The following is a 144,179-nucleotide window of genomic DNA, read 5'->3' on the forward strand; positions in this document are numbered from 1 at the left end:
CAGGCAGGTAGTACTGAGGAGGTGGGGAGGCTGCAGAAGGATCTGGACAGTTTGGGAGAGTGGTCCAGGAAATGGCTGATGAAGTTCAATGTGAGCAAATGTGAGGTCTTGCACTTTGGAAAAATGAATACAAGCATGGATACTTTCTAAACGGTGAGAAAATTCATAAAGCCAAAGTACTAAGGGATCTGGGAGTGCTAGTTGAGGATTCTCTAAAGGTCAACATGCAGGTGGAATCTGTGATTAAGAAAGCGAATGCAATGTTGTCATTTATCTCAAGAGGGTTGGAATATAAAAGCAGCGATGTGCTACTGAGACTTTATAAAGCTCTGGTTAGGCCCCATTTGGAGTACCGTGTCCAGTTTTGGTCCCCACACCTCAGGAGGGATTCACACAGAGATTCGCACAGACGATCCCTGGAATGGTAGATCTAATATACGAGAAACGGCTGAGGACCCTGGGATTGTACTCATTGGAGTTTAGAAGGTTAAGGGGAGATCTAATAGAAACTTACAAGATAATAATGGCTTGGAAAGGGTGGACGCTAAGAAATTGTTTCCGTTAGGCAGGGAGACTAGGACCCGTGGGCACAGCCTTAAAATTAGAGGGGGTCAGTTCAGAACAGAAATGCGGAGACATTTCTTCAGCCAGAGAGTGGTGGGACTGTGGAATTCATTGCCGCGGAGTGCAGTGGAGGCCGGGACGCTAAATGTCTTCAAGGCAGAGATTGATAAATTCTTGATGTCACAAGGAATTAAGGGCTATGGGGAGAATGCGGGTAAGTGGAGTTGAAATGCCCATCAGCCATGATTAAATGGCGGAGTGGACTCGATGGGCCGAATGGCCTTACTTCCACTCCTATGTCTTATGGACTTTTGTTCTTTTGGATACTGCCAGACCTGTTCAGGTTTGCCAGCATTCTGTGTTTCAGATTTCCAACATCCATAGTATTTTGCTTTTATTAAAGTATCTCTGAACTAATTCTAATAAAGAAAAAAAACAGCAGTGAAGAATATTCAAAATGGTAATTGTTAGAAAAATGGAACATATTCTGCCAAAAAACATGAACAAACCAAATAATAATTTAAAAAATAGAGAGGAATAAATAAGTAATCGGTAAAGGTAAAGTTGCTATGCCAAGAACCATAGGTCTGCTCTCTCACTAGAGAGAGACCACTGGTGATGGTATAGACTGAGGGTCACTAGACCTCAGGTGAGGGTTGAAGTTAGGAAGGCAGGTCTTTCCTGACAACCCCAGCTGGTGCAGCATTTGATGCATTGGCAAATAAAGATGTAGGGGAAAATCAAAACTGATGACAAAGACATATACTAAATACTTGCGTGTCAAAGGAGAAAATGACAAAAAAGAACATAAAACAATTGGGAATTAAGTTAAAGAAGCCATTAAGTGGAGAAGAACAACAGAATTTAATTATGAAGAGTCATAAAATCACTATTAAAATATTCCAGGCAGACATTTATAACAAAAAAAAATTGCCGGCACGGTGGCACAGTGGTTAGCACTGCTGCCTCATAGCACCAGAGACCCAGGTTCAATTCCCACCTCGGGCAACTGTCTGTGTGGAGTTTGCACATTCTCCCCGTGTCTGCGTGGGTTTCCTCTGGGTGTTCTGGTTTCCTCCCACAGTCCAAAGATGTGCAGCTTAGGTGAATTGGCCATGCTAAATTGCCTGTAGTGTTAGGTGAAGGGGTAAATGTAGGGGGTGAGTTGCTCTTTGGAGGGTCAGTATGGACTTGTTGGGCCGAAGGACCTGGATCCACAGTGTAAGTAATCCTTAAAAAAAAGAATTAGGACTGGACCACTAAGGAATGTACATATAAACTCACAAGCAATGACAATAAATTAGCAAAAATATTGAATAGCTTATCTAGTTACTGGGTGTTCAAGATACTGAAAGAGAAGAAAAATGATATAAAAATATTCCATGGAGAAAATGCAACATTTGAATAAGGATTATATAATAGTATGGATAGATTGTTTCTGTGTGTATTAAAATGACACTGTGGAGTGAAAGCAAAGGCATATAAATTTAAATATTGATTAGAACTGAATAGTCTCAGAACTTGAACAGATATTTAATGTGTTTTTTTTTCATATAAAGAGAATAGAACAAGTCCAGCGTTTCTGGGCTAGTGACATTAATACTTACGCTTAATATAATCTTAACTCAACTATATAATTGAAAATAATTTAGAAACAGAAATTAGAAAGTATTGTTTCACTAGAATTTACACTGGGATCATCGATGTTCACAGTTTTACATGCATAGTATGCACTCTGAAATTAAAAACACAATTTAAAGATACTGCCAAATTGAGGAGATATAGTTAATACAAGGGGGACATAAATACATTTTCAGACTAGGCATGCAATTATATCATACAAATAAGTGTGAAGTGATGCATTTTGTTAGCTTAACACTTGGATAACAAGGCCTGAATCATTTTTATTACAAGGGAGGATGTTGAGTCTGCCGTAGTTTAGCCATCCATCGGCCCCTTCGCTTAACATCTGTAGTGAAGAAAATGCTTGAATCTGTAATCAAGGAAGAATTAGCAAGATATCTGGATTGAAATTGTCCCATTGGGCAGACGCAGCATGGGTTCATGAAAGGCAGGTCAAGTTCAACTAATTTACTGGAATTCTTTGAGGACATTATGAGTGCGGTGGATGATGGAGAACCAATGATGTGGTGTGTTTGGATTTCCAGAAGGCATGTGACAAGGTACCACACAAAAGGCGCAAGGCATTACTGGTAATGTATCAGTATGGATAGAAGATTGGTTAATGAACAGAAAACAACAAGTGGGGATAAATAAGTGTTTTTCTGGCTGGTGATCAGTGGCTAGTGGTGTGCCTTAAGGTTCAGTGTTGGGACCACAATTGTTTACAATTTATATAGATGATTTAGAGTTGGGGACCAAGTGAAGTGTGTCAAAGTTCACGAATGGCACGAAGATGAGTGGTAGAGTGAAGTGTGCAGAGGATACTGAAAGTCTGCAGAGGGATATAGATAGGTTAAGCAAGTGAGCAAGGGTCTGGCAGACACAGTATAATGTTGGTAAATGTGAACTCATCCATTTTGGTAGGAATAACAGTAAAATGAATTATTATTAAAATGGTGAAAAGTTGCAGCACGCTGCTGTGCAGAGGGACCTGGGTGTCCTTGTGCATGAATCACAAAACGTTGATTTGCAGGTGCAGAGGGTAATTACTAAGAGAAATGGAATATTGTCCTTCATTGCTGGAAGGATGAAGTTTAAAACAGGAAAGTTATGTTGCAGCTCTATAAGGTGCTGATGAGGCCACACCTGGAGTATTGCTCCTTTGATATGATTTAATTTATTGTAGTCACAAGTACCTCAGTACAGTGAAAAGCTTTGTTTGCAAGCAGTACAGGTAGATCATAGCAAACGAGACCATTTAAATCAAAGGGTGCTTTGGCATTTTAAGGTATACAGGTTACAATTGCACAGGAGGTGCACAAAGCAAGATCAACATTAGCAAGATCACGTTATTTGGAGTTAGAGAGTCCATCTTTCAATGTAATAACAGAAGGGAAGAAGCAATTCTCAAACCTGTTGGTGCATGTGTTCAGGTTTTTGCAATTTCTGCCTGAATGGAAGAGGTTGGAAGAGAGCAGTACTGGGGTGGGAGGGGGTCTTTGATGATGTTGACAGCCTTTCCGTGGCAACGAGAAGTGTAAATGGAGTCCATGGTGTGACGATGCTGCTCCCTTAACAAGTTTATGGTGCCCTTAGCTTTTCTTTTGAGAGAGTTTGTAAAAGACACAGACTCCAAAAAGTCTAAGCTGAAGAGTTTTAGGGCCAATTTGATTATAGCTAACAGATACTGCCTGAGAAAAAAGGCTTTCACATTTAAAAAGCACATACAGTGAAAGGAGAGTGGTCAGATCTCCCAGATCAGCTTGATTTGGTTTCAGCAGAGGGGAGTTGAAGAAGCTGCTGGACCCAAAGAAGCAGGCCCAGGCTGGTACTCTCTCTCTGACCTCTCTCCTGGAAGAGCCTTTGTGCCAAGGGGTGTTTATGGGGATTGTTAGAAATACTGGGAACAGCATCATTAATTTGGTCTAATCTGTGGGGTTTGCAGATGGGTCAAGTTATTCAGTATTCTGTTCTCTTTTGTTTGTGTTTCATTCGGTAATCTTGTAAATAAATTCTGTTTTGTTTAAAACTGAGTGGTTTGACCAACTGCATCCCTCCTGGAATATCCACGTTACACCCACTTAAACCAAATAGCAAAGTTAGAATCTGCGCTACTTTCTTGAAATGTTTTGAGGGGGTCTGGCCTGGTCCATAACAATGGATGTACAGGTTGGGTCTCCACTTGAGAAAGGATGTATTAGCACGAGAGGGGGTTCAGAGGACGTTTAACAGGTTGATACTGGAGTTGAGAAGGTTGTCTTATGAGGAGAGACTGAGTAGATTGGGATTATACTCATTGGAATTTAGAAGAATTGGGGGGAGGGGGGATCTTATAGAAACACAAAACATTATGACGGGAATAGATAGGATAGAAGCAGGGAGGCTGTTTCCAATGGCAGGTGAAACTAGAGCTAAGGAGCATTGTGTCAAAATAAGGGGGAGCAGATTTAGGACTGAGTTGAGGAGGAACTTTTTTACCTCAAGGTTGTGAATCTGTGGGATTTCCTGTCCAGTGAGGTTGAGATTTCCTCATTCAATGTTTTAAGGCAAAGATAGATTTTTGAACAGTAAACAAATTGAGGAATATGAAGAATGGGCGGGTTAGTGGAGCTGAGTCCATGAAAACATCAGTTGTGATCTTATTGAATGGTGGAGCACGCCTGAAGGGGCCAGATTGCCTCCTCCTCCTCCTCCAAGTTCTTCTGTTCTTATGTTCATAGTTAACTGAGGTAGCTACATGTATTAAAGACTAGTTACTTTAAAGTGGATCTAATTTTCATTACTGATTGGTTCAAAACATGGTTTGTCGGTCCTGCACATCTGAACAGGGATCTAAATTAACTGGAGTTCTTTGGAGAGGTAGGGTACCCTTTAGATAGCTCCAGACACCTTTGGAAGAGATAAAGGTGCCCCTTGAAGGGGGTCATTGTGACATTAAAAGTGAACAGGAATGTGTGTAAAAATGGATAAGCTTACTGAAACTTACAAGCTGTTCAGACGTTTAAATCCCCTTGGAATTGTCAAAGCATTTATAAGTCCAAGCCTTTAAAGTCACGACAAAACACTCTACAGTTTTAAAGAAGATCAGTGCTATTTTACTCTATGTTACAATAAACCAAAAGGTTCTCATTATAAGAATTGTCTTGCACGTATCTCTGTCACAGCCAATCATTTTCATAGTTGAATGCATGTTACTTTAAAGATTGATTGACAGATCAAAGTGGTGCAAAGTATTTGTTCGAGGATTATGAATATTAATATTTGTTTTGATTAAAGGTTAAATGGTTCAAAAATTCAAATGTGGTGAATGGGTTTTATCAATTAGAGTTTTTTTTAAATAATGAAGTCATCAACAGACACTTAGAACTTTGTGCGAAATTTCCAACCCCACCCCAAGTCAAATTTGCAGAGTCAGGAATGTTCTGCACTCCCAACTTGGAAGTGAACATTCAAGCTTAACAATAAAAATAAGATGCAAAGGCTTCTGTTGCTACAAATAAACAAGATTATAAATATTTTTAAAGTTGTGACCTCGATTAAAAAGACTTTTTAAAAAGTATCAAGGTTCATTTCTAGAATGACAAGATTTCAAAACAGAGAAATCATGTGAAGTTTGTATCAAATTTTGGTTAGACACATTTCAAGTACTGTGCACAGTATCTTATTTCCACATTAATATAAAAGGATAAAGAAGAGCATGGTGATTATACAAAAAATATCACAAGGTTAACACCAGAATTGGAAATTGTATAGTCAATTAGTCAAATACAAATGCAATATTTGAATGGAATCTTAATTTTGCATCTTTGTAAAATTGCTTTCAATCTAAATATAGGTCAACATCATAACATACCTGCGAAAATGGCCTTAAACTTTCTACTAACAAAATGGAATAAATTGGTTGCAAACCAAAAATAAAATCAGCCCAGTTAGTGTCTATTCAGAGCCATATACACAGCAATTCAATTTTTAGCAGAGCCTGAGGTCGGCTGCCACAACATGACACGGCTTAGTAATTTCCTTAACATCTTTTCATGATATTCAGGCCCACAGGCACTCTGCCATGTATACTTAATCTAGCACTGGGTAAACTGTCCCTGTGCGTCCTCAATTTTTGTTTCTGTGTCTCAACAGAAACAAAAGCCATGTTGTCTTACTGTTCCAAATGATAAGAGACTGTGTTAATTGGGCACTTCTTCCACTTAATGAGCTTAGTTTTCATGGTGGGTTCACAAACTGGTTCCTGAACAGTAAACATTTATGGGAAACTGGAGATCTTCGGCTATAATGGATGAGAACCTGTCAATAGTGTTCTCGTGTACACAAAGACTTCTTGAAGTGCTTTATGGAGCAGAGGGAAATTATGTACAAATGAAGCACACAGAAGAAAATGTAAACAATTGGGGAATTGGAAGCATTATTAGAAGGTTTTTCCACTTGCATTTCAACCAAGAAATTAGTCCTTTAATGGCCTGTTCTCAGCCTTTATCCAGTTTCTCCCCATAGATTCCAATTGTGAACACCCACAAGAGAGAAATAGAGAGCGAGAGACAGAGGGATTAACAATCTGATTTTTTTCTTTTAAAGTTACTGAATTTACTTGAAGGTTCAAAGCAAAAGAAGCCCTTGAGGAAAATGTTCAAGAGTGACAAAGAAGCTATAATGGAAACAGAATGAAGACAAGAGGGTTTCTGGCATCTTGCTACCTGCTATGGGGAGACTGAGTGGAAAGTGTAGAGAGTGGATAAATGGATAAGTGATAATAGAAAGAGGGGTAGTAGGAGCTTAAGCAGGTAGTTCAAATCAGAAGAGGTCAAGATGTGAGGACAGTGATGGATCCAAGAGGAAGGAGGGAAGGAGGTGAGGGAGGGTCAAGGTGCAGAGTTATGGGATGAGGTGGAAAAAGGAGGACAAAAATCACAAGTGATTGCAAAAGAGAATCAGCAATGACTACATCTTTTTCCCACAGAAACATGCCAAATAGAACCTCCAGGTTTGTGACTTTTGTTTCCTCGCTATAAAGTCTCAACCATCCACAAGTCCCATCGGAAAGCATAGAAAACAGAATTAGAGAATAAAAGAGAGTAGGGTATAGTTGGTATAGACAAGTAGGATATAGAAGAGAAAGGAACATTAATCAAACAACAAAAGGATAGAGGCAGGTTCATAGAATAGGGAAATGATATTCTCCAATTTATCAAGCGCTTTGGGAGATTTAAGCTAATAAACACTTTTTTGAGTTTTGAAAGAATAATAACAGACAATACAGTCATGCATCTCAACACATGCACCATGCTGATCAAGGTAATGGTTAACCACACATGACGGAGCACTACAATTAGTAACTGTGTTATTGACCAGACCAAATCCCCTCAAAATATATTAGGAAGGTAGCCTAGTCCCAAACCTTCTTCTAATTTTAAAGGCAAGCACCAGGTGTTACATTCCAGATGCAATTCGATCGGTCAAACTACCAGTATTGAAGCAAAACACACTTTATTCAGTGACTGACTACAAGACTCCTACATTCTCTGGGAATAAGGACAGCACACAAGCCAACAGCCACACTTCGGAATTTCCTGGACGCCTGGTATTCATCCACTGGAACATGTTGAAATTGACCCCATCTATAGACCACTACTGCAAAAAACTGGAAACAGAACCACCTGCCATTACAGACAGAACTGTATAAATTCTGGGCAGATTACAACAACAGCACTCCATCTGGAGGTTACGGAGCACTGAAGATGTCATCCAGTAGGAGACGAAACATTTGCAAAAACATCAACCGGCTCTGTGAACCAACAATTTTAACCACAACCCGAGCTACAGATCTTCTCAAAAACCCTTGACCATTTCCTTTTAGAATTTTTACAGAATTTACCTCCTAATGCTTCAAAATATTGCCCACTTTCATATGTTATATACCTATTAGTGACTAAATCTTGATGAACCAAGACATAGTCTGAATTACGTTTTGGTCATTTCCTGTCGCATTGGCAATGGATACTCCAAGGCTTGGGAAATCTTTGGAATATTTTACAGCTAATCTCATCTGTCCTTTCAAGACTAGAGCTAAATTATATAAATTAATTAAATAAATAGATAGTCATGACATTATTTAGCATTGCTATGGCTTTAAGAAGGTTCTTGAGATTGGAAGCTACCACTCACAGACCAATCAAAATGTCTGATGGTCAGAAAACACAACTTTTCTTCTGCTTACAGTTAGACCATGAAATTCCATAGGGATCCCAGTCATTATAATTAGCAATTTCTGCAAATTGCCTGCAGGTTCTGCTGGATTTCCATGACAAATTAGTAGAAAATGTTTTTCTCCATCCCACATTTCACTTTCAAGGTTTTTCTCACATTTACTTGGTATCATGTTGTGCAAAACTCAAACGTAAACAAGAATCGGTATATTTCTCACGCGAAGTTCCAAGTTGCATTTGTATACGGATAAGTAAATGATATTTGCACATTGTTAAGTGTAGGTGTGCATCTGCAAATCTGACCTAATTTATTATTCTACTGCTAATGTATCATTTAGTTCGCTTAAAACCTAAAAAAAACTTAAGCAACAACAATTGTACTCAGATCAATTAGCAGACTCACAAAAATGTGTCTCTGGTGACTTCTGCATGCTCCAAATGAAGCCCTGTAAATGTTAATGTTGCTCTTTGACTGTGATGCAGAGTTTGCATTTCGATAACAGGATAGTGTGTGTGTGTGTGTGTGTGTGTGTAGGTAGATTTGAATGCTTGTTCCTCTGCACACAATTATCTCAAACAACAAGTCTGAGAATGATAATATAATCTACTTAATGATATTGGTCAAGAGAAAAATGGTGGCTAGGACGTAGGAGAATTCCCTGGAACTTCAAATAGTGTTGCAGCAACTTCCACATATCTGAAAGGTCAAATGGACAAAAGTTTATAATTTCATCTGAAAGACAGCACGTCCAACGATGTAGCAATCCTTTAGTATTGTATGAGAGAATCAACCTACATTGTCTGCACATGAGCCTAGAAGGGCACTGTTGTCATGGCCAGATGAGAAAGATAGGATCCAGCCATGAGTTTCAAATGATACCTGTAGAGGACTCCAAGCAATGTTATTCAAATAATTACTGAAATTGCTGGGGAATTTCTGGGTCTGGCAGAATCTGTGGGAAGACAGTGGGGTTGTGATTTGAGTCCAGTAAATTGTCAGGAGAATCACGCTAATTAGCAAGAGTTGGGCTAATGTAGAACTAACTATTCTCTTGACTTGGCAAACAGCCACTATCACTCCATTATTTAAGAAGTGCAGGTCTAATAAACTAGAACTTTATAGGGCTAATTATAGTTTAACGTCATTTGTGGGGAAGTTACTAGGATCTGAATTCAGTGCAGATTTGTAAAAGGTAGGATAAGACTGAATACTTTGAATTTTTTAAAGATATGATCAAAGTAGTGGACAAGGGACTATGTATGGATGCCTAAACCCTTTATTTGTAATATAAACATTTTTTTGGAGACTGCTACTTTGTTGCTAAAGACAGTTTCTCTTAGAATTTAATCTGGTTCTGAGCCTCCTCTATCTGGGATATAAAACTCAGATCAGCAAACGCCTTAGCAATTATCTTCTGAGGTGGTTTGCTACTCAGTAGCTGAAATCATAGAAATGCTGTTCTTAACTCACTGTGCAAAAAGACTTTAAGACTCTTAAAATGAACAAGTCAAACTTTCACAGAACTGAAAACTAAAATTGATTATTCCTCCACATTTGAACCTAAAATTTCCCAATGATTATAATGTATTATGAGCCTGGTATGACATTTCTAGTTGTTGAGGGGGCCAGGGTAGGTGGAATTCTGAGATATTGTAAGAAATTGGATTAATGTATGGGAATATTATGGGACTGGCTGCTCAAAGTGTTAACAGGGTCTAAAAGATTGAAATATTCATAACATCACCACAGTGCAGGTAGAGGCCATTCAGCCTGCCAAGTCTACATCAACCCTCTGAACAGCATCCTACTCAGATCCACCCTTCCATTTCCTGTAGCCCTGCATTTCCCATAGTTAATCCACTTTTCCTGCAAATCCCTGGACACTATGGGGAAATTTAGCACAGCTAATCCACTTAATGGTAATGTTCAAACACATCTTTGGACTGTGGGAGAAGATCAGAGCACCTGGCAGAAACTCACACAGACATGGGGAGAACATGCAAGCTCCACACAGATAGTCACCCAAGGCTGGAATTGAACCTGAGTCCCTGGTGCTGCAGGGATCAATGCTGACCACTGCACCACCCTTTTGGTGAGCATGGGAAACTCTGGGTTCAATTCCCGCCTCAGGCGACTAACTGTGTGGAGTTTGCACGTTCTCCCCGTGTCTGCGTGGGTTTCCTCCGGGTGCTCCGGTTTCCTCCCACAGTCCAAAGATGTGCAGGTCAGGTGAATTGGCCATGCTAAATTGCCCATAGTGTTAGGTAAGGGGTACATGTAGGGGTATGGGTGGGTTGCGCTTCGGCGGGGCGGTGTGGACTTGTTGGGCCGAAGGGCCTGTTTCCACACTGTAAGTAATCTAATCTAATCTAATCTAATCTTTATCTTGGTGGCATAGGCTCAGTTGGATAAATGGTTCCTTACTCAGTTCATCTTCATTCACTTTGGTTAAAACAATTATTGGACAATCATGAATTGGCAGCACATTTTGTACCCAGCCCAATTTATTTTTTATTGCATCAACATGCTAAAATTTATGGGGCTTTGGGTCCAGGACATCTTAATATTTCTCCAAGTTTCTTGTCTGACTGCCAGCCCAATTGATTAAATCACCCTCAATTTGTAGCTATTTCACAATTGTTTGTTTTAAGGGGTTGGTTAGCTTAGTTGGCTGGATGGCTGGTTTGAGATGTAGGGTGGTACCAATAGTGGGGGATCACCTCCTGTACTGACTGACATCACCTAGTAGGTTCTGCCTTCTTGTCCTTGCCCTTGCATGCGGCATGGTGACCCTTATCTATCTCTAATGGAACTATGGTGACTTTACCTTTTTTGCCCCAGTAAGATGAATTTCGCTTTTAATGTTTTTATGTTGGGTAGATAGTTAACCTTGTAATCTTCTGGATCCCCTTGTGTCTAGCAAATAGTGTCCTGTTTGAGCTAAGGAAGAAGATATAGCTACAATCTGTACAGGTCTGCAGTGTTAAAAATTGTGATCCTATCAGTCTGCATTCAAATTTTTGAAGCATATCTTTATGTTTTATTTTAAAATTTCCATTAGAATCATAAGATTATCGCTTCTGTTGTGGTCAGCAAAATTAATATTACTGGTAGTCTTTAAAATACATCAGGAAGTTTTTTTTTCAAAAGAGGCTTCAGGTAATATCACAAATGTCTTGTTGATCACATTGAGCAAGTATTGTTAAATTGCGTGGACATGTTATATTGTTAAAACACATCTTAATTCAGCAATGATTTGACCTGTTATAAATGAGGTGGAGACCTATAAATCCTAAGGGTTATTACAAATCATTTCTTCTAAGAAGCTTTCTTTGGTCCCAGTTCTGATTATTTTCTGATCTCTTAAAAAAATTGAGTCTGAGAGAGTCAGTCTGTTATGATATCTCAGGCTTAATAGGCAGAATTTTAACGGTTAGATCCATTCACAGTAGAAGAGGCCAATATATTTTCATTGGTTTTGCTTCTGACTTCTAATACAATTAGAGTGGAGGAAGGCTCACACAAGCAGTGTAATTCAGCTCCAGTACTTAAAGGAATCCTGTGAGGTTCATGGAAGCATCGACATTCCATACAGAACCTGCAATAAGAGAGATAGAGTTTCAACATAGAAAGGTTGCACAGAGGTTCCCAGGTGTCTGACAAGGGATCATACAAAAAACTGCAACGTCCTGCAAGATGACCTATTCTCCTAAAGGTTGGAAAGAAGACACCTAAAAGAATGAATAAATGCATTACTGGAGGTTGCTAAGGAGGTCAGCAGTACATGTGTAGTACCTCAATCCGAGACACTGAACCACAAGAAGTCGAAAAACCTGTTCAGAGCAGCAAAGATGAATGCAGTCAAGTACAAAGTCTCTCACCCTGCCTTCCTCAACTTATCACTTCTCAGACCAAACCTTGAACTCAGCCTCTGCCTTCAGGTATCTGCTCACATCCCCCTGCTGATCAGTCACTACTGACATTCACTGATCATTTTGTTATAATATAACTATCAGTTACCATGGCCTTCCGCAAACGCTGTGCTTCCATCCTTTCACAATGTTCCACTGTGCTCACTCGTCACACTCTTCATAACATCCTTGCAGGAGGAGACAGCACAACACAGCAGGGAAAGTAGAGAGGGGAGGAACGCATCGGCAAAGGACAAAGCAATAGAAGTAAGCCAGGTCTTGGAATATCTGGTCATTGAAGATGAAGAGCTGGGAATGGCAGCCACTTAGGAAATAACAATCACAGTCAAGTTGATATGATGTCAGAGTCACTGGAATATGATGACCTGGAAACTTCTTATTTTGCTCATGCTGGGGAAGGTGGAGGTCTTGCATTCCTCACGTGTCTGATACACACCTTCCAAAAGCTCAGCTGCATACATCTTGGCAGATCTACCAAAATAGACCTTTAGATTATCACATAGTGAAGTACATATCACAAATGAACAGAAATAGATGATGACAGCTGTCGAGAGACCTTCATTGGATGCAGGAACCATCGAGCTCAGTTAGTAGGATACAGATGCTAGGCCACAGGAGTGATTGACAAGAAAGATTGTACTCCAGCTGAAGTAGAAATTGCCTGAGTATTTCCACAGCCATTGTGTGCAACTGGAGAAGGATTGGAGACGACTATCCTGATGATGTTAAAAATTACACAACACCAGGTTATAGTCCAACAGGTTTAATTGGAAGCACTAGCTTTCGGAGCATCCCTCCTTCATCAGGACAATTATCTCATGAAGGAGCAGTGCTCTGAAAGCTGGTGCTTCTAATTAAACCTGATGGACTATAACCGGATATTGTGTAATTTTTAACTTTGTACACCCCAGACCAACACCAGCATCTCCAAATCATGACTATCCTGATGATGTGTCATGATATCTCATGTCTTTATTTGGATTCCTACCTCTTCATTCTAACAGTACGTAGAATGTACAGCAAAGTATAATAGTTAGAGTCTTACCTGTGTTTTTGAATATCCTGGAAAACCAAACACTTATACATGGTTTGTGCTTCACTGGTTCATACATACAATTCAATACATGTTCTCCTACAATGTCAGTAGCATCCTGTCTGTAAACACCAATATTTTTGAGACTAACATCAGCTGTTCTTTGCAAACAGGTGGTCCCCTCACTGAAGTTTAAATTAGATTTATTGGCTTATTTAGGGACTGGCATTTGGTAGTCTCCCGATAACCGTGATATTAACAATTTTGATTCTCATATCTCTTGTTTACAAGTAGCAGTCCAGGCTGTAAATGAATTTGATTTTTAGTTTAAATGCATCATTATCACTCTGGAATTTTTGAATGACAGATTTTGTTAATGAGATCAGACAGTTTGTTCGATGCAATGGCTATGCCACAGCATAAAGAAACACAATGGTCTTTGCAATGCGTTCCTGTCTTCTACGGACAGATTTGGTGAATGGAGCTGTGTTTCAGCAGTACAGAGGCTGGTTGTGGAGCCAGTATGAATCACTGGCATAGTTACCCTTTTCTTTGAGGCCACTTTGGCAGGCAAATCCCCTAGTTATACTCATAGTGTTGTTGATTTCCACCATTGGCTAATATAGAAATCTCCCCTTGATGTCCAATGATCAACTGGGTCAATGGCAGATGTTCCTAGTGAGTACATCTTGGCAGCTATGCCGAGAAAAGTCCCAGCACCAATAGAAGAGTTGCCTTAGGACTTATTTTCAATGAACATTAACTCAGTTACTCTCAATTTCTTGTTGCTTGTCTTCCCAGTTAAAAGAAACAATTACTCTAAAAATACTTTGACTCTAGCATTCATGCACATTGCCAGTTCCATCTGTTTCCATCTGTTGTCCATGACAACAATAAAAAGGAATGCTGATTTTGTGCCCAGACTAGTAGCCATGCTAAATTCCAATAAAACATTGAGCTGTTTATATCCTTCCTAAAATCCAGCCATGTCGTCCATATCAGTCTCTTCAATAAATAGCCTGCAAAGTATTTGGTGTCTAGCCAGGTAAGGTCACTCGTGGAGAAGATTTATGTAATTTATGATATGTATTGGTGCAAGTTGATAGAAAAGGCCATTAGGGTGGCACAGTGGCTCAGTGGTTATCACTGCTGCTTCACAGTGCCAGGGACCTGGGGTCTATTCCAACCTTGGGTGTCTGTGTGGAGTTTGCACGTTCTCCCCATGTCTGAGTGAGTTTCCTCTCAGTGCTCCAGTTTCCTCCCACAGTCCAAAGATGTGCGGTTTAGGTGAATTAGCCATGCTAAATTGTCCATAATGTCCAGGGATGTGCAGGTTACTGGGTTAGCCATGGGAAATATGGGGTATATAGGATGAGGGCTGTGGGCTGGGTCTGGAAGGAATGCTCTTTGGAGAATGATGCAGACTTAATGGACCAAATGGCCTCTTTACGCACTGTAGGGAAGTATTTCCTCAAATTTCCAACTAAATAGCCAGTGAATGCAAGATTTTCACCTTGTCTTGAATGTGCCAGTATATCCTGCAAGAATAGACAGCAGGTAATTCATGCGCCGAGCTCTTTGCTGACGATAGCTGCAAAAAGTGCCAGACTGACAACAGACTGGAATTTCCACCAGTTCCAACTCCGATGCCCTCTGTGTAATGTGTACCTTCACAAAATTGGTGTGTTCTGTTTCAGGACAAAGAGAAGGATTATCAACTGTGGACAGATTGGTCTTCCTTGTGGTGGCTAATCATGAAGGAGAGTGATCTCTTAAAAAAGGACAGTTCTTACCATGACCCGGATCTGCCTTAATCAAGGTCAACAACTTGTCTCCATTGTTATTGCTTCTTTTCCCTCAAGCACTGATTTGGATGAGTTATGACAGCGATTTATGCCATTGTATGATGAGTGTGATCATAAATAGGTTGGCAAAACAAATCAGCGGCAGGTGTTTGAGTTGAGTTCAGTACTGTGAAAATAACATTGTGGAAAATAATGTAATCAAAAGAAGCAAATATCCTACATGTTATTCTTTATCTGTCTGTTAAATAATGTTGTGGAAAGTGTGTGTGAAACTGCAAAACTCATTATGTGGAAAAATGAGCCGAATTTTTAAATGGCATGGCAATTCAAGTGGAAACAGTGAGTGCACATTGTTCTCAAATATTATTGAGGGAGACATTTTCCAATTGGAATGGAGCCTAGTGTTGTTGCGAGACTATGATAGATTTTTTTTTCCCCAAGTTTTTTCACCTCCTCTCCTGGGATTGTCTCCTCTGAAGTTACTCTTCCACAGCCAACAGCTGATGTCCTGCTGTGGCCTCTCCAATAGTTCATGGTATGAGATGCCAGATAATAAGTGTTGCAGGATATTTACTCAGGTAAGGAAGTGGAAGGAATAATCAAAGCTGCTCCCTTGCTCTTTCTTCATTTGATATTCACCCATGCTCAGGGCATGTCTCCTGATCATTAGAGTTGAATGTAATCCTGCAGCCTTGACACAAGAGACACCCTGAGAAGTGTAGTAAAGGAAATGTATTAATGATATTGTTACAACCAACATGCTGTTATCAATAGCAGAATGAATAGAATGGCAGATTTACCAACTTGAATTTGTCTTGCTGAATCACATTATACAATTCTCACTTTATCATTTAAATCTCAGATTTGCGGAATGCTCTTAATCAATTACAGCAAATACTTTATTATCTGCATTGCTTCGTTGTTCACTGCATTCATTTGTTGAAATCGATCAATTCCAAACTGACCACTGAATAGAAAGTGTCATGAAATGTAATATGTCCTATTTAATCCATTTACGTACAAAATCTTTTAGTTGCCACTTTTCAGTAAATTAACTGTTGGTAACAAGTGAAAATAACACTGCACCCAAAATAGTGCTGTCAAAGAATGTGTTATGTTGAAGGACAGCTGCCTGATTGAAAATAACCACCAAGGAACAAACTGGGTACAGAGTCTGGACTCACACTGGTCTATGCTGTCAAATATCACAGCACACCAATTTAATCACGAGGGGGAGCTGTTCCTGATCACTAAATCCATTTTTACATGAAACTACTGGTACATGGAACTGAAAAAAAGTACTGAGGATGCTGGAAATCTGAAACAAAAACAGAAATTACTGGAGACACTCAGCAGATCTAGTACCATCAGTGCAGAGAAAGTAGAGTTAACTTTTCAAATCCAGAGATCTTTCTTCAGAACTAATGGTAGCTAGGAAAAGGTAGTATTTATGCTGAAGACAGGAGATGGAGCCCAAAGAGAAAGAACAACAGTTAGGCAGGTAAAAGAATGGATGATAGTAGACTCAGGGGAAAGAAAAACTGATAATGGGGACTACAGTTAGGTGAAAATGGCTTGGCTGTCCTGAAAGTTAGGGTCTGAGGTATGGGGGTGGATAATGTACAAACATAGAATCCCTACTTTGTGGAAGCAGGCCACATGGCCCATTAAGTCCACACTGACTCTCCAAAGAACATCCCATCCAGACCTAACCCCTACCCCATCCCTGCAACCTTGCATTTCCCATAGCTAATCCATAAGGAAATCAAGGTTTACAGGGACAAGGCAGAAGAATGGGGTTGAGAAACATATGGTTAAATGGCAAAGCTTGGGCCAAATGGCCTAATTCTGTTCCTATGTCTTATGGTATTATGGAGACAGAAATGTTGACCAGGGAACATGGCGTTATATTGACGTGGCATGCAATCGGAAGCTCGGGGTCATTTTGCTGATAAAATATAAGTGTTCTGCAAAGCAGTTACCCAATCTGTGCTTTGTCCCCCCCATGGTAGAGGAGACCACATTGTGAGCAGTAGACTAGCTTGGATGAAATGCAGATAAATCACTGCTTCACCTGGAAGGTGTGTGTGGGTCCTTGGATAGTGAGGAGGGAGAAAGGAAACAGGCAGGTGTTGCACCTTCAGTGAACATGTGGGAAGGTGCCATGGGGTTATGTGTAAGTGTTGGAGGAGGGGTGGACCAGGGTGTCCCAAAGGGAATGGTCCCTGAGGAATGATTTGGAGATGCCAGTGTTGGACTGGGGTGTACAAAATTAGAAATCACACAACACCAGGTTATAGTCCAACTGGTTTATGTGGAAGCACTAGCTTTCGGAGCGCCGCTCCATCAGGTACTCCACAACTACCTGATGAAGGAGCGGCGCTCCGAAAGCTAGTGCTTCTGACAATGGCATCCTGTTAGAGGTGATGAACATGGTGGCTCATAAGCTCCTGCATGACACCCTGCTCTACTCATCCTCCACTCCCAAAACAGTGCTTCAGCAAGGCCAGTGCCAGCTGGATGAACAGCATCTCATTTTCTACATGGAGACCCTGCAGCCTTCAAGACCCAGTTTCAAATTGAATAATTTTAGAACCTGAAGGTGTTCTTCCATGTCCTTTAACCACCCACACACCCCAGGCGTGATGATGACATGGGCTACTTTCAGCACAGGCACCTACGTAGATTCCCCCATTGCTAGTTTTTCTTTCTCATAAATAGGCAATTATCCATTTGGTTGTCTCCTTAACTGTTGTTCTCTCTTGCTGGGCTCCATCTCTACTTCTTTTCTTCCACTCCTTTCCCCCATTTACCCCCAGTCTTCAGCATAAATACCACCTTTTTCCAGCTATGGTCAACTCGACTCGAAATGTTAACTCTGCGTTCTCTGCACAGATGGTGCCCGCCATCTGAACTTTTCCAGCAATTTCTGTATTGCACATAAAGTTGATATGTCAGCGACCATAGGCTTTAGACTTTCATCGAATGTGCTGGCGTTCAGAAGGAGAATGAGACCACAAACAGTCCAATTTCTGATGGCACTAACCCAATAGAATATTTAAACAATGACAGCTTTTGTTTATATAACCCTGGTGTGCCAACTTTGCTGGAGCATTATAAAACAGTGGAAAGCATCCAGCAACATAAGGAGATATTAATTCGGATCATCAAAAACTTGGTCAAAACATTATGTGCTAAAAAGTGTCTGATAGAAGGAATACGTGAGATAGAGATGTGGCAAGTTTTATGGAGGGAATTCCAGAGCCTGGGGCCTAAGTAACTGAATGCACACCCACCAATGAAGGAGTGATTATAATTTGGAATACACAAGAGGCTAGAATTAGAGAACACAGATATCTTAGAGGGATTTCTGAAGACAGGTCACTGGACCCGAAATGTTAACTTTGATTTCTTTTCCCAGATGCTGCCAGGCTGCTGAGACTTCCTGGTGATTTCTGTTTTTGAGTCTATGAGGTTTGTTGGGTTGAAGGGTCACAGATAGGGTGGGGCAAAGCTATAGACGGATTTGGAAACAAGGACATGCATTTTAAAATCAAGTCATTGCTTGGCTAGGAAACAATGTAGGCAAAGAAGCATAGGGTGATCATTAAGTGGGACATACTGCAATTTCAGACATGGGCAATAAATACTTCAATGCTTCAAGTTTACTTAGGGTAAAGTGTGGGTGACCAGCCCGAAGGAAGATGGTACAATAAAGCTTAGAAGTAACAAAGGCATGGATAAGGGTTTTAGCAGCAGCTGAACTGAAAGGGGGTGAAGTAGAATGATGGAGCAGGGGATGAACCAAGAGAGGGTGAAGTGGAATGATGGAACAGAGGATGTGCTGAGAGAGGGTGAAGTGGAATGATGGAACAGAGAATGAACCAAGAGAGGGTGAAGTCGAATGATGGAACAGAGGATGAACTGAGAGGGGGTGAAGTGGAATGATGGAACAGAGGATGTGCTGAGAGAGGGTGAAGTGGAATGATGGAGCAGAGGATGAACTGAGAGAGGGTGAAGTGGAATGATGGAACAGAGGATGAGCTGAGAGGGGGTGAAGTGGAATGATGGAACAGACGATGTGCTGAGAGAGGGTGAAGTGGAATGATGGAACAGAGGATGAACTGAGAGAGGGTGATGTGGAATGATGGAACAGAGGATGAACCGAGAGGGGGTGAAGTGGAATGATGGAACAGAGGATGAGAAAAGGCAGTTCCAGTGACTGCATGAGCATGGACCCAGAAGCACATCTCAAGATTGAATGTCACACCAAAACTGCAAATGAAGAAAAGCTACAGCTGCTGGAAACTTTTAGAACATCTAAGCTTAAACCTGTTAGTTCTCTCCGTCAGTATTAATTGGCCTACCTAACATTTCCAGTGTTTTCCACATTTTGTTTTAGGCATGAAAGGTTTTGATCTAGTAGAGTGGATGTCTTTCTACAGTCAGTAATCAGTAATCAGAGCACACAAGTTTAAGATAATTGGTAACAATGAGCTGGAAGTAATGGGAGGATTTTATGTACTCTGATAATTACTATGGTTTGGAATGTATTTTCTATATAAAGATTATAAAGAAAGAAAATTACAGCGCAGGAGCAGGCCCTTCGTCCCTCCACAGCTGTGCAAATCCAGATCCTCTATCGAAAGCTGTCACCTATTTTCTAAGGTTCTGTATCCCACTGCTCCTTGTCCATTCATGTATCTGTCTGGATACATTTTAAATGACACTATCGTGCCTGCCTCTACCACCGCTGGCAACTCATTCCAGGTACCCACCACCCTCTGCATGGAGAACTTTCCACGTATATTTCCTTTAAACTTATCCCCACTCACCTTGAACATGTGACACCTAGGAATTGAATCCTCCACTCTGGAAAAAGGTTTCTTGCTATCTACCCTGTCTACACACCCATGATTTTGTAAATCTCAATCAAGTCCCCCTCAACCTCTGTCTTTCTAATGAAAATAATCCTAATCTACTCAACCTCTCTTCATAGCTAGCCCTCCATACCAGATAACATCCTAGTGAACCTCCTCTGCACCCTCTCCAAAACATCCACATCCCTTTGGTAATGTAGTGACCAGAACTGTACACAGTATTCCAAATGTGGCCGAACCAAAGTCCTTTATAACTGTAATATAACCTGCCAACTCTTGTACTCAATAACCCGCCCGATGAAGGAAATCATGCCGAATGCCTTCTTGGCCACTCTATCAACCTGCATTGCCACCTTCAAGGTACAATGGACCTGAACACCCAAATCTCACTGTACATCAATTTTTCCCAGGGCTTTTCCATTTACTGTATATTTCGCTCTAAAATTAGAACTACAAAATGCATCACCTCGCATTTACCCGGATTGAACTCCATCTACCATTTCTCTGCCCAACTCTCCAATCTGTCTATATTCTGCTGCATTCTCTGACAGTCCCCTTCACTATCTGCTACTCCACCAATCTTAATGTTATCCACAAACTTGCTAATCAGACCACCTATACCTTCCTCCAAATCATTTACGGAAATCACAAACAATAGTGGTCCCAACATGGATCCCTATGGAACAACACTGGTCACAGGTCTCCATTTTGAGAAACTCCCTTCCACTACTATTCTCTGTCTCCTGTTGCCCAGCCAGTTCTCTATCCACCTAGCTAGTACACCCTGGAGCCCATGCGACTTCATTTTTCCATCAGTCTACCATGGGGAACCTTATCGAATACCCTCCTGAAGTCTATATATATATTACAGCCCTTCCCTCATCAATCAACTTTGTCACTTCCTCAAAGAATTCGATTAAGTTGGTAAAACATGACCTTCCCTGCACAAAAACATGTTGTCTATCACTGATTAGCCTATTTTCTTCCAAATGTAAGTAGATCCTATCCCTCAGTATCTTCTCCAGCAGCTTCCTACCACTGACGTCAGGCTCACAGGTTTGTAATTACCTGGATTTCCTTGCTATCCTTCTTAAACAAGGTGACATTAGCAATTCTCCAGTCCTCTGGGATCTCAGCCGTGTTCAAGGATGCTGCAAAGATATCTGTTAAGGCCCCAGCTATTTCCTCTCTCACTTCCCTCAGTTACCTGGGATAGATCCCATCCAGTCCTGGGGACGTGTCACCTTAATGCCTTTCACCTAGAGTAATCAAACATCTATTCCTAACCTCAACATCCATCATGTCCCACTCAGTGAATACCGACACAAAGTACTATTTAAGAACCTCACACATTTCCTCTGACTCCATGCATAACATTCCTTCTTCGTCCTTGAGTGGGCCAACTCTTTCTCTAGTTACCCTCTAGCTCCTTATATATGAATAAAAGACTTTGGGATTTTCCTTAACTGTTTGCTAAAAGCTATTTCATGACCACTTTTAGCCCTCTCACTTCCTCATTTCAGATTGGTCCTACTTTCCCCATATTCTTCCAAAGCTTCATCTATTTCCAATCACTTCAACCTTATATATGCATTGTTTTTCCTCTTAGCTAGTCTCACAATTTCACGTGTCATCCATTATGCCATTTCTATCCCTCATTTTCACAGGGATATGTCTGTCCTGCACTCTAATTAACTTCTCTTTAAAGGCCTCCCATATATCAAATGTGGATTTACCTTCAAACAGCTGCTCACAATCCACATTCCCCAGCTCCTGCCAAATTTTGCTATAATTGGCCTTCCCCAATTTAACACTCTTCCTTTAGGACTACTCTCACCCTTGAGTATTCTAAAATGTATGGAATTGTGATCACTATTCCCAAAGTAACCCCTACTGAAACTTTAACCACCTGGCTGGGCTCATTCCCCAACACCAGGTCCAGTATGACCCCTTCCTGAGTTGGACAATTTACATACTGTTCTATAAAACCCCCTGGATGCTCCTTACAAATTCTGTTCCATCTAGACCTCTAACACTAAGTGAATCCCAGTTAATGTTGGGAAAATTAAAATCTCCCATTACCCTTGTTGCTTCTACATCTTTCCATAATCTGTTTATATCTTTGTACTGCTGTTGGGAGGCCCATAGTAAAGCCCCAATATTGTTACTGCACCCTTCCTATTTCTGAGCTCTGCCCATATTGCCTCACTGTTCGAGTCCTCCATTGTGTCCTCCTTCAGTACAGCTGTGATATCCTCTCTGACCAGTAACACAATACAGGTGGTTCAAAGTCTTTCAAATGAGAATTATACTGAAATCACTTACGCACTTATAAAGAGAAGAAAAACATAAAACTACAAGGAAAGAGTAGAAGATGAGAATTAATTGAGAATTTTATCAGAAAGCTGGCCCACATATGACAGGTTAAATGGCCTTCTTCTATGTTGTATGGTTCCATAATTTTGCGTATTACTAGGCAGTTTTCTTTAGCAGATTTAATTGACATTTAAAAATAAAACCAGAACACCATTAAAACTGGAAGCAAAAGTAAGCCATTCAGCCCACACTGACTCTATAAAGAGCATCCCACCTAATCCCTGTAACCTAGCATTACTATGGTGAATTCACCTCATCTGCACATCCCTGGAGACTGTGTAATTTAGCATGGCCAATCTACCTAACCTGCACCTCTTTGGACTGAGGGATGAAACCCATACAAACACGGGGTAAATGTGCAAACTCCATACAGACATTTGCCCAAGACTGGAATTGAACCTAGGTCCCTGGTGTTGTAAGGCAACAGTGCTAACCACTGAGCCACCATGTTGCTCCAGCCTTGTAAGAAATTCAGCTCTTGATAGTTAGCATAGTTCTGGAAACCGTGGGACATGGAAGATACAGACAGGAGGACCATTGAACATCTGTACATGGACCTTTGATATAGTAGACCTTACTGAAATGTGTGGAGCACAAGCTATTCTGCACTGACCAGTGGGCACTCTTCCCAATACTGTCGTGGACAGAAGCATCTGCAGCCAGCAGAATGGAAAGGATGAGGTCAAGGATGTTTTTCCTGGAGACTTTACTTTGAGCCTGTGTTTCCTTGATTGGTCTTCATGAATATATTACTATATTCAAGTCTTCATGAGAATCACAGACCAAGAACCAATGGTTGCCAAAAGTTGCCATTCCATTCCACTAGTGCGTTAGCCCTCCAAGGAAATATGAAGAGAGCACTTCCATCCTGGATGTCCTTGAAGAGAGCAGGTAATGCTTTTCAAAGTGAGCCCCTCAAATAAAACTGATTTGGGGGAAAGTGATGGGATGTGGAGTAAAAGCGTTAAATGTTTAATGTTGATGGCAAGAAAGGATACCATAAAGAACATATTGGGACGATGTTGATTAAAGGGAATTATACCTTTTCTCTAAGTATCACACAAAAGAAGTTGTAGTTATGGACACCTGAAGTTCACCAGTCTCCAGAAATTATGCCTTCTATTACCATCTAAATAGTCATATTCAATACGCCCACTTATAATAATGTAGATTTCACATTGTTGTAATGTATTATCTGTATTTCCTGCTGCATTGCAAAAATTTAAGTAATGTTGCTAACTCTAATTGATCAAACAAAAAAAACTAGTGGAAATTAAGCAACTTTAAATTTTTTAAACACAACATTTATTTTAAAAGTGGGTAGATAACTGGACTTTTTAAATTGAAGTAAATATAGTAAGGGCTCAATCTGGGGAAACGTTTTAGCTCTCCAAAAATTGAATACTGTTTATAAAAACTGTCATTGAACATGACAAATGATCAACAGAATGCTTTTCTTTTTGAAATTATTTTCTGTAGCTTTCTGTAACTAGCTACAAGTGTTTACCATTTCCTGCTCCATTTTCTGTTGAAGCTAGTTTAAAATGCTGTTAGTTAACAAAGCAAAACATTCTTTAAAAATTTGATAATATCATGGTTTCACATCCTCAGGAGGTTTCATGGCAAGGAGGAACTTCAGAGCACAGTCACTTTATTTGTTGATCTATGAATACAAAACAAGTGCTCACGTACAGGGGGTTTTGCAGGATAGATGTAGAGAAGTTGTTTCCACTATGGAACAGTCCAGGACCAACAGGCATTATCTCAGAATAAGCATTTACCCATTTAAGACAGAGAAGAAAAGGTTTCTTTTTTCTCAGAGGATCTCAATCTGTGGATTTTTTTAACACAGAGGGGTATTGCAGTTGGGTCACTAAGTTTTACTTTTGGTAAAAACAATGACTGCAGATGCTGGAAACCAGATTTTGGATTAGTTGTGCTGGAAGAGCACAGCAGTTCAGGCAGCATCCAAGTAGCTTCGAAATCGACGTTTCGGGCAAAAGCCCTTCATCAGGAATAAACTTTTGGGCGGTACGGTGTGCAGTGATTAGGACTGCTGTCTCCCAGATGCCAGGGACCCGGGTTCAATTTCGGCAGGGTTACAGAGATGGAGGAGGGGATGGTGAGTCTGGATGGGATGCTCTTCAGAGGATTGTTGTGGACTCAATGGGCCAAATGGCCTACTTCCACACTGTAGGGATTCGATGTGTCTATGGTGACTGGGGGACGAGGTCTACTTCTGCAATCATGCTGATGCACAATCCATTGATTGAGGCTGAGTGTAGATATGATGTATTCTTCCACCAAGACCATGATGGACCAGATGATCGGCCACCTAAAGATGACCTTCTGATGCTTGGATCAGTCTGTGCAGAAAGCTTGCTCTACACGCCATACAGAAGGTGCCTTATAATTTCTGTGTGCTGTGCTCTGCATAGCTGGATGTGATGGACACTGAGGAGATGGGAAAGGAGCAAGCAGTCTTCAGAAGAGCAAATTGAGGACATTGAGCAGGAGAACATCCCTTTCAATATGATAAAGTTGTGCAGCATCAGATGCAAGAAAGCCAACAGGACTTTGTTGACACCTACTTCCAACTGATGTCTTGGGTGAAGTTATCATTTATTAACTGTAAATTTGTTGCTGGTCCCCATTTAATCCCAGAAGCAAATTCATTGTTTTATTCATTGTTTCTTTCTTTTCCGGTTGTTTAATAAAGTTCAGTGATAATATCTGTCTGAAGGCATGTGTCACCCCACATTCAACAATGACAAGAGGTTAGCTGGGCATTTTGGAAAGAGTAGCACTCCATTAGACAAGGTATGGCACTAAGGTTGGATAATTTCTGTAGCTTCATTCTTGTAGCTGCTGTTACAATCATTGTCAGTCAGTACACTGACAATAAATTTACAAATATGATAATCTATTTCTCCAAAATGTCACCCATGCCTTAAATCTCAAGATTCCTGATGAAGGGCTTATACCCAAAACGTTGATTCTCTTGGTCCTTGGATGCTGCCTGGCCTGCTGTGCTTTTCCAGCACCACACTCTCGACTCTAATATCTCAGGCGATTTTCTTTTTCATTTCCCTCGCACTACATCGACTCTGAAGGAATTTTTCTGGCTAGCAATGTTGAAACTGCTTCACAACTGTGAATTAAATATGACATCAGTGCTGTAGATGCCAGCATGTTGCAGTGCTGGAAAGGACTTCCATCACAGGTAAATATATGATATGGCAGGAGTGGCACATGATAACGAGAAGACTCATTGGAGCTCATGGAGAGAAACCATTCATGAAACGCTCCAAAACTTGTACTTAGCCAATGTTAGGCTGAGAACACAAACTACTGGCAATCACCTTTCTGGGCACCTTATTTTCCTGCTGTTTCAATTTTTTTTTGAAGAGAAATCAAGTTTCTATTCCATCTTATTGCAATACAAAGGTTGGGATGTCCTTAGTGTCTGCAACCAAAATTATTTAAAGCCGTACAAGCAGTTCTACTTAATAAAGAATCATAATGATTGAACTCACAAATCAGGCCTCTTTGATCTTATTTCCTTTTTAAAGAGGCATTTATCTCGAACTCTGATTCTAGAGTGGCTCAAGCCACAAAGTTCAATGGAGGATGGGCTGACGATTCCTGGCCTTTATTACGATTAAGCATCTAATAAGATCAAAACATCTACTCTGATATTCATAACAAGTCTTCTTGCCTTATTCTCTGCCAGAATTCATCATGTGGGTCTGTTCATTCAAGCATCTCAAATTCTTGCTGTGGACCTACCACATCTCCTAGGAAGGGTTTGTCCTACCTCTCTGCACCCTACTGCTGGAACTGTTGCAGATTGCTGTGGTCTGAGTTTAATTCCCTGAACTACCAGCTATTCCTTGGCCTGTCCTTTAGCAGTTATGACTCTCTATAAAACCAATCAGATACAGTTCCTGTCAGTGAAATTCCTTTGTGACTTGGACCATGCTTTATTTCTACACACATACACATCATCAGTATATTTTGTAAGTGCTCATTTCTTCACCATCTCTGTAAATACTTACAATTTCTGCCTCCTCTTCATCTCCACTTTCCTCAGCACTCTAAGTCCAAACACGCCTTGATAAAACAGCAATTTACTTTCTTTCAGCTTAATACTGTCTGCTCATAATGTGGTCTCCTCTACATTGGGGGGAGGGTTAATTGAGTGATCACTTTGTAGAGCACCTCTGATCAGTCTGCAAGTATGACCTGAGCTCTAAGTCACATGTCACTTTAATTCTCCACTTTACCTTCAGATTGACCTCTCTGTCTTCGGCGTCCTGCAATGTTGTAATGAAGCCGGATGTAAGGTTGAGGAACAGCAGCTCAGCTTTTGATTGGATACTTTACAAACTTTATCTTCTGGACTCAGCACTGAGTTACAATTCAAGACGATACCTCTGGTTCCCATATCTTCCTTCTTCTTCACAGTTTGCACATATATTCTCCTTTTTTTTCTTTTTAGTTGCTTCCAGATTCCAGCTGTACATCATTCTTCTATTCACACCTTCTCTGGCATATCCTCTGTTCGTGCATTTGTCCCATTTCCACCAACCTTTTACCCTTTAATTGTTCCTGTCTTACACCCCATGACATAACAGTCTTTTTCTTCTGTTCCCCCCTCCTGCTTTTCATTTGCTCAAGAACTTGTGACATTTCTCTCCTGAGTTCTGATGAAAGGTCAGCAACCTAAAAGCATTAACACTGTATCTCTCTTGACAGATGCTCCTGGATCTGCTGAATATTTCCAGATGGCTTATGTTTTTATTTCTGACTTCCTCCTTTTATGGGAGTTAACTTGGATTTAATTGAGTAAGTTACACAGCCCTCCTTCCCTGCCTCGTCTCCTGTTTGCTTCTGTTGAGAGTTTTGCACTCCAGTTTTTACATGACAGCTAATTAAGTGGAATTTACGCCAATGATGACCCCAAGTGGGCACAAAATAAACCCTCACTGAAAATTCTTGTAAACAACCTGTCAAATCCACCTATGAATAGTTTTATTCATTGATGCGTAACTCACCAGGAGGAATTTGGCATAGTTTTTCTTCAAAGAATTCCATTAAACTCATCGAACTGTCATGAATTCGTGCCAGCATTGATGTATTCTCAATAATCTATTTTGTTTAAGATTATGGCCTCCAGATGTTTGTCGACTAGCTATGTTAGATTTGCGGTTTTGGAGAAGATTTGTAACTCAGGTTGTGGATCAGGTTATAGGTTTGCTCACTAAGCTGGTGGGTTTGTTCTCAGACGTTTCATCACCATGCTGGGTAACATCATCAAGTGAGCCTCCGGTGAAGTGTTGGGGTTCTGCCCCACTTGCTATTTATCTGTCTTGGTTTGTTATAGGGGGGTGATATCATTTCCGGTTCTGTATCTGAGAGGTTAGTAAATGGGGTCCATTGTTAAGGGAGTTCTGTTTTGAGTGCCAGGCCTCAAGGAATTCCCATGCATGTCTTTGTCTAGCCTGTCCCGGGATGGATATATTGTCCCAGTCGAACTGGTGTCTCTCTTCTTCCATGTGTATGATACCAGTGATAGTTGGTCATATCTTTTGGTGGCTAGTTGGTGCTCATGTATTCTGGTGACTGCAGATAGAATTTATATGTGAAGTTCATTCTGATGGTTGTTGGAACAGGTTCCTTTAAATTCATCAGGAGCTGTTTCAGTGTGGTGGTAGGTTTGTGGATTACCATGATGCCTAAGGGTCGAAGTAGTCTGGTTATTATCTCCGAGATATCTTTGATGCATGGCAGGGTGGCTAGAGTCTCTGGGCATGTTGTGTCTTCCTGTTTAGGTCTGTTGTGCAGGAATTGGCGGACTGCGCTTATCGGCTATCCTTTCCTGAATACTTTGTATAATATTGTGATACCACTGGAGAGGATACAGAGGAAACTTACCAAGATGTTGCCTGAGCTGGAAAGTTCCAGTAATATGTTTTTTGATATCAAGGGAGATTGATAAGACTGGAGTTATTTTCCTTTGAACAGAGGAGATTGAGAGGGGACATGATAGAGGTGTACAAGTTTGTAAGGGGCATAGATAGGATTGGCAGAAAGAAACATTTCCCCTTTGTAGATGGGGGTCATTGATTTAAGGGAAGGAACAGGAGGTGTAGAAGAGATGTAAATAAAAGCCTTATCCCCCAGAGGATGGTGGAAATCTAGAACTAGCTAGCTGTAATGATGGGAGAGGCAGAAACCTTCATCATATTTAATAAGTATTTAGATGTGCACTCGTAATGGCAAGGTATACAAGGCTATAGACCAAGTGCTGGAAAATAGAAGTTGAATAGTTGAATGGTTGTTTTCAACCAGTGCACACATGATAGTTCAAAGGGCGTTTTTTTCTGTGACATAACTCCTTTTCTTCCCCATTCTATCTCACAATGGTACCATTCTGTGAAAACCAAGGCAAGATGTTCTATTGCTATCCCCATCTTAACTCCATCGTCCATGGGATTCCCTTTTACACTTTAAATGTGCTTAATTTATTTCTTTAATTGTTCCTTTCATAAATTTCTTTACTATTTCCCTCACATATTAAAGAAACAAAATGTGTTTGCAAGAACTTTAGAATGTCCAAATGCACTTCACAGGCAATTGACTTTTAAAAGAATAATGATTATTGTGACACAGCTGCCAATCTTTGCAGACAGCAAAGTTGCATGAATAACAATGCGATAATTTGTTTCATTTAGTGACGTTGTTTCAGGGATAAATAATCACCAAGATACCAGGAAGAACTCCTTCGATCTTCATTGAAATGATGCCATAGGACCCATACATCCACCCAAAATACAGCACTTCCAACACCATATCTAAAGTATTTCATTAATGTACCAACAAATATCTTGTGTTCAAACATGAGAGGGTTATCATTGAACCAGAGCTGTCATCTCAGAATCCATCATCCTATCATTTCTGTTTATAGGTGCCAGGAGACCTGTTGTGCAATTCCTAATTTTTTTGAATTTTAGTGCAAATTTACGGCATTTGTACTTTCTTTTTATAAAAAGCTAAGAGTTGTATAGCTCTATTTCATCTTTTCCCATGCATACACTGATCATGTTTGCTCCTTTAATTTGTCATCTGTTATTATTTTTTTTCTTCAGGACTATTATTTAAGTTTCTCCCCTGATTCGCCTTCCTGAAGATCAGGATCTATGCTGCTGAACAATTCCATTGGTGCTAGGATCGACATGAACTCCTTACTGAATCAATCCCAGATTTCAATGGGGAAACAAGGCTTGGAAGGAAAACGCTGAACGACCTGGCAGCAATATCATGGCATCTACTGTCTCAACATATGCTCCCTGTGAATGCAAAACTATGTTTCTTTTAAATTCATTTATAGGATGTGGGTGTCATTGATTGGGCTTGCATTTATTGCGCATCTTTAATTACCTTTGATAAAGTGGTAGGTGAGCTGGCTTCTTGAACTTCTGCAGTCCATTTGCTGTGGGTAAATCTACAATGCTATTGGACAGATTATTCTATGGTTTTGGTCCAGCAATACGAAAGGAATGGTGATGTATTTCCCAAGTCTGGATGATGAGAGGCTTGGAGGAAAACAAGTAGTGGTGGTGTTCCTATGTATCTGCTGCCCTTGTCCTTCTACATGGCAATGGTCATGGATTTGGAAGGTGATGACTAAGGACTCTTGATGAATCTCTGCAGTGTATCTTATAGATGGTACACACTGCTGCTACTGAGCTACAGTGATGGAGGAACTGTGTTTTTGGATATGGTACCAATCAACTGGGCTACTTAGTCCTAAATGGTGTCAGTCTTCTCAAATGTTTTTGAAGTTACACTCTTTCAGGCAAGTAGAGAATTCCATCACACTGCTGATGTTCCTTATGGATGGTTTACAGGGTTTGGGATCGAGGAGGTATGTTACTCACTGCAGGTTTCCTAGTCTCTAATTGCTTTTTTTTAAAACCACAGTATTTATATGCTTAATTCAGTTCAGTTTTAGGTCAATGTTAACTTCAAGGATGTTGATAATGAGGGATTCAGTGATGGTAATGTCATTGAATGTGAAGAGGTGATATTTAAATTCTCTCTTGTTAGATTTGGTCAATGCTTAGAACTTGTGTGGCCCAACGGTTGCCAGCCATTTGTCAGGCAGGCAAACGTGAGGACTGCAGATGCTGGAGTTCAGAGTCAAGATTAGTGTAGTTCTGGAAAAGCACAGCAGGTCAGGCAGCATCCCAAAGAGCAGGAAAATCAACATTTCGGGCAAAAGCCCTTCATCAGGAATGAAGGTCTACCTGATGAAGGACTTTTGCAGTGAGGAGGAAGGTGCTAGCTTAAAGGAGGATATAAACAGATTGGTCAGATGGACAGATGGAATTAAATCCTGATCAGTATCAGATGACGATCTTTGGAAAACTAAACAAGACAAGGGAGTACTGAATGAATGGAAAGATACCAGGAAGCTCAAAGGAACAGAGGGATCTTGGGGTACTTGCCACAGATGCCTGAAGGTGGCAGGACAAATTAACACGGTAGTTAAGAAGGCATACAGGATAATTGTCTTTATCAATCAGGCATAGATTATAAGAGCAGTTAGATCATGTTGGGGATATATAGAACTTTTGTTAGACCTTAGCTGGAGTACTGTATGCAGTTCTAGTCACCACACAGGAAGGCTGTGACCATACTGGGTGGGATGCAAAATATATTGCCTGGGATGTTGCCTGGTATACAGCATTTTAGCTATGAAGAGAGCCTGGATAAGCTGGAGTTGTTTTCTTTGGAGTAGAGAAGGTTGAAAGGGGACCTAATTATAGAGTTATAAAGATATACAGCATGGAAACAGACCCTTCAGTCCAACTCGTCTAGGCCGACCACATATCCCAAGTAAATTTAGTCCTATTTGCCAGAACTTGGCCCATATCCCTCTATACCCTTCCTATTCATGTACCCATCCAGATGTCTTTTAAATGTTCCAGTTGTACCAGTGTTACAACATGGGGTAAACCCCTCTGCTAATTCAAAACCTGCTACACAGAAAAGATTTATCCCATGTAGTAATCTGTGAAAATTCGAGCAGCCAAACACTATTTAAAGTATAACTTAGCAACTTTATTTCTTAAAGTATGACAGTGAATAATAGCTAACAACTATTTACAAGTCCTTCCACTAGCCTATCTTTACCTTCCCCTTCTACAATACTAATCTGATAAAACTCCCAATTAAGATTTAGAAAACAAAACTTCTTATGTCAAAACCAGGCAGCTTTCAGAATAGATTAGATTAGATTACTTACAGTGTGGAAACAGGCCCTTCGGCCCAACAAGTCCACACCGCCCCGCCGAAGCGCAACCCACCCATACCCCTACATCTACCCCTTACCTAACACTACGGGCAATTTAGCATGGCCAATCCACCTGACCCGCACATCTTTGGACTGTGGGAGGAAACCGGAGCACCCGGAGGAAGCCCACGCAGACACGGGGAGAACATGCAAACTCCACACAGTCATCGCCTGAGACGGGAATTGAACCCGGGTCTCTGGCGCTGTGAGGCAGCAGTGCTAACCACTGCGCCACCGTGCATTCCTGTCTACTTTTCTTTTTGGGGGTGTGGCTTCATAGTTTACTGATCGATAAAGGTACCTTTAAGAGAGCTATTTTTCAGACAGACTTTACATGCTGGTAACTTGGCAGTTCTCCTCCCAAGTGTTCAATTGTCCACAGACTTATACCCCTCCCCCAAGCATTGGATTATGTCAAATTGAGGTGTATAAGATTATGAGGAGTATGGATAAGATTAATAGAATGTAGCTGTTCTTCATGGTCAAAGGGTCAATGACAAGGCAATAATTTTTAAAGTGGAAGGCAGGAGGTTTAGAGTGGATTTAAGGAAAAACATTTTTTTTCACCCAGAGGGTGATGGAGTAGAAACCTCACAACCTTAAAAAAGTACTTGGATGAGCACTTGAAGTGTCATAACAGGAATGCAGGAAAGTGGGACTAGTGTAGGTAGCAATAGATTTTTGGCAATACAGACTCAATGGGCTGAAGGGCATGAAAGGTAAGCACAAGGGGAAGCCCATCATGATTCAGGAAGTGAGGGGGAGGGGTGAGAGCAAAAACAAATGTAGTGGAATAGACATAGTGGCCTTTAAATGTGGGAATGATAGATTATAAAAGCCCAAGGAAGTCATTTAGTCATTTAAACAGTAATTTAATGATAGTACTAGAGAGCATTAGTCAGAAATAAACACATATCACTCTCCTCTCCTTTCTCCAAGCAATGTCCTGGACACTTGTTTCAGATTCCCACCAGAAATAGCCAGCACCATTTTGTTCAGGTATTTAAAACATATGTTTTCTTGGATAAATATCTGACTAACAACATGACCAAAAGAAATGGTGGCAGGTGTAGGTGTCAATGATCAAATAAATCCCTGAAGTATGATAATGTCAGGCTGTATGTGATGGAAAAGATGAACAATATAACCTGTGATGTAACGTTGACATTAGATTTAAAAAATAAAATGACTATGCATTGCTTCACATATATGTGTACTTCCCCTCCACTTTAGTAGTACAAATAATGTTACTGAGCCATTAAAAATCTCCTGAACAGTCATTGCTGGTCACAGGTGACTTAGCAGGCATGTGGATTTTAAGCCTGACTGAGCACGTACAAGGGGCCTGCAGGTCAGTTTACCCTAAAAATACAGTCAGAACATTTGCAGAGTAACCATGTGGCATTCTGTTTGTTTATTCAAGGCTTTGATTGAAGAATGTGTTGACTACAATCTACGAGCAACTATTTAAAGTATTTGGGGTTTAAAAATTGAGGCACTGTGGTAATTAAGATTGAGATTCATTTAAACTGCGAACACCTGAAACTACTCCTTCTGCAAAGTTCATTTATGAATGAAGGAAAATTAAAAGTCAGCATTGCACCTCATGTGCTAATGTAAAATTGAACCGATGTTTCTGTTCCCCAGAAGTTGAACAGATATTCCTGAAGCGTGCTGTCTGATCTCAGGCTGATCCCAAAATGGGAGTGCTGAAGTAAAGAGCAATGGCAACAGTTTACACACTCCACACCCATCCGAAAGCATTTTTATGGCTTAGCTTCTATTTAAAAACAAAGCCTCTTTGAAAGTTGCCCAGCTAAAATTTAGGTGCATTATTTTTGCTCTTGCAGGCTGCTGAAATATAATCTTGCAAAAGAAATACTATCCTCTCCTATGTCATGTGGAAGGAGTAAGGGAATCCCAAGATACCTTTTCTAAGCCATATTTATTGTTTAAGAGCAGCATTCCCCCACTGTTTGTTTAAGCACTGGACAAGTGGCTCAGAGTGGGCAACCAGGCGTTTAGCTCCTCAAATAATTGCTGGTGTTAACTCTTTCAGTACTGAAATTATTTCACATTTATAAAGTTTACGAACTTGGATTGGAAAACATATCAGCTTTGAGAATATGGGTAAATCTTATATGGGTCTGTGCAATGTAGGCTATGGTGAGATTTATGGCAGCATCAGACTACTGGCCTATTTTGACAGCAGGTGCATCTTGTTACATATTTTAATTTTTTTCACAAGTGGCACAGTAGGAATCTCACTAGACAGTGACAAGTTGTCAATTAATTGCTTGTGATTATTGCTTGTTAATTGTTGACATCCCAACTTACCACATGGATACTCAGCTTCCTATTTTACCAACACGCCAAACAAGCTAGGCATCACAAACTCATTAAATGGAAGTCAGAGCAGGTATCCACCAAATTCATCTCCCTGCTTCCTCAGAGGATCTCAATGTTGAAGATTTGGCAGTTTTCAGAAATCGCTACATGGGCACCAGCCACGCATCCATGAACATTGGCATCTGTCATGTGCCAACCTTTATGAACCTTCGTAGAGCATCTCCAATCCACATGGAGAATACTTCTGCACTTCAAAACTGCACCTCAGGCTATCACAGTAACTATCACTGTAATGCTGGAGCAAGGATACTACTCACTCAAGGACATGCACCCAGCCCAGGGACTCGCCCAGGCTGCATCTCAAGCTTCATTGCTCACTGTGATGTGCACACTCACTCTGAGCCTTCCTGGATGTTCATAGCAGCCTCACCTCACCTTAACTTATGGCCTTGCCTTTTTACCTTGCCACCAGATGACTGAGACTGCTTTTTCTGGGTGGTACCCACCAGTTAGCCTACTACAGCCTGATGTTGTGGTCATCACTCCAAGTCCTGCAGAAAAGAGGTAGTCTCATTTCTGCACTACACTGATCAGCTGGACTACTGTGCGGGATGCCAATTTCTCACTAAGTCAGGGCAGATAGTTGAGTTTTTTGAAGAAGTAGCAAAGAGGATTGATGAGGGCAGAGAGGTGAGCATGGCTAAAGTGGTGTCACTATTTAAGAAATGTGGTAAGGGAAAGCCAAGGAACTATAGACTGGTGAACCTGATATTGGTGAGGGGTAAGTTGTTGGAGGGAATCCTGAGGGACAGGATGTACATGAATTTGGAAAGGCAAGGACTGATTAGGAATAGTCAGCATTGCTTTGTGCATGGGAAATCATGTCTCATGAACTTGATTGAGGTTTTGAAGAAGTAACAAAGAGGTTTGATGAGGGCAGAGCAGTAGACATGATCTATATGGACTTCAGTAAGGTATTCGACAGGGTTCCTCATGGGAGACTGGTTAGCAAAGTTAGATCTCATGGAATACAGGGAGAACTAGCCATTTGGATACAGAACTGGCTCAAATGTAGAAGGCAGAGGGTTGTGGTAGAGTTTTGCTTTTCAGACTGGAGGCCCATGACCAGCGGTGTGTGCACTGATCACAGGCCTCCAGGGTCCACTGCTTTTCGCCATTTATATAAATGATTTGGATGTGAATATAGGAAGTAGAGTTAGTAAGTCTGCAGATGACACCAAAATTGGAGGTGTAGTGGACAGCAAAGAAGGTTACCTCAGAACACTACAGGATCTTGACCAGATCCTTGAAAGTGGAGTTGCCAGTAAATAGGATAGTAAAGAAGGTGTTTGATATGCTTGGTCAGTGCATTGAGTACAGGAGTTGGGAGGTCATATTGCAGCTGTACAGGACCTTGCTGAAAGCACGATTGAAATACTATATTCAGTTCTGTTCTCTCTGCTGTAGGAAGGGTGTTGTGAAACTTGAAAGGGTTCAGAAAATATTTACAAGGATGTTGCCAGGGTTGGAGGATTTGAGCTTTGGGAGAGGTTGAATAGGTTGGGATGTTTTCCCTGGAGTGTTGGAGGCTGAGAGGTGACCTTATAGAGGTTTATAAAATCATGAGGGACATGGACAGGATGAATCGACAAGGTCTTTTCCCTGGAGGGCATAGGTTTATGCTGAGAGGGGAAAGATTTAAAAGCGGCCTAAGGGGCAACTTTTTCATGCAGAGGGTGGTGTATGTATGGAATGAGCTGCCAGAGGAAGTGGTAGAGGCTGGTACAATTACAACATTTAAAAGGCACCTGGATGGGTGTATGAATTGGAAGGGTTTAGAGTGATATAGGCCAAATGTTGGCAAATGGGACTATATTAATTTAGGATAGTTGGTTGGCATGAACAAGTTGGACCGAATAATCTATTCCTGTGCTGTACATCTGTATGATTCTATGCCAGAAACTATGCAGGGCAACTGTGGACTGAACATTTCTATCAGTGTGCACACTGGGCTTTGAAAGATGGTGTGGGCGCAGAGGGTGCTTATGAATTCTTCGATCTGTTGAGTGGCAATTTTGTTCTGGGAATGGTATGAGGTAAGATTTCCTGAAGAAGGGCTCATACCCGAAATGTCGATTCTCCTGCTTCTTGGGTGCTGCCTGACCTGCTGCGCTTTTCCAGCAACACATTTTCAGCTGAGATAAGATGGGACCAGAATCAAGAATGAGGGATGTCATAGGGGGTGAGATAGATAATTAATGAGGTGAGTTTAGGAAGAAATGGTGAGAGAACCTGTTAGGCCTCATAGCAGTAATCCCTTCAAAAAACTGAACGCAACTCAGACTTAGCCAAAACAATTAAAATTCAGCCCCATATTTTAGATTATGCTGGAAATAAAACCATGAGAAAATTGGCCAAAATGTAAAGAACTTGCATTGCAGAGCACTTTTTACAGCCTCATTACCTCCCTCAGGGCTTGACAACTAATGCAGTGTTTCTGAATTTGGAGATGCGGGTGTTGGACTGGGGTGAACAAAGTTAAAAATCACACAACACCAGGTTATAGTCCAACAGGTTTCATTGGAAGCACACTAGCTTTCGGAGTGTCGCTCCTTCATCAGGTGTTTCTGAAGTGTAGATTCTGTTATGTGTGGGAAATCAATGTGTCGTCAATATGACCAGTCCCCACAAACAGCAATGAAACAAGTGACCACATAACCTGTTTTAAGCTGCGGGTTAAAAGATAAATATTAGCCAGGAAACTGGGAGAAATTCCCTTTTCTTCTTTGAAATGGTACTGTGGGATCTTTTACTTCTACCTTGGGAGGCAGAGAAGTCCCCAGTTTAATGTCTCATTCATAAAACCATCATTTCCATTGGACCAAACTTTCAGTAATGCATTGAAATGTTCACCTAGATTAAATGCTTAAACATCTAGATTGACTGACTGATTTATTGTCACGTGTACTGAAGTCCAGTGAAAAGTTTTGTTTCCGAGCAGTACAGGCAGATCATAGTAGGCAGGGGTGTACAGATCAAAGGTTATATAAAAAAACTTAGAGCTGAAAATGTGTTGCTGGAAAAGCGCAGCAGGTCAGGCAGCATCCAAGAAACAGGAGAATCGAGGTTTCGGGCATAAGCCCTTCTTCAGGAAAGTCCTGAAGAAGGGCTTATGCCCGAAACGTCGATTCTCCTGTTCCTTGGATGCTGCCTGACCTGCTGCGCTTTTCCAGCAACACATTTTAAGCTCTGATCTCCAGCATCTGCAGTCCTCACTTTCTCCTCAAAAAAAACTTAGAGGCATACAAGTTACATTGCACAGGGCATGCACTAGGCTAGATCACCATTAGCAAGATTAGTATTATTTGAGGTTAGAGAGTTCGTTCATCAGTCTAATAATGGCCAGGAAGAAGCTGTTCCTGAACCTGCTGGTGCACACGTTCAAGCTTCCGTGTCTCCTGCCTGTAGGAGACCATTAAGAGGGTGTGATGGGTCTTTGATGATGTTGGCAGCCTTTTGCGGCAATGTGCCATGTAATGGAATGGAGTCCATTGATGGAACATTGGCTTCCATGATGGTCTGGGCTGTGCATACAACCTTCTGTAGTTTTTTTACGGTCTGGGCAGAGCCATACCAGGCCATTATGGATACAGACAGCATGCTTTCAATGGTGCATCTGTAGAATTTGGTGAAGGTCCTTGTGGACATTTCAAGTTTCCGGAGCCTCCTGAGGAAGAAGAGGCATTGTTGTGCTGCCTTGACTGTCGCATCTATGTGGGAAGTCCAATCTTGATTGTCAGTTATTATCACTCCGAGGAACTTGACGCTCTCCACCCTCTCAACCTCAGTTTCATTGATTGGGGAGGGGTGGTGGGGGGGGGGAAATTCTTCCCCTTTCTTTCTGAAGTCAATGATCAGCTCTGAGCCTGCCAAATCCCAGAATGCTAGTGTGGTGATGCCTGCCCTGATAGACCTGCACCTGTACCCACTGTCACTACTGCAGATGTCAGATCGGTCTTCTAGTGATTCAACCCGAGGAAGGTCCTCTATCTCCCTTCTATAGTTTGACTCATCGTTGTTAGGTATATGTCCAACTAGGGTGGTGTCATCAGTGAATTTATAGATTGCATTTATTCAGAATTTGAAAAGTGTGGCACATGTGAAGTCTCGACTTCACACAACATTTGAAAAGCACAGCAGGCCAGGCAGCATCTGAGAAGCAGGAGAATCAAGGTTTCGGGCATAAGCCATTCTTCAGGAAAGAGGCTGGTGTGCCAAGTGGGCTGAGATAAAAGATGGGGGGGGGGTGGAGTTTGGGGGAGGGGCACTGGGAATACGATAGGTGGAAGGAGGTGAGGGTGAGGGTGAGGGTGAGGGTGATAGGCCGGAGAGGAGGTGGGGGCGGAGAGGTCGGGAAGAAGATTGCAGGTCAAGAAGGTGGTGCTGAATCCGGGGGTTGGGACTGAGATAAGGTGGGGGGAGGAGAAATGAGGAAGCTGGAGAGATCCACATTGATCCCATGTGGTTGGAGGGTTTCTAGGCAGAAGATGAGGCGCTCTTCCTCCAGTCGTAGTGTGTCCAGGGTCTGGCGATGAAGGAGGCCAAGGACCTGCATGTCCTTGGCAGAGTGGGAGGGGGACTCCGCCAAGGACATGCAGGTCCTTGGGCTCCTCCATCTCCAGACCCTGGCCACATGATGCCTGGAGGAAGAGCGCCTCATCTTCTGCCTAGGAACCCTCCAACCACATGAGATCAATGTGGATCTCTCCAGCTTCCTCATTTCCCCTCCCCCCACCTTATCTCAGTCCCAACCCCCGGATTCAGCACCGCCCTCTTGACCAGCAATCTTCTTCCCGACCTCTCCGCCCCCACCTCCTCTCTGGCCTATCACCCTCACCCTCACCTCCTTCCACCTATCGTATTCCCAGCACTCCTCCCCCAAACTCCCTCCCCCCCCACCTTTTATCTCAGCCCGCTTGGCACACCAGCCTCATTCCTGAAGAAGGGCTTATGCCTGAAACATCGATTCTCCTGCTCCTCGGATGCTGCCTGGCCTGCTGCGCTTTTCCAGCACCACACTTTTCAACTTTGGTCTCCAGCATCTGCAGTCCTCACCTTCTCCTCCTTTATTCAGAATTTGCCAACACTGTTAAGGGGGCACAGAGAATACAGTGAAGGGCTAAGTATGCATCACTGGGGGGGCTCCAGTGTTGAGTGTTATTGTGGAGAAGGTGCAGTTACCTATTTTCAGTTGTGGTCTGTGGATCAGAAAGCTGAGGATCCAGTTGCACAGGGCAAAGGCAAAGCCAAGGTCTCGGAGTTTGGATATCAGTCTGGAGGGGACAATGGTGTTGAAGGTGGAGCTGTAGTCAATGAGCAGGTGCCTGATATAGGTGTCCTTCTTGTCCAGATATTCCACGCATGAGTGCAGGGCTAGGGATATGGCATCTGTTGTGGACCCGTTTCATTGGTAGGCAAATTGTAGGGGATCGAGGCAGACTGGGAGACTGGAGTTGATGTGGGCCATGACCAAACTCTCACAGTACTTCATGATTATTGAGGTGATAAGGCGGTAGTCATTAAAGTACGTTGTATGTGCTTTCTTCGGTACTGAGATGATGGTGGTCTTCTTGAAGCAGATGGAGACTTCAACTTGTAATAGGAATAAGGGTGAATACTTCCACCAGTTGGTCCTCATTGCGTCTGAGGGGACACTGGCTGAGCCAGTCGCTTTCCTTGGGTTAACTGCCAGGAAGACCAATCTGACATCTGCATCAGTGACAGTGGGTACAGATACATCCCGGGTTGCCGGGGCAGGCATCACCACACTGACATTCTGGGATTTGGCAGACTAGGATTTGAATTTACAACCATTTGACATAGCGGTAAAGTGTGAGCTAAGACTGACACTAAAAGTGTACACGTGAACTCATTCTTAACTTAGGTGTAGAATCTACTAAAAGCACAAGATAAATATCCTTTGCATCTTTAAATAAGCAACCTCTGGTAAATAGAAGAATTCAAAGTTTGCCTGTAGAGCAATAGTTTGTCTTTTACGACTTCTCAGTAATTAAAGAACCTCAGCTGAGAGTTTTGTTTTTCTAGTTTTAATCTGGTTAAAATGTACTGGAGCCCCTCCTTCTGTTAATGTTTACCCATCAGCAGACTTAGTGCAGAGCACAAGTGAAAACTTTTCTAATGCTAATGAAATGTTTACTCAGTCTAAATCTTTTTAACAATAATGATGAAATAGCAAATGAAGTAAACATTTACTTGTAATACAAAGCAAAAGATTTATTGTCCTAACTTTTGAAAGTGTGCCCATGCCTTCGGAGAAATGTGTGATTAAGTCATCAGCACAGTGCAACTGTTCACACATACATTACAGCTCAAAAAGATGGTTTACTGATCTATGCCTTAACGAAATACTTTGGATCAGAATTATACTTCTCTTATTAAATAAAATGGCATGCACAATCGGTCATGTTCTTTCATGTCATGTTTTTTTAAAAGTTGATTTACCTTAATTAAGAAATTTCAATCTCTGGTATGGAATGTTTATGCATCAGAAACAATGTTCAGCATGGAAACAGACCCTTCAGGCCAACTCGTCCATGCTAACCAAATATCCTAACCTAATGTAGTCCCATTTGCCAGCACTTGATGATATCCCTTTAAACGCTTCCTATTCATATATCCATCCAAATGCCTTTTAAGTGTTGTAATTGTACCAGCCTCCACCACTTCCTCTGGCAGCTCATTCCATACACATACCACCCACTGTGTGAAAAGGTTGCCCCTTAGGTCCCTTTTATATATTTCCCCTCTCACCCTATGCCCTCTAGTTCTGGGCTCCCCCACCCCAGGCTTTGTCATTTTATCCTATCCATGCCCCTCATGATTTTATAAACCTCTATAAGGTCATCCCTCAGCCTCCGACGCTCCAAGAAAAACAGCCCCAGCCTGTTCAGTCTCTCCCTGTAGCTCAAAGCCTCAACCCTCATAACATCCTTGTAAATCTTTTCTGAACCCTTTCAATTTTCACAACATCTTTCTGATAGCAGGAGACCATGATAGCACAGAGTATTCCAAAAGTAGCCTAATCAATGTCCTGTACAGCTGCAACATGACCTCCAACTCTCATACACAAAGCACTCCTTTTGAAATCTTTCTCCTCTCATCTTCAAAAATATGCTTCTTTGAACTCCCCCACCTTCGGGAAAAAACCTTTGCAAATTAACTTATCGATGCCACTCATAATTTTATAAACCTTTATAAAATCACCTCTCAACCTTCTAAGCTCCAGGGAAAAAAGTTGCAGCCTATCCAGCATATTTTTGTAATTCAAACTCTCAGTTTCTGGCAACATCCTGGTGAATCTTTCCTAAACCCTCTTCAGTGTAATAATATCCATACTATAATGGGGCAACCAGAACTGCACACAGTACTCCAGAAGATGTCTGTACAACCTCAACATGACTTCCCAAGTGCTATATTCAAAGGTCTGAACAATCAAGGCAATCATGCTGAATGCCTTCTTAAACACCCTATCTACCTATGATGCAAACTTTGAAGAATTATGAACTTGAACCTCCAGGTCTCTCTGTTCTACGACATTCCCCCCGGCCCTACCATTAACTTGTATAAATCCTGCCCTTGTTTGTTTAACCAAAATTCAATAACTAGCATTTATCTAAATTAAGCTCCATCTGCTATTCCTCAGCCCATTTACCCAATAGCCAAGATCTCTTTGTAATCTTAGGTAACCTTCCTCATCTGGTGAAGAGTGTAGATAGATCCTGCTCACTAATTAGAGAAACCTTTGACAAGGTCCTATATGGAAGGTTGGTCCAAATGGTAACAGCCCGTGGGATCCAAAGCAAGTTAGCAGACTGGACTAAAATTGGCTTACAAACAGGAAGCAAGTGGTGATGGTGGAGAAGTGTGTCTGATTGGAAACCTGTACCATAGGGATCAATGCTGGGACTCCTGCTATTAGTGATGTACATTAACAACGTGGATGTGAATGTAGAAGGTATAATTCATAACCTTGCAAATAACATTAAGAGTGGTGGCATTGTTGATAGTGAGGAGGATGCTCTCAGGCTATAGATTGATATTGATCAGTTAGTAAATTGGGCACAGCAGTGGCAGATGGAATTTAATCCTGATAAGTGTGATTTGATGCATTTTGGGATGTCCATTAATAGAAGTACATACACAATGAATAGTACTGAGGAACAAAGGGACCTTGGTATACTAGTAAATAGATCACTAAAAGTGTCAACACAGATAGACAGGGTGGTGAAGAAAGCATACTGGATGCTTGCCTTCAATAGCTGGGACATAGAATATAGGAACAAGGAAGTCTTGTTACAACTTTATAAACCATTAGTTAGGCCAGAGATAGAATGTGTGCAGTTCTTGTCGCCACTCTTTCAGAAAGACGTGATTTTACTGGAGAGTGCGTAGGGGAGATTCATCAGGATGTTGGCTGGGATAGAGTCCCAGTTATGAGAAGAGACTGCGTAGGCTGGGTTTGGTTTCCTTGGAGCAGGGGACGCTTAGGTGGGAATCTGATTATGATCTACACAATTATGAGAGACATAGACTGTCATGAGAAGTGGATCATGAGCATCGTTTCCCCATAGCAAACATGTCAAAGACCAGAAGGTATAAGTTTAAGGTGAGAAGTGAATGGTTTAGAGGAGATCTGAGAAAAACGTTTTTTCACCCAGAGGATGGTAGAAATATGAAACATGCTGCTGGGGAGGGCAATGGAGGGAGGTAGTCTCACAACATTTAAGATGCATCTCGATGAACACCTAAAATGCCGAGGAATAGTAGGCAATGGACAAGTGCAGGTAAATGGGATTAGTCTAGTTTGCTGTTTGTTGGTTGGCAAAGACAAAGTGTCAAAGGGCCTATGTGTGTGCTGGATAACTGTATCACTCTATGCTGAATGACAAAGGCTGCACAGCGATTGGTCAGATGCATCTACAGGCCATCATTACAGAGAGATACTTGAGGCTGGGAAGATATATGTTTTGCCTTACAGACTTGCACTCTGACAGAGTGGTAGTGAAATGGATTTCACTAGAGGGGTTAGGAAAACAGTGCTGGCCAACGTAGATCAAGTGAAGTATTTTAAGGGGATGTTTAGAAGTGTGAGACTGGCTATAACTGGTCTGCTAGACTGGCTCTTCACCAGAGTTTCTAGTCTCTTCATGGAGGAGACCATTTAGAAGACAAGAGAGAAATAGCCACATTCATGGCCTGGGTGGAATTCACCATTTTCCAAGCCAGAATACAAATTGTGTCTAGAGGCTCTGCCAGATTTATCTGTACATCATTCTGAACATCCAACATCTCTTGTCATACTGATGACTCTCAAAGTACACCTTCAGTCTGGGTAAAGCATGAGCTGGGACTCCCTCAGTCGTCCAAGAGCATCTGACCAGAAAACATAGGACTTGTCTGAGAACCTAAATCATTAGAGTGGTGAAGCACCTGAATCCAGGGAAACATTCTTTCTTTGCTAGCTCTGGCTTTCTGACCCATATTGTCAATCAAACAATTTCACAAATGCAGGTTCATTTCCTGTACCAGCTGACGTTATCATGAAAGTCCCAACTTCTCAGCCTTTCACCTCAGGTCAACCCATCACCAGTCATCTCTCTCTAATGAGACAATGTCCCTATGATCTTCTGAGACTTTGGAGACATTGCATTTCTAATTAGACAAGGATAAGAGGTTTCAAGTGTTTGTAATTTTGCTATTGATACTTAAATTGGTCTGGATGATTGATACTTCTATTGGCTTATTGTAAATGGAAACTGCTGAAATCACTGTCTTTTTTTAAGCTTTTGTAACACATCCTATTGTCATAATATTGCTTACATACAATATATAGGGTGTGACTTAGTTTAGAATTGCATTGAAGTGCCATAACTTATGGCACTATGGGAAGTATTTAATTAGGAGAGGGGGGAAATTGCAATGCTATTAGGCAAGAACTGTGGAGCATAAATTGGGAACAGATAGTCTCAGGGAAATGTCTGACAGAAATGTGGAGATTTTTTAGGGAACACTTGCTGGATAGGTTTGTCCCACTGAGGCAAGGATGGGATGGTAGGATGAAGGAACATTGGATGACAAGCGATGTGGAACACCTAATCAAGAGGAAGAAGGAAGCTTACTTAAAGTTTATGGAGCAAGGATCAAATAGGGCTCTAGAGGGTTACAAGGTAGCCAGGAAGGAACTGAAGAATGGACTTAGAAGAACGAGAAGGCAGCATGAAAAAGCCTTGATAGGTAGAATTAAGGAAAACCCTAAGGCATTCTACACTTACATGAGGAACAAGAGGCTGGCCAGCGTAAGTATAGGGATGATCAGGGATAGTGGAGGGAAGTTGTGCCTTGAGTCGGAGGAGGGGAGAGGAGGTCCTTAATGAAATCTTTGATTCAGTATTCACTAGTGAGGGGGACTTTGTCATTTGTGAGGACAGCCTGAAACAGGCTGATATGCTCAAACAGGTTGATGTTAAGAAGGAGGATGTGCTGGAAATTTTGAAAACATGAGGATAGATAAGTCCCCTGGGCCAGACGGGATATGCCCAAGGTTTCTACAGGAAGCGAGGGAAGAGATTGCTGCATTTTGGCGATGACCTTTGTGTCCTCACTGTCCACTGGAGTAGTGTCAAATGATTGGAGGGTGGCAAATGTTATTACTTTGTTCAAGAAAGGGAATAGGGATAACCTTGGGAACTACAGACCAGTCAGTCTTACATCAATGGTGGGCAATATATTGGAGAGGATTCTGAGAGACAGAATTTATGATTATTTGGAAAAGCATTGTTTGATTAGAGATAGCTTTGAGAGCATGGCTTTGATAGGGGCAGGTCATGCATCACAAACCTTATTGAATTCTTTGAGGATGTGACAAAACACGTTGATGAAGATAGAGCAGTGGATCTGATGTATATGGATTTTAGCAAGGCATTTGATAATGTTCCCCATGGTAATCTCATTCAGAAAGTAAGGAGGCATGGAATACAGGGAAATCTGGTTGACTGGAGACAGAATTGGCTGGTCCATAGAAAACAGTGAATGGTAGTAATGGAAAAGTATTCAGCCTGAAGCTTGGTGACCAATGGAGTTCTGCAGGGATCTTTGTGATCTGTAGAAATGATTTGGATGAGGAAGTGGAAGGGTGGGTTAGTAAGTTTGCCGATGATGCAAAGCTTGATGGAGTTATAGATAGTAGGAGGGCTGTTGTAGATTGCAACAGGAAATTGACAGGATGCAGAGGTGGGCTGAGAATTGACAGATGGAGTTAAAGCTGGAAAAGTGTGATGTGATTCATTTTGGAAGGTCAAATTTGAATGCAGATTACAGGATCAAAGGCAGGATTCTTAGCAGTGTGGCATCCCCATGCATAGATCCCTCAAAGTTACCACCCTAGTTGATAGGGTTGTGAAGAGGGCACATGGTTTGTTGGCTTTCATTAGCAGGGCAATTGAGTTTAAGAGCCACGAGGTTAATGCTGCAGCTCTATAAAGCCCTGGTTAGACCACACTTGTAATATTGTGTAGTTCTGGTCACCTCATTATGGGAAGGATGTGGAAACTTTAGAGAGAGTGCAGAGGAGATTTACAAGGATGCTGCCTAGATCAGAAGGCATGTCTAATGAAGAAACCTTGAGGGAACTAGGGTTTTTCTCATTAGATGATGAGAGGCATAGATGGAATGGATAGCCAGAGGCTTTTTCCCAGGATGGAAATGGCTATCACAAAGGGCCATAATTTTAAGATAATTGGAGGAAGGTTTAGTGGAGATTCAGAGGTCGGTTCTTTACACAGAGAGTGGTGGGTGCATGGAATGCACTGCCAGCAGTGATAGTAGAATCAGACATATTAGGGATATTTAAGCGACTCTTGGATAGGCCCATGGATGATAAAATTAAGGGTAAGTAGGTTAGTTTGATCTTAGAGTAGGATAAAAGGTTGGCACAATATCGAGGGCCAAAGGTCCTGTACTGTTCTCTACTATTTTATGTTCTAACTTAGTGTAGGAAGCATGATGAGACCTAACAGTTTGGTAGAAGGCATGAGGTGGCAAGAATGGTGTGTTATAGTGAAGGAGTCTGAGGGCTAGATATCCTTACTTTTCTTCATTATTACTACCAAATGGTATGAAGTCCCTTGGCACTAAAGAGACCTATCAAATAACCCCCACCTCGCCATTCAGCTTACTCTGTGACAGCTTCTTATCTCATTTGCAGATCAGCTGGTCTGAAAGCAGTACCAACCCAGCCTGGCAAAGAAAACCCTGCCTTTGTGGGCATTTTCTCCTGAGGCAAGGTAATGAAGCCAAAACGTTTTCCCAACTCCTGCTGTTCAAATCAAGACAGAAAATCATCTAATTGTCCAATTGACTTGTATGCTAGTTGCTACCTCTGTGACCACTTGCCTAGGCCACTCTGGAGTCATCCTATGAGATTTAGCAATGCCAGCCTAATTTCCTCTTTCAGAGCTGCAGTCATTCCTTTCCAGGGAAATTCTGCAACTGGAATCCATTCCCAACTACACATTCCCAAACATCCATATTCTCATACTTATCCACACCTGGGGCAACACGGTGACTCAGTGGTTAGCATTGTTGCCTCACAGCACCAGAGACCCAGGTTCAATTCCAGCCTCGGGTGACTGCGTGGAACTTGCATGTTGTCCCCTTGTCTGTATGAGTTTCCTCCCACAGTCCAAGATGTGCAAGTTGGGCAGATTGGCCTTGTCAAATTGTCCATAGTGTCCAGAAGTGTGCAGGCTAGGTGGATTAGCCATGAGAAATGCAGGGTTACAGGGGATAGGGGTGGATATCACATTCTCCCAATACCTGTGTGGGTTTCCTCACACAGTCCAAAGATGTGCAGATTGGGTGGTTCCCCGACCAGAAGACTATCAAAGTTATTTGACAGAATGCTTTATCATCAGAACTTATAAACAAGGCCTGAGATGTAACTTGGCTGATGCAGAAAAAAGGCAAAAATGAGGACTGCAGATGCTGGAAACCAGAATTTAGATCAGAGTGGTGCTGGAAAAGCACAGCAGGTCAGGCAGCATCCAAGGAGCAGGACAATCGACATTTCAGGCAAAAGCACTTCATCAGCCCTTCCTGATGAAGGGCTTTTGCCCAAAATGTTGATTTTCCTGCTCCTCAGATACTGCCTGACCTGCTGTGCTTTTCCAGCACCACTCTGATCCAAAAACTGATACAGAGTAAAGACCATCTCGTCAAATCCTTTTTATACACTAGAGTCCCACATCCCCTGCATTTTAGCTTGAACTAGGCTATGGTCGGAAAGATAGCCAACCTGGCTCCTGGTCTCCTGGCTCCAGGAAGGAATCATTCCCATGCAGCACTGGGGCAGGTGACAATGGGGCAAGCGTGGTGAAGTCTTGGTGAAGGAAAGGTGGCTGTGGAGTCCACTGGGGAGGAGAAGTTCTACTTCTCAGCCCCAACATCCTTCTCTACCTCCCCACGTCATGGATTACAGTTCCATCTGAAATTGGTCTTCCAGTGCGCAAGGTTGCAAGGACTGTTGCAGATCAGCACATTCCAAGGACCAGGATTATGTCCTGAGGGAACATGAGGCAGCTGACACAAAGTCTCCATGCAGAGAAGATGTTGTCTAAAAATCTTCAGTATATTCGAGAGCTGGAAACTATGTCGAACACTTCAAGCAGTATGGATGTGTTATGTAAATATCAAATGTAATTGGTTTTGATTTTATTGTCACGAGTATGCTACAATAAGAATACAATGAATACAGTGAAAAGCTTTCAACTGTCTCCACAAAATAGTGCTATTTTGAATAATTAAGAATAAGGAAAAAGAAATAAAAGTATAGCTTGAAGAGAGTCCATCAGTCCTGAGCCAGCTCATCACCGTCAATGAAGCATGCACCGCCATCCTTACACCGCCATCTACACCGGATCCAACCAACATCGAAGTCGCAAATCCTGTTTGCCATCCAAATTCCTCCACCACCGCCTCACCATCACCTGCACCAGACCAACCAACATGAGAGTCACATCTCTCACTGCTGGGTCCATTTCATCGATGTCCTTCACGCATCTGTTCACCACCACCAACACCAGACCCAACTAACAACAAAGTTGCCAATTTTCAGGCGTCACCTTTGCTGCTGGACCTACCTCTCTGCTATCGCCTCTGCCGAAGTAGCAGCCACCATTTGTAGGTTCTGTTGTTGCTCTGGAAAAGTAAGTAGGGGCTCACATTGCCCCGCCCGGGGTCCACTCAAGGTCCGTGCACTGGGGGCTCTCGCCTTCGAAGCTCAGGGCAAAGCTAAGTAAAAATAAAAGAGAAAAGAGAGGGATAATAAAGAAAATGGAAGAAAAACATGTAGCAGGCAAACACAGGAGCCATCTTAGACCGGAAGACTGAATCGCAATCAGATTGAGATATCTCAAAATGCCACATAATGCACGAAGGAATTTAAATCATATCGCACCTTCAATTCAGTTTGAACTATCTTGGGATGTAATATTAAAATATTTTATGAATAAATTATATTCTTCAAAGTAAAAGCAGATTGAGCCAGTGGATCTCAGTATTTACCAGTAACAATTATGAATTTCAACAGACTTTACTCTGTTGATATCCGTGAAGAACAATTAAAAAAAAGTGGAAAATAAAGAGGGACAGTAAAGGGAAAAACAGAGTTTGAATAAAAAAGGCTGTTGTGGAATTTTCTGAAGTAGAAATAGCTTGTGAGCAAAGCAACCCCAATGTTCAGGCCAATATGTAAATGAGCAGGTGCTGACATAAAGAGTGGATCAAAGTCAACTCAATTTGACATCTGAAACTTCCCAAGTTTATTTAAATACGTTATTTTAACAACTGGTTAAATAAATTCCTAGTTTAATAGATAAAATAATTCAGCAAAGTAATAACAAATAAAAAGAAAATTTTAAAATGAGTCTTTGCAAAAAAATGTAGCTTGCTGGAACTAGCTGACTTAATGGCAGTCTCCTGCCTCTGTGTCTGCACATGTGTATTACTTACCAATCATCCATCTCTGAATTGTTACTATCAGAGTTTCCATGCAATGAACTTTTGTTTCTCAGAACTTTGTCATTTGTCTGCTATAAACTACAATTTTATAGGGATCTCTGGAATCTGGGTGTTTATGAAATAAAATATTTCCAGTCAAGCTGAGGACACTGCAACCACAAGACTAGTATTTATAAGTTTCCAGTTTATCTGATTGATATTTGAAGTAATAGGATCATACAGCATGGAAACAGACCCTTTGGTCCAACTCATCCGCACTGACCAGATATCCCAATCTGACCTAATACCATTTGTCAGCATTTGGGCATATCTCCCTAATCCCTTCCTATTCATAAACTGTATACAATCCAGTTGCCTTTTAAATGTTGTAATTGAACCCCCTTTACCGCTTCTTTTGGCAGCTCGCTCCATAGAGCCACCACCCTCTTCATGAAAAAGGTACCCTTCAGGTCCTTTTTAAACCTTTCCTCCCTCATCTTAAACCTATGTCCTCTCGTTTTAGGCTCCCCCATCTTTTGCCATTCACCCTATCTATGCCGTTCATAATTTTATAAACCTCTATAGGTCACCCCTCAGCCTCCAACATTCCAAGGAAAAAGGTCCCAGCCTATTCAGCTTCTCTCTATAACTGAAACTCTCCAACCCTGGCAAGATCCTTGTAAATCTTTTCTGCACTCTCTCAAGTTTAACTGCATCTTTCCTATAGAAAAATGACATGTTTGAACATGGTTTTGTAAAAGTGGAATCACCAATGTCCTATACAAAAATAATAAGATGTCCCGACTCCTATACTCAATATTCTGACCAATGAAGACATGCATGCCAAATGCCTTCTTCACCACCCTGTCTACCTGCTACTCCACTCTCAAGGAACTATGCACCTGCACCTCTAGATCTCTTTATTTGGCAACTCTCCCCAGGGCCTTACCATTAACTGTATAAATCCTGCCCTGGTTTGCTTTGCCTCACATTTATCTAAATTAAACTCCATCTGCCACTCCTTGGCCCATTGGCCCATCTGATCATGGTCCCATTGTCCTCTGAGATAATCTTCCTCACTGTCCACTACACCACCTATTTTGGTGTCACCTGCAAACTTACTAACCATACCTCCTGTATTGACATATTTATAAGCTTGCTAATGGATATTTGATTTTAAACGTTTTACAGTTGATTTATTATTGGCTTCATTTTCCCATTTGTTTTAGTTAACTTTTAGTGTATTATTTTTTTAATGAATGCTTATTTAGTACAAGTGAGGATGAGGTTTTGCCTATGTTGAAATTACTTAATCACATCTATAAATACATGTGTACTTCCAAAATTAGCAACGTGTCCAAAATCTATAAGAAAAGGCTGTCTTTGATAAGTTAAAGTACTCACATGTTTCTGTATATTATCAGGGCTGACCTTTGTCTTTGGGTTAAACTGTTAAAAGCAATCAACAAGATTGAGGAGTATAACATAAAACAGCACACTTCCAATTCGTATTTTTAAAATTATTCTCAATAGTTTGGTTTGAAGAAAGAAAGCACACTTCTGTCACGTGCTTACTTTAAACCACTCTTCATTTTTTAAAATACATTGTATCCTCAGTGCTAGTTTTTTACAGTTGCAGGTGTGGACATGTAAACGACAGGAACTTTGCAAACCTCGTACACATATTGTTTGCTGAGCTGATGGATGTGCTTACCTCAGAAGATAATAATGGGAGAGAAATTGGATAAGGCCCACATAGTGAATTGCAATGTGTGCTTAACAATCACCTGTTCTTTCAAAGGCATGAAGGACATTTACCGCTAATATGCTCATGGAAGACTTTTGGATTCCTTTATATATTAGCTGTCAGTCTCTTTTGATACTCTGTTTTGCCTCTCTAAATTCCTTTCTCACGTCCCTGTTGATTTTTCTATGTTCAACCAGATTCTCAATAATATAATCAATTTGAAATCATTCTTGTGGCCACATTTTCACAAAAAATGTATCCTAATTGTACCTAAACAATATCTTTTTAAAGGCGGCCATTTATTCTATTACAGGTTTTTGTCTGTCAGTCTTCCATTCCAATCTATTTGGGACACTGTAGTTGGTTTTCTCTAATCTAGTCCTTTTACATTGGATTAAGCCTTGTGATTTTTTTTGATACACCTACACCTTATGATCACTGTTCAATAAACATTCCCCAAGGCTTAATCCCCTTGATCCACCTCATTTCCAGCAATTCCCCCTTCATCATTTGGACAGAAATGAACACTCAAAAAAAATTCTCTGTAACACACTTCATGTATTTCCCCATTCTCTGCCCTTTACTCTATTACTATCCAAGTCTATAGTGGATGGCACGGTAGTGGTTAGCACTGCTGCCTCACAGTACCAAGGACATGGTAAAATTCCAGCCTTGGCTGACTGTATGTCAGGAGTTTGCATATTTTGCCAGGTGCTCTGGTCTCCTCCCTGTCCAAACACGTGCCTGTCAGTTGGATTGGCCATGCTAAATTGTCATTAGTGTCTGTGGATGTGCAGGCTAGGTAAACTAGGCATAGCAAATGCAGTGTTATGGGCTACAGTAAGGTAGGATGCTCTTCAGAGGGTCAGTGCAGACTCGATGGGCTGACCAGCCTTTTTCCACACTTACTATCATTTTGAACTGCTCAAATTCAGTTATCACTCTGTCATAATAATTCTTCACTGAAATATGTTCAAATGTTCAGCTCCTTGAGGGACACCTATAATGTTATTTTTGTGATTAACCATTTAACTTCCAGTGAGGTGCCTTTGCATTAATTTTGTAATAATGGCCACCACTAGCCCTCTGAGTGGACTGCACCTCTTCATGGGTTATGGTGGATGAGAGATGGAGTTGAAGTTAAATTGTTCAATTTGAACGCAGCCTCAGAGGCAACCTGTTAATTAGTCATGTCTGGTAAAATGTCACACTAGGGTCCCCCCATGCCCACCACACGAGGTCAGTTCCCACTTCTAGTCCAGGTGATGTGACTATTGCCTCCACCAAAGCAGCTGCCCAAAAGTTAACATTTCAGATCAAGTAGCTTTCAATAGCTATACATACAATACACCCAGTACTGTAATGATTCAAATTTTGTTTTAAGTTCTAACCAAAATTGCTATGGATTTCATGATCACAGTCTGGCCTTCTACTGTACCATTTAGATTTTAGTGAATTCTGCCTTTTCTGCAAAAGGAGTCAAGACATCAGCCAAATGGTGTATTAAGTGTTAGTCCATAAGTGCTTTTGAGGAGTTGGGCAGCATTTCCACATGCCTCGCCAAATTCTACATCTGAGTCCTCTGCAAAATGCATCTGCGAACTCACCCCCTTGTGAGCTGGGTTGCAACCTTATCCTCCTGCAGTCCACTCATGTCTGGTGATCTACCACCTCCTAACACCACTTACTAAAGTTTGCACAGTGCCAATATCTAAGCTAGCGGATGTGATCATCAGGGCAATTAATGTTGCTTCATCATTACAGGAAGGTGTCGGCAGCTGGCCAGACAGCAGTTCTTAGTTAACTGAAAGCCGACATGCAGAAGGTGAGGGAAGATAGGTGGAATAGAAAGAGAGAGGCCTGTGGTCACACTGTCTGTAGCTTGCAGTTCACGCCAAGTAACAGGCTGAGGATTAAGTGGGAAGAAGAGCATTAATAAAGAGCATATGCTCATCCAGAATGTTCTTGAGAAAACAAAATGCACCAAATAGCTGGCCCCATGATGCAAAGCACTTCTCTTCCTCAGGACTCAAGTATTATGTGTAGTGGTAATGTCATCCAAAACCCCAGGCTACTGTTCTAGGACAAATTCCACCTTGGTGGATGGTGAAATCAATGTCAATTGTTGAAAATAACTATCTGGTTCTCAAATCCTTACCATCTGGTGAAGCTATCCTTACCTGATATGACTTTGATGTGACTGTGGGAGGAAACTGGAGCACCCAGAAGAAACCCATACAGACAGGGAGAACATGTAAACTCCACACAAACAGTCGCCTGAGGCTGGAATTGAACCCGGGTCCCTGGCACTGTGAGGCAGCAGTACTGACCACTAAACCACTATACGACCCCAATAGATAGACTAAAACTGGTACTGTCCAAAGAAATATCAGAATAGTTGCCCAAACCCTTGTATAATAAAGGTATATTTTAAGGTGCATCCTAAAGGTGGAATGATGTCAAAGTTTTTGGAGGGAATTGAGGGAGAAAATGCTGTAGACACAGCTGTCAATGGCAGCACAAAGGAAACTGAGAATGTTTATGTAGCCAGGTATGGAGAGTGCAGAGTTCTTAGAATGTGTAGGGCTGAATGAAGTCATAGAGTTAGGAAGAGAGCCCATTTATTGAGAGATAAAAACAGAAATTGCTGGAGAAGCTCAGCAGATCTGGCAGCATCTGTGGAGACGAAGCAGAGTTAATGTTTCATATCCACTGACCCTTCTTTAGCTGCTGCCAAATCATCTGAGTTTCTTCGGCAATTTCTGATTTTGTTTCAAAGTTTCAGCATCCCCAGTTTTTTTTGTATAGGGATTGAAGCATAGCTGAGGATTTTAAATTTGAACATCCTGATTGCTGGATTGAGCCCTGTATCGTTTTTGTACATTGGAATTCAACAGATTGCAGGCCAGGCACCACATTTTTTCATGAGCCTTATAAGTTGCTTTTTAAAGTGGTTGTAATTAACCCACAAGCCCATCTTTCTGGCAAGTAACAGACAGGAGATGATTAATTCATGATACAGAAAAGGATGCATTAGTCAACTGGAGGTCTAACAAAAGTAGAATGTGCTGGATCTTTCATTATAACTGTCAAGTCAAAAAAGAAGGTGGCCCATAATTCCACGTTGATTAAACTTGTTCCAACAATCTAGCTTTCACCAGACGTTAAAACTGTGACCTTGGCAACTCACATTGCTTCTTTGAAATGCCTGTGTAAAAATGCTATTTAACCTTTGAAGTGCCAGATGTTTGCCCATTACGTGATTTTGCCTTATACAACAGAGAAAAGTTTTGGAACAAAATTAGTTGGCTGGTACTTAACAATACCCTAGCAACAGCCTAGCTCTGTTGCGGTAACTAATATTACTGAAAAAATGCTACTGTTTGGCACAAACCCCTGCCTGGCTGCTTCATTGACCCTATAGATATCCCTCTTTGTGTTGATGGGCACTAAATTAGCTGCTTTGCCTGTCTTATAACCAGACAGCAGCAGTACTGACTGCACCTTAACACATAACTTTAAGATTCAAAATTAATGTCAGTGCTTCCAGTTTTGTGTAAAGTATAAACTTGGGTCAACAAGTCACATAAAGTGTGACGTGTTATAGCCAAGTTAAGAGGAATGAACTGATTCCTTTCCATTAACCAATTTTCCATTCACTGTGACAAAGGTTGAATTTAAAAAGTGAAGTGACATTACCAATTATAAATATATTAAACAGTATAAAGTTCAGTATCAGAAACAATTCAGCCAGGTGCCTTTAGTCACAAATACAACAGTTTAAACTGTGCAAATATATTTTTTATATATCATTCTTGAAAACCAACACCCTCACACACAAATTCCAAGTCTGGGAAGAAAAAAACTGAAGAATGTTATGGTAAAAGGTACTTAAGCCAAGTAACTGTTGAATTCCAGAAAAATAATTCTTCACAGATTTCTAAATGTTGGTCTGTTACAGAAGTCACTTTCAACACAATCTTATTAGATTAGATTACTTACAGTGTGGAAACAGGCCCTTCGGCCCAATAAGTCCACACCGCCCCTCCGAAGCACAACCCACCCAATACCCCTACAGTTACCCCTTACCTAAGGCTACGGGCAATTTAGCATGGCCAATTTACCTGACCTGCACATCTTTGGACTGTGGGAGGAAACCGGAGCACACCCACGCAGACACGGGGAGAATGTGCAAACTCCACACAGTCAGTCGCCTGAGGCGGGAATTGAACCCGGGTCTCTGGTGCTGTGAGGCAGCAGTGCTAACCACTGTGTCACCGTGCCGTGCACAGGATGTCTTGCTGTATCAGTGTTCTTGATATGGGGCATCATGCTGGCTAACTTTGCTTTTCTACAGACAGTGGTGGGGAGTTTAAAATCTCCTTCGGAACCCTCTTTTGGTGGTAATATGGCCTTCCAGACAGTTTTGAACACACAATATCATGAGCAGGCTTCAGAGAAAGGGAGGTGAAGCAAACAATATTGCTCCTGAGGAAAGCTGTCCAGTTGTCTGTGTTCAAATCCAATATCTTCACTACACCCACAAACTGGGTCGTGTGACCACACTCTGAAAGTGTTGGAGACTCAGTTATCCGGATCGAGCAAGTCAAGTTCTTTACAAAGCCAACTATTCCATCATTGCAGCCAGTCTCCTTTGTTCTGCAAAATGTTCTTTAATGTTGCTAAAAGGAGACTAGAAGTTCAAGCCATTCATCTGACATTCATCAGACACGGATGCAACAAAGAGATTTGAAGAATTGTCACAAACTACAAGATCATTCTTGTTGGCAATCTTATGAATAGGGTTCTAGTCAGTTGTGCACTGGAACTATACAGAACACAAACAGGCCCTTCAGCCCTCCAAGCCATCACTGATTTATTTTGCCCTTTCGTATTAAAACTGTCTTCACTTACAGGACCCTTATCCCTCTATTCCCTTCCTATTCATGTACTTGTCCAGGTGCTTCTTAAATGCTGCTAGTTGTCTGCTTCCACCACCTCCTCCAACAGCATGTTCCAGGCACTCACCAACCTTTAGGCAAAAGTGAGGACTGCAGATGCTGGAGATCGGAGTCAAGATCAGAGTGGTGCTGGAAAAGCACAGCAGGTCAGGCAGCATCCAAGGACCAGGAAAATCGACGTTTCGGACAAAATCTCATCATCAGGAATGAGGCTGGGAGCCTCCGGGGTGAAGAGCCTCCACTCCAGAACCTCCCAGCCTCATTCCTGATGAAAGGCTTTTGCCCGAAACGTCGATTTTCCTGATCCACGGAAGCTACCTGACTTGCTGTGCTTTTCCAGCACCACTCTGATCTTGACTCACCAACATTTGTATGAAAAAAACTTTTAAACTTTGCACCCCCACCCATTGAACCTATGTCCCCTTGTAACTGACCCTTCCACTCTGGGAAAAAAAGCCTCATACTTTCCACTCTATCCGTGCCATTCACAATCTTATAAATTTCTATTAGGTGGCCCCTCAGCCTCCTGCGTTCATGTGAAACAAACCTAATCTAGCCAACCTTTCTTCACAGCTAAACTCCCCCATACTAGGCACCATCACTGTGTAAACCTGATGCTGAGAATATGTGTAATAAAACTATCCTGTGTGGTAATGGTTGTCCTGACCAAATCATCACTAATTGTCTATCACAAAAACTCATTTGTTGCTCAGAACGATGCCTAGTTTACCTAAGAATACCTTGGAAAGGGAAAGCGTCTCAAAAAATTTGAATAGGTGAAGCTAGCTGTCTCCCGTTGCTACTGTGCAGCAAATCCACAAATGTTTTTTTCTTTCATTTATAGGATGTTGTTGTCAAACCAAAAAGACACTTTGCCCAGTGTGGTAGTATGATGGCAGGTATGTAGGCTAGTCGTTCCAACAACTGGCAGACCCATATCAAACAACACATCCTGTTAACCATTCACATTTGGCAGCAGGTCGGCTTCAGAATACCATTAGATATGATTCTGCTATTGATTTGATTTGATTTATTTACTGTCATGTGTATTTTGTCACAATTGGAAATCATTTATTAAATAATCCAGTCTATAGTGAAAGTTATATCAGAAACTAATGTATATCCATTAGCTGGGCCCATAATGTATTTGCGCAAACTAGAAGCTACTTACCTAAAATTCAGGACCCTACCTTATGTAGCAAAAGGAATTTGTACACACGTTACCCTCTTTGTTTTGAAAAAGGTGCAATGGAGACCGCCAAACTCTGCTTCATTCCCATGGCAATGTCCTGACAAATCAGAATCTGTCTGGTCTGAGAATTAAGATTGAAGCCAAACTGTTCTTGGTGTATTGCCAAGCCAATGATGGCCCAACCAATCAGCACTGTCTTCTTGTTCTGTATAATGGTGTCTTAGGGGACGGGCTGTCCTAGAGGTGGCCGGAAGGTGTGCCAGGATAGCCCACTGGCCGGAGGCGCATCGGGGTGGGTGAGAGCCCAAAGGTACGCAGACCAAGAGCCGGAAGGTGAGTAGCCATCCTCAGCACTATCACCCTGGGCGGGTACCGGGGTGGGCTGACCTAGAGGTGGTCGAAAGGTGCTGAGGGTGGTTAGTGAAGCCAGAAGGTGGGTAGGCCGTCCTGCCCGCTGTCACCCCGGGCGGGTACCGGGGCGGGCTGCCCCCGAGGTGGTCGAAAGGTGCTGAGGGTGGTTAGTGAAGCCAGAAGGTGGGTAGGCCGTCCTGCCTGCTGTCACCCCGGGCGGGTACCGGGGTGGGCTGTCCTAGAGGTGGTCGAAAGGTGTGTCAGGGCGGACCGAGAACTGGAAGGGGCATGGGATGGACCAAGAGCCGGAAGGTGTGTAGGGGCGGGCTGCCTTAGAGTGGCCGGAAGGTGGGGAGGGATGGGAGCATGCTGGGTCTGTATTGTCTGCACTGTTTATGTAACTGGATTAGTTTATTATGTACAAATGTCATTGTTACTGTATTTTATATGTGAAACTGAGATTTGAGGTTTGACCTCATCTCCCTTGTAAAATTGCTGTTAACTGTTTTTTGTAAACTGTATTTTGTAATTTGTTTAATAAACTATTATAATGGTGTCTTAGCCTGAAAGGGAAACCAACTGTACCCAGTAGTTAATGCAGTCTGGGGACACTGCGAAATAACAACAAGATACATCAACGGACTTGACCGTAAGTCATATTCAAATCCTTTTCGTATATAAAGGTAAAGGTAATTTATGATTCATAAAAAATATAGGCAACAGCCATTCTCAATCTCTGTCCAGACCAATTTTAGATTTCAAAATGGTTGTATTGTGCAAGTCTGCAAAATAGTAAAATGTGATTTCAGATTGTATGCATGTCCCATAACGGAGAAGTCTGAAATATACAGGAAAAAGGAAATAAAAATATAATGGTGTATTTTTTTTAAAACGTCTGTTTCTTGCATTCTACTTCTGATGTGTGGAGGGTGAAAAGGTTCACCTTCTAATCTACTTGTAGCAATATTGAAAATGTTCTTTTTGAAAATCCAAGATACAGTCTAGCCATAATATCTCAAATGAATATTTCAGATCACCAATCTTCAGCAGATAAGAATCAGCTTGAGAGATCCAAGATGGCGGTGACCCAGTAGCTCTGAGTCTGCAGAGCTCTGCCCAACATCCAGGCAAAGTGGGATACCCACCCTCACCTCACCTGCTAAATTATTTAAAATAGTTTTTCTTCCCAGCAGCTTTGGTAATTCTACATCAAAGCAATGGTTCATGAAGTTTGCAACAGGCAGGGACCCCATCCCCCCTCCCCCAGCAGCAACAGAGATGTCCATGGCTGTCCCGGAGGACTTATCTGCAGAGGCAATCTTGGAGTTCGTTAAGCTCCGAGAGAAGATCGACGTGTCCATCGAAGAGACCCAGTCCAGGTGGGAGTCGATCTCGGTCATGCTGCAGAAGCATGACCGAGAGATCGAGAAACTCGGGCAGCATGTCGAAGGAGTGGAACAACGGGCCGCGGCCTTGGAGACTGCTGCTGAGTCATCCGTGGGTCAGGTCCGGGCTCTGGAACGCCAAGTCCAGGCCTTAGGGGAACATATAGGCGACCTCAAAAATTGAGATCGTCGGAAAACTATTCGGTTGCTGGCCCTTCCCAAATGGGAGGAGGAAGGCCAACTTGTTGATTTTTGCAGCAATGGCTCCCACAGTTGCTGAATTGGAGTCAGAGCTGGGCCGGGCGTGGGTAGAGCAGGCTCACTGGGTTGCTGTACGCAGGCCTGGGTCGCACCAGTGCCCCCGATTGGTCCTAGTCCAACTTCAACATTACAGGAAAAACAAATACTGCTGGAGGCCTCCAGAGGTTTGGAGAAAGATCCCCATGCCATTATTTAAAATAGTTTTTTTTCCCAGCAGCTTTGGTCATTCTGCATCAAAGCAATGGTTCACGAAGTTTGCTACAGGCAGGGACCCCTTCCCCCCTCCCCCAGCAGCAACAGAGACTTATCTGCAGAGGCGAGCCTGAGGGTACCAAAATAATGTTGTTCCAGGACTTCTCTCCGGTTGTGATTCGCAAGAGGAAGGCATTTGATGAGGCGAAGAAGCGTCTGAGGGATTTCAGTATTCTATGCGATATCTGGCAACGCTGCGCTTCAGTCATGGAGGATCTATATATAACTTCAGGCATCAGAAAAAGTAAAAGAATTCCTGGGTACTCTCAAATAGACTGCGGGACTTGAACTGTATGGATAGTGACTTTATTCTGGCCCCCCTTTTTGTCTTTCCTCCTCCTTTTTCCCTCTTTCTCTTTTCCATCCTTCCTCGGGTTGGGGGGGGTGGGGCTCGTTCTTTATCCTTTCTTTGGATCTTATCTATAACCCACGTGGTTTATTCGATTATTGGGGGATGTTTCTGAGTCTTTTTTGTTGCTTCATACTTGCTGGGATTGTACTTTTTAAATTTTATATATTTTTATCTTATGTTATTTTGCTAAGTGTATCTAGGTAATAATGTGGGGGGGGGTGGGTTGTCGCCCACTTTTAACTCCTGTTTTGTAAGACATTGGCATTTATTTAGTCTACTTTGTAATATCTAGGCCAAGGACATGGCTCTAGCTGGGGAATGCTATGGCGGGATTACTAAAAGGTAGCAGTGCCTCCTGTGAACAAGGGGGCATGTCTGCTTTTCAATATGTTTCATTTTTTTTAGGAGTAGTTCTCACTGTTTTGATTTAGTTGTTTTAAAGGGTGTTCTTACATGTGAATTGTTTTTGGTTTTAACTCAATGTCTTTTCCCTCCTGAGGGGTCTTGGGTTTGCTTGGACGGTCATAGCTAGTCATTCATTTAGGTGGTGCACCTGGAATGTCAAGGGGAGCCACACACCAATCAAAAGGAAAAATATATTATCAAATCTTAAAAAAAAGAGGGTGGATGTAGCCCTTCTACAGGAGATACATCTACTTGATAAGGAGCATTCGAAGCTGCAACAGGATGTGTTTGGCCAGGTGTTCTTTTCATCTTTCAGCTCAAAAAGTAAAGGAGTGGACATTTTTATTTGGAAGAATCTTCCCTTCCAAATGCTCAGCCAGATAAAAGATGAGTCTGGACAGTATATATTAATTAAAGCCCGAATGTATGGAGAGGAATATGGGATTTTAAATCTTTATTGCCCCCCGGCGCACCCTTTTAAATTTGTAACTGAAGTGTTCTCCAAGTTGATGGCTCTCGGCGTGTGCCACACAATTATAGGGGGAGGTTTTAATTGTATCATCAACCCAGAGGTGGACAGGATACCTAAGAGCTCCGCAGGCACATCTTTGAGACCGAGGCAGTTGGCTGATCTGAATAGGAAGTTGGGTTTGGTGAAGGTATCTTCACCCTGAGGGTAAAGACTTTACTTTTTATTCTAAGCCACACAAGTGCCATACCAGAGTCGATTTATTTTTTTGTCCTTTCAACCTTTTTGAACTCGATTTTGTTTTGTAAAATAGGTAATATAACTATTTCTGACCATGCCACATGTTATATATGGAGGTTAAGTCTAGTGATGACGAGATAGGTTCCCGACGTTGGCATATGGACCCTTTCCTATTGAAGAATAGTAAGTTCATAAAATATTTCTTGCAGGGATTTAAAACCTTCTGGGATATCAACTCAGGCACGGCCAGTAACCCATCGGTGATGTGGGAGACTGCTAAGGCATACGCGTGAGGCTTGGTTATTTCATATTCAGCGACCCAGAAAAGACAAAAGAGAGAACAACAGCGTCAGCTTGAGGCTTGCTTGGAGGGCGACTGAAACAGCATATGCTGATAGGCCCTCCATTACTAAACTACAGCAGATCACAGCCCTTAGGGCAACTTCGAATACCACACTTACTGAAACAGCAAAGAGGGAGATATTATTTGCGAAGCAGAGATTATTTGAATACGGCGACAAACCTGACAGGTATCTTGCATACTGTGCCAGAAAGAAAAAGGCTCCCCAATCCATTATGTCTATGAGAGAGAGAGCTGGTACCCTGACTTGTGATCGTAAAAAGATCAATGCAGCCTTTAGAAAGTTCTTTTTTGAATTGTATAAGTCGCAGGACTGTGAGGCTAGAACGAGGAAGGTGGAGTCTTTATTTAAAATCCTGGCCCTCCCGGGCCTAACCTCGGAGCAGGTGTCATTCTTGAACGCACCCCTGACAACCCAGAAAGTACAGGAGGCGTTGAGGCAGCTCCAGAGCGGCAAAGCACCCGGATCAGACGGATTCCAGGCTGAGTCCTATAAAGAATTTATAGGGGAATTGGTCGGGCCACTTATAGATCTGTATAATTATCCACACAGTCAGGGTAGCCTCCCGCCTTCTCTGAGAGAAGCAAATATTTCTCTCATTCTTGAGAAAGGAAAAGCCCCAGATGACTGCTATTCATACAGACCCATATCCTTGTCGAATGTGGATTTTAAAATTCTCTCAAATATGTTGGTATTAAGACAGGAGAGGGTTCTACCATTCATTATAAAAGAGGATCAGATGGGGTTTATAAAGGGTCACAGATCAACTAATAACATTAAAAGAGTCTTAAATATGGTACAGGCCTGCCAGCAGGGAGAGATACCGGGATTAGTTGTCTCCCTAGATGCAGAGAAGGCATTCGATCAGGTAGAATGGCCATTTCTCTTTTATACATTGGAACGGTTTGGTGTTGGAGAGGTCTTTACTAAATGGGTTTCAGTCTTATATAATTATCCCAAAGCAGTGGTGATTACCAATGGTTTAAGTTCGGATGGCTTTTACATTGGCAGAGGTTGTCGTCAGGGATGTCCTCTCTCACCATTATTACTTACGCTGGTGATTGAGCCGTTGGTGGAAGCTATACGAACTGATCCTAATATAATGGCTCCGGAGGTTGGATCGGGTAAGCACAAAATACCTCTCGATGGGGATGACGTCCTTCTTTTCTTAAATGGTCCATTGACATCTGTGCCCCGCTTTTAATTCAAGTGGTTAACTTATTTGGTATGTTCTCAGGTTACAAAATCAATTTTATGAAATTGGAAGCCATGCTGCTGGGAGACCTTACCAGTATATTCAATTTTCCAGATGGATCCCATTTACCCCTTCAGTGGTCACTGGGAGATTTCCTTTACTTAGGTATTTTTAATACTCCAGTATTTGGTCAGCTACATAAAGCCAATTATACACACTTATGAGAGAAAATAAGACAGGACCTTCAACACTGGGAAGATCTCCTGATATCCTGGCTAGGTAGAATAGCTTTGGTCAACATGAATACCCTATGGCCTTTTATACCCTATGAGAATGCTCCCCTTGATGCTGCCGAGACAGGTGCTGTGTAAGCTCTATGGTTGGCTCAGCTCCTTTATTTGGAGTCATAGACAGCCCCTTATTAAATTAGAAAAGCTGCAGCTTCCACAATTAAGGGGAGGGCTTGATTTTCCGGATTTCAGGAGGCACCAGTTGAGCTCTCTGTTACCTTATGTAGCTGATGGGTCTCGTGACCTACAATCAATCTGGTTAGATATTGAGGTCTCCCAAGCAAAATGTTCCCTCATCAATCTACTATTTATGGATAAGATGAGAGTTATTACTGATCATTGTAAAAATCCTATTGTATTAAATACAATAAATTGGAGGAAAATGCGACAGAATGAGGGTTATCTAGAAAAAACCTCCCCTTATTCCCCTATAGTGGGAACGTTGAGATTTCAGCCAGGGCTGACTGATGCTGTATTCAGAATCTGAGAGTCCAGAGGTATCTCCTGTTTGGGAGATCTGTTCAATGGGGAGGTCATGATGTCCTTCGAACAGTTGCGTCAGAAGTTTGGGCTGTCTAGCAAGGACCTTTCTCGATATTTTCAAATACGAGACTTCATACAAAAGAAGACCACATTGATAATTAATCCTTATAAATCGGATATGGAAAGGAGAGTGCTTCCGCTGATGGGTTTGCCCTCAGTCAGTACTCTCCACCACTTACTATGTAATAAGGTATCAAAGGACATGGAACGGTTATATAAAACCTGGAGTCAAGTATTAGGGATGGAAATCTCCTTAGAGATGTGGGACGATGTCTGGGAAAACTCAGGCTATTCAATTGAAGATGCTTCACAGGGCTCACATGGCACCAGAGTGACTTGCAAAGTTCAAAGTAGGAGCACCTCCAATGTGCCCTAAATGTAGAATAGAAGTTGGTGCATAAGATCCACAGGTACTGGGACAGCGTAGCAAATGTTCGAGGAGAAAGTGAGGACTGCAGATGCTGGAGATCAGAGCTGAAAATGTGTTTCTGGAAAAGCGCAGCAGGTCAGGCAGCATCCAAGGAGCAGGAGAATCGACGTTTCGGGCATAAGCCCTTCTTCAGGAAAGCCCTTCCGGAAATTCCTGAAGAAGGGCTCATGCCCGAAACATCGATTCTCCTGCTCCTTGGATGCTGCCTGACCTGCTACGCTTTTCCAGAAACACATTTTCAACAGCGTAGCAAATGCCTTGGCAAAGATTTTGGGTACGGAGATTGGGTTGGACCCAGTGTCTCTACTTTTGGGCTCCCCAAATTTCCCCTTTCTGGATACATACGGGAGGAAATTATTCACTATCCTTTCCTTTTGTACGAGGAAAAACACTTTGGCAAAAAGAATAAAAGCACAGACTACTTTCTAAATGATGAGAAAATTCGTAAAGCCAAAGTACAAAGGGTTCTGGGAGTGCTAGTCGAGGATTCTCTAAAGGTCAACATGCAGGTTGAGTCCGTGATTAAGAAAGCGAATGCAATGTTGTCACTTATCTCAAGAGGGTTAGAACATAAAAACACCGTTGTGCTACTGAGACTTTATAAAGCTCTGGTTAGGCCCCATTTGGAGTACTGTGTCCAGTTTTGGTCCCCATACCTCAGGAAGGACATACTGGCACTGGAACGTGTCCAGCGGAGATTCACACGGATGATCCCTGGAATGGTAGGTCTAACATATGAGGAACAGCTGAGGATCCTGGGATTGTATTCATTGGAGTTTAGAAGATTAAGGGGAGACTTAATAGAGACGTACAAGATAATACATGGCTTGGAAAGGGTGGATGCTAGGAAATTGTTTCTGTTAGGTGAGGAGACTAGGACCCGTGGCCACAGCCTTAGAATTAGAGGGGGTAAATTCAGAACAGAAATGCGGAGACATTTCTTCAGCCAGAGAGTGGTGGGCCTATGGAATTCATTGCCGCAGAGTGCAGTGGAGGCCGGGACGCTAAATGTCTTCAAGGCAGAGATTGATAGATTCTTGTTGTCTCAGGGAATTAAGGGCTACGGGGAGAATGCGGGTAAGTGGAGTTGAAGTGCCCAGCAGCCATGATTGAATGGCGGAGTGGACTCGATGGGCCGAATGGCCTTACTTCCACTCCCATGTCTTATGGTCTTATCTTAGTGAATTGGGTATCTGAGGGTCCCCCAGGACTTTCAAATTGGCACAGGATAGTCATGGAATATATCCCCCTTGACTTCCTTATGAATATGGTGCACCAAAAAAACAGAATTATTTTATAGAACATGGCAGCCCTTTTTGAACTACATTGACGCAGATATATCGGCCATATTGTTCAGGGCCTTTGCTTAGCTGTGGGGATGTCTCTGGCTGGTATGGGGCTCCTGGGAGGAAGAATCCTGTATAAATATGTGTTTTGCTATGATTTGATATAAATTTATTTTGAATATGCATCTAGTTATTTATTTATTTATATATATTTTTATTGTTCTGTAATGTATAATATCCCATTTCATGTTTTGGTAGTTTATAAAATAGATTAGTAGTTAGTTTTCTTAATTTTATATTGGTGTTGTTCTTATATTGTAAAGTGGAATATAGTATTTTGTACTACTTTTGTAATTTTGTAAAAAATTTCAAAACTCTTTTTTTTTCAATAAAAATATTTATTTTAAAAAATCAGCTTGAGGAACAGATCTTTGATGATAAGTCAGTCAATTTGAAATAAATCATAATTGCACTCTGATCTGTGGTCCCAGACATAAACACAATTTTAATTGTAGAAATTTTGATTATGTATTAGTGTAGGCATTTGATGATAAATTGTTAACTTGTTTTAAATATAATTTGGAAAAATATATCTATGATAAACTGGATTCTTTAACGACATCAGAGTCAAGTGATGACTGAGAACAGGCAGGAATGTGGAGTCAAGGCCAAGATCAGATCATCAAATGTTTTTCCAACTTCTTACAATCTAAGGAAGCGAGATATCCATTCCCCACCCACCTGAGAAATTATGTTTTGGGAAGGAAGGCCCATTTTGCAGACCTTCCCAATTCATCACCAGGCTTTTATTGGTCTATTAATGAGCATTTAAGGGCATCGTTGCACCTGGATTACAATTACCTCAGCTTCAAGTGAGGCGAGAGAATGAGTAGGCCTACCTGATTGGTAAACCATTGCAGGCAGCCTGTCAGTTGCTGAGTTGGATTATCTTGATCAACACTAATTTGGATAAGACTGAGGGACTCTGCTATGGAAGGGGTTGGCTTCTGAAAACCACGCAGCTGCTCTTGTTTCTGATCCCCTGCCTCTCTCTTTGAATGCAACACCCTAAGACACCCCTCCTCAAAACACCAATTTCCTTTCTCATCTCTGATCCTCCACGTGGAGTTCCGGAGCATGGTGTTTTGATAACAGTTATGGCCTCTAACTTGGCATCGTCAAGATGCTGGCTTCTGATTGGTTAATAGCCTCAGGCATGCAGGAGGCCTAGTTGGGTTATGTAATTCAGCAGAAAGCCCACGGGTGACCATTCAGCTGCCTGGTTAATGTTTGATCCAAAATTGGCCTTTTTGATCATTAATGTTAATGTTTGATCGTACTCAATTAACCTTTATTCACTCAATCTTTCCACTTTCACCTGAAGTAATCTCCATTTGTCTTTATGGCACCTTCCAGATCACCTCCAGAGCACTTGCTGTTGAATGACAGTGCGGAACAGTACTATGATAATCTCAAATGTTAGGACAGCGGACAAGCTTAAAATGTCACAGAATTTAAATATAATAGGAGTATTTAATTCGGCAGAACCAGCAAATTAAAAAGTCCTTAAATGCAAAGAGGACTCATGAAGCAAGCAATGCCAGTATGGTATCTCTGCTATCATTTGGAGGCGTACCCTCATTGCTGCCTACCCCCTATCCCCATTTGAAGTATTTATCGGAAAGCATAAAAAAATTCTGTCATTTAATGTCTGAAGCGCACTGAGCAACAGTTTGCCATTTTGTTGAGACTGCCTTCTGCTAACCAGCCCCTTCCTCCTCCTCGCATTACGCCACCCTCACACAATGAAACACAGGAATCGCAGGATCAATGATGTCGTAGAAAGAAGGACACCCGTACCAACCAACCCAACCGTCCCGTGGCCTAACACTTCAATTCGCCTCTCACTCCACCAGAATATGCAGGTCCTGGGCCTCCTCCATCGCTAAACCCTAACCACCCGATGCCTGGAGGAAGAATGCCTCATCATCTGCCTTGGGACCCTGCAACTACACGGGATTACCTCAGTTCCCCTCGTCCCACATTATCCCAGTCCCAAGCCTCAAACTTGGCACCACCCTTTTGACCTGTCCATTGCCTTTCCCATCTATCCGCTTCACCTTCCTCTATCTACTTCTCCTCCACCTTCATCTATCTACCTATCACATTCCCAGCTACCTTCCCCCCAGCCCCACCCCCTCCCATTTATCACTCAGCGCCCCCCCCCCCCCCCCCGCCTCCCCGGCCCACAAGCCTCATTCCTGATGAAGGGCTTATGCCCAAAATATCGATTTTCCTGCTCCTCGGCTGCTGCCTGACCTGCTGTGCTTTTCCAGCAGCACACTCTCGACTCTGATCTCCAGCATCTACAGGCCTCACTTTCTCTTAATAAGATCTTAGTGAACATAAAACATAGTGCAACACAGGAGCAGGCCCTTCAGCCCACTGTGTCTGTACCAATCATGATATCATTCTAAACTAAATGCATCTGCCTGCACATGGTCCATATATCTCTACTCCCTGCCTGTTCATGTGTCTGTCTTACTGCCTATTAAACATTTCTATCATATCTATCGTTACTTCTACCCTCTGTGCAAACAATTTGTCTCGTACATTGTTAAATTTTCCCCCTCGCACTTTATGCCCCCTAAATCTAATCCGGTTTTGACCTTAATTCCACATTCCTGTCTGCATTGCTCTGCTCCCTCTTCCCCAAATAGCCCTTGATTGCCTTGTAGATCAAAATCTGTCCAACTCAGACGTGAATATTTTTGCACCCATCCAAAGCACTGAACCTCTGATGGTGCAGCACTACCTCTAGTAGCCAAGATTATGTGCTCACATTACTGAGATGGGACATCAATACAGCCCTCTGAGTCATTGGCAAGACTACATGCAATGAACCACAGCTGACACCTGACATGAAGGTTGACATGGTGTGGAAAGAATTGAGGCCCATACACTGTCTGAATGAGAATTGAATAACTAGAAAGCAAACCAAATTGAAGGAATGTAAATTTAAAACATTTCATGCAGTACAATTTAAGTTAGTATCTATTGTGATCTCAGGCTGGCACTGAGTGTGTGAGAAATTGAGCTCAGCTGTGAGCATTGCTACGATGTGTGTCAGCTGTTTCCTCCATTGTTGATGTTTGTCTTTTCATACATTTTGGTGGAAAATTTGCCTCAGGGCTGTTTTTTCTTTAGCAAACTTGAGCTGTAATATTTCAAAATAGCGAAGGGAGAATTGTTGGGATCGCTGGTATGCATGCAGAAGATTGGAGTGTTTGTCAAACTTCAGACTTCAGGGCTGGGGGAAGGTAGCTGGGAATGGGATAGGTAGATAGATGAAGGTGGGGGAGAAGGTGACATTATCCAATCGACAATGTGCAGCAGGATTTCTTTAGAGATGGCACAGCATCATGAGAAATATAGTTTTCAGTAAAATTTTCTGGTTTATTTGTTTTCTGATTTATAATATTATTTTTCTTTGTTTTTGACGAGTTCTGAAGTGTAACAAGTGGAGACAGACAGTGCACAATAATAATTTAGGCCAAATGAGAAATCAGCAACTTTTGATTAGTTTGAAGCAAATTGGAATAGTGATCATAAATAAAAAAAACCTTACATTAATGGGTAAGGCATTGGAAGAATAACTGGTGAACCAGTAGATTGAATTTATTTATAAATTTACGTATTGCTATGAACTGACGACAATCCCACCAGTCAGGACAAATTGACCACTTTGATAAAAGCAGAATACTGCAGATGTTAGAAAACTGAAGTAATAACAGAAAGTGCTGAAGAAACTCAACAGGTCTGGCAACAACAGTGGAGAGAGAGACAGAGGAAATGTTTTGAGTCAGTATGACTATATTTTTACGACCGTTCCAATAATGGGTCACAGAACTGAAACAGTGGTGTAATTTAATTGAGCCTGCTGGAGGGAGAATGAGGGCCAAGAAAATAGGGCAGGACAATCCAGTTCACTCATTAGATCGCCAAATTTGACAAAACTGTCCCCAGTTAATTTGAAGATGAGAAGGGTACAATACAGGAATTCTAGTGACGGGTGCGTGTCATTAATGAGCCACCTGACACTAATTAATTTCAATCCAATTGGAATTTACCAATGACTCCCAAATTAAACAGAACCCATTTGATCCTCCCTGGCCTCCTGAAGGCCATCCAGCAAAACCTGTTGGGTATGCTTACAGTCTCGTTGGATTATTCCTTATTCACGCATATGCAGAACTTGGAGGATCCCATATCAGGAAAGGGGCACTTCTCAAAGATATAAACCAACTGGCCCCTCACCATGTTTCAAGTAACCTATGCCCCATGACCTCGATTCACCTGTATCCATGACCTGTATTCACCTGTAGCAGTGATCCTCAGACTGGACCTTGCAGCACAACCAGCAGAAGTCACTAGTTCCAGTAGTGCTGCTAGCAATGGAGACCTGCTAGTCTCCGATTGGTTAACAGCTCTTGGGGGCACATGTCACTTGTATTCTCAGATGTTATATTATGGTTTGAGTAGTTCACTCCTACTAATCTTCTTTTCTCTCTGCAGAATTCAGGGCCTGAATATTTATCAGTAGTACAAGATGGACAACTGGTGAGTTTAAATAGACATGGTCTGTGTCTAAACTAACAAAGGTAGGTGTTATACCTCTCTAATCTGACAAGTTTAGTGCTGGGCCTTTTCCAGACCAGAGTCCAAAGGAGGACACATGTTTAGGTCAACGTGAGAGTTTTTAAACTATTCCCTTCTCTACCTCCACCCCTTTCTGAAGATGCTAACTTGAACAAAGGTGTTGAGCAAGCCTTATGCAAACCTCTATAGGCTATTCAAACTTGGAGTTATCGTACCTTTTCAGGCACTTGCAAAGGGCTAATGGCCAATCTCCCTCAGAAAACCAGAGATACTGCAGGTTATTCAAAAAACTGGGAGTACTACAGTTGCAATCAGAGAGGTTGCCAGAGCAGATTGTCTGATTAGGAAGTTTATTTTTTGTGATAGCAGTAGCTACAGTTTACATTACTTAGCAAGAAAAGATGATTACTGAGGATGCTGAGGTTGCTTTGAGGTAAGATCAGACAGGCAAGGCTTGTTTTCACTGAATTTAGAAGACCAAGTTGATTTGATTCAAGTTGATAGAATCCTGAAGAGTCTTTATAAGGTGGACAATGTTAAAAATCACACAACACCAGGTTATAGTCCATCAGGTTTATTTGGAAGCACTAGCTTTCGAAGTGCCACTATTTCATTAGGTGTTTATAAGGTGGACGTGGAAATAATCTTTACTCTTGTAGGTGAATCCAGAGTTAAGGCATGTTGTGATAAAATTATGGGTTGCTGTGTTAGGATGGAGATGTGGGGAAATGTTTATTTCAGAGGACTGTGCAACTTCAGAACTCTCTGCTTCAAAAGACAGTGGAGATGGGTTCATGGAATACTTTAAAGCCAGAGTAGATTGATTCTTGTTAGGCAAAGGAAACAGAGGTTATTGGGGTAGGACTGAATTCAGAACACAAACAAATCAGCCATGACCCATAAATGAGAACCAAGAAGAGATGGTTCGTAGAAGAGATGGAAAAGCACATCAGAGGAGAAAAGAGGATTCATGTGAAAAGATTGACAGCCATCATTAGGGGGAATCCCAATGTCTTCTGTAGACATATAAAGAGTATAAGAGTGGTAAAAAGAGGAGTATGGCCAATTAAGGACCAAAGGGGAATTCACATTTGCAGCCATAAAGTCATATAGCACAGAGGAGGCCCTTTGACCCATCGGATTATGCCCACCTACTTACACTAATCCGACTTTCCAGCACTTGGTCCATAGCCTTGAATGGTACAACATTTCAAGTGTTCATCCAAATACTTATTTAAGGTTGTGATGTATAACATGGAGGCAGGTGGCATGACTGAGGCATTTATTAAGGAAATGGTGACAGAGAAGGAAACTGTCTAGAAGGCTTCAAATCGGAAAAACGTTAGATAGGCTGTCAGGTCTTAAAGTTGATGAGGCACTGGATGAGATGGGTCCAAGAATATTGAAGGAAGTGAGGGTGGAAAGCACTGGCCATAATCTTTCAATCTTCCCCAGAATCAGGGAAGATGCCAGAAACCTAAAGAATTGCAAATATTGTTCTGTAAGGTTAAGTCCAGCAATTACAGTCCAATCAGTTTATTTTCAGTGGTGGGCAAGCTTCTAGACATAATTATTCAGGAGAGAATTCAAAATCATATAGAGGAAGGTGGGTTGATTAAGAAGAACCATTTTGGATTTCTAACCAGGAAATCGTGTTTAAAAAACTTGCTGGAGTTATGTAATAGACGATTGATGAGGAAAAGGCTGTTGATGTGGTATACATGGACTTCTCGAAGGTGTTCCATACAATGGCACACAACAGACTAGTGAGAACAGTTATAGGCCATGGAATAAAAGGAATAGTAGCAATGTGGATACAAAATTGGCTGAGTGATAGTAAACAAAATGGTTAATGGATTTTTTTTTGTGCTTGAGAGAATGTTTGTACTGGAGTTCCCCAGGGGTTAGTATGGGGGCCCTTGGTTTTCCTGATAAATGATCTAAATCTTGGTGTGCAAGAGACAATGTCAAAGTTTGAGAATGATACAAAACGTGGTTGCATTTTAAACAATGTAGAACTTCAAAACAACATTGAAAAATTGGTGGAGTGATAGCTGGTAGATAAAGTTCAATGCAGACAAAGTTTGGGGCATTCATTTTGGTAGGAAGAACATGGGCAGGCATTGTAATGAAATACAATTCTAAAGACGGTACTTGTGCACAGTGACCTGGCTATATATAAGTAAAGATTTTTGTGGATGGCAGGACAGGTGGAGAGCGTGGTTAATAAACCATATAGTGTTCTAGACTTTGTTACTAGGGTCAAAGGTTAGAAGAGCAAGGACATAATGCTGAACTTGCATAAGATACTTTTCAGACTTCAGCTGGAGTTCTAGGTGGATTCTGGATTAGTGGTGCTGGAAGAGCACAGCAGTTCAGGCAGCATCCGAGGAGCAGTAAAATCGACGTTTCGGGCTAAAGCCCTTCATCAGGAATAAAGCTTTATTCCTGATGAAGGGCTTTTGCCCGAAACGTCGATTTTACTACTCCTCGGATGCTGCCTGAACAGCTCTGCTCTCCCAGCACCACTAATCCAGAATCTGGTTTCCAGCATCTGCAGTCATTGTTTTTACCTGGAGTTCTAGGTGGCACACTGTAGGAAAGCTGTTGGTGCATTGGAGACAGTACAGAAGAGATGAACAAGAATTTTCCAAGGACAAGAACTTCAGTTATTAGGCTCGAATGGAGAGGTTGGATTGTTCACCTTTGAGAAAACAATAATAACAGGAGTTGTCATCTCCGAAAGAAGTTTTCAAACTGTTAAGAGAGGCTGGATGGAGTCGATATGGATAAATCTTCCACCCCATATACAAAGTGAGAACAAGAGGACACAGCTCTAAAGTGAATTGCAAAAGAAACAAATATGATGTGAGAACAAATGTTTTCACACGATAAGTGGTTTCGGTCTGGAATGCACCTACTTGAGTGTGTGCTGTTAGCAGGTTCTATTGAAGATTGATGGTGGTTTAAATAGAAACAATGTTGAAGATAAAATGGAAAGGGCAGGAGAATAACATTATTAGTCATGTTGCTTATTTGGAGAACTAATGCAGATACAATCAGCTGAAGGGCTTCTTTCTGTGCTATAACACTTCTAGGATTCCATGATGTTTCTGAGATCTTCGTGAACAGTGCAGCAAGCTTGAAGGCCAGTTGAATGGTCTGTTGCGGTTCCTTATTCATATGTTCATAAAGGAATTAGAATTAGTGACTAAGATCTTAGTGAAAGATACTCGATAAAACTCATTTCTTAAAATGAGAAGAAACAGAAGGTGAATAATTGATAGATTCAAAGTTATGGCAGAAAATTCTTTACTTTTCTTTACAGCAGTAGTGCCTGCTATCTTGGTGAACCACAAACTGCAGGGAAATTATCCAAACTAAAGTTCTAAAACAAGTACTGATGCTTCTTTTATAATTCAGTGCATTCAGTTGTTTAAATGATCAAACATGAGTCCTATCTTCTGGTATGATTATTAAGGTTCAAGCTGAATTTACATATTGCCTTAAATGGGCAACATTTTATTCTCGGACTATGCCTTCTGATCGTTAAAATTGGCCTTCTTCCAAATTAGAACTTTAACTTTTAGATCCTGTTTATCCTTTTCCATCACTATTTTAAAACTAATAGAATTACGGTCACTGGCCCCAAAGTGCTCCCCCACTGACACCTCAGTCACCTTATTTCCCAAGAGTAGGTCAAGTTTTGCACCTTCTCGAGTAGGTACATCCACATACTGAATCAGAAATGTTCTTGTACACACTAAAATTCCTCTCCATCTAAACCCTTAACATTATGGCAGTTCCATTCCATGTTCAGAAGTTTTTTAGATTAGATTCCCTACAGTGTGGAAACAGGCCCTTCGGCCAAACCAGTTCACACTGACCCTCTGAAGAGTAACCCACCCAGACCCATTTCCCTCTCAGTAATTGACCTAACACTATGGACTATTTTGCATGGCCATTTCACCTGAACTGCACATCTTTAGACTGTGGGAGGAAACTGGAGCACCCGGAGGAAACCCACGCAGACTCGGGGAGAATGTGCAAACTCTACACAGACAGTCACCTGATGCTGGAATTGAACCTGGGACCCTGGTGCTTTGAGGTAGCAGTGCTAACCACTGATCCACAGTGCGGCCAAGTTAGAGTCCCTTACCATAACCACCCTATTATTCTTATAGATTAACAAGTTTTGAGAAGATTTGTAGCTCAGGTTGAGGTTCTGGATGTAGGTTTGCTCGCTGAGCTGGAAGGTTCTTTTTCAGATATCTTATCACCATTCGAGGTAACATCTTCAGTGAAGATGTTACCAAGTATGGTGACGAAATGTCTGAAAATGAATCTTTCAGCTCAGCGAGCAAACCTACATCCAGATTCTTATAGATAACTGAGATCCCCTTACAAATTTGTTTCTCAATTTTCTGCTGACAATTGAAGGGTCTATAGTACAATCCAAATTAGGTAATCATCCCTCTCTTATTTCTCAGTTCCACGCAAATAACTTCCCTAGACATATTCCCAGGAATATCCTCCCTAAGTACAGCTGTAATATTATCCCTTGTCAAAAAGACCCTCCTCTCTATCCTTCCTGCACCATTTGTATCCAGGAACATTAAGCTGCCAGTCCTGTCCATCCCTGAGCCATGTCTCTGTAATTGCTATGATATCCCTGTCCCATGTTCCTAACCATGCCCTGAGTTCATGTGCCTTCACTGTACAGCCTCTTGCATTGAAATAAATGCAGCTTAATTTACCTTGTTCTCTGCTTTGTTCCTGTCTGCCCTAACTGTTTGATTACATTACATTACAGTGTGGAAACAGGCCCTTCGACCCAACACCGACCCACCGAAGCGCAACCCACCCATACCCCTACATTTACCCCTTACCTAACACTACGGGCAATTTAGCATCGGCAATTCACCTAACCTGCACATCTTTGGACTGTGGGAGGAAACCGGAGCACCTGGAGGAAACCCACGCAGACACCGGGAGAACGTACAAACTCCACACAGTCAGTCACCTGAGGCGGGAATTGAACACGGGTCTCCGGCGCTGTGAGGCAGCAGTGCTAACCACTGTGCCACCGTGCCGCCCACTAATGCCACCGTGCCACCCACTTGCTCCTTTTCCCAATTGTACCAGTCTCAGACTGATGCCTTTCCTCACTACCTCCCTGGGTCCCACCTTCACCGCCCCCTTCCCCCCACCCCACACACACACACCTTACTAGTTTAAATCCTCCAGAGCAGCTCTAGCAAATCCCCCTGCCAGTATATTAGTCCCCTTCCAGTTCAGGTGCAATCCGTCCTTCTTGTACAGGTCACTTTTACCCCAGAAGAGATTCCAATGACCCTTCCCCCCCCCCTGCACCAGCTTCTCAGCCAATCATTCATCTGCTGTAACCATCTATTCCTGCCCTCACTAGCTTGTAGAACTGGGAGTAATCCAGATATTACTGCCCTTGAGGACCTCCTTTTTAAATTTCTGCCTAACTTCCTCTATTCTCTCTTCAGAATCTTATTCTTTTCTCCACAAATGTCATTGATTCCAATGTGTATAATGACCTCCTGCTGGACCCTCTCCCTTTGAGAATATTCTGCACTCTGTCCGAGATAAACTTGATTCTGGCACCCAGGAGACAACACACCATTCTGATATCACGCTGTCAGCCACAGAAACGTCTGTCTGTGCCTCTGACTAGAGAGTCCCCTATTATAATCGATTGCTTGGAACCTGATGTACCCCTCATTACATCAGAGCCAGAAACTTGGCTGGTCGTGTTACATTCCCCCGAGAGTGTATCAACTCCAACATTTCCAAAACAGCATACTTGTTTGAGCTGGGGATAGCCACAAGAGACTCCTGCATTACCTCCCTCCATCTCCTAACTTTCCTTGGGGTAACCCATCTACCTGATTGTATATGTGGTTTTTCTCCCTTCCTATAACTGCCATCCATCACATCCCGTAGCTCCTGTAAATTCCTCATTATCTCTAAATGATGCTCCAACCTGTCCATGTGACATAATAGGATTCACAAACAAACACACTTACTGCAGATATAATCATCAGTAACATGGGAATTCCCCTAATCTCCCACATCCATCAGGAAGAGCACATCACTCTATTGAAGGCCATGTTTGTGCCCTAACAATCTACAGAAAATAGCACAGTCTTATTGCCTAAAAAACACTGCTTCAGGCTAACTTTGTACCGTTGTTTTATATTTTTAAATTTTAATCAAGAGTCAGATCTCAATAAAATATATAACCAAAAAGAAATCACTCTACTCACTATTAACATAAGACAGCAAGGTTACACTTAAAAAATATACACTTATCTGTTCCAGTGCTATGAGCTCTCCCATACAGATTCTTCCAATGTTAGCTGTGAATTTCGCTGTTTGTTAATTTTTCTTAGACACACTCCAATGTCCAGAGATACTTGAACTCAAACAGAAAACAGTAGCGGTGCAGATTCACCACTGTGTCAGTGAGCAGTGCAAGTCTCTTTCTCTCTCTCTGTCGCTGACCATTTGGTCACTGCCTTTGTTCTCTTCCTCCAGTGTAAAGTGCCGTTGTTTTATCTTTTCTTCCCCAAAGTTCCAAAATAATGCTACAGCTTATAAAACAGTAATTACTGTACCTGGAATTCGGGTAAATCGCCTCCAACACTTAAAATACCTCAAAAAAAGGAGCAGCTCTTACAGCTACAAATTTTTCCCATCCTCCATCATGGATTACCCAGAATCCTCTTCGCCAGGTTTGGAAAGCTTGAGCTATTGAGAGATGCTAAATAGGTTAGGGCTGAGGAGTAACCTTATAAAAATTTATAAAAACATGAGGGGCATGGGTAGGATAAGTAGATAAAGTCTTTTCTATGGATTGAGGGAGTCCAGAACTGGAGGGAGTAAGTTTAGGGTGAGAGGGGAAAGATTTAAAAGGGACCTAAGGGCAATTCTTACACATAAAGGGTGGTTCATGTATGGAATGATCTGCCAGAGGAAGTGGTGGAGGCTGGTACAATTACAACATTTAAAAGGTACCTGGATGGTACATGAATAGGAAGGGTTTAGAGGGATATGGGCCAAGTGCTGTAAAATGAGACTAGATTAGGTTAGGATATCTGGTCGGCATGGATGAGTTGGACCGAAGGGTCTACTTCCGTGCTGTACATCTGTATGACTCCATGATCCTAGACTCTCCCACAAGAGGAAACAACCACTCAGCATCTACCCTCTCAGGACCCTGAAGAATCTTGCATGTTTTAATAAAGCCTCTTCTCATTTTCCTCCACTACATCAATGACTGTATCGGTGCTCCCTCGTACTCCCACATTTATCTCTCCACCCTGCAGGCACTCTGCCTCTGGTCCTGATGAAGGGCTTTTGCCCGAAACGTCGATTTTCCTGCTCCTCGGATGCTGCCTGAACCACTGTGCTTTTCCAGCACCACTGTAATCTAGAATGTGGTTTCCAGCATCTGCAGTCCTTGTTTTTACCAAGGAGCTCGAACAGTTCATCTGCCCCACCATTTCCATCTTGAGCCCCATTCACCTGCACCATCTCTGACACTTCCCTCCCATTCCTGGACCTCTCTGACTCCATCTCTGGCAACAAACTCAGCACCGTCATCTACTACAAACCCACCAACTCTTACAGCTACCTCAACTACACCTCTTCCCACTCCTCACGCTGCAGAAATATGATGCCATACTCCCAATTCCTCTGGCTCTGCCACATCTGCTCCCAGGGTGTGCAATGCTACTCCAGGACATCTGAGGTGTCCTCCTACTTCACAGAGTGTAATTTCCCCTCCCCCATGATCAACAACGCCTTCAACTGTCTCTCCTCCTTTTCCTGCACCTTTGCCCTCAAAGAAACTGCCCCTCCCCAAAACACAACAAGGGTAGAGTCCTGCTGGTCATCACATTCTACCCCACTAATCTCCAAACCCAACACATCATCCTCTGCCACTTCTGCTACCTGCAGTCTGACCCCACCACCAAAATAATATTTCCCTCCCCACCCCCATCCACTTTTAGTAGGGACCATTCCCTCCAAGACACCCTTGTTAGGTCCACAGGCCCCGCCAGCCCCTCCTCCACCTGCAACCTTCCCCGTGACCACAGGAAGTACAAAACCTGCCCCCACACCTCCCCACACATCTCTGTTCAAGGCCCCAAAGAATCATTCCAAGTCCAACAGAGATCCACATGCACATTGGAGAGACCAAGCAAAAACTCAGGAACCAGTCCAAGGAAGATGTATGGCCTGTACTCTCTAATCAACCATACCTTCCATCTGCCAGCCATTTCAACTCCCCCTCTCCCAATGAGCTGTCCACCCTGAGCCTCCTGCACCATTAACACAAGGCCACATGCAAACTGGAGGAAGAACGCCTCATCTTCCACCTCAGGAGCCTACAAGCATAAAGCCTTAACATAGAATTCACCAGCTTCCAAATCTCCTCATCCCAGGCCTGGCCTTCCCTCTCCACCACGCCCCCTTAACTTGACCCTACCTGTCCATCTTCCATCCCAGATATCTGCTGCACCCTTCCCACTGACCAATCAAAGCCACTTCCTCCCTGCATTCACTTGTCGCCATCCCAACCACCTTTCCCTGAGTCCCACCCACCACCGTGTCCCTCTGCCTCTATTTCTTTCTGAGCCACCTTCCCATCCCCCAGGTCCTGAAGAAAGGTTCTGACTCCCCTCTCTGATGCTGCTTGACCTGGTGTGCTTTATCCAGCTCCACTCTTTATCCACTTTGATTCTCCAGCATCTGCAGTCCTCACTATCTCTTCTCATTCTTCTAACCTCCAATGGGTTTATAATCCAATACAGTTGGGGGGGGAAAGGGGTGTGGCGAACATACAATAGGGTCTCTCCTTATTCTGAATAAATGACAGATACTTCTCCCTATTCTGACTAAGTTATAGATACCATCATGCTCCATGCAGAACCAATTATATTTACCCCTGTACCACACACACAATAAGTTATAGATACCCCTTTCCCCACACAATGTCTGCACAGAGAATAATTTGCTGATAATAATTAGGGGTCACAAATTAAAACAGTCACTTGAGCTGGAAAGAATGAACCTTGTATTACATCTTAATTTTGTACCAGCATTAAAATTCCTCAACTAATTAAAAGAAGGATTTATTTTTGTTTATGGAAACCCTGTAAACAAAAGGGATGTCAGTTCCCTTTGAGCTCCACCCATCTATTCATCAAACTGTTAAAAGCAAGTTCTACAGATCAATGGCAGTAGTTAAATTAGACCTGAATCCCCTGCAGCTGTTCTAAGGAACAAACAATAAATGAGAATAAACTGTCAGGGTTCTCCGTAAACTAGTCAGCACCTGATTGTTTATCCTAAGACTTAATGAAAGGTCGGTCCTAGCTTTCAGCTGAGATATTTGGGAAGAAGAATGACTGAAGTGATGAGAGTGGCTGTTGTTTATCTATGTCTGGCTAGTGTCCTCCATGTGAGTTGTTTGCTGTACACTCATGATGATGTATGAAGTAGCTATTGAAAAGGTCTCTTAAAGTGTTGGTATTAAGGCCTAGCTCAAACTGACTTTCTTAAAATACTACACAGGTACTTCAGTGTGGACGTACTCACTGAGGTCCTAATTTTACAACACTTCCTCTTGAGGTGTTTTGCCAGTGTAGGTTGTGTTTTGGAAAGGGGGACTGTTTTTTTTATATGTTCATAAGCAGATTTCAGAGCCACAGCAGCAACTTTTTTAAAAAAGCTGCCATGAACAAAGCTGCAATGCTTTTTGGAAAGAGATGATGACTGTTTTCGAGGCAATTACTGAGAGACTTAAGGATGACCAGGAATTCAATTATCCAGCTGCTGAATATTGGAGAGTACACAAACCATGAACCCAATGTTGGGCAGAAAACAATGTCGCACTGACACAAACAGCCAAATCTAAAAATGTGCATAACCTGTCACTGGCAGAGTTTGAACCATCTGCTGGTCTTTGAGTGGTGCTTTGTGCTGATAGACATTGGTTTGTTCAATTCATACTGCTGTCAGCAGCTGCACTGTAACATGGAACATAAACTCGCCCTCACAGAGTGAGTAGGGAACGCATTTGTCGTAAGAGTGTGCCAACTTACAATGAGGATTGCCGCTACCACCTTCTTTAATTGTAAGATGCTACAGGGCTTGACTGGTCTAGTGTGGTACAGAAAATCAATTCCCATTAGATAAACTGGAAGAGTCTTTTGTGGTTAGCAAGTTGGATGTTAGCAACTAGACTGCTGGTCACATTGATATGATAGATATTGTTGCAGAACCTTTGAAGAGGACCAAGTATTTGCTGCCACTCCTTTGAAATCATAAGCTGTTCTGTTGGCAACTCCATATGACTTATTATCATAACGAGTGGTGTTTGTGGCACTCCTCAGTATTAAACCTTTCGGATTCCATATACAACAGTAGCCCCACCAAACACACCAGCCAATGCCCTTTTAACAAGGGAAGTGATTTGGCTGGAGGCAGGAAATTCACTTCTCCCTTGGCTGTTTGCCCCATCCCATTCAGAAAGCTGTGAGCCAATCAGTAATCTGTAGTTGCAACTCTGGCCCAAATTAGGATTACAAGTAGCGCCCACATTTTAAGGTGCAAAGTTCAGGACCACTTCAGGAAGTGCCCTCACCCTGCGTGGCCAGCCTGACTTCCCTACTACCCCTGAACAACTTTTACCAGCTTCAAAACTGGGGCAGGAGCAGAAGTAGTACTTAAGTGGTCATTTAATTGAAGACTTGGGGGCTCTCAATTGGGGTAAAGACGAGCAGGAAGCACTAAGCCTCACCCCCACCAATACAAATTGCAGTCAGATTATAGGCTGATGGAAGTCTGGCAAGGAATAATAAAATTCTATCTAAAAGGGCTCTTGTGGTGTGGTGTGGTGTCCCTCTCCTGGAGGCCTGGATTCAAGTCACACCTTGAAGTGTGTAATTACATCTCTGAACAGATTGATTAGAAAAATAGATTACATTAAAAAAATTAAAGTTCTGCCTGTAGTGTCAGAGAGCCAATGCTGCACAGAATGAGACCATTCAGCCCACTGACTCTCAGAACATATGGCAAATGTCTACTCTTACACTGTTTAAAGATATTTTACCAGAGGTTTTGATATTGTGTGATAATGTCAAATCGGTGTTAGTGAATTGCATCCCATTTCATACCTCTTTTGTGATTTATTTATTTCTCTTCAAGGCAAGCAAATAAAAATCAAGAGAATGTTTTAAATGGGTGCTTACTCGTAAGTAGCCAACTTACCATATTGCACCAACTCAAAATCTGCCCCCTGGAGCAGCAAGTATTAATTCATAAATCTTAAAGGCCTCAGGATGAATAATTAAGCACTGAATTATTGTCATTGCAGTCATCTGCCCATTGTTTCGAGAAAGACAGTTATTCTCAGGGTTGCAAGTTTCTGAAAGATTAATAACAAGCTCCTCCTGTACACTCATGATGATGTATGAAGTAGCTATTGAAAAGGTCTCTTAAAGTGTTGGTATTAAGGCCTAGCTCAAACTGACTTTCTTAAAACACTACACAGTGTTGATATTGCCATGATGTTGGATTGTGTTCTACTGGGGTCAATGGAACTCCCAAATGGCGGGGTGGAAAAGGGAATTTCAAAAGGATTCTCATGAACTTCTGAAGGCAAATGAATGTGACCCTAGGAATAGCAAAACCTGACAATGTCTGCCTGGCATTTCTGCCATGAAGGGAATCCCAGCAACCAAATACCAAAAGGGGGCTGAGAGTCACGTGATGGGAGGTGAGCCTATGATACCATTACGTACAACAATATTAGTGAGTCTAATGGAAATTGACCACGATACTTTGGAATCATATAAACCACCTTGTTAGATGTGAAGCCAAAGACGCTTTGGCTTCTCTTAACTTAAGTAATACCTTTGCTGCAAGATCTACTAATGTTATTGAAGACTGGACACAATTCAAATAAAATGATCTGGACATTTTCTATTCATTCATGCATTGCCTGACAGAGCAGCTTAGCAGTGAGTAGTATGTTTAATCAATGTTGCTGAGAGGCATACAAGAACTGGGCAGCACAGTAATTAACACTGCTGACTCACAGCACCAGCGATCTGGGTTCAATTCCAGTGTTGGGTGACTGTGAGGAGTTTATGCATTTGCCCCGTATCTGTATGGGTTTCCGCTAGGGTCTCCGGTTTCATCCCACAGTCAAAGGCTATGCAAATTATGTGAATTAGCCATGCTAAAATTTGCCTCATAGTATAGAGAGATATACAGGCTGGGTGGATTAGCCACGTAAATGCAGGTTTAAGGGGACAGGGTAGATTTCTGGGTCTGGGTGAGGTGTTCTTCGTGGTTTAGTGCAGGGTCAATGGGCCAAATGGCCTCTTTCCACACTGTAGGGATACTCCAGGTGTGCTCTCATTAATGTCTTGTAATTTCCTTCCATTTCATACTGTATTCCTTCAGTAATAAATGTTGAATTTCCATTTGCCTTCCTTATTACCTGTTGTAGCAGCATTTTAGTTTACTGCAATTCATGCACGAGGCATCCAAATCTCTCTCTCTGATGTACCCTGAAGTTTTTCTCTGTTCAGATAATAGGTTTCTTTTCTATTCCTCCAATCAAACTTCACACTTATTCACATTAAAATTCAGCTGCCACACACTCCTCTATGTGATCCTATCATGGACACCATTGGGAGAATTTTAACAGGCAGGAACTGGTGGAAGTTAAATTCAGCAAAAAAACTCAAACCCATGACCCAGCTCCAATGCTCCGACCTTGGGTTTCACAGAGGAGCAGTCAGCTGTGTGCAACTAAACTACTTGCAGGTGTCAGCATGATCCACACTACATTGGGTCAGTCATAATGAAAAATTAACGTGATACAAGGATGCAAATGGCCATTTAACAGGAATTTAACCAACTGGGGGATTCAAAACCTTCAGCATAGGCATTTTATAGCACTGACTGGTCCAAACTGGCCAGTAGGAAGGAGAATAGGTGCAATCATTACCTCAGGTAGCCCAGACTTAAATGTTCAGTTCTTCTGTTTGCTTTGTCAGTTTCTCTGCCAGAGAATTCTTCCCACTATACAGATATTTCAAACAAACACAAGCAGAAAATGAAAAGCCCTGACTGATTTTGGTTTTACATGAGAAGAGGAAGAACATTATCATTCTCTGCACGTCAGCAGGATCCAACAGGATGCACAGCCAAAAGCTCAGCTTCCTTGACCCCTTGGAAGAGCAGCTATGCCCATGACTTAGGTTTTTGTGTCACCTGGTGACAGACATCTGCAATCTCCAAGAAGGCCAACTGTAATCTTCTGGACCTGGGAGTCACACCTCACCAGTGATTGCAAAGGTCATCATATCCAAAGGTAAAAGATGAGCACCTTCATTTTCCTCCACTCCATTCATCTCTGCTGAGGGTACAACCTTTCTGGTCCCTGCATCCTCTCAGAGTGATACCGGAATGATCTTGAGTATTCGGCAGTTCGTTCCATGTAAGGCAGGTGATGAGCTATTTGCCAAAGCTGGAAGATTTGCAAATTTATCTTGCAGTGTATGTAGCCAGTATTCTTTTTATAATCCTGTGCAGCTCTTTGATATTTTGTAATGACTTGCTAGACTATTGCATTGGGAAGTTTCAAGCCAGTCACAATACCATAGAGTCATGTATAGGCCTGTCTAAGGATGGCAGATTTCCTTCACTGAACTACATTAGTGAAGCAAATGGGTTTTCATGACAAACTGTTTGTTTCACTCAGTATTACGCATATTAGGTTTTTAAAATTTCAGATTTATTTAAACTTAAAATCACAAGCTGCTGTGAATAAATTTGAAGTCATGTCTCAGAATCACTTGTTCAAACCTCATAATTACTAGTCCATAATCACTACAATATCACAACTGTAAATCTCACCTTTGCTTACTTACATTTTCCGTTGTGTAGGCGATTAAAGCCCAAAAAGCACACAAGAGGACTGGAGGTAACTTGTCATAAGTACTCTAGCTAACAGTTAACAGATGCCCTGGAAATGAGTGTCACAAATGCATTGTTCTCAGTTAGAGAAGGGCAGACAAGGACTTTGCACAGTAGCGGGTAACAGAAATCCATGTGTCTCTGGCACATATGCTGACTGCATTTCTCAAAGCTTGACTAAGTGACTTGAATATCAAGTTGGCATGATACAAAGCTGGGTGGCAGGGTGAAATGTGAGGAGGATGTTAGGAGATTACAGGATGACCTGGACAGGTTAGGTGAGTGGGCAGATGCATGGCAGATGCAGTTTAATGTGGATAAATGTTTGGTTATCCACTTTGGTGGCAAAAATAGGAAGGCAGATTACTACCTAAATGGAGTCAAGTTAGGTAAAGGGGCATTTCAAAGAGATCTGGGTGTTCTTGTACACCAGTCAATGAAGGGGAGAAAGTGAGGACTGCAGGTGCTGGAGATCAGAGCTGAAAATGTGTTCCAGAAACACATTTTCAGCACCAGTCACTGAAGGTAAGCATGCAGGTACAGCAGGTAATGAAGAAAGCTAATAGCATGCTGGCCTTCATATCAAGAGGGATTGAGTATAGAAGCAAAGACGTTCTTCTGCGGCTGTAGAGGTCCCTGGTGAGACCACACCTGGAATATTGTGTGCAGTTCTGGTCTCCAAATTTGAGGAAAGACATTCTGGCTATTGAGGGAGTGCAGTGTAGGTTCATGAGGTCAATTCCTGGAATGGTGGGACTATCTTACATTGAAAGATTGGAGCGACTGGGCTTGTATACCCTTGAGTTTAGAAGACTGAGAGGGGATCTGATTGAGGTGTATAAGATTATTAAAGGATTGGACACTCTGTAGGCAGGAAACATGTTTCCGCTGATGGGTGAGCCCCGAACCAGAGGACACAGCTTAAAAATAAGGGGTAGGCCATTTAGGACAGAGATGAGGAGAAACTTCTTCACCCAGAGAGTGGTGGCTGTGTGGAATGCTCTGCCCCAGAAGGCAGTGGAGGCCCAGTCTCTGGATTCATTTAAGAAAGAGTTGGATAGATCTCTCAAGGAGAGTGGAATCAAGGGTTATGGAGTTAAGGCAGGAACAGGATACTGATTGAGGATGATCAGCCATGATCAGACTGAATGGTGGTGCAGGCTTGAAGGGCAGAATGGCCTACTCCTGCACCTATTGTCTATTGTCTATTTAGTGCTTAACACTGCTCCCTCACAGGGACCTGGGTTCAATTCCATCCTTGGACAACTGTCTGTATGGAGTTTCCACATTCTCCCCATTTCTGTGTGGATTTCCTCTGGGTGCTCCTTTTTTCTCCCACAGTGCAAAGATGTAGAGGTTAGGTGGATAGGCCATGCTAAATGGCCCATAGTATCCAGGGATCCATAGGTCAGATGGATTAGCCATAGGAAATGCAAGGTTATGGAGATAAGGATATAGGGTTGGGTCTGGATAAGATGCTCTTCAGAGGATTATTGTGGACTCAGTGGGCTGAATAGCCAGTTTAGGAATTCTATGATTGTTAAGCTCAAAACAAGAATGTGAGCGTCCAACATCGTTCACTCAGACAGACCAACACGCATGACAAAAGAATACTGAGTCAATTCAACACTGCAGAGTCCCCTCACAAACATCTGGATATTTGTTCCAAAATCAGACAAGTTGTGGATGTAGGTTTGTACGTTGAGCTGGCAACAAAAGTTGTCCTATAACCTAATCAAGCAGCAACCTGAAAAACGATACTCATAGAATCATGCACTTCAATAAATAGCTCTGACCCTTCTATCACTGTCCCTGGGTATGTCCTGACACACCAGAAGTGGTGGCACTATGGTGTTTAGTCAGGGGGATTGGCCCTGGAAATCCTCAGTATTGATCCTGGATCCCATTAAGTATCAGAGCATCAGGTCACAAATGGGCAATGAAACTTCCAGCGGAAGTATCCCTCATTATGAGCACTACTTGAAAGCAGTACTGAAGAAACATGAGCACAGAAAAGGCCTTGGATGAGGAACATCAAAGTCTATCACCAAGAGTGGCTTCTACAAATTGAGTAGGCTGAGTTTTCAAGGAACCAGAGTCCATAGCAGATTTTGGAGAAAGAGTACAAGAGAAAAGAAAATCTACTTGACCTTGTACTCAACACTCTACCTGTTGCAGATGCAAATGTATGAATCTGTTGGTTGGACTGAGTCCAGAAGGAGATTTATCCTGTTGTCATACAGCAGGTACACTCCATCACATTAGAACAACAGAACTGAAGTAGGCCTTTTCATTCTTCAAACCAACGCTGCCACTCAACAAAATCATGGCTCATCTTCTAGCCCAACATCACCTTCTCACACTATCTCCATACACTTTAATTCCCTTAGTACTCAAATTTTCTATCGACCTCTGATTTGAATATAATCAATGATTAAACAGTCACAACTTTCTGTCATAGAGAATTCCAAAGTATAGTTCCATTAATTCAACAATAGCATATCTTGAAGTGTACTGATTTGTTTACATTCTTCATTCTCACTAAAGCTTGGATTGCTCATTATTTCCACAGTCTTTTACCATGAGGACAGTTACAAAGTATTATTTAACGTCTCTGCCATTTACTTCTCCTTATTTCAATTTCATCTGTCTCTACCTCTAACGTTTACTTTCACTAATCTCTTCCTAATTACAAATCTATAGAAACATTAACAATCTATTTTAAGTATCTTGCTTGTCGACTGTCATGTTATCTTTCTCCATCCTTATCAATTTCTTATAATGAATTTGCAAATACTTACAATGCATGTGCATGTCATAACAACTGACCAGTATCCTCAATTACTTATGGATATCTCAAACTTTTAATTCCAATGTAAGATTTTTAAAACAGGACTACTACAACTGAAGAATGATTGACTGTGGCTGTAAATTCGCTGACTGTTTGGCAGAGTCCTGGGTGGACACATGGAATGTCAAACATGTAAGGATGTTTTAAACAAAAAGACTAAAAAAGGCAAAGATAATTAGAGGGTGAATCCCTGCAGATACATATTTTCCCCTTCTGGGGCTATACAAAAGACAGAGTTAAAACTGACTGCAGCTGCACTCTGCGTGTTAATGGCCCAAGATGGTAGTGAGTGGACTAGTGTGGTGGGAAGGCCAAGTTTGAGAGCATCAACTAAATAACCTGCTTTGCAGGTAAAGAAACCTCTTATTCTGAGTGATGCCAGCCAGCGACTGTTGAAAGGAACCAGGACAAAAGCATTTCACTCAACCTGCAAAGCCAAGAAAGCCTAAATTAAATGGTCAATCACCATTATTAATGATGTGGATGTGCCCGTGTTGGACTGAGGTTAACAAAGTTAAAAATCACACAACACCAGGTTATAGTCCAACAGGTTTATTTGGGAGCATTAGCTTTCAGAGTGCTGCTCCTTTATGAGGAGACTAGCGGTGCAGGATCATAAGACACAGAATTTGTAGGAAAAGATCACAGAGTCATGCAATTATAATGATAGATTGAACAAATTTAGATTACTGTTAAGCCTTTCATCTTTTAGAGTGGTTTGCAGGTTTCAGTTCATTAACATGAAAATCCCAGAACTTCTTTTAACTCACATTCTCAGGATAACTTAAGGTTTTATAAACAAAGGTGACATCTCAGTCTGTCTGTCCCAATCTTGAGTCTGACTGGTTCTATTTCCAAAGTAGGAATTTATAAAATGTTACATGGTTTGACTGTCTGGCCTGACTGCCTGCAGGATGTGTGCTTTTTGAGCAAAAATAGAATGTATCTGCAAATACAACTCTGCAAATGCAAATTCACCCTGAGGGTGTGTGTGTGTGTGTGTGTGTGTGTGTGTGTGTGTGTGTGTGTGTGTGTGTGTGTAGGCTCTTCTGTAGTGTGACCTGATCCCAAGGTTGAGGTTATCCCGATGGGTACTGAACTTCGCTGTCAGCCTCTGCTCGGCCACTCTGCCTTGTTGCATATTTCGAAGTCTGCCTCAGAGGATACTCACCCGAAGATCCGAGGTCGAATGTCCCTGACTGCTGAAGTGTTCCCCAACTGGGGGGGAGCATCTCTGTCTGGCAATTGTCGTGCAGTGTCCATTCATCTGTTGTCATACCATCTGCTTGGCCTCACCAATGTACCATGCCTCAGGGCATCTTTGACTGCAACGTATGAGATAGACAACATTGACTGAGTCATGTTGTCGTGTACATGCTGAGTGATATCCCCATGTCAACACTCTGACACATCTTACAGTGGTTGCCATGACAGGGTTGTACGGTGTTGTGGTCGATGTTGTTCTGAAGACTGGGCAGTTTGCTGCCAACAATGATCTGTTTAAGGTTTGGCAGTTGTTTAAAGGTGAGAAGTGGAGGAGTACGGAAGGTCTTGGCGAGGTGCTCATCCTCATCGATAATGTGTTGCAGGCTGCAAAGAACATGGCGTAGTTTCTCTGCTCCTGGGAAATACTGGACAGCAAGGGTTACCCTGTCGGTTGCATCCCGTTTCTGTCTCCTAAGGAGGTCATTACGATTTCTGACTGTAGCATACCAGTAAGGGAACGCTTCAGCGGTGTGGGACATTTGGCCTTGGATCTTCAGGTGACCATTCTCCAAGGCGGACTTCGGAATATGCAACAACGCAGAGTGGCCAGGCAGAGGCTGATAGCCAAGTTCGGGATCCATGGAGACGGCCTCAACCTGGACCTTAAGTTCATGTAACAATACAGGTGACCCCACTACACTATACACTCACACACACATATACATACACATTCTTACATACTCACACACTCATGCAGATCTTCTCTCATACGCACACACTCTCTTAGGCACACATAAACATACACCCCCCACACACACCCTCTCACAGGCTTATACTCCATCACACTTATGCACACACTCTATCAAACACACACACATGCAAACACACACTGTCATGCACATTCACACTCACACAGGCACACTCACATGCACACACTCACACTCACAAAAATCTCTCTCTCTCTCTCTCCGTCTCTCCCCCTCACATACATGCACGCACACACACCTATAAGTCCATGGGGTGAATTTGCATTTGCAAAATTGTGATTGCAAATACATTCTATTTTTGCTCAAAAAGCACACACTCTGCAGGCAGTCAACGCAGACAGTCAATCCATGTAATATTTTATAAACTCCTACTTTGGAAATAGAACCAGTCTGACTCAAGATTGGGATACAGATAAACTCTAACCTCACACCTTTAATACATTGTCTGAGCTGAGATGTCACCTTTTTAAAATAAAACCTTAAGTTATCTCAAGAAGGTGACTTAAAAGAAGTTCTAGGATTTGCATATTAATGAACTGAAACCTGCAACCCATTCTAAAAGATGAAAGACTTAACAGTAATCTAAGTTTGTTCAATATCATTTTAATTGCATGACTCTATGATCTTTTGCTACAAATTCTGTGTCTTATGATCCTGCCCCATGAGTTACCTGATGAAGGAGCAGTGCTCTGAAAGCTAGTGCTTCCAAATAAACCTGTTGGACTATAACCTGGTGCTGAGTGATTTTTAACCATTCTGCCAGAAGATGTGGTGGAGGCTAGTACAATTGCAATATTTAAAAGGCATCTGGATGAGTATATGAATAGGAAGAGTTTGGAGGGATATGGGCTGGTTGCTAGCAGGTGGAACTAGATTGGGCTGGGATATCTGGTCAGCATGGACGGATTGGACTGAGGGGTCTGTTTCTGTGCTGTACATCTCTATGACTCTACTGATTCTATCCCATGTAATAGTTGCCATTTTTTACTTTTCACCAACGAGTCAGAGACTTCTAATTAGTAAATAATATGTACGTATGTTGTCTTTTTGTTTCTTCTCTTATTTAGTAAATAATAAACTCACTGTTTTGTTAACTCAAGAATGCCTGGTTAAATTGACCCCTTTCAACATAAATTCATTCAATCTGGGAGAAATGTTTCCCTGAAGGATGGGATTTTTTTTAAACTAACCTTGTTGGGACCAAACAAGAGGACAAGAGAAACCAGAAGTTAGTTCCTCTCCACCTGGGAACTTTATGATTTGTCTGAAAGTAAAATGTCTTGGGGAGCCTTGCCATGTGACTATACATAACACATTGGCTAATTAACCATTTTTTGTAAATTATGGCCCTTTTTGTGATAAAACACTTCCTATCATTTGCCACAAAAAGATCCGTTTTTAAGTGAGGATTTCTTGCCCATTACAGTTGTTAGAAATTATGTCATCGTTGTTAAAATGCTTCAGATTGTATAACATTATGTCTCACTGTGTAATTTCCCAAACAGCCTTAGCCATTTCATCCCTCATACCTTCATATTTTGCTTTTGGTTTATGTGGCTTGTTTTTTTACAGATATTTTTATTGAAAATGTAACATATTTTTACAAGTTTACAAATAAAAAAAACCCCAAGTATAAACATTGACATACAATTAAATCTTAAATAAATAATAACCAAAATCTATCAAACAAAAAAAGAGATACCGAGAAAAAAAAAGACAAAACTCAACTAACCACTAAACTAACCAGAGTGTATGATTAAATCTCTTACATTACTCAAGAAAAGAAAAAAACGACGGATAACTCAGAAATTGAGTAAAGTACATGCTCGGAATGTCAGGTCGTAACAAAATCCGTATTTGTGTGAGATTCCTCTCCCAAGGGGCCCCGGACCAGCCAGGGTCGTTGTCTCAATTAGGTGAAAGCCCTTGTTAGAATAGCCGAAATATCTGTATTTGTATAATTCAAGAAGGGCTGCCATATTTTATGGAATAATTCAGTTTTTTGGTGCACCATGTTTGTAAGGAAGTCAAGGAGAATATATTCCATGATTATTCTGAGCCAATTCGAAAGTCCAGGAGGGCCCTTAGCCACCCAGTTTACCAAAATAGTTTTCCTTGCACAGAAAGAGAGAATGGAAAATAATCTTTTCCCGTGCACATCCAGGGAGGGTAAGCTCGAAAAGCCCAAAAGGAGAGATACTGGATCCACTCTAATTTCCGTTCCCAAGATTTCTGTCAGAGCATTTGTCAATTTAGTCCAATATTTACAAATCTTATGACAGGTCCATAAGCAGTGTATAAGAGTGCCCACCTCTGTCTTACACTTGGGACACATTGAAGGTGCTCCTGCCTGAAAGTTTGCCAATCAATCCAGTGCTATATGGGCCCTGTGAAGTATCTTCAGCTGAATGGCCTGAGTTCTGTTGCAGATGGAGATTGTTCTGGCATTTTCCCAAATGTCATTCCACATTTCTATAGAGATTTCCAGCCCCAAATCCTGATCCCATGTTTAAGTAGATTGTCCATATCTTTCAATACTTCATCGTGTAATAAATGATAAAGAGAGCTGACCGAAGGTACCCCTATTGGCCATAACACTCTACGTTCTCTGTCTGATTTATAAAGACTATCTAATAGCGTAGTCTTCTTCAGTATTTAATCTCGAACTTGGAAGTATCGAAAGAGATTCAAATAGGTAATCCAAATTTCTGATGCAGCTGTTCGAAAGACATCAGGACCCCTTCCTTAAACAGATCCCCTGAACAGGAGATACCCCTGGATCTCCAGAGTTTGAATGTGGCATCTGTAAGCCCCAGTTGAAACCCCCATGCTCCCACTATCGGAGTATAGGGGGATGTTTTATATGAATTGTCCTCATTTTGCCGCATTATATTCCAAGCTTTAATTGTGTTTAGTATTATAGGGTTTTTACATTGATCTGTAATGATTTTCCTCTTGTCTGAAAATAAAAGGTTAATAAGTGGGTATTTTACTTGAGAAGCCTCGATGCCCAACCAGATTGATTGAGGGTCAGACAAGACCCAATCCACAGTGGTTAGCACTGCTGCCTCACAGCACCAGAGACCCGGGTTCAATTCCCGCCTCAGGCGACTGACTGTGTGGAGTTTGCACATTCTCCCCGTGTCTGCGTGGGTTTCCTCCGGGTGCTCCGGTTTCCTCCCACAGTCCAAAGATGTGCAGGGCAGGTGAATTGGCCATGCTAAATTGTCCGTAGTGTTAGGTAAGGGGTAGATGTAGGGGTATGGGTGGGTTGCGCTTCGGCGGGGCGGTGTGGACTTGTTGGGCCGAAGGGCCTGTTTCCACACTGTAAGTAATCTAATCTAATCTTAATAGGGAACTTAACTGATATTTCCTAAAATCTGGAAAATCCAGTCCTCCCCTTGCCTGTGGAAGCTGTAGCTTCTTCAGCTTAATGAGGGGCCGTCTATGATTCCAGATAAAGGAACCAAACCAGCCATACAAGTTACGTAGTGCCAGCCTCGGCAGCATCACCGGACACATTCTCATAGGGTATAGGAGATGGGGCAGGACATTCATTTCAATTAGTGCTATTCTACTCAGCCAGGAAATTGGAAGGTCCCCCCATTGCTGGAGGTCCTGCTTTATCTTTTCCAGTAAATGCACAAAGTTAGCCTTGTATAACTGAACAAATACTGGAGTAATAAAAATACCTAAATATAAGAAACCCTCCAGAGACCACTGAAAGGGAAAGTGGGATATACTAGCAAGGCCACCAGTTGGCATAGCCTCCGATTTTGAGAGATTAATTTTGTAGCCTGAAAATACACTAAATGTATTAATAACTTGGATTAAGCGAGGCACGGACATCAGGGGATTACTGAGAAACAGGAGAACATCATCTGCATAAAGGTAATTTTATGTTTACCTGTACCAATCCCCGGGGCTGTTATATTAGGATCAGCTCGTATAGCTTCTGCTAGTGGCTCAATTATTAGCGTAAATAACAATGGCGAGAGAGGACATCCCTGACGGCAGCCCCTACCCACACTGAAGCTATCCAAACCTAATCCATTGGTAACTACAACTGCTTTGGGATCACTATACAATGTCGAGACCCATTTGGTAAACACCTTTCCAATGCCAAACCTTTCCAATGTGTAAAACAGATATGACCATTCAACCCTGTCGAATGCCTTTTCCACATCTAATGAGACTACTACTCCTGGTATCTTTCCCTGATGGCAGGCTTGAATCACATTCAAAACCCTTCTGACATTATTGGATGATCTACGGCCCTTAATAAACACCGTCTGATCCTCCTTTATGATATGTGGTAATACCCTTTCTAGTCTCAACGCTAACGTTTTCGAAAGGATTTTAAAATCTACATTTAGCAAGGATATTGGTCTGTATGACACACAATCTTCTGGGTCCTTTCCTTTTTTGAGAATAAGAGAGATATTCGCCTCTTTCAGTGAAGGCGGGAGACAGCCCTGACTGTATGAGCAGTTAGGGAGGTAAAAGCAATGACTGCAGATGCTGAAAACCAAATACTGGATTAGTGGTGCTGGAAGAGCACAGCAGTTCAGGCAGCATCCAACGAGCAGCGAAATCGCGTTTCGGGCAAAAGCCCTTCATCAGGAATAAAGGCAGTGAGCCTGAAGCATGGAGAGATAAGCTAGAGGAGGGTGGGGGTGGGGAGAGAGTAGCATAGAGTACAATGGGTGAGTGGGGGAGGAGATGAAGGTGATAGGTCAAGGAGGAGAGGGTGGAGTGGATAGGTGGAAAAGAAGATAGGCAGGTCGGACAAGTCAAGGAGACAGTAACTGAGCTGGAAGTTTGAAACTAGGATGAGTTGGGGGAAGGGGAAATGAGGAAGCTGTTGAAGTCCACATTAATGCCCTGGGGTTGAAGTGTTCCGAGGCGGAAGATGAGGCGTTCTTCCTCCAGGCGTCTGGTGGTGAGGGAGCGGCGGTGAAGGAGGCCCAGGACCTCCATGTCCTCGGCAGAGTGGGAGGGGGAGTTGAAATATTGAGCCACGGGGCGGTTTGGTTGATTGGTGCGGGTGTCTCGGAGATGTTCCCTAAAGCGCTCTGCTAGGAGGTGCCCAGTCTCCCCAATGTAGAGGAGACCACATCGGGAGCAACGGATACAATAAATGATATTGGTGGATGTGCAGGTGAAACTTTGATGGATGTGGAAGGCTCCTTTAGGGCCTTGGATAGAGGTGAGGGAGGAGGTGTGGGCACAGGTTTTACAGTTCCTGCGGTGGCAGGGGAAAGTGCCAGAATGGGAGGGTGGGTCGTAGGGGGGTGTGGACCTGACCAGGTAGTCACGGAGGGAACGGTCTTTGCGGAAGGCGGAAAGGGGTGGGGAGGGAAATATATCCCTGGTGGTGGGGTCTTTTTGGAGGTGGCGGAAATGTCGGTGGATGATTTGGTTGATGCGAAGGTTTGTAGGGTGGAAGGTGAGCACCAGGGGCGTTCTGTCCTTGTTACGGTTGGAGGGGTGGGGTCTGAGGGCGGAGGTGCGGGATGTGGACGAGATACGTTGGAGGGCATCTTTAACTCTCTCCCCACCCCCACCCTCCTCTAGCTTATCTCTCCATGCTTCAGGCTCACTGCCTTTATTCCTGATGAAGGGCTTTTGCCCGAAACGTCGATTTCGCTGCTCGTTGGATGCTGCCTGAACTGCTGTGCTCTCCCAGCACCACTAATCCAGTGTATGAGTAGTTATACAAGTCCATAAGTGGGCCAGCCAATATTCCTGTAAATTTTTTATGGAATTCAGCTTGAAAGCCATCTGGGCCAGGTGCCTTACCGCTCTGAAGTTGCCTCATTGCATCAAGTATTTCTTGGATTGTTAGGGGAACAGTCAGGACCAATACCTTTTCCGGAGTTAGGTCCAGAAAAGTCAAGTTTTTAAAAAATGATTGCATCCTCCTAGCTCTATCTTTGCAATCCTACAATTTATATAAATCAGAATAAAACTTTCTAAAGATTGCGTTAATCCTTTTATGATCATGAGTCAGAGTACCCGCATTTTCTTTGATAGACGTGATAGTTTGAGGGGCCTTTTTTTTCTTTCCAAGAAATGCTAAGTATCTACCCGGTTTGTTGCCAAGTTCATATAACCTTTGTTTTGCAAATAATATTTCCCTCTTAGCCGTTTGGGTAAGCGTGGTGTTTAGAGCTGTCCTAAGGGCCATACTCCTTTATAATTTGATAATAGAAGGTCTGTCAGTGTATGCTGTTTCAGCTGCTTTTAAGCGAGCTTCGAGGAGACGCTGTTGTTCTCCCTTTAATTTTCTCTGGGTCGCTGAGTAGGAGATGATCAAACCTCGCGCGTAAGATTTGATGGTCTCCCACATCATTGATGGGTTGCTAGCCGTACATGAATTAATTTCTAAAACCTTTTAAAATCTTGAGAGAAGTACTTTACAAATTTACTATCTTTCATCAGGAAGGAATCCATACGACAATGCCGGGGGGATGTCTCATTATTCCTCGCCTTGGTTTCCATTTATACAGCAGCGTGATCAGAAATTGTTATACTACCTATTTTACAGGATGATATGGAATTTAAAAAATCAAGGGGGCAAAAAACATATCAATTCTGGTATGACATTTATGTGGATTGGAGTAAAAAGAAAAATCTTTGCTCTGCAGGTGAAGACATCTCCATACATTTACTAATCCTAATTCTTTGTTCAAATCCACCAATTGTCTAGATCTGGGAGATACTCCTGCAGTACTCTTGGGAATCCTATCTATTTCCGGGTCCATAATACAATTAAAATCTCCTCCTATAATTGTACGACGAGCACTGAGAGCCATCCATTTGGAGAAGGCTTCCGTTATAAATTTAAAAGGATGTGCCGGGGGACAATACAGATTTAAGATCCCATATTCCTCTCATTTATAAGGACTTTAGTCAGAATATATCGTCCAGATTCGTCTTTTATCTGATTTAGGATTTTGAAAGGGAAATAACAGCTCCCCTACTTTTTGAGCTGAAGGAAGTAAAAAAGGCCTGATCAAATCCACCCTGTTGTAATTTCAAGTGTTCTTTATCCAATAAGTGTGTCTCCTGTAGGAGAGCTATATCAACCCTTTCTTGCTTGAGGTTTGATAGTATTTTCTTCCTTTTGATTGGTGAATTACTCCCCTTGACATTCCAGGTGCACCATTTAATCTACTGATTAACCATAATCATCCGGGCAAGTCCGAGACCCCTCGGGAGGCGAAACCCTATCCGGAACATCCCGAGCATAGAGCATATAAAATTCACAAAAATAAAGGCTCTTTAATACACTCATATCAATATAATAAAAAACTATTTCTAAATAAAAAAAAATAAAACGTATTTAAACCTAGATTTTCCCCCTTGTTCCCAGGGGGCATCACTTCCTTTCCAAAAGCCCATCATATCCTCTTCCAACCAGTGCCCCACCCTTGACCCAGGCACCCCTCGATAGAATAAAGAAAATTCAAATATACTACAAAGCTAGAGTTAACAGTGAGTACCCTATTCCTCTCCCTCGCACCCACACCAACACCTAGATATATTTGTTAATGTATAACTATAAAATTACAGTCTCAACAAATAATAATTGAATATAGTAATACAAAATAAAATAACAGGGGAAAACAGCCCCGCTCTTAAAGACAGAGATAAAATAGGATAAGGTAACCACCTCCCCCCACCTACATTAACTAGACTCCCTGGCCTATATAGCGGGAGAAAATCGCTAAATGAAGAACAAATAACTAAACCCACTCCCCGGAGATAATATTAAACAGTAAGGTAATGAAAGGAAAAAATGGGGGGGTAAACCGGGGTGGGGGCAGGGCAGAACAACATCATTCACCACTCGAATTAACTCTTACAATTTATCTAAGAGAGTCCAACAGTTCCTTGGCCTTCTCTGGCGATCTGAAGTTGTACACGGACCCTTCATGGCTAAAGCGCTGGGTAGCGCAGGGAATACTGAATGTTTAAGTCCCTTAAAAGCTTCTTCGCATCGTCAAACACCTTCCTCTTTTGGACCAAAGCTGGGGAAAAGTCCTGGAATAGCTTAATCTTGGATCCTTTATAAATCATGGCTTGGGGATCCTTCCCAAGATTTCTGGAAGCTTCTAAAAGCATCTGCCTCTCCTTGTAGCTCTGCAGCTGCAACAGGACTGGGCAGGGGCGCTGCTTCGAACAGGGCCTGCGCATTGCAACCCGGTAGGCCCATTCCACCCTTATCTGGCCTGATCCAGCCTCCAGATTTAACAGCTGTGGAAGCCACTGCTTGAGGAACGCTGTAAGCTGGCCTTCCTCTTACCATTCAGGAAGGCCTAGCAAACAAATACTTTTTCGACGACCACGAGAATCGAGGTCGTTGATGTGATTTTCTAAGGTCCAGACTCGTTGTTCGAGAGTCTGAACCTGATCCACGGCCGATTCTGCTATAGTCTCGGAGGTCGCGGCCTTTAGCTCCGCCCCTCCAACTCTGCACTCGATTTCCTCAATGTCTCGGTCGTGTTTTTGAAGCGCGGCTGAGCGTGAATTCCATCTGCTCCAGGATTCTTCGATGAAGGCGTCGATCTTTGTGTCACATTTGGAAATTACTTCCACGAGGCTCACCCGGGGCGGCTGTGGACGCCTCTGCTGCAGCTGGGGAGGGTGGGGGAGGGGTTCCTGTGTGTTGAGAACTGCGGGCACCTTTCCCCTTAGTCATTTTTGCAGGAGACTAGACTGTTTAAATTTAGTACAGAGCAACTAATTACATTAAGTAAAAACTATTTTAAATGATTTGGTAAGTGTGGTGGGGGTGGGTGGCCTACTTTGCTCAAGTCTTGGGAGGAGCACTATAGACTCAGACTTGCTGGGTCGCCACCATCTTGGATCTCCATGTGGCTTGTTTTAAATCTCCTAATTTTGTCCTTAACAAAGTCACATTCAAATTCAATGTAAAATTCTTCCCATTATGATTTCTTCCCTAGAGATCCCATTACTTCAAGGTTTTGAATTAACATTTTCTCATTGCGCAGAAACAAATCCAAAAAGCCTGTTCCTTAGTTGTTTCCTTGACATACTAATCCAGAAAACTATCTGTATTCTTTCCATAAGCTCGTACTGCACATTAACACCACAAGTTTGATTTAGTCAGTCTCAATGTAGATTTAAGTATGCCATACTGCTGTGTTACCCTTGATGCATGTACATCTAATTTCCTGCTGTATATTTTTCCCTTAAGGAGTCTATAAAGAACTTACATCAATCTTTTTTGGTCCTTGTTGTTTGTTAGCCTCATCCCAAACTGATTATCTTTCTTGACTTCCTCAACGTATGGCTATTTTCTTTCTTACATTCTTCATTATCAGAGCTCAATCTCCATTTTGGCCAAAAGTAAAAGTTGAATAATACTTATTTGCCAAAGTGTGTTACATTGTTATCGGCAAATGACGGCCTAATGATATGATCACTAGACTGTTGATCTAGAAACCCAAGTAATATTCTGGAGATCAGGATTCGAATCCTGCTACAGCTGATGTAGAGTTTGAATTCAATAAAAATCTGAAATTAGGAATCTAATGATGATTGTGAATCCATTACCAATTGTCAGGAAAAACCTTTCTGGTTCGCTAACTTCCTTTAGGGAAAGAAACTGCCAGCTTTACCTGGTCTGGCCTACGTGTGACTTGAGACCTAAATCAATGTTGACTCTTAACTGTCTTCTGGGCAATTAGGGATGAGCAATAAACATTGGCCTAGCCAGAAATGCCCACATGTTGTGAATGAATTTTAAAATATTTACAACCAAGTTACAACAAATTAATATGAAAAGGTGGACACAGTGTGCTATAACCCGAGCTAAGATTCCACAATCAAAGGCAGATCAAATCTCTGCAGTCCTAACACACAACCATTTGACAATGGTGAGGAAAATTAAAGAACAAACAGGATGGGAGATTCCATGAACATCTCCATCCTCAACGGAACAAATGAGTGCAAAAGACAAGGCTGAAGCATTTGTGGAGAAAGTGAGGACTGCAAGATGCTGGAGATCAGAGCTGAAAATGTGTTGCTGGAAAAGCGCAGCAGGTCAGGCAGCATCCTGTTCCTTGGATGTGGCCTGACCTGCTGCGCTTTTCCAGCAACACATGTTCAGCGCTGAAGCATTTGCACCCATCTTCAGGCAGGACTGGCTGGATGATCTAGCTCAGCCTCTTCCTCCAGAAGCCACTCCTAAGCCAATTCAATATTAACCAGTAATGTCAAGAAATGGTTCAACATACTGAATATAGCAAAGGTTATGTATCTTGAAACCATCCTGACTCTAGAGCTGAAAATCTGAGTTCCAGAATTAGACCTACCTGTAGCCAAACTATTCCAACACATATATAACACAAGTGCCTGCCAGTGGAAAATTGGAAAATTGTTATGGCGTTATCTATTCACAAGTAATTGACCTATTCCAATCTGGCCTATTGACATTTCATCAGCTTACACTCAGTTTTTAGCAAAGTGATATTTTTAGGGCAGCACAGTGGCTTAGTGGTTAGCACTGCTGCCTCACAGCACCAGGGTCCCAAGTTTGATTCCAGCCTCAGGTGAATGTCTGTGTGGAGTTTGCACATTCTCCCCATGTCAGCCTGGATTTTCTCTGGGTGCTCCGGTTCCCTCCCACAGTCCAAAGATGTACAAGTCGGGTGAATTGGCCATGCTAAGTTGCCCATAGTGTTAGGTGTATTAGTCAGTGGGAAGTGGGTCTGGGTGGGTTACTCTTCGGAGGGTCAGTGTGGACTTGTTGAGCCGAAGGGCCTGTTTCCACACTGTAGGGAATCTAATCTAACCATTCAATAATTATCTGCTCACTGATGCATCAGGATCACTTGATACCAGCCTTCATCGCAGCTCTGGATAAAACATGAACCAAAGAACTGAAAGTCACAGATGAACTGAGACGGACTGCCTTCACATTAAGGTAGTATTTCAACAAGTGTGATATCAATGAGCCCTAGTACTAGTGCAGTCAGTGGGAATTAATGCAAAACCTTACATCCACTCAAGTCATACCGAGCACAAAGGACGATGGTTTTTAGATGGTTGTGGGAAATCAATCGTTTCAGAGAGGAAACCTTTGCAGGAGTTCTTCAGGACAGTTTTATAAGTCCAACCAATCTTCTAGTATTTCAACAAAGGCTTCCTCCATCATAAGATCAGATCTCATAGTTTCTGCTTTTTTTTATTACTATTTTTCATTTATAGTTATGAAATTAGCTTATGAAAATGCAAAAAGTAGAGAACACATTGAAACATAAAACAACAGGCACACTCACACACACATTCATTATTCTGGCCCTGGTCTGCTATATATCTTCATTTCTAATCAGGTCTGTCCAGACTTTGGACAAAGCATCTGTAATCACATTTATTTATTTATCAGCAATTGTGTGATTTTTAAGTGGTATGATTGAAAGAATAAATTTCAATGGAAAAACATGGCATTCTGTGTCCAATATGTCTTTGCAAAGGTTAGCAGGTTATAGTCAATAGAAACTATGATCTCTCAGTACCCATTTTAGGCATATATCTCAAAGTAAAAAAAATCCAAAACAACTGCGGATATTGGAAATCAGAAACAGAAACAGAAATTGCTGGAAAAACTCAGCAGGTCTGGCAGCATCTGTGGAGAGAAAGCAGAGTTAACATTTCAGAGGGTCAAGTGACCCTTCTTCCGAATGTTCAGAATTGACCTCAGTGCTCTCTCTACCTTTTTGTGAGAATAATGCAACTTAAAACAATTTACAATTCAATTTAGTCAACGGCGTGGCTGGTTGGTGTGTAATGTCCTAGACTGAATAAGAGAAATATTTCCATGATCATCATGGCCCAATTCCCAGACCAATATTGAGCAAAAAAATGATATCTGAGTAAAACCATACACTTTCAGAATGATATGAATGACATGGCGCTTATCTAGAGCACAGTCAGAGACAGATGTTAAGAAGTCAGCTACAGCATGCAGGTTGATCTGACAATAGATTGTAGAGGTATGATAATTGACCTGCACTAGCAGTGTAGTGTTAATAATACTGGACTGTTTATACAGGCAGATTGACTGCAGCTCAGCTATGAGTTTGCGAAAAACCCAGTTTAGCAGTTGTGAAATAAATGGAGCTTTAGTAAATTCTAGCAAGCATTGTTTGGGCTTTCCTAGATTTCACTCCAGGCGACAGGCATTACAATAACAGACTGAGATTATTGTTCGATAATGAGGACCTCATAGCAAAAAGGAAAGACTGCTTGCAAACAGAAACAATGAGACATTTCATTAGCTGCTGGTTGCACTCAAAGGCGATGTGTTATGTGAAGCCAGCAATCCCACACCCGAGCATGGTTTCAAAGAGGAATCTTACATAGCTGCAGGGGCCAACTACAGAAAAGATACCTTTGTAGGAACTTTTTTTATGAGTTAGATGAATATTGCCAGAGGTGCCATATAAATGCCTGGGATTTAATGAAATTTAATTTGTCAATTTTATTGCAACTACTGACAAGTCTGCTATATTCCAGCCATTTCTGGATAGTGATGTTTGCACTGTGTCAGTAAAAGGGGCTTTTGTTTCATGTGGGGTTTTATTGAAAGAAGCCATGGCAGCCAAATTGCAAAATATTTACACATGTTTGAGAAATGACAATTCGTTGTGAAGTTTTGAGGGTTGAAAAGCCTTTACTGTTTGTCAGATTTCTCTCGCAGCCAATCATAAAACTTGAGATGTACAGCCTTCGGCGCTGCAAATATTGTTTTTGGGCCAATGTGAATCAATTATCACTTCATTCATAAAAGAATGAATGTTTACATTTGAAAACCCGGTAAACTTTATTTTAAATAGCAATATTTTACCACCTGTTTTAAATAGATCATGTTTGATCCATAATCCAACTAAACATGCCAAGTTTCTGTATTTGATATTATTATGTATAAAATCAGGGCCGACCACCCCTGTTCCCTCTACCTCTATCTTCCTTCTTCACTGGCTCCTATGCAAGTTTTGTCCTATAGCTGTTGTTGCTCTGTTATATTAGGGGTTCCCACTGGCACATGGTGTGCAATTATGCTCAGTCCCTTCAGTTTACAGCAACAGCAGTGGTACTTGCTAGGACCTTTGGATCAGCAATGAGGGGCTGGGAAAAAGGAACTCAGATATGGCAATGTTGGGGCAAGAGTCTGAACCTGGAAACAGACTAAGGAGGAGGGGGTGATAGAAAAGAATGTGGGAACAGATTTGTGCATCGAGAAAAGGGAAAGGAAGGGATCCAGAAGAAGCATTGAGAGGCGAGAACCTGGGAGTGTCACTGGGAGGAGGGATATGCCAAAAGAGACAGGAGTAAGTGTGAGAAAGGAGAGAATTCTGAAAAAAAAATTGGAAGGAGACAGAGGAGAATGTGGGAACAATATTGGTGGGGGAAAGGTAAGAAGCTGAGAACAGTGCAAAGTGTAGAGGGGCTACCATTAGGACCAGAAGATTCGGCCCAATGTTTCACTGTTTTGCTGTCAAATTTCAATTAGAGTTCCAAGTTTCAAACTCCACAGTTGAAAAGGATGCTGAGGTAAACACGTGCAGAAAATAAATTCTGTGCCTACAATATTTGTATCATCTTTGTGTGTTCAAGTTGTTTGAGAGTAAAGAGTCCAATTTTGTACTTCTGGGAAACAGACAACATCCATCAGGAAATCAGGAGCTAATGATCTTGTACTCATTATAGCCTGCACCCAATTATACATGAAGACATAATCAAATCATGTAAAGGGCATGCAGTTAACAATATGTAAATCCCAGAACCACAATTTATCCTCCTGTGCTATTTCGTTTTTAACCAGCATCTTGTTTGAAGTTGTTGATTAGCTGTGAATATTAGTCTGGAAGTGACTGCAGATTGCCAGTTGTGTTGGGCAGGTATCTCCCACATTCATGCTGTGTAGAATACAGTCTGAGATACCCAGAGCACATCTCTTGCCAATAATCACTCGAAGATGCAATGGGGGGGTGGGCAAAACATTCTTGTAGCACAATCACTTTTTTTTACCCACATTGCAGAGGTGTTTCATGGCTATTCTCAAAGTAGTGATCTTCACAACACAGTAATGCACACACTAGGCTGTCAGGCCACTAACACACAAAAAACTTGGTTTAAAACTCTCCTTAACATCTTCCTTGTGTATTCTTAAAATAAACAAAAATGTAAATATGTCTCTTTGCCAATTGCTGCTTTTTATAATCATTTTAACAATCTATGGTACTCACAGGGAATTACTGTTCACTTTGAAGTACATATCTCCCTTTTAAGTACATCAGTTTTAAGATTCTTTGACACCTCATCAGATGCAAAATGTCAGGAATCTCTCTCTCTCCAGACAGCAACTGAACTCACATCCACAGCCATTTGTTTGGCTGTAACAGTTCTCTTTTTAAAAACTTGTGTTGGAATTAAAAGTTCAAACTGTCTATAAGCAATCAGGGGTTAAGATCCATCTTCATAACAATAATACAGGAAGTTGAAGTTTAGCACAAATTGGCTAAATGTTAATTTTGGCAAGCTTCCTGGAGGATATCCCTCTGTAAGCCATAGTGAGATTTCTCACACTGTTCTCTGAAATATTTCACATTATCTATGCAACAAGCCTCTGTTGTGGCTCAATTGTCCTGTCTTCTCTGTCACTGGAGACTGATGTATTCAGTCCTGCTGGAACCTCCCTCTGTTCCTGTACTCAGTGCCATTTTTAAAGACCAGCAATGCACAAGGTCAAGCATTCTCAGATTTTCACCATGCACGTGGTGTAAGGGAGGAAAAAGCGCTGGGCACATAGGTGACATGACTAGCACTTCATTGCCAATATGCGTGGACATTTGTGAATCCGTTACTGTTTACGAAGTAAACTACACAAGTTGCCCAACTTTAACCTTATCCCATCTTAGAAGCCTACCTCATGTAATGATGCATTTTCTTGTGTAACATCTTTTCATTATACCACATACTAGAAAGCCTTCAAATCGTTGAAAGTATTCACCTTTACTCAGCAATAGCCAAACTAAAAAAGAAACAGCCAGGAGCTGATTTTGCTTCTGGGAACAGACAGACACTGTTTCTCTTTTGAGTAGCAACAAGTGATCACTGCACCTAGCTCACATCTACCGGAACTGGCTGTCAATGAAGTATTCTAGGAGAAAGTGAGGACTGCAGATGCTGGAGATCAGAGCTGAAAATGCGTTGCTGGAAAAGTGCAGCAGGCCAGGCAGCATCCAAGGAGCAGGAGAATTGACGTTTCGGGCATGAGCCCTTCTTCAGGAATTCCTGATTCTCCTGCACCTTGGATGCTGCCTGACCTGCTGCATTTTTCCAGCAACACATTTTCAGCTGTCAATGAAGTATTGGCAGCATCTATGGAGAGAAAGCAGAGTCAATATTTCAGGTCTAGTGAAGGGTCATTGCATCCAAAACTGAGTTTTCCCAGCCATTTCTGCTTTTGCTTCTGACTTTTACAGTTCTTTGATTGCTTTTGTCAATTAACTCTGGATTGTAACATTATACACTGCAGCACTCTATCATGAAGAAGCTCCAAGCATTCCCATACAACTCTTTGAATTACGGAAAAAAACAGGAACAGGAATTGCTGGATGCAGCACAGTTAATGCAGTTTATGTTTTTAATCCCGTGACCCTTCTTCACAACAGAGTTCAGTCCTGAAGAGGGGTCACTGAACTTGAAACATTAATTCTATTTTCTCTCCACAGGTGCTACCAGACCTGCTGAGTTTCTCCAGCAATTCCTGATTTGTCTGTTTTGGGTGTCCAGCATCCACAGTTCTTCATTTTATGGTATCTTTGAATTACAACTTCATCTCCCAGCATTACCCATTCAACAGCGGTCCACGAAGGTAGAAGACAGAGGGTGGTAGTGGGGGGTTGCTTTTCAGACTGGAAGCTGTGAACAGTGGAGTGCCACAAGGGTCAGTGCTGGGTCCACTGCTTTTCATCATTTATATAAATGATTTGGATGTGAGCATAGGAGGTGTAGTTGCTACGTTTGCTGATAACACCAAAATTGGAGGTGTAGTGAACAGCAAAGGTTACCTGAGAGTACAATGGGATCTTGATCAGATGGGCCAATGCGCCAAGGAATGGCAGATGGAGTTTAATTTAAATAAATGTGACGTGCTGCATTTTGGAATAGCAAATCAGAGCTGGACTTACACACTTAATGGTAAGGTTCTGGGGAGGTTTGCTGAACAAAGAGACCTTGGAATACAGGTTCATAGTTCCTTGAAAGTGAAGTTGCAGGAAGATAGGAGAGTGAAGAAGGCATTTGGTATGCTTTCCTTTATTGGTCAAGAGTATTGAGTACAGGAGTTGGGAGGCCATGTTGTGGCTGTACAAGACATCGGTTAGGCCACTGTTGGAATGCTGTGTGCAATTCTGGTCTCCATCCTATAGGAAGGATGTTGTGAAAGTTGAAAGGGTTCAGAAAAGATTTACGAGGATATTGCCAGGGTTAGAGAGTTTGAGCTATAGGGAGAGGCTGAACAGGCTGGGGCTGTTTTCCCTGGAGTGTCGAAGGCTGAGGGGTGACCTTATAGACATTTATAAAATCACAAGGGGCATGGATAGGGTAAATAAACAAGGTCTTTTCCCTGGGGTGGGGGAGTCCAGGCCTAGAGGGCATAGGTTTATGGTGAGAAGGGAAAGGTTTAAAAGAGACCTAAGGGGCAACTTTTTCACTCAGAGGATGGTGCGTGTATGGAATGAGCTGCCAGAGGAAGTGGTGGAGACTGGTACAATTACAATATTTAAAAGGCATCTGGATGGGTATATGAATAGGAAGGGTTTAGAAGGATGTAGGCCAAGTGCTGGCAAATGGGACTGGATTAGGTTAGGATATTTGGTAAAAACAATGACTGCAGATGCTGAAAACCAAATACTGGATTAGTGGTGCTGGAAGAGCACAGCAGTTCAGGCAGCATCCAACGAGCAGCGAAATCGACGTTTCGGGCAAAAGCCCTTCATCAGGAATAAAGGCAGTGAGCCTGTATGGATGAGTTGGACCAAAGGGTCTGTTTCCATGCTGTACATCTTTATGACCCTATGACTCTGTGACTTAGTCATGCCAACAAACATGCTGCCTTGTACCTCCCATGGACGCCTTAATGACTGTGGTCATGATGATCCGCATCCTGCAGTAGCCCATGTCCTCCAATGAGCTATCGTCAGAGTTATCAGTTGCAGCCAGTTTCTGTGGAGTGGGGAACAGTGAACGATCTGTCCAGGAACCTCGTATGCATGAGTCTGGATGGAAAGGGTAGATAGGCAAATGTAGCCAGGCTAGCTGGGAGCAATGTGAAATGTAAGTCCTATGGGGTTGACAGGATGGGCCACTAAAAAGGTGATGTGGATATTTGGGGTGGTGGTTCACAGTCAGGTGGAGGCTGGGAGCAGCTGGAGGAGGAGTGCTTCTTGTACCCCTAAATTTTGCTGGATTTAAAAGCACACAATAAGAATAAAATGAGTGTAATCACAGTCAGGGTGGGGCATGGTAATTGAATTGATTCTGGCATGATGACCCTTGGCATATGTGGCTTGTCCAGGCACGAGCACCAACACCTCCCCCACCCCCTCGAAACCCCGGGGATCAAATTGTCAACCATCCAGATCCAACGCGGTCCATATCTGATCAGGCATTCCCCAGCCCTGTCACAGAAGAAGGGAGTGCACTGAGGTATAGTGGGAACAAGAGAAAGAAGCAAATGAATTGAGACCATATACAGGACTGTCCATTGTTTCTGCCCCCCTTCCTACCTTGACTCGATATTTTTTCTCCTCTTGTCACTTACTTGTGCAATTCTTCTGATTTATGACAGTTTCAGAATTTCCAGTTCCCAAACACCAGCTGCCTCCTCTTCACCATGGATTTGCATTTCCTTTACATATCCAACCCCGATTAGGATAGTCTTAGGGATCTCTGCTTTATCCTGGAACGAAGATTTGAACATTCTCATCCAGCACTACCCTTCACTGCCTGGCCGAGCTCATCCTCACTTTGTACAACTTCTCCTTGAAAACCTCTCACTTTCTGCGGGCCAAAGTTGTGGCCAAGGGTACCACTGTGGGTCGCTGTCTGCGTGTCTCTCTGTGGAGTATATGGAACATACTTGTTCTAATTACACTCGCTAAAAGAATGACATTATTGGTGCTGCTTCCCCCTCTTATTTGGAATAGGGAAAATTTATCAATTTTGCTTCCAATTTTCACCCTATTCTCTCCGTTACCTGATCCATCTCTAACCCTCCCTTCCCTTCCTTAACATCTCTATTTCCATTTCTGGGGATTCGCTGGTCACCAACATCCACTATAAACCCACCAATTCCCACAGTTACTTGGACTATCTATCTTCACACCCTGCTTCCTGTAAATTCCATCCAATTTTCCCAGTTTCTCATTCTCTGTTATGCCTGTTCCAATGATGCTACTTTCTACAGGGTCCCTCAGAAATGTTCATCATTTTCCTCAATCAAAGATTCGTCGCCACCATTGACAGGGTCCTTAGTTGAGTCTGACCTATTTCCTGCATGTCTGCCCTCACCCCTCCTCTCCCTCCCACAATACCAACAGGTATCCCCCGATTCTCACTTTCCACCCCACCAGCATTTGCATCCAAACAATCCTAAGCAGCTATTTTCATCACTTCCAGTGGGATGCTAGCACCACACATATATTCCCCTCTCCTCCCCATATCAGTCGTCCACAGGGAACATTCTCTCTGGAACACCCTGGTCCACTCCTCCTTCACTCCCAGCACCTTCCCACATTCACATGGCACCTTCCCATGCAATCACAGAAGGTGCAACACATGCCTGTTTAATTCCCCTCTCAACACTATCCAAGGTTCTAGTTACACCTTCCAGGTGAAGCAAAAATTTCCTCGACTTCTCTCACTCTTGTCTACTGTATTCATTGCTCACAATGTGATCTCCTCAATACTGGTGAGACAACATACATACTGGGCAACTGCATTGTGGAACCCTTACATTCTATCAGTAAAAATGACCCTGAGCTTCCGGTTTCCTGCCACTTCAGAATAATGAGCAATTAGTGTTCCCTAGCAAACATTGCTGTCTCAGGCCTACTGTGATGCTCCAATGAGGCCCAGTGGAAGCTGGAACTCTTTGTTAAATTGGGGCCCTGCAACATTCAGGAATTAATATCAGGTTCAATAATTTTCAGACTGGAATGCCTTCTTCCATATCTTCAATCCACCTCCCACTCCAGGCCCTTCATGACATGGACTGCTTTCAGCAAAGCAAACCCATTTTCACCTACTTATTGTCCCCATTAGCAACTCTTCTTTCTCCTCCATCTTCAGCATATACACCACCTTTTCTGAGTTACTACTAGTTCTGAAACTAGTATTGGACCTGAAATGTTAACTCTGCTTTCTCTCCACAGATGCTGCTAAGCTGCTAAGTTTCTCCAGCAACTTCTGTTTTTGTTTCAGATTTCTAGGATCCCTGGTTCTTTCTCTTATATTGATGGATTGTTTTTGGTGGCACAGATGACAAAAGCTATGTAAATGTGAGCATAAACGAGGTTGACTGTAACTTTCCAACATCTGCTTCTGAATCTGTGTGCCAGTGTTCAATGCATTGTCACACTATCTGGCGTCAACTCATGGCCAAACTAGAGCCTTCATGATTTTTGGACAAACCATCCAGATCAGCTGACACAACATGGCCTTTACACATTTACACATGGCCTTCTGCCCTCCTGAATGACAATCCCTAATGTTTGGCTCCCTCTCTGTACTAAGGTGTAGCGAACAAAGAGTTGTCCAGCAGTGACTGTGTCAAGGAGGTGCCATCTTTCAGATTGAGTCAATAATGCAGAATGGCTTGGCAACATGCATTCTACCGACCTATCTATATGACCCTTTAAATCCCTCTGAACAGTGTGTGGTGCAGTCCCCTCTCTCACAGGTCAACACACATCCCTGCCCATTCTCAGTGTGGTTGCAGCCATTTTCATCCCATTGCACACTTATGAGTTCCAGCCCAATGGAAGGTGACAATGATCACTCCTCTTCCAGCTACTTCCAGCCTCTGTCTGACCGTATCAATGAGCCTCCACATATCCACATCCCATCAAATTGTATAATTCACATTTCCCAGTGTTCCCACCAACCCTTTCCACCCACATCCAGGCAGATGAGGTGAACATGTCTGGTGTTCTCCTTCACATCCCTATGCTCTGAAGCCAGACTGCTACTGACCATGGACTACCCATACTCCCTCAATGTACCTTTCTCAGCCATAATTTATATTGTCACCCAATACAAGACCAGCGGTGGCTGCTTCAGCAAGGTCGGCTTGAGGTGGACTCATGGCGATGGTGGAGTCGAGTTGGGTGGTGCAGTAACCGGTGGCATCAGTGGTGTCTGCATCGGTGAGGTCCAGCAAGGACTCCTAGTGGTGAGGGTGTGGGCGGAGGCAGAATGGCGCCAGAGAGATGTCAATTTTCATTCCAGCAGCCGTGACCGTTGAGGCAAAGGGCTGGCCACCAGACCCATGGCCCAAGGTGGAGAACTTAACAAGAAGGACTGTCAAGTTGAACAGTTTTTCTTTATTTCTTTATTTCTCTGCATTTATATTCCATTGTTTGGTTTACTTTTCTGTGTTTTAAGTAGGGCAGGAGATTGGCACACTGTACAACACTTTTCATTGTATTTTGTAGCAAAATATATGTGACATTAAATATATCAAATCAAAAACATTTGCATTGTGCTCTGGGCAAAAGCCTGCAGCCTCCAGTCCTAAAAATCAAACTGCTCAGTCACAACTGTAGCCAGAATTTCAGCCACCCCTTTTCCCCTTTTCCTCTTAGTTTCTGTGGACAGACCTACCGGACTAAATGGGGACTATTCTGTCAGCTGGCATCACTATCCAGGCTTGGTCAAGGCATGCCCAGACCCTTGACTAGAGTTGATATCAAACCCTGTTGATATTACCCTATCAGCTGAACTGGTCCTTACGATCAAAAAGTGTGGTGCTGGAAAAGCACAGCCAGTCAGGCAGCATCTGAGGAGCAGGAGAGTTGCCGTTTCGACATCAACTCTTCATCAAGGGAAATTCCTGATGAAGAACTTATGTTCAAAATGTTGACTCTCCTGCTTCTTGGATGCAGCTTGACCGGCTGTGTTTTTCCAGCACCACACTTTTTGACTGTGATCTCCAGCATCTGCAGTCCTCACTTTCTCCTGATCCCTATGATGCCTATGGACTGAACATGGTCAACTCCCTGGGCTGCAGAAGCGCAGAACCCCTAACTGAACTGGATCCTCATACCCACTCATCCACACACCAGCCGGAAGTCTGACTGTAGCCAATCACCTGTACTGGTATGGGAGACTGTCCTTGACTTACTGCATTGGGACCCCCTGACTGACCAGTGCCACGATGGACTTCACTGAGGACTATTCCACCTGTAGTTGGATACATGGTTGGCTACCTGCTGCAGTGTGTTTGCCACATAAGACACATGGTTCAGGTGTAAGATTGTTATAAAACATTGGCAGATAGTAAGATGTGCAACCCTCTAAACTGAGGATTTCCAACAAACAAGCAAGGCAAGGCAAGGCAAGTTGTGAACAAGCAAGTAGGCACTAAGTGAATGAGGACTAAAAGAGTAAGCGAGCATCCCTGAAATAAATCTTAAGGCAGTTTGTGAGCTGGGTCTCTGACACTATGCACAGTGGCCCGAATGAATCCTGCAATGCAATGCAAGCATGTGCTTCCACAGCACACTGCCAGTAGAGTACATAGAAGATGTTGGATGCTAATGTCCATGGAAGTGGAATGAATGTTCTGATGGCCTATATCTTCCCGAGGCACCGGTTTGATTGCAGGCAACATGGAGATAGTTCGGAGCAAGTAGTGAGCTCAATCCACCACAAGCACACTCTGGTTTCCATGTTGAGTTTATTTAGCGAGATTCACAGGATGAGAGTGTAAATATTAATGAGATGACTTGTGGTTTGCCAAGTGTTAATCCCTGTCAACTGGTATCTCTTCACTGCCTAGCAAAAATCTCACCATACCATATTGGAATACCCATAACCCATTTTCGGATGAAAGTGAAGACTGTAAAATTTACAAGAAGATCTTTGCATCACTTGTCACCATCACGTTTACAAATAACGGAATGGAAGAAACTTTCATTCTTGATGAATTGGTGTAAGGATGTATTCTGACGCCTCCCTTAAACACTGATCGAAAGCTAGAGATCATCTGTCGGAGAGGTTACCTTGATACGTCTTGTTACAGTTGATTTTGCTGTTGAAGTAATTTGTTTCATTGACAGGAATTTTAAAGGGGTGTGAGCGTTACAGGCTATGGTGAGACATGTGGCAGAATCAGATGCCAAGTGTAATAAGCAGTATGACATTCCTTCTTTTCAAAATGAAGGAAATGAATGGCATCAGCCATTGAAATGCTACCCCCATGCTTCTTTTATCTCTTTCATACTTAGGTATGATTGGAATTCTTGGCATTTTCAAGTGGAATTCAGGGCCATTGTTTGGCTGCTATGAGTAGGAAATGTCAAAGGTCAAGCAAAGGGAGAATAAAAGGTCCCTGTTTGTTCATGTGCATTAAGTGAGTGGCTACCTCATGTTTATACATCAGGTCTAAGTTTAAACTGTATCTATATCAGACCAAAATCAACTTTCCAAAATAAAATCACAGCTGAGAACTGATGATAGTTTAGGACCCTTTGTTGCCAGTTGGAAGTATTTTTAATGCAATTTGGCAGCAGATTTGAAAGAAAATGCTTTTTGCTACATCTATCTTTCTCTCCTAATCCATGAGGATTAGGACACTTCTCTTTGGAAATATCCCTGCGATTCGTTAGGTAGGTATACAATATAGTATGATGCTGTGCTGTACGCATCAGGACATACTAAGATTTGACATGAATTGATTGCTGGGACTGATTCCTGATGAAGGGCTTTTTCTGGAAACGTCGATTTTCCTGCTCCTCAGATGCTGCCTGACCTGCTGTGCTTTTCCAGCAGTACTCCAATTTTGACTCTAATCTCCAGCATCTGCAGTACCCACTTCTGCCTGAGTAAAAGTCCCACTATTGGGCTCTGTTTCGTTTCATTGGCAGGAAATATATAGCCACAGCTTCTGCTGTTCAGATAGTTAACTCACTCTGAAATATTTTCTAGCTCCCTCCAAGCTTTGGGTGCCGCACAAGCCAATGACTTTCACAAATTATTTTGGGTGAAATTCTCCAGTTTTATAATATACATAGACAACAAGAAAAGAAGGGATTGTGCTGGGTTGTAGGACTCCCTTGCCCTCCTATCCACATGACAGCCCTCTGCTGACATTCGCTGTTAAAGATGATCATTGTCAGATCAGTATTACCGTAGCACTGTACGGCAGTATTAGACAGAGAGCAGGGTAATACCAGGAAGGTCAAAACTGTTAAAAAAATTTCTCTCTTTCACCCTATCACCTGAAGTGTTTAACCATGTTGAAGGACACCTACAGAACCCAACCTCATCTGAGCTCAGAAACAGAGAGAAACAGTGTAACCAGGGCAGCACCAGTTCCCACTTATTCATTGACATTGCATCACTCTGGGCCAACTCTGAGAAAGAGCCTCAGTGAACCATGTGCTTTCTTTAATGGCTTCCATCTTTCAGGCTTCAAAACAAAAGTCAGAGGCCATGTGACAATGGCAGGTCATTTTGTACAAATATGCAGTTTTCTCCTGCCACTGTCTTCATGTACCTTTCTTCATTTATCTATAGCAACATAAATAGGAACAGCACCAGGCACACAAAAAGCTACAAACAGGATCACTTGCATGCAAAACAGCAAAAGCAGTGAGTGAGAAACGGATCTTCTGATCGCACAACCAACAGATCAGATCTTAGCTCTGCAGTCCTGCCACATCCAGTTGTGAATAGTGGTGACTTACTGAGGAAGGAGGCTCCACAAATATCCCAATCCTTGATGATGGAAAAATGATACATCTCAATGCAACGAATAAGGCAGAAGCATTTGTAGCAATCTTAAACTAAGAGTGCGGAGTGGATGATCTACTTCAGCTTAAGGGCGGCGCGATGGCACAGTGGTTAGCACTGCTGCCTCACAGCGCCTGAGACCCGGGTTCAATTCCTGCCTCAGGCGACTCTCTGTGTGGAGTTTGCACATTCTCCCCGTGTCTGTGTGGGTTTCCTCCAGGTGCTCCGGTTTCCTCCCACAGTCCAAAGATGTGCAGGTCAGGTGAATTGGCTGTGCTAAATTGCCCATAGGGTTAGGTAAGGGGTAAATGTAGGGGTATGGGTGGGTTGTGCTTCGGTGGGTCGGTGTGGACTTGTTGGGCAGAAGAGCCTGTTTCCACACTGTAAGTAATCTAATCTAATCAAGCTTGCTCAGACGTCCTCAGCATTACAGTTGAGTTCATTCATTCCACATAATAGTAAGAAACGGTTTGAGGCACTGGATACTGAAAAGGCTGACAATATTCTGACAATAATACTGAAGATTTCTGCTCCAAAACCTTCCACACCCCTAGCCAAGCTATCCCAGTGCAGCTTCAACTCCAGTATCCACCCAACAACGCAGAAACTTGGTCAGGTGCATAAAAAGGAGAAATCCAACCCAGTCCATTACCGTCCCATCAATCTATTTTCGATCATTAGTAAACTGATGAACAATATTATCAACAGTGCTATCAAGCAGCACCTGCTCAGCAATAACCTGCTCAGTGATGCCCAGTTTGGCTTCCATTAAAGCCACTCATCTCCTGACCTCATTACAGCCTTGGTTCTAACATGGACAAAAGAGCTGAAAGGTGAGTTGAGAGTGTCAGCCCTTAACATCAAGGCTACATTAAACTGGTTCAGCACCAATGAACCCGAGCAAAACTGGAATCAATAGGAGTAAAAGGACAAATTAGTAGAAAAAAAACACTCCAGTGGTTGGAGTCATACCTGGTATGGAGGAAGATGATTGTGGTTTTTGGAGGTCAGTCATCTCAGCTCCAAGTCATTTCTGCAGGGCATCCTCACGGTGGTGTTCTAAGCCCAACTACCTTCACCTCCTTCAGCAATGACCTTCCCTCCATCAAAAGATTAGATATGGGGATGTGTGCCAATGATTGCATAATATTCAGCACCATTCACAATTCCTCAGATACTGAAAAAGTCATGTTGGACAGTATCCAGATTTGAGCTGACAAGTGGCAAGCAACATTCACGCCACATGAATGCCAGCCAATAACCATCTCCAGTCTCCAAAGATCTGGAATTAAGAGTCAAATGATGACCATGAAACTGATATCGATTGTCAGAAAACAACATCTGGTTTACTAATGACCTTTACGAAAGGAATCTGCCATCCTTTTTCAGTTTGGCCTACACGTGACTCCAGACCCACAGCAATGTGGTGGATTCTTAATTGCCCCGGGGCAATTAAATATGGGAAATAAATGCTGGCCCCACCAGGGAAGCCCACATTCTATGAATGAATTTTAAAAAGACAATCGAACTACCACCCATTGACATTCAATAGTGTTACCATCACTGAATCCCCCACTATCAAAATTGGGTGGTTGCCATTAACCAGAAACTCAACTGGACCCACCATACAGAGTAGGTCAGGGGTTCGGGATATTGCAGTGAGTAACATACCTCCTGACTCCCCAAAGCCTGTCCACCATCTAGAAGGTACAAGTCAGAAGTGTGATAGAATACAACTCACTTGCCTGGATGAGTGCAACTCAAACAACACTCAAGAAACTTGACATTCAGGACAAAGCAGCCCACTTTATTGACATAGAACATATAACAGTAGAGCACAGAACAGGCCCTTCAGCCCACGATATTGTGCCAACCATTGATCCTCATGTATGCACCCTAAAATTTCTTTGACCATTTGCATGTCCAGCGGTCTCTTAAATGTCCCCAATGACCTTGCTTCCACAACTGCTGCTGGCAACGCATTCCATGCTCTCACAACTCTCTGTGTAAAGAGCCCGCCTCTGACATCCCCTCTATACTTTCCTCCAACCAACTTAAAACTATGACCCCTCGTGTTAGCCTATTCTGCCCTGGGAAATAATCTCTGACTATCGACTCTATCTATGCCTCTCATGATCTTGTATACCTCAATTAGGTCCCGTCTCTTCCTCCTTTTCTCCAATGAAAAAGTCTGAGCTCAGTCAACCTCTCTTCATAAATTAAGCCCTCCAGTCCAGGCAGCACTTCCACAAGCATCCACTCCCATAACGATCACCACTCACCACTGCTGCTGTTATCTACACAAGTAAACTGCAGAAATTTGCCAATGATCCTCAGGCAACACTTCCAAACCCTCAACTATTTCTTTCAAGAAAGACAAAGGCAGCAGATACATGGAAACACTACCAACTTCAAGTTGTCCTTCCAGACACGCACCATCCGAACTTGGAAATATACCATCATTCCTTCACTATTGCTGGGTCAAAATGTTCAAATTCACTCCCTAAGGCCATTGTGGGCCTATCTATAACATGTGTACTGCACAGTTCAAGAAGTCAGCTCACCACCACTTTCTCAAGGGCAACTAAGGACAGGGAACAAATGCCAGCCCAGTCAATGATACCCACATCCAATGAGTGAATAAATAAATAAATAAAAAGAAACAATTGACAATGGCAGCAAAATAAATCATAGCAAAATATATTAGGGGAAGTTTCCTGACAGATGATCTTTAGTTTTCAGTTAGTTAACATTGGTGTTAGTAACACCAAATGACAGGCAGAGAAAATTTCCTCCGAAGAAATGATGAGGGGAGCGATGCAGAGATCGTTTGTTCTTTTAGTTTATCAAATAAGTTCAGAGAAAAAGAATCAAAGGGCAGAATCTTACATTTTTGATCAGCCCAAGTTGAACTTTTTGGAGGGACTTCCACCACGAGGGCTGCAATTTTTTATTTTCACATATCTTACCAAACTCACTGCATTAATTACCTGCCTTACCTTAAGATGTCTCTCAGGTCTGATTCTTCCCCCAAATGCCATTCCCAGAACAACTCGACACTCCTGCAGATAACTGCAGCATCCCTTGCACCTATGCCATCTTTGCAACAATGCTGTGCACCTGGACAAGAATTGGCAATCCCATGTTGCCCTCACCAGCAGCCACAAAGGCATACTGCCCATTGTACATGGCCTCATAGCTGGTATTCCATTGCACATACAAACCCACCAACTTCATAGAGTCATAGAGGTATACAGCATAGAAACAGCCCTTTGGCCCAACATGTCTATGCCTACCAAACTACATTAATCCCATTTAACTGCATTTGGTTCATGGCCTACTATGCCCTAGCATTTTAGATATTCATCCAGAAGCTTCATAAGCAAGAGTAATTGCCTCCATCATCCCCTCAGGCAGAACTTCTACATTTCTACCATCCTCCAGATGAAAATATTCTTTCTCAGATCTCCTCGAAACCACTTTCTCCTCACCTTAAACTTATGCCCTCTGGCCTTAGACACATCTGCCATGGGGAAGATAATCTTGACTTGGAGGTGCTGGTGTTGGACTGGGGTGGATAAAGTTAAAAATCACACAACACCAGATTATAGTCCAACAGGTTTGACAGCACTAGCTGTCAGAGCACTGCTCCTTCATCAGGTGGTTGTGAAGGATAAGATCATGATCACAAAATTTATAGCCAAAGGAGTCCAGTGTCACAGAGGTGTGATAGATTAAACAATTTTAGATTAAATCTTTCATCTTTTAAAATTCGAATGCTGGTTTCTGTTCTTTGATATGTAAATCCCAGGGCTTCTTTCAAATTACATTCTCAAGATAGTTCAGTTTTTCTAACAATAGGGGTGAAGTCTGTCTGTGTCCCAATGTTTAGTAAGACTGACAATCTCATAATCTTGTATACCTCAATCAGATTCCCATTCCCCATTAATCCTAAAGTTGTCTCATGAAACCTCTCAAACAAATCTGGACTTCCTCTGCTTCAAGGAAAACAAACCCCAGACTATTCAGTGTCTCCTCAGAGCTGAGACTTTTCATTCTCGGCAAAGTCTTGGTGAATCTCTTCTGCAGCGCCTCCAGTGCAATCACATCCTTCTGAGTAGTGTAGTGACCAGGACTGTGCATAGTATTGTATCTGTTGCCTAACTAATGTTTTATAAAGTTGTAACAAGATTTCATTATTCCTATGTTCTATGCCCCAGCTACCATCTCTCTACCTGTGCGGACACTTTCAGGGATCAATGGACTTGTACCCTAAATTTCTTTATTCCTCAGTACCCACCTACCATTCATTGTGTATGTCCTTCCCTTATTAGATCTCCCAAAATGCATCACCTCACACTTATCAGAATTAAATTCCATTTGCTATTGTTCTACCCAATTTACCAACTGATAAAAATCAGACTGTAGCCTGAGACCATGCTCCTCAGTATCAACAACACTACCAATTTCATGGCATCTGCAAACTTATTAATTATATCATTTACAGTCTCATGCAAGTTGTTAATATAAATAACAAACAGCAAGGGTCTCAATATTGGGGTGGCACGGTGGCTCAGTGGTTAGCACTGCAGCCTCACAATCGCCAGAGTCCCAGGTTCGATTCTCAGCCTCGGGCAACTGTCTGAGTGGAGTTTGCACATTCTCCCCGTGTCTGCGTGGGTTTGCTCCGGTCTCCTCCCACAGTCCAAAGATGTGCAGGTCAGGTGAATTGGCCATGCTAACTTGCCCATAGTGTTAGGTGTATTAGTCAGAGGGAAATAGGTCTGGGTGGGTTACTCTTCGGAGGGTCGGTGTGGACTGGTTGGGCTGAAGGGCCTGTTTCCACACTGAAGGGAATCTAACGCAATTGAACATTGTGGTACACCACTGGTCAAATGCTCCCAGTTACCAAAGTGACCCTCCACCATCAGCCTTTGCCTCCTATTTGTGAGCCAATTTTGGATCCAGTTTGCCAACTTGCCTTGCTCTTACCTTTTGAAGCTTTTGTGTGCCTTCACTGAGATCACCTCTCATTCTTCTAAACTCCAGTGAGTAGAGTTTCAATCCGTCTAGCTTTTGCTCATAAGACAATACCTTGTGAACATTTTCTGAATTGCTTCGAATGAAATATATCTTTCCTTAAATAAGGGAACCAAAACTGCTGCAGGTGTGGTGTCAGCAGCACCTTGTACAATTACAGGAAGACTTCCCTACACTTATACTCCGACCCCTTTGAAGTAAGGGCTAATATTCCATTAGCATTCCTGATGACCTGCTGCATGTCTGTGCTAGCTTTCTGTATATCATGTACCTCCAAGTCCCTTTGTGTTGTGGCTTTCTGCAATTTTTCTCCACTTAAAATAATATCCCATTTTTTTTCTACCTCCAAAATGAACAACTTTGCATCTTTCCCCATTATATTCCATTTGACAACCTTTTGCCCACTTACTTAACCTATCAATATCTCTCTATAAACAGTTTATATCCCTCATTTCCACCTAATTTTATGTCACCTGCAGATTTGACTATAGTATATTCGCTTCCTTTCACCACGTCATTGACATTGTAAACAGTCGCTGTTCCCAGCACTGATCCTTGTGGAACTCCACTGGTCGCCTGTATCTGCCCATTAGCTAATCACTGCCCTTGTCCCCACTTCAAATACCTCTGCCTTCATCCCCACAGCCTTGACTCCCTGATCCCTTTCAGCAGTAATTCCCCATTAATCCTAAAGTTGTCTCTTGAAACCTCTCAAACAATGAATGCATCCTCTGGACTTAATTCACCTAGCCTTCTGACCAACTTCAATAACCAACCCCAAGCATGCTTAAGCAGACATATGACCATAGTGTTTAGAGCTCTCTGACTCCCCTCACTGTTTGTGATGGTCTTACAGGAATGACTGCTTCCTGTGCCCCAGACACATCCCCCAAATGTGAGACTCCCAATAGATAACTGACCATGGCCGAACTGTGTGCAGAATCATGACAGTGTTATTGATGGTGCTGGGACCCCTAACCAACCATGGCTCCATCGTGACTGGTCGACACCAGCTTCTGAAACAGCCATTTGTTCAATAAAGGTGCAGTGTGTTTTCCATGCAGGCAGATGGCTCATACTGTAGGTGTTGAAATGACATCTCATGTGCTATAGAGCAATATTGCCAACATCCCCCCCCCCCCCCCCCCCCCCCCACCATCACCCAATGAGATAAAATTCTACTGACAAACATGACAAGCAACCTACTGTGCATCTGCACTACAGAGCAACTCAAATGGCAGTACTTTGGCTCTGAATGAAATGAATTAACAGGTATGGCTTGGCAATGAAAGCATGGGTTTTGTAACTAGGCAGGTAGGTGCTAGGTGAGTGATCACTATGAGAGGAAATGAGTAGCCCTGAGGTGCTGCCGGACTCTGTATGCAAATTATCCCAACTGGAACATTTCAATGCTAGTTGCTGGTGCACCCCAGCAATTTGACTCTAGGCTTGATAGTTTATCGGAGAGGTACCATGTTGGTCCTGAGGGGAAGTCAAGTGCCAGATGCCAATGTCTGTGGATGAGTGGCGCATGTGGGTGATGCAGGTAGATTGTGCCTTAACACGCTGTTTGGCCATAAGCAACATGAAGGTCTTTCAAAGCATGCGATATGCTGAAGTCACCGGGCAGCCACACTGGTTTCTACATCAAGTTTTATTGAAATCTAACTTGTGTGACAGGCTTGGTAAGATACTAAATATCAATAAAGTGTTAACAAACAATAATCCACCTTAATTGGCAACTCGCTGCTGTTTTGCAAGAAATTGGCTTCCTGGCTTGTCAAAGGTTTAAAAGATGGGATGAGGTGCTCCTTATGTCAAGATGACACTCATCAGACTTCCTGTCCAATTCTCCAACAAATCTGGCCATAGCCCATGTCAGACAGACCCCTACAAGATTCTGCCCAAATCAAATTCTGCTAAATGCCCCATTGGGAGGAATATTCCCAGTCCTTCAGCGGTGTGGGCAATGGTGAGAAATGCAGGAAAATATAGGCAGATTGAAAAACCCAGAACCCCAACATCAAGAAAAAATATTCCAATTGTCCCCTAAGGTTTCAATGACAAGTTTTTAATTTTGCTGATTAAAATATAACTGTCTCATTTCTATGCATTTGCAACATATTATTAGCTAATGTTACCTCATTTATATGCAGTTCCCAGTTCTCCCTTGCTCTCCTGAGAAAGTCTCAATGTCCAAGTTGAAAGTCAGAGTGGTTATCTGAAAATTGCAGGTCGCCACTTTCTTCTCCAGGCCTCCAGTTTAATGTCCCTTCACCAACATGGCCTTGGATACTCCTTGGACAGTGTTCATTAACACACTTGGCCTAGATTAATAGAGGATATCTGCTTAGCATAGCCGAGTTGGACTGAAGGGTCTGTTTCCGTGCTATATATCTTTATAGTGGGCGGCACGGTGGCACAGTGGCTAGCACTGCTGCCTCACAGCGCCAGAGATCCGGGTTCAATTCCTGCCTCAGGCGACTGTGTGGAGTTTGCACATTCTCCCCGTGTCTGTGTGGGTTTCCTCCGGGTGCTCCGGTTTCCTCCCAGAGTCCAAACATGTGCAGGTTAGGTGAATTGGCCATGCTAAATTGCCTGTAGTGTTAAGTGAAGGGGCAAATGTAAGGGAATGGGTCTGGGTGGGTTGCTCTTTGGCGGGTCGGTGCGGACTTGTTGGGCTGAAGGGCCTGTTTCCACACTGTAAGTAATCTAATCTAATAACTCTATGACCACCCAAGTTAACATCGGAAAGCCACCAGTCTAACAGCATTATCTTGGCTGATCTCAGGCCAACTCAGAATCCACTTCACCGCTTCAGGACTTGACTTTGGAGCTTAGGGACACCTTAGACTTTCACAATCCTGCCAGATCATGTTGCAAATGAGGACATACAACCAACTCATGCATCTGCACAGACTGCATCATATGGCTGTTAGCTTCATTTCTATTTGCTCATTCACTTTGTGCTTAAGTCAATGCTACCAGCCTCTTTGGATTGCAAGGCATTTTTAAGTCAGAGGGCAGGAAGGGTTGTGCAGGATAAGGTTGATTCAAGCCATTGAGTGGAGATCCTCCATGCAATAGTGAGGTTGGGTAGTCCACAAGCTTGGGTGAGGTTTGTGTGCAGTGGCAGAGTTAGAGCGAAAATAAGAAAGCAGACAGAAGATGGTGGAACTTATCCTTGCATAGTGTGGAATGTCATTGATCTTCTCCTACACTGCTGTGTATCCCATCTGACCCTGGAGACTGAACCGACCCAGGCTGCTATATGTGGCCAGTCTAGCTGCTTTTGATGCCTTGACATCCTCTGGTGGCCTGTTGGGTAGAGGGTGGCCCTTGGGGTAGAGGATGGCCCTCCTTTCGACAACCAGAACATCCAGGTCCCTCACTGAAAGGCAGGATATCAGCTTTCCTTTCTGAGACCCTTCAGTTACCTTAGAGGACTGTGCGTGAAGTAGTTCCAGGCATGGCCCATCTGAAGTGGTGTGCATTCGGGCTTTAACTATGACACTGGCACCTTGGAGATCAGAAGGTACCACCAGTGGTAGAAGCTTTGCCTCTTCTGCTGCATGATTGTACAAGAAGGGCACTGGATAATCATTGATAATGAGGTGAGAAATTTGCTGTAAATCATTTCATGACATCCACCATGAAATGCCTCAAACGGAACACAGCCTAAAAGTGGAGAAATCCAACCCACTGTCTTCTTGCAGCACTTTCTGTTTCTTATTTGGCAATGCTTGGATCAAAGACTCCCAGCTTTGGTAGGCTTGGGGCCTAGAATTCGGAACCTGGGGCCTGTCGGCTACATTGGAGTTTGGTGCCTACAGTGGGCCGTTGGGTCGCAGCTGTGGCAGTGCTCGATGCTTGGTGAGTTGGCATCTGCAGATGAATGCTGGAGGCAAAGCCTGGCACAGTCTGGAGGTGAGGCTTGGTGTGAATGGTGCCACGGCCTGACGCAGTCTGCTGTCGTGCTGAACTTTCTATTTCTTTATTTTTCTCATTTATTCCTAAAATTGTGTACCTAAGATAGTGTGAAGCATTGTAATGCTGAACTTGTTTCTTTATGTTTCTAATTTATTCCTCAGATTTGGGTGGAAATACTGCAAATGGAATTTATTCCGGATAAATGCGAGGTGATGCATTTGGAAGATTAAATTCAGGTGCAAATTATGCAACAAATGGCAGAACCCTTAGGAGCATTGACATACTGAGGGATCTGGCTGTACAGGTTCACAAATCTGTGAAAATGGCAACCCAGGTGGATATGGTGATCAAGAAGGCAGACAACACGATGCCTTCATCAGCCAGAGCATCGAATATAAAAGTTGGCAAGCTATGTTACAGCTCTACAAAATTTTAGTTAGGCCACATTTGGAATATTGCATGAAGTTCTGGTCACCACACTACCAGGAAGATGTGGATGCTTTGGAGAGGGCGCACAGAAGGTTTACCGGGACACTACCTGGTTTGGAGGGTTTTAATTATGAGGAAAGGTTGGATAAATTGGGATTGTTTTCATTGGAAAGACGGAGGCTGAGGGACAAACTGATAGAGGTCAACAAAATTATGAGATGCATAGATAGGTTGGATAGTCAGAAGCTTTCTCCAAGAGTGGATAGGTCAACTACAGTCTTAGGATCAAGGTGGGAGGGGGCAAGTTTGGGGGAGAAGTATTGGGAAAAGTTTTCATGCAGAGGGCGGTGAGGGCCTGGAACACACTGCCAATGGAGTTGATGGAAGTGGCAAACTGGCAAAGTTTAAGGCATTTCTTGATTGACACACAAGTAGGAGGTGAACAGAAAGATAAGAAACCATGCTTGAGCAATAAGTAGAAGTCAAAATGAGGAATGGAATCAGCAGAATCGTAGTGGGCCAAAGGGCCTGTTCCTGTCCTGTATTGAATTTTCCCACCATTTTCTGGCTTCACTTCAGATCTGCAGCTTTCCAACACTTTTTGCTGCCACTCATCATTTACTCGATAACTGAATCACTGAAGAGATGCCTAGATTGTCATCATAGTAACTAAGATTCCCCAGCCACTGGGAAAGTGTAGAATTAAAACAGAGCTACCGATTCAGCATTAAGAGAGCTGTATGCAATATAAATGTTTAATGCTGCCCGGGCGCTTGTTCAGAATTACTAAATCCCTTCATTATTTGATTTGCAGAGAGAGAGAAAAAAAGGGAGAGAAGAGAGACAGAGATAAAAATAAAGAATCTTGCATTCATATCACACTTTTCATGACCTCAGGATGATGCAAAGTGCTTTCTCTCAAATAATAGCTCAAGGGCATTTCGGGGGATGGGCAACAAAATGCTGATCTCTCTGCAACACTCACATTTCAAGGACGAATGTTTTAAAAATTGGACTGTAGTCACCACTGTAGGAAATGTGGCAACAAATGCACATATGGATGTGGTCCCAGAAATATTGACGCTTAACCTGTTTCAGTGTTAAATATTGAGCTCCGCTATTATCCTTTAACATGGCACCATACAATCTTTTATATCTATCTGGAGGACAGACAGGCCTTGGTTTACATCTTATGCAGAAGATTACGCCTCTGTCAGTGCAACACTCGCTCAGAGTGTCAGCATAGATTTCTATGCTCAAGTGGGACTTGACCCCACAGTCTTCTGATTCATCAAATGCTTTTGTGATTGGAAGGTTGCCTCCAGTGGAGTTCTACAGGCCTTTGGATTTTTGCAAAATAGATTGATGACTTCGATGCAAGTATACGTGACATGACTAAGAGATTTGCAGATGACACAAAAATAGACCATGTGTTTATTTTTAGATATTTTAAAAGTGAGTGAGATGTAAGAGTGGATATTGTGCTGCTGGTCACTGAAGCTGGAGAGGTAGTAATGGGGAATAAAGAAATGGCAGAGGAACTGAATAGGTACTTTACATCAATTTTCACAGTGGAAGTCATCAGTAGCATGTCAGATTTTCAAGAGAGTCAGGGGGCAGAGGTTAGTTAAAGAATGGAGATTATTTTAGAACTTTATAAAACATTAGCGAGGCCACAGCTAGAGTACTGTGAATAATTTTGATAATATATTTTAGAAAAGGTAGGATTGCACTAGAGAAAGAGGATACAGAGAACATTTAAGAGATGTTGCTAGGACTGGAGAGAATGGGAAAAGATTGGATAGGTTGGGGTTCTTAATTAAATGAGGTGAGGCTGAGAGGAACTTTAACTGAGCTACATATAGTTATGAAGGATCCAAATAGATCAGATTAGAATACTCCATTTCTTAAGCAAAGAGATCAATAACTGGGAGTGTAGACTTAAAGGAATTCACGGAAGGATTAATATGAGTTGGGAAGTAAGTTTTTTTCACCCAGTGCATGGTGAGAGTGTGGAACTCACAATCTAACAGCAAGGTGTAGGCTGAAGCCTTCATTGAGTTAAAAAAAATGCTTGCATTTGTACTGGAAGTACCATAGTCTCCAGGACTTCAGACTTAAGCTGGATACTGGGATTTGGCTAGATAGCTCTTTTTCAGTTGACATGAGCACATTGAGCCAAATGTTCTGCTTCTGTGGGTAAATCTTGTCATGTTCTATGCAAAATAAACACTACTGAGCTACACTGGCCTGCTATAAAATGGAAGTGTTTGTTGAAACTGCCTATTTCTGAGCCCATTGTAAAAATAGTCCAGATGGATTGGCAGATTTTACTGTGAATGTTTTTGGAGGAAGTGAGATTGTAGGAGCAGCTGCTTCCTTCACAAATTATATCATGTGTAAAGATTGTGGGGAAGGGAGAAAGCCAATCAAGAAGAACTGCAAAGTTGCAGCAAGCAACAATTCATTAATTTCTGAACTTTTCATTAAACTATGTCCAAAGTATTGCTAGTATTTCTCCATCAGAGTTATGGGATCCTCAACTGCAATGTCAAACTTCAGGTTGAAAAACCAAGTTTCACAATGGTTCCATGCATTGAAGCAACATGTGGACTCATTAATTTCAGCCAGATTATTGTTTGATGTGATAAATGCAGACCAAGAACCTTCTGGGTTAGAGAGGAACTTGCTGTTATTTAAAGCAATTGGAGAAAGGTCTTTACTTCAGTCGCAATATATTATTTGGAAGGCACGGTGGCTCAGTGGCTTATACTGTTGCCTCACAGCGCCAGGCACCTGGGTTCAATTCCCGCCTTGGGTGACTGTCTGTGTGGAGTTTGCACATGCTCCCTGTGTCTGTGTGGATTGCCTCCAGCTTCCTCCCACAATCCAAAGATATGCAGGTTAGGGTGGATCGGCGATGCTAAATTGCTCATAGTGCTCAGGGATGTGTAGTTAGGTGCATTAGTCTGGGGGTAAATGTGGAGTTGTGAGGGAATGAGTTTGGGTGGGTTACTCTTTGGAGGGTCAGTGTGGACTTGTTTGGCCGAAGGGCTTATTTCCACACTGTAGGGATTCTATTCTATAAATGCTACTTTCTTACTAAAGCTCTTCACCTCCTTATCTCTCTATAAGACTCACCTCAAAGGGCACTTTGTGTTCTAACTAGCTTAATGTCCATTTTCCTCATGCCTCTGTGAAATGTTTCAGCATTGTTCTCTATTTTCATATCAATACAGTATTTTATCATTGCCATTGTTTAATGGTAAAGTTCAGAAGATCAGTACAAAAACTGTGAGTGGCAGTGATCCCCAGGACCTGTGCTGGGGCCTGTTTTGTTCTCCATTTCTGCAAATAATGTGGATTTAAGTAAAAAAGTGAAGACTAATTAATGGACATGACAAATTATAAGCAGAACAAAGAAAGATGCAGACAGGTTAAACAGATACATGATAATGTAGAATTAATACAAAGAAATGTTGTTATATATTTTGGGGAATAGGTGAAAGGAAATAAATGTGTCAGGTAATTTATATGAAGGTGCATGTGCATGGCAGTCAATAAAACAATTTGTTGAGGCTGAACAGCTGTAACTGTGTTATTAACTTTGTGTTTTTCTACTGGTGTGTCGATTTTATGTCACAACAGTGAAATTCCACTGGCACTTTATTGCTAAATATAGTGCGTAGTTGTGCTTCATGATGTTTTATGCTTTATGTGTATTTTCTTTATCGTGAAATATTTAAATGGTCACCCTTCATTTTGACGCGAGCACTTTGCAAACAAACGTACACGTAATCAAATAAGTCTGAAACAGGTCAAGATAAGTAACATGACGCAGAAGGTGAGGTTAGAAATTGGTACATAATACAAAGGTCACAACATTAAAATTAAAAGATATCTGCTTGGCAACACAACACAGTTTCAACCAAATGCCTCCTGCTGATCAGATTTCCAGCTTCAACTCTCTTGAAATGGCTCCGTTAATATTACAGAGTAGATTTTCACATAAGCTATCCGGAGGGTAGGGAGTAAGGGGCAACTACGAGATAAGAAGTTGAAATTTTCTTCCTCTCACCATTCCCCACACCCCCACAAGAGAATTTGTGTGCCGTTCAGTAAGATATGCACGCACACACAAACAGTGTTTGGAGAAGTAACCAGGATGGAGAGATAAAGTTGTTTAGAAGCAGAGTAATGACACAGCAATTTGGAATGAGAAGAAAAATTTACGTGTTTTCACCATTTCAACAATTTACAGCAGAGTAGGAGGCCATTTTATTCATCCGAAAAACAACTACAGAGGAACCTCGATTATCCGGCATTCAATTATCCGGCAAGATTGCAAGGTCCCGATGCTTGGCCTAACTATGTTATCCAGCATTTCATTATCCGGAATTCAATTAACCAAGCGAAATACTCCCCGTTCATGTCCATTGGAAAACCGAGCTTCCTCTGTATTTCAGATACACTGAATTATTGTCATTACTACTATGGAGCTGAATACAGCAGCCATTTTGCACTTAGGAAGGTCCCAGCAATAGTAAATAAAACAAATAAAGTGAACAAAACAGAAATTGCTGGTATAGCTCAGCAGGTCTAGCAGCATCTGTGGAGAGAAATAAGAGTTCACATTTCGGGTCCAGTGACTCTTCCTCAGAATAGATCCAAAATGCTAACTCTGATTTCTCTCCATAGATGCTGCCAGATTGACTGAGCTTTTCCAGCAATTTCTGTTTTTATTTACATTCATAGAATTCCTACAATATGGAAACAGGCCCTTCAGCCCAGCAAGTCCACATCGACCCTCTGAAGAGTGTCCCACTCAAGCCCATTCCCCATTTCATGAAGCTGTAGGTGTATACTGTACCTTTAAGAGAGAGTAAAAGCTGGCAAGCACCTAGCAGGCACAGAGTGTGCTGGAAAATTTAAAAATGTAACATTTGGCTGTGAAATAAATAACTGAGCTATGTTGCTATGTTTCCACAGCAATTCAAATTTAGCCAATCAGTTCAAATTATGCCACAATTAAGTCATCTCTCAACCTTCTTCACTCTAATGAAAACAGTCTCAAGTTCCTCAGCCTTTCCTCATAAGACCTTCCCTCCATACCACGCAACATCCTAGTAAATCTCCTCTGAACCCTTTCCAAAGCTTCCACATCCTTCCTATTATGCGGTGACTAGAACTGCACGCAATACTCTAAGTGGGGCTGCACCAGAGTTTTGTACAGCTGCAGCATGACCTCATGGTTCCAAAACTCAATCCCTCTACTAATAAAAGCTAACACACCTTAACAACCCTATCAACCTGGGTGGCAACTTTCAGGGATCTATGTACATGGACACTGAGATCTCTCTGCTCATCTACACTACCACGACTCTTACCATTAGCCCAGTACTCTGCATTCCTGTTGCTCCTTCCAAAGTGAATCACCTCACACTTTTCCGCATTAATCTCTATTTGCTACCTCTCAGCCTAGCTCTGCAGTTTATCTATGTCCCTCTGTAACCTCAAACATCCTTCGGTATCCACAACTCCAACGACCTTAGCGTCATCCGCAAGTTTACTAACCCATCCTTCTCCCTCATCCAGGTCACTTATAAAAATGACAAACAGCAATGGCCCCAAACAGATCCTTGCAGTACACCAGTAGTAACTGAACTCCAGGATGAACATTTCCCTTCAACCACCAACCTCTGTCTTTTTTCAGTTAGCCAATTTCTGATCCAAACCACGAAATCACTCTCAATTCCATGCCTCTCTATTTTGTGTAATACCCTACTATGGGGAACCTTACCAAACATCTTACTAAAATCCATATACACCACATCAACTGCTTTACCCTCATCCACCTGTTTGGTTACCTTTTAAAAAAACTCAATAAAGTTTGTGAGGTACCCTTCACAAACCACGTTGACTATCTTAATCAACTTATTCATAGAACATAGAACATAGAGCATAGAACAATACAGTGCAGAACAGGCCATTCGGCCCTCGATGTTACGCTAACCTGTGAACTAATCTAAGCCCATCCCCATTCACTATCCCATCATCATCCATGTGCTTATCCAAGGACTGTTTAAATCTCCCTAATGTGGCTGAGTTAACTACATTAGCAGGTAGGGCATTCCACGCCCTTACTACTCTGAGTAAAGAACCTGCCTCTGACTTCTGTCTTAAATCTATCACCCCTCAATTTGTAGTTATGCCCCCTCGTACAAGCTGGCATCATCATCCGAGGAAAAAGACTTTCACTGTCTACCCTATCTAATCCTCTGATCAGCTTGTATGTCTCTATCAAATCCCCTTTTAGCCTCCTTCTTTCCAATGAAAACAGACCCAAGTCTCTCAGCCTTTCCTCATAAGATCAGGCAACATCCTGGTAAATCTCCTCTGCACCTTTTCCAATGCTTCCACATCCTTCCTGTAATGGAGCAACCAGAACTGTACACAATATTCCAACTGTGGCCACACTAGCATTTTGGATAGTTGCAGCATGACATGGCAGATCTGGAACTCAATCCCTCTACCAATAAAACCTAACACAGCATATGCCTTCTTAACAATACTATCAACCTGGGTGGAAACTTTCAGGGATCTATGTACATGGACTCCAAGAACCTCTGCACATCCAACTACCAAACGTCTTTCCATTGACCCAGTATTCTGCCCTCCTATTATTCTTCCCAAAGTGAATCACCTCACGTTTATCTGCATTGAACTCCATTTGCCCTTTTCCATTTCCTTTCTAGATGATTATAAATCCTACCCCTTATAAACTTTTCCACTACTTTACCCACAAACGAAGTAAAGCTTACTGGTCTATAATTACCAGGGTTGTCTCTATGCCCCTTCTTGAACAAGGGGACAACATTTGCTATCCTTCAGTCTTCTGGCACTATTCCTGTCGACAATGGTGACATAAAGATCAAAGCCAAAAGCTCAGCAATCTCCTTTCTGGTTTCCCAGCGAATTCTAGGATAAATCCCATCCAGCCCAGGGGGCTTAACTATTTTCACACTTTCCAGAATTGCTAACACCTCCTCCTTGTGAACCTCAATCCCATCTAGTCCAATAGCCTGTATCTCAATATTCTCCTCGACAACATTGTCTTTTTACCTGTGTGAATACTGATAAAAAATATTAATTTAGCATTTCTCCTATCTCCTCGGACTCCACTCACAACTTCCCACTACTATCCCTGATTGGCCCTGATCGTACTCTAGTCATTCTTTTATTCCTGATATACCTATAGAAAGCCTTAGGGTTTTCCTTGATCCTATCTGCCAATGACTTCTCATGTCCTCTCCTGGCTCTTCTTAACTCTCTCTTTTGGTCTTTCCTGGCTAAATTATAACTGTGAAGCACCCTAATTGAGTCTTCATGTCTCATCCTAATAAGCCTTCTTCTTCCTTTTGACAAGAGATTCATTTTCTTTAGTAAACCATGGCTCCCTCGCTCGACCACTTCATCCCTGCCTGACAGATACATACTTATCAAGGAGACACAGTAGCTGTTCCTTGAGCAAGTCCACATTTCAATTGTGCCCATCCCCTGCAGTTTCCTTCCCTATCCTATGCATCCTATTAACAAGAAGGACTGTGCAATTGAACGGTTTTCCTTTATTTCTTTATTTTTCTGCCTTTATATTCGATGTTTTGCTTTAGTTTTCTATGTTTTAAGATGGCGCTGGAGACCATACAATACTTTGCACTGTATTTTGCAACAAAATACTGTGACAATAAATAAATCAAATCAACTCATTTCTGACTCCCTTTCAAGATTATTTGTAGAGTCAGATTTCACCACATTATCAGGCAGAGCATTCCAAATTCTGACAACTCTGCCTGACTCTGATGTTTTTAGATTAGATTCCCTACAGTATGGAAACAGGCTCTTCAGCCTTACAAGTCTACACTGACCCTCTTAAGAGCAATCCACCCCTACCCTACACTGAGAAACCTCAATTGTCCAAATATCAATTATTTCGGATTATCTCAAGGTCCTGATAGAAGCTTTACATCAAAGAGCTGTTTCAACCCTGATCGCGTCTTTTCTTTACAGGTATAAGGATAAAAAATGAACTCGGCTCACTGAAATGCTGCCGAGAATAGTCCTGAATGAACTGACCTCCCGCACTCTCTCTCTCTCCCCACACTTTCCCTGGAATTCTACACAGAGATGTAGCCTGAACCCCCCCCCCCCTTCCCGAAAAACCTCCCCAACATTGTCCCATGCAGAGCAAAGGTGAAACCTATCAAAATGTCACAGTAAAACGTTGTGTGTGTGTCTGTTTAGAGACTTACCCCACATAGACTGTCTTACTGTTGGTGGACAGTCCAGCTGTCCCGGGGAGGGGGAACAGAGGGAGTGTACAGGAGTTGGACAGTGGGCGGGGTTGGGGGGGGGGTGCAGGGGCTCGCGTGCTATGTGCTACTGCCTCGTCTCCTGAACGGGGAGCAGACTTGCCAGAAATCAATTAACTGAACAAAATAGTGCCCGCCCATCTCGTTTGGATAAACAAGGTTCCTCTGTATTTACCCCAAATAATGCACTTAACACTATGGGCAACTTAGCGTGGCCAATTCACCTGACCTGCACATCTTTGGACTGTGGGAGGAAACCCATGCAGACACTGGGAGAATGCGCAAACTCCACACAGACAGTCAGCTGAGGTAGGTATATGAACCTGGGTCCCTGGCACTGTTAGGCAGCAGTGCTAATCACTGAGCCACCATGCCACCCATGTTAATTACATATTATTCATAAAAACATTGGCGCAGGGTTCAAGGTTCAAAGTAGGTCTTCATCGTCTTCTAATTTTTCTGTATTTTCTGCTCCTCAATGAAGTCTCAGGTGCAATGCAGTCTGTAGCAGTCTTTCACTAGTGCTATTAACAGAGCCACCACTCAGCTTTATTCAAGTTTACGTTTAATGCTGAGGTTTTCTCAAAATTTTGCCATTGAGGCTGAAAGAATCTCCAACTCTTTCTCAAATTGCCTTTCATCTCCACTGGAATAAGGACTGGAAAATGTACAGCCAAACTGACACCTTAGCAGCACAAAGCTGTACACTGACCTTTATTCTCTGGTATCTCTTACAGTACCTGGCTTGCTTGCAGCTCTCAAGATCCACACAATTTCAGCTGCCGACTTGTAACACCCTGTTCCACATTTGGGCTTTAATAGCTTCTGTCTCCTAACAGAAAGCAACTACATTTGTTGCTGTGGCAAATCATTGTGTAGGGTGTACAAATATATTTGATTAAACACCTTGCACTCATCTGCCATATGCCCCTGGTTTACCTGTTCCACATGCTGCTGTTGACCCTGTCTGCCCAAGAGATGAAATCAACAATTTGGAAATTAATTTCAAGTGAACTTGCAAGAATGATTAGATTACTTAGTGTGGAAACAGGCCCTTCGGCCCAACAAGTCCACACCGACCCGCCGAAGCGCAACCCCACCCATTCCCCTACATTTACCCCTTTTACCTAACACTACAGGCAATTTAGCATGGCCAATTCACCTAACCTGCACATCTTTGGACTGTGGGAGGAAACCGGAGCACCCGGAGGAAACCCACGCAGACACGGGGAGAATGTGCAAACTCCACACAGTCAGTCACCTGAATTGGGAATTGAACCCAGGACTCTGGTGCTGTGAGGCAGCAGTGCTAACCACTGTGCCACCGTGCCGCCATGCATCAAAATTCCCTGGTGCATCATGACTCAAGCACACTCTACAGCAGGAAACTGTACACGATATCATTCTGAAACATTTCACACTCATACCAACCAATCTGCTCAAAACTACTGATATCTATCTGATTCTGGTTTGTAATCTAATCTCTGGGTTGTGACATTTACTAAATTCCCAGTTTAAGGTACATATTTTATATTGTCACCTGAGCCTTTTGATAATATTATAAGTTCCTTGCTCACTTCTAAGAAAAGCAAAGAGAATGTAGACAGGAATGATTTCATCTGATGTTATCAGATATCAGACAAAACATATGGAGTTGATCAGATGCAAAGTAATTCATTCTCATTTAGAATGGCTGAGCTAAACTCTCAAGAGCAAATACAAAGTGAGACAAAATGAAACGTTTACAGTCAACACAACTTCCTTCACAATTTAATGCATACAGTTTGGAAATTATTTGAAGACGCCACAATCATCTGATGAAGGAGCAGCACTCAGAAAGCTAATGCTTCCAAATAAACCTGTTGGACTATAACCTAGTGTTGTGTGGTTTTTAATTTTGTACAGTTTGGAAATGTTGCATTTTAAACAGGATCTGGCTGCATCACTGGGTGAATGCAAATGGACAAATCACTTACTATGATGGCAACGTTTTCCCAATCCAGTGACCTGCTGGAAGCAAACTTCATTATTGAGGGTAAAATTGGACATGGCTGAGGCTGGAAAACTGGTCACATAGTATCTGTTTTATGCTCCACCTGCTGTTATATGCAACTGACTTCAATGAAAATGAATAACAGGCGAGTGGTGAGATAAAGAAAAATACAATTATGCCTGTTTTGTGTTTCCATCAAATTTCACTGCAGTATTGCAGTGTTAGGCAGTTTAACAGCAATTAGAATTTCTTTTCAATATCCCATAATGACACAGAAAATACATGATTGTGGAGGAGCTAAGGGGCATGTACATCTTATAAACATGCCATTATATTCATTTAAATGTTTTTTGTTTTCATTTAAAAATAAAAAGCCAAGTATGATGTATAAATATTGCAACATAACTATTGCACCAAGTCTTTCAGGTTCTCACATAGAACAATAGACATAAACATCTTTGTGGTCATTATTGTTAGATTACAATTACAGGAAAACATATGAACTAGATTTACAAAAACAAATATAATTTTGATTGTGCCCACATATAGCAAGTCACTATTTACAAGTTAAACACAATTTTACTTCAGTTTTTCAATTATACACTTCCGAACAAAAGAAAGGAGGGCTTTTATGTTGAGCTTTTCACATCCTCACAACATCCCAACCATGTTAATAAAAATTACACTAATAATCTTGGTGTCTGCATTGATTCACCACTTCTGATTGAATGTGATGGTGAGGTGAGGGAAAAGTGAGGAACGAAGCATCTGTGGCTGACAAGGGAAGTCAGGGACAACATACAAGCATGCAATGTGGTGAAGGTTAGTGGGAATCCAGGGGATTGGGAAGCCTTTAAAAACCAGCAGAGGAAAACTAAAAAAGCAATTGGAGAAGGAAGATAAAATATAAGCATAAGCCAGCTAGTAATATAACAGAAGATTGCAAGAGTTCTTTTAGATATATAAAAGGTAAGAGAGAGGCAAAAGTGGACACTAGATCACAGAAAGTAAGGCTGGAGAAGTAGCAATGGGGAACTAAAAAATGGCAAAGGAACCGACTACCTACCTTTTGTTAGCCTTCATGGTGGAATACACTAGAGGCATACCAGAGCTTCAAGATAGTCAAGGAACACATGTGAGTGTAGTGGCCATCACTAAGGATGGGTGCTGGGGAAGCTGAAAAGTCTGAATGGGGGATAAATTATCTGGACTTGATGGACTACACCCCAGAGTTTTGAAGAAGATAGCTGAGGAGATTGTGGAGGCATTGGTAGTGATCTTTCAGGCATCACTGTGGTTAGGGAGGATCCCAGAGGACTGGAAAATGGCCAATGTAATACCACTGTTTAAGAAGGAAGATGGTAAGAGCATTAGGCCAATTAGCCTGAGCACAGTCATTAGTAAGATTTTGGTATCCGTCATTAAGGATGGGATTGTGGAGCACTTGGAAGTTTGTGGTAAAGCAGAGCTGGGTCAGTACAGGTTTGTCAACTGGAAGTCATGCCTGATAAATCTGTTAGAGACCTTTGAAGAAGTAACACGTAATTCAAACAAAAAAGAACCAGTAGACATGATCTACTTGGGTTTCTAGAAGGCCTTCAGCAAGTTCAATGCAGGAGGCTGCGAAATAAGATAAGAGCCCATGGTGTTTGGGTAAGATACTGGCAAGGATAGAGGATAAAAAAGTCTTTTTCAGCTTCCCAGCTGGTGATTAGTGGGGTTCATCAAGGGTCTATGGTGGGACCACAACTATTCATGTTATACATTAACGTCTGGACAAAAGAACTGAGGGCTTTATTGCCAAGTTTGCAGGTGATAAAAAGATAGGAAGGGTAGATAGTGTTGAGGTAGTGGGAGGCTACAGAAGGACTTGCACCAGGTAGAAGAGTCGGCAGATTGAATATAAAATGGGAGTATGAGGTTATACACTTTAGTAAGGAGAACAGAGGCGTAGACTAATATCTGAATGGAGAAATGACTTGGAGGTGCCAGTATTGGACTGGGGTGGACAAAGTTAAAAATCACGCAATATCAGGTTTTATCCAACAAGTTTATTTGGAAGCTTTCAGAGCACTGCTCCTTCATCAGATGGTTGTGGAGAATAAGATCATGATCACAGAATTTATAGCCAAAGGATTCCAGCGTCATGGAAATGTGGTACATTAAACAATTTTAGATTAAATCTTTTAGAATGGGATATGCTGGTTTCTGTTCTTTGATATGTAACTCCCAGAGCTTATTTTAGATTACATTCTCAAGATAGATCAGTCTGTCTGTGTCCCAATGCCATGTCAGACTGACAAGCCTTCTGCATAATTTTACAGAGTTTCACATGGATTCATGCAGTTTTTGATCAAACTAAAATGTAATCCTGCAAAAACAAATTCACCCCATAAACTTATATGTGTGCACGTGTAGGAGCAACAGAGTGTGTGTGTGTGTAGCGTGCAGTGGGGCCACCTGTAGTGTGATATGAACCCAAGGTCCTGGTTGAGGCCATCCCCATAGGTACTGTACTTTGCTATCAGCCTCTGCCTGGCCACTTTGCGCTGTTGCCTGTCCCGAAGTCTGCCTTGGAGGATGGTCACCCGAAGGTCTGAGGTCGAATGTCCCTGACCGCTGAAGTGTTCCCTGACTGGGAGGGAACATCCCTGCCTGGTGATTGTTGTGCGGTGTCCATTCACCTGTTGTCGTAGCATCTGCTCGGTCTCACCAATGTACCATGCCTCAGGGCATCGTTGCCTGCAGTGTATGAGATAGACCACACTGGTAGAGTCACCGGAGTGCTCACCGTGTACATGGTGGGTGGTGTCACCACATGTAATGGTGGCATCCATGTTGACACCCTAACATGTCATGCAGTGGCTGCCATGACAGGGTTATATGGCGTTGTCCTGAAAGCCGGGCAGTTTGCTGTGAACAATGATCTGTTTGAGGTTTGGTGTTTGTTTAAAAGCGAGAAGTGGAGGCATAGGGAAGGTCTTGTTGAGGTGCTCGTCCTCATCAATAATGTGCTGAAGGCTGTGACAACATGGCATACACATTCAGCTAGGTAAAAACAATGACTGCAGATGCTGGAAACCAGGTTCTGGATTAGTGGTGCTGGAAGAGCACAGCAGTTCAGGAGCACAGGAGCTTCTTGGATGCTGCCTGAACTGCTGTGTTCTTCCAGCACCACTAATCCAGAATAGACATTTAGCTCCCAGGATATATTGGACAATGAAGGGCACCCTCTCTCATATACAAGCTCTCTCTCATATGCACACAACCCTCTGCACTCGCAGCCACACATGCACCCTCTCATAGACACATATAGGCAAAAACTGAACTCAATTAACCATATAAATACAGTGGCTACAAGAACAGGTCAAGGCCTAGCAATCTTGTCGTGCATAACTCCCCTCCTGACTCCCCAACGCCTGTCCATACAAGGCACAAATCAGGAGTGTGATTGCCCTGGGTGAGGACAACTCCAACAACACACAATAAGGTTGAAAACCCAGGACAAAGCAGCCTGCTTTAATTGGCACAGCATCTATAAACATCCATTCCCTTTAACATCAACACTCAGCAGTGGCAGTAAATGCCATCTACAAAATGCAGAAATTCACCAAAGCTCCTGAGACAGTACCTTCTGGGGTGGCTCTGTGGTTAGCTCTGCTGTCTTACAGTGCCAGGGACCCAGGTTCAATTCTAGCCTCAGTCTGTGTGGAGTTTGCATGTTCTCTCAGTGTCTGTGCAGGTTTCCTCCAGGTGCTCTGGTTCCCTCCCACAGTCCAAAGATGTGCAGGTCAGGTGAATTGACCATGCTAAATTGCCCATAGTGTTAGGTGCATTTGCCAGAAGGAAATGGGTCTGGGTGGGTTACTCTTCGGAGGGTTGGTGTGGACTTGTTGGGTTGAAGGGCCACTGATTCCACACTGGAGGGAATCTAATCTAACCTTTCAAATGCATGACCACTTCTCTTTAGCACTCTGAAAGCTTGTGATTTTCAAATAAACCTGTTGGACTATAACCTGGTGTCATGCGATTTCTGACTTTGTCCATTCCAGCACAACACCCGCACCTCCAAAATATGACTACCATCTAGAAAAACATTTACAGCAGATGCATGGTAATATCGCCAACTGCAAGTTCCCCTCCAAGCCACTCACCATCCTGACTTAGAAATATCTGACTGTTCCTTCTCATTGTTGTTGGGTCATATTCCCTCCCTGACAGCATTGTGGATCAACCTATGCCACATGGACTGCAACAGTTCAAGAAGGTAGTTAATCACCACCTTCTGATGGATGGACATTAAAGACTGGCCCAGCCCAGTGATGCCCACATCCCATGAGTAAATAAAAACAATAAAATCTTGAAAAACTGCTGGCAGTCAGTGTGGTGAAGTTAATTCCACAGTGATAAGAGAATGAGTTCAGAGAGTTTTGCTCCAGCATCAGAAAAGGAATGCTGATAAATATCCAAATTAGGATGGTATGTAACTTGGAGGGGAAGGTCAAGGTTGTAATGTAGCATAACATTGCATTGCTCTCCCCACTAACAACATTGCTGTCACATTTGATCCTGATAAACTTCAGACCTCATAATCATGTCGTGTCTAAGACTGGCATTTCCTACCTCTATAACACTGCTCCACCTCATCCCTATCTCAGTTCATCTGCTGATGCAACCCTCAAACTTGTCTTTATTACTTCTAGACAACTTTTCCAAAATACTCCTCATTGGTGTCCAATATTCGACCCAAAGTATCCTTGGACCTGGATTTTCATGCATCTGACAGTGTCAGAAGGAAGGTTAGGGCAATTAAAAATGGGAAGTGGATTCTCTTCCACATTCCTGGCATACCCAATTTTTGACAGAGCAGGTTACACGCCCAATGTGGCCCACAGGAATAGATATCTTCTAACCCACTGCAATTTTAAACGGTTGAGCTATCTTCTCCATGATATGTGATTCATGGCTTCTCAAAGGAGTAATGAGCGATGGTCTAAATTCAAGGTCCTTTTGAAATGTAAAATCAAAAGGCCTAACCCATGGATCCATGCTTCCTCTGTGTTCCCCACCCACCTTCAATGATTCCTTATATCCTTCTTGCCAACCCATGTTCCACCTATCCTGATTGTCTCTGATATTCTTCACGCGATCTCATTCTCCCCATCCAACTCCTAATTCACCCTTGCATCCTTCATGCCATTTCATGGAACTTTCATCCCTACGTACTCACCCAGCATACACTATGTACAGAACAAATGAACCCTATGGTAAAAAATTAGCATGCAGGGAAGTGCTTAGAAATAATCCATTCATTATTGTCTTTTAAAAAAAAAATGCTGTTGCTACATCCTTGTAAATGTGTCAATTGTCCAGACCTTTCTTCATATCAATGACAGAAGCGATAGGCACATGATACCTTTCCTTATCTAGGCAAATATACATTGACCCATTAAAAAAAACAGGCTATGTAAAATAAAACATACTATAACATAACAAAGCCATCAATCAGGCAAAGTTTCCCTTCTCCCAGCTGTATTAATAAAGTTAAGCCTATTATGTGTGTCTGGCCTCTCAACCAAGCATGCACAATACTGCCGAAGGGTTTTTTTTTGTACAAATCTCTGGAGTTGGACCTGATTACACAACCTTTTGACGTTCGAAGAGAGCACAGTAATACCCAATTTCTGTGCTTTACGTGATGCAGGTAATAATAAAATCGAATGTGTAAAGTGATTAAACCATAAGAGAGAAATAAATATTTAAGTAAAACTTTACAGCTGAAGGAAGAGTAGGGTATGTGACCTGAATAAGTAGTTTACATTTTTAGAACAAGGAACAAAGAAAATATACAGCCCAGGAACAGGCCTTTTGGCCCTCCAAGCCTGAGTCAAGTATAAGGGAAAAAAATGAGTGAATTGCATTATGATATCCATTAAAAAACAGTCAGGACTGGGAACTAAATATACTAGATTATAAAATCTGCAGGAAAGGTAGAGAAAATGGCAGGCGGAAGTGAAGTAATGTTAATAATTAAGTATAAAATCACTTCAACATTAAGAGACAAATAACAGAAGGGAGGCAGGAATGGAAGATGACTTTTTAAGTAGAATTGAGTAACAGTAAAGGATTTAAGATCATGATAGGAGTTATGTTCAAGCCCTCTCAAAGGAATTGTAAAGTGGTAGATTTCCTAAACATAGAGATCACGCAGCAAAGAAAGCACAGTTTTAATATGGGTTTTACTTTGACACAGATTAAAATAAGCAAAGACTGACACATGTCAAAAAGGTAATGAATTTTTTGAGTGAGTTCAAGATAGTTTTCTTCAATGTGCCCCAGAACCTACTGGGGCTTGCCATATTTGACTTCGTAATGAAGACTGAGTCAGATTTCATTATCAGCCCAATGGTATATTTGTCTAGCAACAAACATATTACAATCGAGTTCAACAAAACATTTAAAAGGGAGAAACACAATACAGCTGCTAAGCGAGGTTTGTTTAAGGTTAACTTCAATGCAATGCAATAGAGACAGTCCACAGAAAACCGAGGATGTGAATTTATGAGTGAAACAACAGAAGATCAATGAGATGCATTCAAACAGTATTTCACGTAATACAACATTAGTTTATTTTTAATAGTTTGAACTATTTAAAAAGGCAGTTGGCAACTAAAGACAGATGACATAAAATGAAAAGAAAAAGCATCAAATGTAAAAATTGTAAAACATATATAAAACCTTTTAGGGAGAATTTCTCTTTTTCTTTATATGCTAAAATGTCTTTGAGATTGAAGTTAGAGAACTCAACTGCAATTCCATTTCAACCTGCATTAAGCACAAGACATCATTTTGGAAAAGGAACTGTAGTGTGTTAGCACTCATTAAAGAATTTTGTGAAGAATGCTTCAAATAATAACTTCTCCTAACATCTCAATAGCCGTAAACCAGTTAATCCTGAGGAACATACGGGCTCAGCTTTCACTATTCAGTTGTGCTGAAAGTTCAAAAAAGAATTTAGAAACATTTTTTTGAGGATTTTTGGAACACCAAAAGTTTTAGCAACACCTTATCAGCATTTATTATGGAAACCCTCTGAGGATTTCACCAAAAAAACGTGCCAATGCTATGTTCCTGTATGAGATATCTTATAGGAGTCACTAGGAGAAAAGGAATACTTAAATATCAGCATCTTGCTGCAGGTCTCCTTGGGCTGGAGGAGGAAAGGGTGAAGGACATAAGGCCGTGCAGAGCAGGACCATCTGCTGCAGGAGAGATGGTCATAAATGTGACATCTCTAGGATGTTATCTCAGGAATTGTCTTCCTCAGAAAGCAGTGGAGACTACATTATTGAACGTATTCAGTACTGAGTTAGACCGATATGTGATCAGCAAGGGAGTTAAAGATTTTGAGGGATAGGCAAGAAAATGGCTTTCAGTCCATCATTAGACCAACTGTGATCTGTCTGAATGGCACAGCAGACTCAATGGATTTCATGGCCTTCTTCTACTCTGGTAGTTTATAATGCCTTGGTCTCCTCCTCTGGATATCCTCCAATAGGACTTCCTATACAGTTTAAAATAAAACCTGAGGAAAAGTATATATTATGTAAAAGCTGTTCCTTCTAAGAGCATTTACAGCTATTGGGATCTGTATATATGGTTTGATACCATTGTTGTTGATCCCAGAGCCATTCTGAAACAAACTAGAGTATTGGCAAGTGCCCACTACACCTACAATAATAGTGGATGCATGGGAATTAAATAGAATACTCAAACGATTACCATTAATCCAGGGAATCAACCATGGTTCCATAAAGAATTCGGAAGGGCTTGCGTAAAGCAGGACCAGGCCGACCTAAAAATGAGAAGTCAAACTAATGGAAGCTCCACAACAGTACTACGTGCATATCGAACAGCGTAAGCAGCAAGTGACAGGCGACCCAAGTGATTCCGCAACCAATGGATCAGAGTTAATTGTGAAATGTGGTGGACAATTAACCTTCTTATGGGAAGAGGAGGCAAAACAAACATCCCCATTCTCAATAATGAAGTTAAAAATCACACAACACCAGGTTATAGTCCAACAGGTTTAATTGGAAGCACACTAGCTTTCGGAGCGATGCTCCTTCATCAGGTGATCACCTGATGAAGGAGTGTCGCTCTGAAAGCTAGTGTGCTTCCAATTAAACCCATTGGACTATAACCTAGTGTTGTGTGATTTTTAACTTTGTTCACCCCAGTCCAACACCGGCATCTCCAAATCATCTCAATAATGAAGGTACTCAGCAAATGATAAGTCCAAAGCAATCTTTTGCCACATAGCACATAGAAGATGGTGTGGTTATTGGAGGTCACTCATCTCAGCTCCAGAACATCTCTGTAGGAGTTCCTCAGCGTAGTATCCTAGGCCCAACCATCTTCAGTTGCTTCATTAATGACTTTCCCTCCATAATGAGATCAGAAGAGGGCTTGTTCTCTGATGACTGCACAAGGTTCAGCACCATTCATGACTCCTCAGATACTGAAGCAGTCCATGTTTAAACACAGCAAGGCTTGAAAATATCCAGGTTTGGGCTGACAAATGGAAAGTAACATGCGTGCCACATAAATGATAGGGTAATGACCATCTCCAACAAGCAAGATACCAATTGTAGCCCCTTGATGTTCAATGGCATTGCCATCACTAAATCTCCCTCTGTCAACATCCTGGAGATTATCATTTACAAAGAACTGAATTGGACCCGATATATTTTTATCCTGTGGCCAGAACTGCAGGCCAGAGGCTGACTTCAAATCCGTACATTAACTACAAAGCGCAAATCAGGAGTGCGATGGAATACTCTCCAGTTGTCTGAATGAGTGCATGTCCAATAACACTGGGAAGTTTAATATCATCCAGTAAGGATCAAGGATGTCTCAGACAGAATGCAGAATGTTGTCACGGGGGAGAGGGGCCAACAAGAGGTCATTGTCCACATTGGAACCAATGATATTGGAAGGGAAAAGGTTGAGATTCTGAAGGGAGATTACAGAGAGTTAGGCACAAATTTAAAAAGGAGGTCCTCAAGGGTAGTAATATCTGGATTACTCCCAGTGCTACAAGCTAGTGAGGGCAGGATAGAGCAGGATAGAGCAGATGAATGCATGGCTGAGGAGCTGGTGTATGGGAGAAGGATTCACATTTTTGGATCATTGGAATCTCTTTTGGGGTAGAAGTGACCTGTACAAGAAGGATGGATTGCACCTAAATTGGAAGGGGACTAATACACTGGCAGGGAAATTTGCTAGAACTGCTTGGAAGGATTTAAACTAGTAAGGTGGGGGGGTGGGGGTGGGACCCAGGGAGATAGTGAGGAAAGAGATCAATCTGAGACGGGTACAGCTGAGAACAGAAGTGAGTCAAACAGTCAGGGTAGGCAGGGACAAGGTAGGACTAATAAACTAAACTGCATTTATTTCAATGCAAGGGGCCTAACAGGGAAGGCAGATGAACTCAGGGCATGGTTAGGAACATGGGACTGGAATATCATAGCAATTACAGAAACATGGCTCAGGGATGGGCAGGACTGGCAGCTTAATGTTCCAGGATACAAATGTTACAGGAAGGATAGAAAGGGAGGCTAAAGAGGAGGGGGAGTGGTGTTTTTGATAAGGGATAGCATTACAACTGTGCTAAGGGAGGATATTCCCAGAAATGCATCCAGGGAAGTTATTTGGGTGTAACTGAGAAATAGGAAAGGGATGATCACCTTATTGGGATTGTATTATAGACTCCCCAATAGTCAGAGGGAAATTGAGAAATAAACTTGTAAGGAGATCTCAGCTATCTGTAAGAATAATAGGGCAGTTATGGTAGGGGATTTTAACTTTCCAAACATCGACTGGGATTGCCATAGTGTTAAAGGTTTAGATGGAGAGGAATTTCTTAAGTGTGTACAAGATAATTTTCTGATTCAGTATGTGATGTACCTGCTAGAGAAGGTGCAAAACTTGACCTACTCTTGGGAAATAAGGCTGGGCAGGTGACTGATTTGTCAGTGCGGGAGCACTTTGGGGCCAGCGGGCATAATTCTATTCGTTTTAAAATAGTGATGGAAAAGGATTGACTTGATCTAAAAGTTGAAGTTCTAAATTGGAGAAAGGCCAATTTTGACGGTATTAGGCAAGAACTTTCAAAAGCTGATTGGAGGCAGATGTTCGCAGGTAAAGGGACGGCTGCAAAATGGGAAGCCTTCAGAAATGAGATAACAAGAATCCAGAGAAAGTATATTCCTGTCAGGGTGAAAGGGAAGGCTGGTAGGTATAGGGAATGCTGGATGACTAACGAAATTGAGGTAAAAACAATGACTGCAGATGCTGGAAACCAGATTCTGGATTAGTGGTGCTGGAAGAGCACAGCAGTTCAGGCAGCATCCAAGTAGCTTCGAAATCGACGTTTCAGGCAAAAGCCCTGATGAAGGGCTTTTGCCCGAAACGTCGATTTCGAAGCTACTTGGATGCTGCCTGAACTGCTGTGCTCTTCCAGCACCACTAATCCAGAATAAAGAAATTGAGGGTTTGGTTAAGAAAAAGAAGGAGGCATATGTCAGGTACAGACAGGATAGATCGAGTGAATACTTAGAAGAGTATAAAGAAAATAGGAGTATACTTAAGAGAGAAATCAGGAGGGCAAAACGGGGACATGAGATAGCTTTGGCAAATAGAATTAAGGAAAATCCAAAGGGGTTTTCCAAATATTTTAAAGACAAAAGGGTAACTAGGGAGAGAATAGGGCCCCTCAAAGATCAGCAAGGCGGCCTTTGTGTGGAGCCACAGAAAATGGGGGAGATACTAAATGAATATTTTGCATCAGTATTTACTGTAGAAAAGGATATGGAAGATATAGACTGTAGGGAAATAGCTGGTGACATCTTGCAAAATGTCCAGATTACAAAGGAAGAAGTGCTGGATGTCTTGAAACGGTTAAAGATGGATAAATCCCCAGGGCCTGATCAGGTGTACCCGAGAACTCTGTGGGAAGCTCGAGAAGTGATTGCTGGGCCTCTTGCTGAGATATTTGTATCATCGATAGTCACAGGTGAGGTGCCAGAAGACTGGAGGTTGGCAAATGTGTTGCCACTGTTTAAGAAGGGCGGCAAAGACAAGCCAGGGAACTATAGACCAGTGAGCCTGACCTCGGTGGTGGGCAAGTTGTTGGAGGGAATCCTGAGGGACAGAATGTACATGTATTTGGAAAGGCAAGGACTGATTCGGGATAGTCAACATGGTTTTGTGTGTGGGAAATCATGTCTCACAAACATGATTGAGTTTTTTGAAGAAGTAACAAAGAAGGTTGATGAGGGCAGAGCTGTAGATGTGATCTGTATGGACTTCAGTAAGGCGTTCGACAAGGTTCCCCATGGGAGACTGATTAGCAAGGTTAGATTTCATGGAATACAGGGAGAACTAGCCATTTGGATATAGAACTGGCTCAAAGGTAGAAGACAGAGAGTGGTGGTGGAAGGTTGTTTTTCAGACCGGAGGCCTGTGACCAGTGGAGTGCCACAAGGATCTGTGCTGGGCCCTTTACTTTTTGTCATTTACATAAATGATTTGGATGTGAGCATAAGAGGGACAGTTGAAAGTTTGCAGATAACACCAAAGCTGGAGGTGTAGTGGACAGCGAAGAGGTTTGCCTCAGATTACAACAGGTTCTGGACCAGATGGACCAATGGGCTGAGAAGTGGCAGATGGAGTTTAATTCAGATAAATGTGAGGTGCTGCATTTTGGGAAAGCAAATCTTAGCAGGACTTATACACTTAATGGTAAGGACCTAGGGAGTGTTGCTGAACAAAGAGACCTTGGAATGCAGGTCCATAGCTCCTTGAAAGTGGAGTCACAGGTAGATAGGATAATGAAGAAGGCATTTGGT

General features: G+C 42.3%; 1 long non-coding RNA gene across 1 annotated transcript; it reads right to left on the bottom strand.

Annotated features, from left to right (window-relative positions):
* Positions 1–13,216: 13,216 nt before the first annotated feature.
* On the bottom strand, positions 13,217–76,349 carry LOC140465132 (uncharacterized). The gene is made up of 4 exons (XR_011955109.1): positions 76,242–76,349; positions 50,619–50,663; positions 48,356–48,506; positions 13,217–15,882 (listed from the first exon to the last, which is right to left on the bottom strand). It is a non-coding gene; the product is annotated as an uncharacterized lncRNA (long non-coding RNA).
* Positions 76,350–144,179: the final 67,830 nt, after the last annotated feature.

This window comes from Chiloscyllium punctatum, chromosome 41 (assembly GCF_047496795.1).
Source record: "Chiloscyllium punctatum isolate Juve2018m chromosome 41, sChiPun1.3, whole genome shotgun sequence".
Classification (NCBI taxonomy): Eukaryota; Metazoa; Chordata; class Chondrichthyes; order Orectolobiformes; family Hemiscylliidae; genus Chiloscyllium; species Chiloscyllium punctatum.